The sequence below is a fragment of the Erythranthe guttata genome, chromosome 3, assembly GCF_056151865.1.
Source record: "Erythranthe guttata isolate IM_541 chromosome 3, IM_541, whole genome shotgun sequence".
NCBI lineage: Eukaryota > Viridiplantae > Streptophyta > Magnoliopsida > Lamiales > Phrymaceae > Erythranthe > Erythranthe guttata.
In genome coordinates, this window is record NC_142535.1 from 13,331,206 (window position 1) to 13,472,589 (window position 141,384).

The following is a 141,384-nucleotide window of genomic DNA, read 5'->3' on the forward strand; positions in this document are numbered from 1 at the left end:
TGGTTGATATGATTTATATGAAATAAGATTTGAAAAGCACTAAAACTGTGAAAAATACGCGTAAATATGGATAGTGCAAGAATGAATACTTCAATTTTGAAAATTGTAAATCCTACAACTCGAATCCATTAGCTAAATGATCAGAACCATTTAATTTACCCAACACCGATCCAAATAGATCTATTTCAGCCCTTCAATCCGCCAACTCCGTACCCATTGCCATGATGCCATCTCTAACCATTATGACTTAGTTTGATGAAAAATTCAAATATCCATTACACAAAAATCTATTCATGTTAAGATGAATTATTATCACACGTCACTTTTTCCTAGCTCCCCTTTTAAAAGTAGCAATTGATGTACAACTAATTGAACATGATAAGAACAAGAGGAGCAATCTTAACCACGAAGGGTTTTTTTTCTCCCTTTTTTTCACTACAGTTGCTTTCTTGACAGAAGAATACGAAAAAGCATGACTTGCTGTAATAATGATTTGTTTAGATCTAATTAATTACACAGCTAATCATTAATACAAAAATTTCAAGAAAATCTGATGTTACGTATCTTTTTGGCCTTATTATATATACAACCTGGGACCATTGAAATTGGAGGGTTGTAGATGGAATGGTATGGTTTAATTGAAACGATACATTTTTTTTTGTAATGAAGGAATCCGCAATCAACTATATAGGTGCACTGGATAAAACAGTACTCTCGTATAATATCTTGTAAATCATACGACAGACGTAAATGTGTGACAAGCTCGACCTAACGGCCAGTGACAAGGGAATTCGAACTTGAATCAATTGACACAAACTCACTTGCTCCAACCGCTAGACCATCTCTTACGGGACATTTTTTTGGGACAATAAAAGGGAATTTTATTAAGCGATATTTGCTAAATGCAACGGGAGATCAATACCCTCTCTAGAAACAGTCCATGAAATTTGAGCAATAGTGAGCTAACAAATTTCCATGTCTCTTAACAAAATTAAACGAACAAGAATCAAAATTTTCACCAATGTTGAGGCATTCCTCCACAAACACTCCAAACGACGAGAATTAACACTCCCTATTGCTGAGTGCATTTATCACTTGGAGGCAATCGCCTCCGAGTATAATATTAGTCCAGCCCATCGATTTGATTGATACAATTGTTACCGGATAAAATGAAATAATTGAACTATTAGGACACGAAAATGTCAAATTAATGGACCCGCGTTAGTACACTTTAATGTCATGTTATGTAGTTTAAAAGACATTGCGATGATGATAATTTACTAATGATGTCCCATACTTGGATTCATTTCTTGATTTAGTGGCCTATCTATTATTATTTTTTTATTTTTCTAATAAACACATATATTCATGGCGAGAGAGACTGTCACCTGATTCATCTACCAAATAAATGCAAACGTGGCAGCTCCAGATCAATTTGGATATGGTCAATTCTAATAGGTTAGTTTGATGCTACACTCGGTGAAATACATCAGATGATTGTTAACCGTTGATCTGCATATAATCACACACACCAATATGTATGTATGCGTGCTTAATTGGAAGTTATTTCACTATATCAATGATTAATAATTATCCCATATATTTTATCAGGTGTAGCATCTCAAACTTCATTCATACATACATATATATATATATATATATGAGCTAACAAATTTCCATGTCTCTTAACAAAATTAAACGAACAAGAATCAAAATTTTCACCAATGTTGAGGCATTCCTCCACAAACACTCCAAACGACGAGAATTAACACTCCCTATTGCTGAGTGCATTTATCACTTGGAGGCAATCGCCTCCGAGTATAATATTAGTCCAGCCCATCGATTTGATTGATACAATTGTTACCGGATAAAATGAAATAATTGAACTATTAGGACACGAAAATGTCAAATTAATGGACCCGCGTTAGTACACTTTAATGTCATGTTATGTAGTTTAAAAGACATTGCGATGATGATAATTTACTAATGATGTCCCATACTTGGATTCATTTCTTGATTTAGTGGCCTATCTATTATTATTTTTTTATTTTTCTAATAAACACATATATTCATGGCGAGAGAGACTGTCACCTGATTCATCTACCAAATAAATGCAAACGTGGCAGCTCCAGATCAATTTGGATATGGTCAATTCTAATAGGTTAGTTTGATGCTACACTCGGTGAAATACATCAGATGATTGTTAACCGTTGATCTGCATATAATCACACACACCAATATGTATGTATGCGTGCTTAATTGGAAGTTATTTCACTATATCAATGATTAATAATTATCCCATATATTTTATCAGGTGTAGCATCTCAAACTTCATTCATACATACATATATATATATATATATATGAGCTAACAAATTTCCATGTCTCTTAACAAAATTAAACGAACAAGAATCAAAATTTTCACCAATGTTGAGGCATTCCTCCACAAACACTCCAAACGACGAGAATTAACACTCCCTATTGCTGAGTGCATTTATCACTTGGAGGCAATCGCCTCCGAGTATAATATTAGTCCAGCCCATCGATTTGATTGATACAATTGTTACCGGATAAAATGAAATAATTGAACTATTAGGACACGAAAATGTCAAATTAATGGACCCGCGTTAGTACACTTTAATGTCATGTTATGTAGTTTAAAAGACATTGCGATGATGATAATTTACTAATGATGTCCCATACTTGGATTCATTTCTTGATTTAGTGGCCTATCTATTATTATTTTTTTATTTTTCTAATAAACACATATATTCATGGCGAGAGAGACTGTCACCTGATTCATCTACCAAATAAATGCAAACGTGGCAGCTCCAGATCAATTTGGATATGGTCAATTCTAATAGGTTAGTTTGATGCTACACTCGGTGAAATACATCAGATGATTGTTAACCGTTGATCTGCATATAATCACACACACCAATATGTATGTATGCGTGCTTAATTGGAAGTTATTTCACTATATCAATGATTAATAATTATCCCATATATTTTATCAGGTGTAGCATCTCAAACTTCATTCATACATACATATATATATATATATATATATATATATATATATATATATATATATATATATATATATATATATATATATATATATATATATATATATATATAAAATGGCGGACTTCTCGTCGTTCAAAATAATTATATATTATCATGTAACTATCGACAAAGATAAATAATAATTTTTAATCTTTATACGATATTTGTTGTATTCCAAATATTTCTTTTTATTAAAATATACTAAATAAAACAATTCATAATTAAACTTATAGTAAAAGGTCTGATTTTACTCTATAAATAACTAATTATATATTAAGATAGTAAGAATATTCACTTTTTCTAATGTGCACGTAAAACATATGTAACTAATAATAATTTTTTATTTATTTATCATGATAACTTTTACAATATCTTACCTTATTTTTAAATAATTATCAGGATTGATTAGGATAATGTTTATTTTGAAAAAAAAAAGTATGCATGTTCATAGTATCATATGTAATATAAGTGCATAATTGAGAGTATCTCTGTATTTTCAACGTGAAAAATGAACAAGTAAGATATTAAATAAAAAACTTGCGTTACATCTAGTTGAGATCAATCATTTTATGTTCCAAATCCAATAAACTCATGTATTTAATGACTAATGATGCGATATTGCAACACACTACTCAATATATTCATTAATCAATAAGGCCTCATTTGGTTGCAAAAATAACATTAGTCAAGATAAAATTAAATAATCTAATGAAAATCCAATTATTTTATCGGATCCCGTGACGTGCAACAAAAAAAAAAAACTCTCAAAAAAAAAAAAGATAAGACATAATAACATAATATCCGCTGATCGATCCGAGATGTTATTGGGATACCAAACAAACGAGCCTTAATGTAAAAGAAGTTATAAATGCAGAATCAAAACTCAAGGACATGCATTTTTTTCAAACAAAACTCTCTAACTTAAAAAAAAAACTCAAATTTTCTCTATATTTCGAAAATTCAGATCAAGTTTATACAACTTGAACGTCCATCAAACGAAACTACGATTATGAACATGGACGATTATAATTCCAACTTTGAGATAAAAAAAAACATATTTTTTGTCGAAGAAAAGGCAAAAAAAAATTATATTCAAGTGATGAATACTCAAATGGAAAAATTAAACAATATATATAGCTCGTTCGGTTACCTATATTGGATTAGATTAAATTAAATGAGATTGGATTAACTCCCTACGGGCTAATTAATTAATTAGTTAGTAGCATGTCCGGTTTCTTAGATTAGATCTTCTATTAAATTTGTTAAATTTAGTTATTATATATAAATTGTCTATAAAATCACTTAGATTGAAATAATACGATATGATTTTAAGGATAAAAATGTCTTTTTCCTTTTTAATCACCCCCTATTAAATTAATCTATTGGGGATGGGTGCTACTAATTTAATGCAATAGTAGCATTTAATAGCGGACTTTGATTTTAGAAGCGGGTTTAAAAAAGTATGAATCTTGTCAACCGAACGTGTTATTAGCCCATATTATTTAGTCAGTAGAACCTTATAGCAGTAATCGAACGAGCTATAATATTAAAACAGAAAAAAATAGTTTTCTTTAAGAAATTAAAATAAAATCTTCTAGAACCTCTCGTTTAGTTATTTGTTAAATTGGTTGATGGTAGCTTTGGGTAAAATGAGTCTTATCAACGAGGTTGATTTAGATTATGAAATTGACCGACCCATTATTAAACAATAAAGCGATAAAATATTATATTATTATATCAAAGGGGGATGTAAACGTGTTTGGTTGAGCGTTTTTGACTATGACTAGGTTTTTAAGTTGCTTTCATATCACAGAGAGAGAGAGAGAGAGAGAGAGAGAGAGAGATTAAACGGGGTCCAGCTATACGTCGTCGTGTTGTTGAAGATTTAGGAAGAACCCCGTTTTCACACTGTTCATATATATGCTTTTCACATGCCGAAAGTGGTAGACATAATTAATGCCCCTTGTTGAAATTTTGGTATTTAAAGACAAATCAGATTAAACGTGTCCAAAACAAAAATTATATAATAAACTTAATGACAAGTTGAAAATTTCATCCATCATGTGCCGATTTTAGTACGAGAGTTGCTACCTAGCCTTAGCATTCACCTTCTCCGACTTGATTGTAAATGACTTGAATTTAGTAAAAGAAAAAAAAAGAGTTAGAAAGACCAAAAAACCCCTACATTAAGCATGTGCATCGCGGGTGCTCTGGAAAATGAGAAGTGGCTAGAATATCTCCCTTAGATGGTTATGTGCGTAAAAAAATGAGGTTGGGCGTGCCTGTGCAAATTTTTTAGTTAGGATGATAAAGTGCTCGAAAAACAAATCAAGGGAGTAAAAGTGCAAACTTGAAGTCCTATAGCAGCAATTAGTGATATATATAACATATTTTGTAGACCATACATCTGATGAAATATGCTATGTAGTTTTACACGCCTGATCTACAAAAAATAACATACACATCTTTTGAAATAATAAAAAAAGTTTTATCTTAGGGGATTTTTATTTATATAAATTTACCGTTTAAAATCATATCTCCTCTATCATCAGGTGCATAAGGTCATATAACAGGCCAATTATATCGTATTTATAATTGAAATTTGTCCAACATGGAACAAAAAAATTGGTTGGAAATTGGGAAATTTAGGTCGGAATAGATATAAATGAGGCACAAAAATCCAGAAAATTAAACCGTTACATAGTTTGATGGCAGAATAAATCTGACTTTTGAATAATGGGGTAGTTAAAGTTTGTGTCTTTTTCTCTTGTTTCGCATCAGTTATGTTTTTATGGGCCATGAATTTGTATTTCTCTGGTCCCATATTAATTTATTGTCTCCAATTATTAATATTTTCAAGGGCCTAAATTTATTTGGGACCCCATAGTCTTGTTGTTTTGTTAGCATATGAAGTTAGACACGGCCACGGGCCGGTTTTGGGCCCGGAACCGGCCCGAACCGGCCCGTTGACGGCCCAAACCGACCCGTTGACCAAGTGAACCGGCCCGGGCCCGTGAACCGGCCCGTCCCACCCGGGACGGGCCCGGTTCTGAAAAATGATGAACCGTGAACCGCCGGGCCGGCCCGGCGGTTCACCCGGATTTAAAAAAAAAAAAAAAAAAAAAATTCAAAAAAATTAAAAAAAAAGTGAATAACGGCCGGTTGAACCGGCCCGGGTGAACCGGCCGTTATTCACTTTTTTTTGAATTTTTTTGCCCCCCCAATTTTTCCTATAAATACCCTTACACCCCAATTTTGCTTTTTTTTGAATTTTTTTTGCCCCCAACCCCCCCAATTTTTCCTATAAGTACCCTCACACCCCAATTTTTCCTATAATTTACTTATTCATCAAATATTTCAAACTTGTGCTTCTAAATTGACTTTTCATTTATTTCCTTTTCCTTTATCTATTTAAAAGTATTTCTTTTAATTTACTTATTCATTAAATATTTCAAAAAAAAAAAAAAAAAAAAAACAAAAAAAAAAAAAATTCAAAATTTCCGGGCCGACCCGGAACCGGCCCGGATATGCCCGTGAACCGGTCCGAACCGGCGGGCCGACCCGGCCCGGTGAACCGTGCACGCCACGGGCCGGTTCCCGTTCCGGAAAATGTGAACCGTGAACCGGTCCGAACCGGCCCGGAACCGGCCCGGAACCGGCCCGAACCGGCCCGTGGCCGTGTCTAATGAAGTTGCTCTATACGGATTTCAAATTACAAATTTGCCCTTTTGATATAAAATAAATAAATACATATCAACAAAAAGAAAAGTTTTGATGAAACCTTGGTATTTTTTTCGGGTCCTTATATCATACACCGATACTGATTTTTGTTCCTATATTTTTTTTTCCACGGTTTTAGTCCTCAAACTAATTTATATGTGCCGAATCAATCATCGTTCTGCAGATTTTTTATTTCAAATTATTTCTCACTTTAGATTTGAAATAATGCTATAAATTGCATTTTTTTTTTAATTTTGACCTTATTAGTACTCTTAATTACTTGAGAGATTATTAGTGGTCAAAAAATTAAATGAAGGGGTTATAATCTTATTTGATGGATCTTATATACAAAAGAAAAGGAAAAGTTGTTTTAGTGAAACCCTATGCAATTTTTGGTGTCATGTATCATACATCAAAACTGATTTTAGTTCATATATTTGTTCCTACCGTTTTAGTCCTTAAACTAACCACTTTTATTCACTTTGGTCCCCGTCTGAAGTATAGAGAAGAAGTGTTGTTTGGTGAAACCCAAGGTACTTTTTGCTGCCCTATATCATACACCAAAATTGATTTTAGTTCATATATATGTTCCAAAGGTTTTAGTCCACAACTTCCTCTTTTTTAACTTTTGGTCCGCCGTTTGAATTGGGGTCAATTTGGATGGAAAAAGTCACGCGTTTTGCACATATAACCCATTTAAACCCTCCTTCTTATTCATATTCCTTATTTAGCGCCAATATCATCTTATTTCTATTTTTTCTTTCACAAAAGCCGCCTTTCAAATCCCTGAATCATTTTCTGCTTCTATCTTCTGTAAACTCATAAAGTTTTCTTCTTCATAAATATAGGGTAGCAGAAAAATCCCTCAAGTAATCTTACATTTTTTTTAGTTCAAGAAATTTTTTCGAATCCGATTAACTATGTGGATGTCGATGTTAAATTAATTCGGAGAGCTCTACGCCGAGTCCTTAGGCCAGAAAATGATCGATCGGCCTTTCTTGGACTGCAAGAATGTTGTAATAAAAAGGTGTAACTAGTAACTAACATTAGTGATTAGATCAAAACCATTCAAGCTTGAATGGGATTGTCTACAAGCAATTACGATTTACGACACTCAAAGGAATGAAATTACGGAATCATCTTTTGGAGCCTACATAGAAGATTGTTGCAGAATTGTTAAAACTTTTGTTTCATGTCAGTTTAGTTTTGTTAAGCGGTCCGGGAATTTTCTAGCTCACCACCTAGATTCAATGTCTGTTTCTTCTTGTACCGAGGGAGATGTCCTCCCAGTCTTTTTGGCACTATTTGATTAATGAAATTGGTGTTTTACCTCATAAAAAAAAATCATTTTCTTCAAGAAAACAAATTTTATTTCAGTTAAATAGAAACAAAAACCCCACCATTTTGGAAGTTGGAATATAATGAAGGATTTCTTTGTTTCAAAATTTGATATTTTCGAATTAAAATTGACGAATTTGGAAATTCAATTCCCTTAACTATCTATAGACTATAATTGTATGAAACTAAATAATAGTATTGATATTATATAGTACTAACATTTGAAGAAAATAAAAATCAGTATTTGATATATCAATTCCGATTTTAAATCCAAGAAGATTCATAAAAAAAATTCAGAAACTAGGCGTCAATACAAAACATGTGAAAAGAGTTCAATACAAAACACATTACAATTTAAATATATAAATATAATCATGAGTTAATATATATCTGAAAACTTATATCCAAACAAACTTAAGGAAAAATAGGCGTCAAATACAAATGGTAAATTTGATTCCCATCATTCTTCATTCTTTCCTAAAATAGAAACAGTTGCAAAAAGAACGCTTCTCTCTCTCTCTCTCTCTCTCTCTCTCTCTCTCTCTCTCTCTCTCTCTCTCTCTCTCTCTCTCTCTCTCTCTCTCTCTCTCTCTCTCTCTCTCTCTCTCTCTCTCTCTCTCTCTCTCTCTCTCTCTCTCTCGGTCTATAAAAACAATGCAGAGTAATCATCATTCCTTCATCCCCACCAAATTATTTACTATCAGAGGCTAATTAGTAATAAAAAGCCTCTGATATAATAATAATTTTATATTAATTTCATCCTCTGTGTGTGGGGGGAAAGGGAATTAAACAACAACAATGCCTTCCCTTGTTTGGCTGTTGCTTTTGGCCCACGCCACCTTGGCGTTGAGCACCGACGAGAATATCTCCGACGCATACAAAAGCATATTCATACTCGCCGGACAAAGCAACATGGCCGGACGAGCGGGCGTTATAGCCGGCAAACTTGGCGGGGATGTGCCGCCTGCATGCACACCCAGTCCCTTCATCCTACGCCTGAACCCTAACCTCACGTGGGAAGAGGCACGTGACCCTCTCCACGAAGGTATTGATGTCGATAAACCTTGTGGAATCGGGCCCGGGATGCCGTTTGCTAATTCGGTTCTGGAGAGGGACTCGAGCATTGGGGTCATCGGTTTGGTCCCGTGTGCCATCGGGGCGACCAACTTAACCTCGTGGAGCCGCGGCCATGTCAACTACAATCGGATGCTCATGCGAGCGCAGGCGGCGTTGAGCGATGGAAGAGGGGTAATTCGGGCTATTTTGTGGTTCCAAGGGGAGGGTGACGCCGTGTTGGAACAGGATGCTTTGTGTTACAAAGAGAAATTGAAGACTTTCTTCAACGACATCCGATCGGATTTGCAGTTGCCCGAGCTACCTATAATCCAGGTATTATATTATATATATCAAATGATTCACCTTATTAACAACTTTTAAATTTTTTGATGGAGCGATGATTCCGATCCACGTGCATGGATCAAAGTCGTCATGTGTTTGAATCACGCACGTATCAAATCCGTTCAAGAAATTGAACGTGCAAAGGTTTCCAATATTTCGCACCGAGATTTCAAAATCCACCGATTTCAACATGAAAAATTCTAACTTTTTTCGTTCAAATTTCCAAAATTCTGATCTACGACTTTGTTTTCTTCTAAAAGTTCGAGAACTTATGTGATTTTCAAAAAAAAAAAAATTGAAATTCCCAAAATTTCTGAAATTTCTTCTAGTTAAAATTTTGGAAGTATTTTTTTTTTTCGTAAAAATATCCGAAAAGGGATCTGTTCTGTCCGACTTTCAACCCTTGTTTTCAAAGCATATAATACATTTGTACGTGTTGGAGATATAAATATCAAATGATCAATAAAATTTTGATATGCTATTATTAATTGTTTCAATTTTGCTTGTGTTTTGTGGTGTAGGTGGCTTTGCCAACAGAAAACGCAGGAAAATATGTCGATGAGATAAGAAAAGCTCAGCTGGGATTAGAGCTTCCAAATCTGAAATGTGTTGATGCATGGGGATTGCCGGTGATCAAAGGCGACGCGGTGCATCTTAACACCGACAGTCAAATCCAGGTTGGCCACATGTTGGCCGACGCCTTCCTCCAGCTTACGACGGCATCGCCTCCACCTCCTCCGTCGGCGGAAAGTTGTGCATGATTACATATTTATGTATCTTGTTCAATTAATATAAATTTACTAAATTTGGTTATTACTCAATCAAATTAATTCTATGGCTCTCTAGTCTCCACATGCCCCTATTTTTTTCATTGCAAATCAACTATACGGCTCAAGCATACATAAACTATGTTGCATGAACACAGAAACATGCACAAAAACTATGAAATGTAGAAAAGTACACGACAAAATGGTATATATTTCGAAAGACGATATGACATGGGAACGTCGTAAAACGAGCAAATGTTGAAAATATATACGAGTAAATTAAATTTAAAATTATAAATATTAATACATTTTACATCTTTTCTTATGTATTAATTCAAAAATTCTAACTATAATTTTCATATATTTGCTATATAATTTATTCATATAAATTTTACTATCAACTATCAGTATATTAATTAATTATGAAATCGTAGTATATCCACGTGCAGTGGCGAGGCCAGAAAGTATGGTGAGGGGGGCTTAAACACACTGGGGTTCGGGGGCAGCGTGCCCGAAAAAAAATTTGCTACGATATAAATTTGAAATGAAAATTCGATATGAATTTTTTTTTCCTTCACTTTCAGAATATAATACCAAAACGAATCGCGAAAGCTAAATTGCTATGGAAATTTAAGAAACATGAATAACAAGTCGATTATCAAATTGACACGGAGAAGTTGTCAATGCTAAAACGACGTCGGTGGGTGGCAATTTAACCGCTATTAGTGTGACTGTGGGAGTGAACAAATATTTTTTTTCTTTTTTTCTTTCGAGAAACGTAATGAAGTTGAGAAATAGAAGATGATAGCAAGTCATATATGGAGGGGCTTTGTGTAAGTGGACTAAAAATAAGTGGGCTTAAATAATATAATTAAATAGACTTTAAAATTAAATAGAATATATATATATATATATATATATATATATATATATATATATATATATATATATATATATATATATATATATATATATATAATAGTAAAAATTTGGGAAGTGAGGGGGGTTTGAGTCCACCCTAGCCCTTAGGTGGACTCGCCCCTGTCCACGTGTATGTTCTTAATTTGCGTGGATAATTAAATGCCCATTGTTGCATCAAATATATCGAGTGAGGGTTAATTAATGATGTCTATCATACGTAGGACGTAGGGGTGTAAATGAGTTAAGCCAGCTCGTGTTAGTGAGCCAATTCGACAAAAGCTCGAGTTTTTTGAGTAAACATAAGGGGTAATGTGCTAGAGGTCCCTAGTTGGAAACATAACTAGATGTGGATTATAACATTGATATTTTTTTATGAACTAAATCCCTTTTTATAAATAAATATGAGTCACATGCTCAATTTTTCCTGTATCCCTAATTTGCCCGTAACCTAAATCCATAAATTCTAAAGTCACGTTTCGCTCAGATTTTTATCTCTCTCTTGCTCTCTCTGCCTGTCGCAATCTCTCTCTGTCTCTCGCAATTTTTCTCTCTCTATTTTTCGATATCTCTATCTCTTTCGTTCTCCACCACTCCAATCCACTATTGAGGGAGGCGGTGGAGACGACATCAATAAGAGGATAGTTGTAGAGGCAAGGAAGCGGCAACTATGATGGTGTAAGGTCAGATCTATGGTGGAAGGCGCGGCGATGGTGCTGGGCATGGATGATGGCGTTGGCTGACGCCGACGCTCGGTGATGGTGGTGGTGGTGGTGGTGGAGGAGCGGATCTCGGGTTTGGTGGGGAAAGTTTAAAATTTTTCGGTTTGGATGTCTACAAATGTCTGTGAATGTCTATGGGTGTCTGGCGGCTACAGTTCATAGGAATAGTTAGGATTTCAAGATGTCTGTAAGTGACTATGGATTACTACGGTTTCCTATGGGTTTCTATGGATGTCTACGACCGAAAAAATTAAAAAAGTCCATAATTTTCAATTTATGTAGAAAAGAAGGGAAAAAAATAGATTTTTATATAATGAAAACATACCGACAAAAAAAAAAATGAAAAAAAACGTTTTCCACGTAAAAATTAAAAAAAAATGCTAGATACAAACTTAAAAATGTTAAATAATACCATAATTCATCATGGTATATTTACAATTCCGTGTAATTTCGAATTTGTGAGTGGATGGGTATTTTTGGAATCTATTTAATAAATGTTGTGAAGCAAATTTTAGTTAGACTTAAGGTTTGCCACCAGAGACTTATATCTTAAGATCCCTAAACATAAATACACAAAATGGGCTTAAGCTCGGGAAAAAAAAAAAAAAAAAACCAAAGAGCTCGACCTCGCCAAAATAGTCAAGCTCAGCTCGATCTCAGCACTTTTACACCCATAATCGTACGCAAAAACATGGATGAATGAATACCCTTAGAAGTTAGAACTCTTACGTTGAACCAGAGGACATTATTGTCATTCCTTGAACTAGATGGCATTAGTTATAGCTTTAGACGTGAATGTGTGTGAATAGATGGTAAGTAAAAATAATGTATAATAATAAACAAAATGACAATAATGATATTATTAATGGTGCATCATTAGAGCATCCTCAATCATAGTGTTGCTATAAATATAGAAGTAGCTAAATGCTATTTTAGCTAGATTTAATAGTGATCTAATTTAGTAAGTCATAATTTTTTTTCACAACTATCCAACCATGCCATCTATGTCTACATTGCAATTTTATTTTCGTTTTTTAAATTTTAGTTGTTATATAATTGGGCAAATTACGGCCAACTTCCTAATGTAAGGCCAAATTATGAAAATTCCCCTATTGTTTGGATAATTACAATTACCCATCACCAATGTATTGTCTTACACGTTCACTGTGTTAAATTTACTTAATAAATGAATGATTTTTCTTAATAAAATATACAGCTGAAGGAGGTTGTTATAATTTTTTTTTTTTAAACAGAAGGACAACTATTATATTAAGATTTCAAAACAAGAGTTTTAGTACAAAGAGTAGTTTTACAGGCCCGTTGGTACATGCTATTACAGTCATTATACAAAATATTGATAAAAAAGGTTGGGCATATTTCAAAAGTAAACGTAGTGTCGTTGTTCATAGTAGTTCCAAGTTTTGCCAAAACGTCTGCTGCACCATTTGTCTCTCTGTACCCGAACTCCACTTCGACAGCGTCAAATTCAGTCAATCTCCTCCGCAGCTCCTGCAGAAGTGAGTGGAGATCCCTGTGCAGCTGATCCTTCCTGCTAAGAGTCGAGATTAAAAACATGGAATCAGTTTGGACAAGGAGTTTTTTAATATCCAGTCTTCTGGCGAGGTTAATGCCTTCCACTAGCGCCCAACATTCAGCTTTATTGTTAGAAACAATGCCTATATTCTTAGAAAAAACATTAATAAAAATGCCATTACTATCTCTGATAATGCCCCCGGTTATTATAATTATTCAAACAGTAGATTTTTTTTTTTTTTTTAATAATTTAACTTTACCTCAGACACGATTTGCCATACATAATTACGGTGAGTACTTTTTTTGCCTTTTTTCTATCCACTTTTAGGATTTTAGCTAGTGAAGAGTGAATAGCTATATTAATTAGCTAATGGTTAAAAGTTAAAATCATCCTAATAATAAGTATGGTACATTGCACCTCACCCTATAGAGAGGCTGTTTTAATTTGTAGGTACAAGCTACTATTTATATATTTATTATATTCTAAATTTTTAGCATTTACTTGGCCATTTTGCCAATATACACTACACAATGGGATATGTTCACGTGACTACTCTATTTTATTTTTAGAAATTTGAAAAGAAATATATAATGTGAATTATGTTACTTAGCATGCCAAATCTAATAACAGGTCGGTTCAGCTATGTATGGTAAGATTTTAGGCTTAGTGTATTGTTAACTGTATATTTTTACACTTAAATTATATCTTTTAATTAGAGTTTTTGGTGTATTTTATTGATATTTGGTGCTTATTACTTTGATTTATTTTGTTTTAGGCACAAAGTGAAGAATTTAATAAATTGAGGGTCAAACTACAATTTAGAAGAAAAGGTGAATAAAATTGGAGAAGTCAACGTCAGTAGGACCGATTTAGATCTCAGATGGCCGTCCGAGAAATACACTAGAAATTGAGACGGCCGTCAAAATCAAGAAAGAGGAAGAGAAAGCCACGGCATTTCGGACGGCCATCCAAAATAGAAGCTGAAGTTCCTGACGGTCGTCTAAACAGATGAAGCTGCGCAGTAAGGACGAACTTCTAATTGTACAAGGAAACTACATTTTCACACCTTATAAAAGACCATCTCAAGCACGAAATTAAGAGTCCTCTTTTTACACAATTTTGAGAGCAAATAAGCAATAAAGAAGACGAAGAATTTGAAGACTTCAAGCATAGATTTTATCTTCCGTCTGAAATATTATCCGACCCAACCAGTAATATTATTGCATGAGACAGTAATATTATGGTCGAAGACAGCAAATTGCAGGCGAAACGATAAAATTAATTAATACAATAAAATTATTGTCTCAGACAGTTAAATTACTGTTTCCAACAGTTAAATTTTTGTTCGTGACAGTAACTTAGCAAACATCCAAGCCAGTAATATTAATTAAATTAATGTTTTTTTTAAGAAAAAACAAAATTTCAATAAAAAAAGTCAATTAACAGTTAAATTACTATCGGATTTTTTCGAAGACAGTTGAGGGATTTAGGTGAAGATGTGGAGAAGAGAGAAGATAAAAGTGATAGAGGTAGAGGCTAATAATTATGATATATGAGAGGGTATTTTTGTTTTCTCAAACTAGTCCAGGAGGATCTCATTAATTTAATTAGAAATTTGAGTGTAGGCAATAGTCTTTGAATTTTATTGAGTTTATTTCAAAATATTTCTCATTTACAAGGGTATTGCATATTTCCGCTTTCGTATCTCAATTCTTATTTTAAATACAAGAAAATTCATAAAAAGACATGTGAAAAGAGTTCAAAACAAAGCACATTACAATTTAAATATATAAATATAATCATGAGTTAATATAGGTTTTTTGGCACTCTGCACCCTTGAATTACACCATTTTGGACTTTGCACCTTTAAATTGCAAAATTGGCAGATTGCACATTTTAAACATAAATTGTTTGACACTTTACACCCCAAATCATTTTTGTCTTAGAAAACTTACCTACAACTTGTTGGGAAACCTGGAAGATGGGTAAATTCATAATTTTCTTATGATTTATCCTCTTCCCCCAATTGTTAATCACCCTTCCAACATTTTTATCTCTGTTTAATAAAAAGTCATAAAATCTTTTTAGCCATTTCTTTCAGTAATAAATCAATATAAGCACTAAACAATAATAGTAAATCACTTTTTTTTTTTCGAGTTTGAAAAATAATATAACTTGAAATTTTAGGTCGAGTCTTCAATTTTTTTTTGAATAGTGAAATGACAAAATAATGTTACTGGAAGGTTTATTTGGTGGCATAGAGGTCGTGCCTATTAATTTCATGATGGGAGGAATTTTGTGCTCCCATTGAATTAGATGTGAGCAAAAAAATCGAGAAACCGAAAAACCGAACCGAAAATCGAAAAAACCGAGCCGATATATACCGTCCCGACTTAAAACCGCATATATGGTAATTTCTTTATGAAAAATCAAAAATATCGGTTTGTGTATGGAGAATAAAAAAATTAGCGAACCAATTTCCTGAACCGAACCGATTTATACAAAATGATGTCTTTTCGATATATATATATAGTATAAATACTTACCATATAGTGCCTCTATCTTTCGAGCGCCTCTGACATGTTTTTCTATTAATTAATTTTGGTTGTAACGTGGTTTTTATTAGTTAATTTTCGGTTGTTATTTTTTAATTTTCTCAAATAAATATAATGAAAGTCCAAATATATCGGTTTTATGCCGAACCGATTCGAACAAATAGACGAAGTCGAAACAAAAAATAAACTGAATTGATACCGAAATCGTTAACCGAAAAACCGAATAACACCGAACCGAAAAAAACCGACATATTCAATTTTTAAAATATGAAAAATCGATATTATCGATATGTGTTTGGTTTATTGGAAAAACCGAGCCGTACCGACCCGTGCACACCCCTACATTGAATAGTATGAATCTGAAAAATGATTAAAAAAATAGCATTACAATGGAATAAAACTTGATCTTATAAAGGTGTGTTATCGGACTCTTGTTTATATATTCCGACCATTCTTGATTTTTAGTTCAGAATTTACATATTAGGGCAAATAGAAATGGCTAAGAAGAATTTATGATTTTTTGATTAAAATGACGAAAGATAAAATGGTGGAACGATGATTAAGAATTGGGGCAAGATGGATAGATAATTAGAGAATTACAAATTTGTCCATCTTTCAGGTTTTCAACTAGTTGGTAATTTTTCTAAGCAAAACGTGATTTGGAGTGCAAAATGCCAAACAATTTATATTTGTATGGTGCAATTTGCTAATTTTGTAATTTAAGGATGCAAAGTGCAAAAAGAATGTATTTCAATGGTGCAAAGTGCCAAAAACGAGTTAATATATATTTGAAAACTTAATTGAAAACAAACCAAGGAAAAATAGCTAGGCGTCGAATAAATAGGCGTCAAATACAAATGGTAAATTTGATTCCCATCACTCTTCATCATTTCCTAAAATAGAAACAGTTGTAAAAAGAACGCTTCTCTCTCTCTCTCTCTCTCTCTCTCTCTCTCTCTCTCTCTCTCTCTCTCTCTCTCTCTCTCTCTCTCTCTCTCTCTCTCTCTCTCTCTCTCTCTCTCTCTCTCTCTCTCTATAAAAACAACGCAGAGTAATCATCATTCCTTCATCCCCACCAAATTATTTATTATCAGAGGCTAATTAGTAATAAAAAGCCTCTGATATAATAATAATTTTATATTAATTTCATCTTCTGTGTGTGGTGGGGGGAAGGGAAACAAAAACAACAATGTCTTCCCTTGTTTGGTTGTTGCTTTTGGCCCACGCCACGTTGGCGTTGAGCACCGACGAGAATCTGTCCGATGAGTTCAAAAGCATATTCATACTCGCCGGACAAAGCAACATGGCCGGACGAGCGGGCGTTATATCCGGCAAATTTACCGGGGAAATGCCGCCTGCATGCGCACCCAGCCCATTCATCCTGCGGCTGAACCCTAACCTCACGTGGGAAGAGGCACGTGACCCTCTCCACGAGGGTATCGATATCAATAAAACATGCGGGATTGGGCCCGGGATGCCGTTTGCTAATTCGGTTATGGAGAGGGACTCGAGCATTGGGGTTATCGGTTTGGTGCCGTGTGCCGCTGGAGGAACCAACATTGAGCAGTGGAGCCGCGGCGGTGAAAAGCTCTACAATCAGCTGATCCAGAGAGCTCAGGCGGCGATGCGCGGCGGAGGAGGAGTAATTCGGGCTCTTTTGTGGTACCAAGGTGAGGCTGACGCGGACGATGCCGAACGTGCGAAGAATTATAAGTGGAGATTGGAAAAATTCTTCACCGATGTCCGATCGGATTTGCAGTTGCCCCAGCTACCTATAATCCAGGTATATATAATGATTATGAATAATTATGAGTCAACCGAAAAGCTCCAATTTTGGAACAATTTTTTCGTATAAATTTTCAAACTTTCGAATTACAATTTATGTGATTTTTGATTTTATCCGAAATTCAAGAGTCGAGATGGATTTCCACATTCGGAAAATTTTGGAAGTAGCTTTATAAAAAAAATAAAAAAGAAGATATTTAAAAAAAAGTTAATTTGATCATTTTCGTGCGACTTTCAATTACCCTAGTTGAAATTCTAATAACGTGTGCACGGAGAGACGTATCTGAAGACATATATTAAGTATCAAACGATTAATTAGAATTTGGTCGGAGCTAATGTGGACCATACATGGGCCACTATTTAGAGTCGACGACACTCACTGGGTCCCACATTCGAGATCCCTTGGGAACCGCAACTTGAATCTGACTAACAATATAGTTTAAGTTTTTAGATGAAGTGGTCATTCAACATGGATCAGAGATTCAGAAGAGTCTTGTTGTATCCAATTAAAAAAATCCCACGTGCTATGATTTAATTGTTTTGTTTTCTTCTTCTTTTGTGGTGTGTAGGTGGCTTTGGCATCATCAAAACCAGGAGAATATGTGGATGAAATAAGAAAAGTTCAGCTTGGAATTAATCTTACAAATGTGATATGTGTTGATGCATGGGGATTGCCTCTCACGGGCGATAAGTTGCATCTTAATACCGACGGCGAAATCCAGGTTGGCCGCTTGATGGCCAATGCCTTCCTCAAGCTTAAGATAACCCCTCAACCTCTTCCGATCGGACAAACTTATGCATGATTACATATTTTGATGTATCTTGTTCGACATATATAAACAAAATTTGGTTCTCGCCCAATCAAATTCATTTTTTTTTTTTGTGAATTAATATATACATAAGAGACCAATATAATCTACAATCCACATATATTTCACATATCATATATAGAGCGTAAACTAATGTTGCACACGCATAAAAACGGCGAATGTAGAAACGTACATGGTAAATAGTATTTTCCAACATGAACAGCATAAAGTATGAAAGAGAGAATGTAGCTAGAATAGTTAATACTTAGACTACAAGTAAAATATATATATATATATATATATATATATATATATATATATATATATATATATATATATATATATCTCTAAAAGTGTGTGTTGCCTAAAGAAATCAAACGTGTGCCAATCACTATCTTAACTGATGGATTAACGGAAAAGTGACGGAAATGACCAAAAGTGTCAAATAATTGAAACATGAAGGACCAAATGTGGTTTTTGTGAATATGAAAGACCAAATGTAAAACCGTTTCAAACTTAAGGGATGAAAACTGTAAATTCCCTATATTAAACTATTCCAATTTCATATACATAATGTTATTAATTTATTTTTTATTTTCTTTGGGCGTCTTCGTTGTAATATCTCATTTACCTGAAAATATATTCCAAACTTCATAGTATATCTTCACGCGGGTCAATAAAAAAAGACACTTCGGATATTTTTTACCCGGGGTCTTGTCTCTTGATAACGAAGAGACTTTTTTTTTTCTTTTTTTTTTTCTCTCTCTTTTTTTTGGGTTAAATTCAAAAAAAAAAAAAAAAAAAAAAAAGAACACGAGAAATGAAGTTCTCTTGCCCGCATACATATGGTGTACATGTATGGTGGTTTTATTATGAAATATGAATATGAATATGAAGGAAGCAAATAGATGATGATTATGTTCGAAATCACAGTAACTTGTTTATTCTAAGGGCTTTGTACACATCTAGAGATATATCACATTCTTTATATATTATTCTATCATTTTACGAAGTTCGTTCAGTTTGTTAAACGATCCTTGATGTCGTGCTTCTGCCGAATACAATTCTATAAAATCCATAATAGTATAGATATTGTAAATGTAACTTTTTGATTTTGTCACAATTATAAAAAAAAAAAAAAGCAAACCGAACTGCATATAGGTATTTGATTTATGGTTCCAATTTTCAGTCCAAATTAGTTTCAGAAAATTCAGAAGTCGAAATTTCGAAAATAATCCTCAAAAAAATTCGAAAAACTATTGTTCCAATTTCCACACCTAATACTATTAGATTACAAAAAAAATATGTAAAGTTGTAAACCATTACGTATACGTATACGTTTAGTGTAAACAAAGAATATATATATATATATACATATATATATATATACACACACACACACATATATATATATATATATATATATATATATACACACACACACACACATCACATTACAACTATTAGATGTGGTCCAGACTTTGCAGCGTGGAGAATTGCTGAGCTCGCAGACTAGAGAATAAGGAAGGCGGGCATAAGATGATTGGAAGGAGTCTATACTCAAGGAAAGACATGGGAAAGAATTTTGTCCTGGATTCGATCCATGCAGAATAAATAGGGTTCTTGGAGAGATAGAAAGAAAACCTAACGTGAGATTTGAGGTGTTTTTTTTTTTTTTTTTTGTAAAGAAGAGATCGAGAACACAACTAGGGTTTTTTGGTTAAGTTCCATCATATTGTAACCTGAGAATTCTATAATTATTCATTTTTCTTGAGTTAATAAAGTTGTTTTAGGTTGCTTGGTCGATGTAGGTTCAAACTGAACTGAACCACGTTAAATTTTGAGTTCTTTATATTGTTTTTCATATCAGATTAAACGCACACACACACACACACACACACACACTCGATAATGATTTCAACATGTAGATGATCAACATAAAGGTGTTGCTTGTCCATATATCAAGGAGTGTTGAGGATAAAAAGATTGCATAAGAAATTCAATCTAAAGCTCATACTGCTCTAATCTTCAGTTTGGGAGATGAAATTCTAAGAGAAGTTTCTGATGGGATAACTGCCATTGGAATCTTTGTACATGAAAAGATCTCTTTCAAATAAATTTTATCTTAAGAAGCAACTTTACACCTTACAAATGGATGAGAATAAAGAGATGAGAAAACAATTAGATGTTTAAAACAAAATCATCTTGGACTTGTTAATTACGGGAGTGAAAGTAGAAGATGAAGATCAAACTATCATTCTACTGAGTTCACTGCCTCCCATATATGAACACTTTGTTGACACAATGTTGTATGGGAAACAAACACTCACAATGACAAAGGTTGAATCTGCACTCAATTCCAAAAAGCTGCAAAGGAAAAGTGAAAACAAGGAAGGGAAGGGATTGTTTATAAGAGGGACAATTGATAAAAAAAAGAGTTCAAGAAAAACAGAAACAAGTCAATTAGATCATAGTCCAAGAGCTCTACCACTCAATGAACTGCCAGAAAATGTTACAAATGCAATAAATAAGGTCATATAAGGAGGTTATATCCATAAAGGCTTAATAAGAATAATGGAAAAGCCACTGACATAGGTGATGTCGCACTGGTTTTAGATGGATATGACTTAGCAGATGTTCTTGTGGTCACAAGAACCAATCCATGTCAAGAAGGGGTTATTAACTCTGGCTGCTTATTCCACATGACTTCAATAGAGACTGGTTTACAAACCTTAGAAAATCTACAAGTATATTTGTGACCCCTGGAGATGACACTCCATATCAGGTGGAAGGAATTGGGACTTTTTGCATAAAGGAATTGACACCCCTGAAGAGATTTGGACAGGAAAACCTCCCACATGTGAAAAACTGAAAGTATTTGGTTGGACTGCCTATGCTCTCTTAAGACAGGATAAACTGCAACCTAGATCAAAGAAATGTGTCTTCGTGGGATATCATGAGGGAGTAAAGGGGTGTATTGAACCAGACTACAATAATCTATCATTAATAGAGATGTAGTGTTCAATGAGGAAGAGATGTCATTATTGAAGTAAGAAGGTGATACCTTGGAACAAAAGCATGTTCAAGAAACAAAAACTCAATCTGTGGTGGAAAATAAAAAAAAACTCGAGTTGAGGCACTCGGAAGAAGAAATTGAAGTTGCTGAAACAGAAGAAGAAACATCGCAAGGAAGAGGACTGGAAGATTACCAACTGGTAAGAGATAGAGAAAAGATGAAAACGAAACCAATTGTAAGGTTGGGGTATGCAGACTATATTGCTTATGCTTTCATGGTGGAGCAAAAAACTGATTCTCTGGAGCCACAGACATACCAAAAAGTTGTGAGCAAACCAATGAATCATAAGCTCGTGGGATGTAAATGGATTTATAAAAGAAAATAAGGGATCCCATGACCAGAGAAACCAAGGTATAAGGCAAGGCTAGTTGTAAAGGGTAAATGTATTGATTACAATGAGATCTTCTCTCATGTGGTCAAGCAAACTACAATTAGATTAGCTCTCTCTAAGCTACTGAAGGAGATATCGAGATAGAAGAAATGAATGTAATCACTATTTTTCTTTATAGCTAGGGAAACGAAACAAGAGATTTCATGAGTGAAATTGATTTCAAGAGAAGTGAATATGATCCCTGTAAATATCAGAATAAACCTTATGGTACAAAGAAAATTCTACTTGTCTTGTATGTTGATGTTATGCTGATCATTAAAAAGAAAATGCCAGAAATCAATCAAAGCAAAAGCTAAGAGGAACATTTGAGATGAAAGACATAGGACAGAGAAGAAGGATCCTTGGGATTGACATCTTAAGGGATAAGAGTAAGAAGGTGCTCCTACTATATCTTAGAAATCTGAAATGATTTGTGCAGGCACAAATTAAATATTCAGGCACATTTTTTACCATTTCTCAAAAAACAAAAGGTAAAAAACTCAAAAACTCTCTCTACCCTTTCGATTTTCTTTCGTAAAGCCCGTGCAAATCGTCAACAGATCGGAGGTAATTTTTACGTTTTTACGATCCTCTTGTTATGTAGATTACGAATCCGAAAAAAAAAACGAAAAAAATCGGACTTTGGCCTGCTCGTGTGAATTAACGCGAGCACTTGGCAAGTGCTCGCGTAAATTCACGTGAGCACATTAACAATTGTTTTTTTTTTTTTTTTTTAACCCACTCGTGTGATTTCACACGAACAGAGACGTTCTGCTCGTGTGATTTCACACGAGCATATCTTCTCTGTTCGTGTGAAATCACACGAGTGGGTTAAAAAAAAAAAAACAATTGTTAATGTGCTCACGTGAATTTACGCGAGCACTTGCCAAGTGCTCGCGTAAATTCACACTAGCACATGAATAAAAAAAAGTCCGATTTTGTGCATGTGAATAGTACAAAAGGTAAATAGTTATGGTAAAAAGGTAAAAAATCATAGTAAAAAAGTGCCTGAATGTTTAATTTGGCCTGCATATATCATTACCCCTTAGAAATCCTAGCTTGAAAATGTTTTGACCAAGTATGGAATGAGTAATGCTAAAGTTGTTTCCACTCATCTAGAAACTCACTTCAAGTTAAGTTCAACTCAAAATGCTCAAGAGGGATCAGATGAGATGCAGGACAAACCCTATACAAACATATATAGTTGGAAGCATTATGTATGGAAAAGATGATCTCATTGGCAAGCCTTGAAGTGGCTTATAATGAGATATATTGGTTTGTGCTACAAGAAGACAAATGGAACTGGTTGATTTTGTAGATGCTAACTATGCAGGCTGCCTTGATTCAAGAAAATCAACCACTGGATTGTGAAACACGTAGTTGGAAATCTCAACTTCTGAGAGTGGTTGCATTGTCCACAACTGAAGCTGGATACATTGCTGCAAGTGAAGCTATAAAGGAGGGCATGCATTTAGCTAAAAGGATTTACATCTCATGAAAATCCAGCTTCCAATGGGAGATCAAAGCACATTGATACATACTAAAATGCATTTTATTAGAGATGTATTATATTTATTAATGGGAAGATTGAGGTCAAGAAAATTGAACATACACACTCGTTTTCTCAACAACCACCAATAAAAAATAAAATATGCAAGTGGTAAATATTTCATGCCTATCACTCTTACATCCTTTCCCAAAAATAGAAACCGCTGAAAAAAAGAAAATGGTTGACTCTCCATATCTCATCCCTATGTCTCCAAACAACTCCACCAAATTCTTTATAATCAGAACTAATTAACATTCCAAAAAACCAAAAAAAAAAAAAATAAAGCCCTCTTTAATAATCTTTCATTTTATACAATCCTTTTGGTGAGAAATTAAACCATGTATTCCCTTCTTCTGTTAATGCTTCTGGCTCACGCCGCCACGTTAACGACGAGCACCGACGAGAATATCTCCGATTTGGACGGTACTAAAAGTGTATTCATACTCGCCGGACAAAGCAACATGGCCGGCCGAGCGAACGTTATTGAAGGCAAGTGGGTCCCGCTCGTGCCGCCAGAGTGCACACCCAGCCCTCTAATCCTACGCCTGACCGCCAGCCTCACGTGGGAGATGGCACGTGACCCTCTCCACAAGGACATAGATGTGAATAACGTTTGTGGAATCGGGCCTGGAATGCCATTTGCTAATTCGGTTCTGAAAAAGGACCCGAGCATTGGGGTTATCGGTTTGGTGCCATGCGCCGTTGGAGGAACCACCATTGACCAGTGGAGCAAGGGCCAGAACCTCTACGATCAGCTTCTCAAGCGAGCTCAGGCAGCCGTGCGCGGCGGTGGTGGAGGAGGAGGAAAAATTCGGGGTCTTTTGTGGTTCCAAGGTGAGGAAGACGCGGAAACTGCCGACGGCGCTCAAAGTTACAAAGCGAAATTGGATAAATTCTTCACCGACGTGCGATCGGATTTGCAATCGCCCGAGCTACCTGTGATCCAGGTATATATTTATATATACACCAGAACCTCAATAAATTAATAACTTCGCTTAAATAATAATTTTTTTTATCCGGACTCGGTAAAAACATACTAAATTATTAGTTCGATAATTTAATATTTTAGCTAAATTAATAGAATTTTGTTAGTCCCGACTCTATTAATTTATAGATGTTTAACTATATATTACTATTATTAAACCCGTACGATGCACTGGATCCATGTCACATTATGAAACATATTCCAACTAAAAAATCGATAATTGAAATATAATACAATTGAAAATATATTGGAGAAGAAAAATAGCCGGGATCAATTTTACTTAACAATTGTCTAAATAAATATAATTATATCAACTCATTAGTGTATAATTTTACTGAACATTAATTATCATTATCTCCAATGTCGTAATGTATTAAATTTAATCATTAGTGCCAAAAAAAAAAGGAAATTATTTTTGATATGATATAATTTATTTAATTTAATTTAATTTGATTGTTTGAGGTGTAGGTGGCTTTGGCATCAACAAAAGGAAATTATACAGAAGAAATAAGGAAAGTACAGTTGGGAATTGAGCTTCCAAATGTGAAATGTGTCGATGCAAAGGGACTGCCACTCACCGGCGATAATTTGCATCTTAATACCGACGGCGAAATCCAGGTTGGCGGCTTGATGGCCGACGCCTTCCTCCAGCTTACCGGAGAAATTAATTAGTGCATTGCTTACATTTCCATGTATCTTGATCAGTATATAATAGATTCATATAGATATATATTTAAGAATTAGACCTAGTAAAATGTTTTGAAAATGTTCTATAGAGACGCGTTTTTGGAATACTTTTTCAACGATTGTAGTCTAACAGAAATGGCCTAATGAGAAAGTCCGGAGCGTCCATGAGTTCTGTGTGTACGAACGAAACATTTCGACATACTATATATTCAAGAAGTTGATGTGTCCATGTAAAATAGAGCTAAGCATAAATATATTTGCCTTGTGCATTACACTTGCCGTAATATTCCGTTATAATTAAAGCAGAAAGGGAAAGTAACACAAGATATAATGTATGAAAGAATCAATGACACCGAATTCGTAAATTAAAACAAATAATTACAGATGTGTTGTATATAAAGTGTGAATAACAACACTAAATAGAACGTGCAACGAAATTTAAATAAAAGCACGTATATATAAAATTTTATATCCACAAGTAAATTTTCGTGAACTGCCTTCGAAGGCGAAATGATATAAATAATCCGGATTTAAATTGATCAATTGAGCCACTATTTATATCAGGTTAGTAGATTTTTGACAGGTTTGCATGGATTCCGACTATGTAAAAACCACATTACACAACTATAAAAACCGATTACAACTTGCCATAACCACAAGTTGGTTAAGAAAGTCAAAATCCAAATGTAGACCCTTGAAAATTTAAGCTCACTATCTAATCAATTCCTCAACTCGCCATTGAATGTGTGTGGGCCGGGTCATGGAAAAATGGCCTCTGTTACATTAATTAATTAGGGGTGGGTTTTCTAAATTGCCCTACCAACATATTGCCCTATCGAACTCTACCGATTCTCTACCGAAATATTTCTATCGAATTATTATCGTACCTTATCGAAATGTTTTGGTAGGGCAACAACACTCAATATTATTAAAATGGTATTACCCAACCGTACGAAAATATTATTCATAAATAAAATTTTATTTTAATAATCCATTTATTGTATATAAAAAGTGAACATAGTATCATAACTAACTACTATTAGTTAAAATTAATTATACTCTTTAGGTATGTCAAAAATATTTTAAATTACTTTCATTAATGATGATATATTTGATGTTAAAAGTTTTTGTGTTATAATTTTATTTAAAAAATATTTTACATTAGGTAAATTTAGAACATATATTGAGGACACTTATATTTTAAAAACTAAAACATGTATACCTGCTTTGAAAAAAATGATATTCAATTTAGACTTAAATAGTAGATAATATAAATTGGTAATTAACATTACCCTACCCTACCGAAACTTTTGGTATACCGAAATTTTTAGTAAGGCAATGGTAATGGATTTCATAATACTGAAATTTCGGTAATGATTGCCCTACCAAACCCACCCCTAACGGTAATTATAGCTTTACGTGAATGTGTGTGTGAATACATGGTAAGTAAGTCATTGAGTGGATGATAATGCATGAAGCATGCACTATATTGAACAAATTGGCAATAATGAATTAATGATATTAATGGTGCGTCATTAATTAGAGCATCTTCAATCATTGTTTTCTATAAATGTACAAATAGCTAAATGCTATTTTAGCCACTTAATAATAGTGCTTTACTAAGTTATTTATTTACAACAATCCAACCATGCTATCTTTCCATATACTTATCTACCTTCGAATTATATTTTAACTAGTAATTTGACCCGTGCAATGCATGCACATAATTCAAAGAAAAAAATATGCATATAAAATTAAACTTATTCAGCTATTCCATACCGACTATGCACATAAAATTTTATTTTGATTATCTAAATTTTAGTTATTACTATCTCCTTCCCAAATTAAGTGGCATTTTAGTCAAAATCGTACAGATTAAGAAACCTAATTATTAGCCTATGTTTTAATAGAAAAACCCCAAATTACCCTTTGCAATGCTATTAAATGAGCTCTTAGTAAAACTCAACCAAAGATAATTAGTGGTACAAATTAATGACTTTGAACAATCAATGATAAATGGCAAACTTGATAAAAAAAAAAATTATTTTTTCCTTGAAAACTTAAAATGACACTTAATATAGGATTTTTTCTTTTGGGTTAAAATGCCACTTAATTTGGGAAGGAGGTAGTATAATTATAAACGATATGTGTACTCTTTTGTCTATTTGTCTATCATCTTTTAGGATATTTTGCTAGTGAATAGTCAATAGATATTTCCTAAAAAAATAAAAGAATAGTCAATATATATATTAATTAGCTAATGGTTTAAAGTATTCTAATAATTGTAGTACATTGCACCTCACCCTATTATTGAGGCATGCCCATATAATAGTCATAATCAATGTGTGTGTCATCTTTTATGACATTTAGAAAATATAAGAAAAAATCTCCATAGTTTATTACTCGATTAATTAATAATTTCACTTGAATATACAACGTGCTAAATTAATAATTTGTTAAATGTGTAACATAATATAAATTTAGAAAACATAAGAAAAAATCTCCAGAGTTTAGTACTCGATTAATTAATAATTTCACTTGAATATACAACGTGCTAAATTAATAATTTGCTAAATGTGTAACATAATAGGAATTTAAAAATGTATTTAGGCCCATTTAATATATTAATTTATAACTATTTAGTACTTAGAGGGTGTTTGGCTAAGCTTATTTTAAACAGTTGATAAGCTCTTACGTCTGATAAGATGTTTTAAGAGCTGATAAGCTGTTACATCTTATTTTTAGGATTAGTTTTTAGAGTGTTTGGATAATAGGCTTATTTCCTATTTTTACTCATTAAAAGATCTTAAATAAAAATGTGGTACTTATTTAAAAAGATCTTATTTGCTCCCCAACAACTTATTTTAAAAAAAAATAAGATTTTTTTCTAAAAAATTACCAAACACTTTGGAAGAGCTTATAAGCTCTAAAACATCTTATAAGCTCCTTTTAACATCTTATAAGCTTAGCCAAACACCCTCTTAGTACATTTTGTGATTGATAAAAGGGCAAAATACAGTTTGCACCCTTAAACTATAGGGGTGGTAACACTTACCCCCTTAAAGTTACGAATGTAACACTTACCCCCCTCATTAATGAATTTAAAGGTAAAACTTTGACTTTGAATGATGTGGCATTCTTTCTTTCCAAATTGTCCTTCTAGCCATTAAATAAATAATGAATATGTAATAATAAAAATTCGACAACTTTGCCAAAACTTAATTTTATTATTTCAATATTGTAAATTTGTGAATGAAAAAAAATTGAATTTTAGTGTATTTTTGTTTTATCTTGTGTTCATTTGTAGCTAATAAAAAGTTAACGATTATTCGAATTTTAATTATGATTTTATAGTTTATATAGTTATTTTAATGCGTGTATGACTCTAATATAATTATCCCACTTTTTACTTTGAGAATCACAAAATGTATTCAAAAGTTAATAAGAAATTATAATTTAAATATTTAAATATTATTTTATAAAAATTTATATTTAACTAACTAAAATAAATTTTCAAATCAATAATTATCATAAAAAAAATTGGCCATTTAAGTCTTGAATTTTTTTTTCTTGCAAATGTTTAACGTATTTAATATATTTTTTAAAATGTTGAGATTTTTATTTATATTAGGGTCTATAGTAACTAAAATGTGGAGTTAAACATAAATCAAAATATTTTTTTTAATAATTATTATATTTTATAAAATTTAGTTTTTGAAATATTATTGAAAATATTTTATTATATATGCATCAATATAATAGCTAGAAGGACAAGTTGGGAAGAAAAAATGCCACATCATTCAAAGTCAAAGTTTTATCACTAAATTCATTAATGAGGGGGTAAGTGTTACATTTGTAACTTTAAGGGGGTAAGTGTTACCACCCCTATAGTTTAAGGGTGCAAACTGTATTTAGCCCTTGATAAAACTTAATTAAATATAGTTGACATCCTAGTTACTCAGTTATTACTTATTAGCAAAACGGTCCACTGAACAATGCTCGCTCATTAGCGTCGCTCGTGAAACACATTAGATTTCGACGAGCAAGGTTATTTAGGTTACAGAAAATGTACTTTGGTACAGTTTATAATTTTAATAAGATTATTATTTAATTTGTTTTTTTTTTTCTTTTCTTTAATTTTTCGTATTTTCCGATTTAATTAATTTGTTTCAGATTTATTGGTCTTTATAAAATTTCAGCATTATAAATACGCGTAGCTGGGAATGTTAAACTTTCGATTTAATACATTTTTTAGAGAATTTTCTCTTATTTCTAGTGGATTTCGGATATGTCTTTGTTCGATAGAATTAATTCATATAATTTAATATATTTTCAAAATTTCGTGTTGCATACGTATGACGAAGTTCAACACATATGTTGTACAAATGTATGCAATTTAAAAAAATAAAAATTGGAATCGAGCATGTTTAATTGAATGAATACACTATTTACAACAATATTTTGTATAGTTTTAATATTATCTCTTTGACAAAACTACATGTTCCTCTTCGAAAATATTATCATACGCTAATTAAAATCATATACATGTACTATAAAATATCAAATGAAAAACATTTTGCAACTAAAATAATTTGTATTTGCTTTATAATGAAAACATTTTAAAATCATTTGAACTATAAAATTGCTTTCTTTGACAAATTAAATTTGCAACTGTCACTAAATAATTTTCTTTGTATGATTTATCGTACACATAAACATAAAATATTTATTTTTTTATTTGTAAAGATTAAACATAAAACAAATTGAATTACCGGGCTGGCATAAATCAAGAATTAATTAATTCTTAATTAATTAATCTTGTGAAAACAAATCTTATTACCTGGATGCATGCCACTAGGCGAAAGAATATGTTTTGGATTTAATAAAGTAATTAAAAAAAGGAAGTTGTTTCTCTATATAATTTTTGGAAGTGGGGTATAATTTCCAAATTCCAGAGAATTTTGTAAACTAAAGCAACAAGATATATATAATTCATTGCATAATTAAAATAGTGTCAGGTGAATGCAATTGTTGTCGTTTCTTCTTGCAATAATTACAATGTTTTCTATGAATAATTGAAGGGAAAATTACAGTTTTCATCCCACAAGATTGAAATGATTACACATTTGGTTCCCAAATTCATAAAAAACACATTTGGTCCTTCATGTTTCAAAAATTCAACAGTTTTAACCGTTTTCATCAATTTTCTGTTAAAGTTAATATGGCAGTCGATATATCGTCCGCCATATCGGTAGCGGGCATAAACATTTACGATATTTGTGTGGCGATTTTGAAAATCGTTTTTTTGACGGTGAGGCGGTCTGTGGCGGGTCAAATCGATATATCGGGGCGGGTCGTCAAACTTCGAGCGATATATGAAAAAATATTTTTTTCTAATTTTTATTTATTAACTTTTATTACAAGGAAAATAAGGTTTTTATTATTTTTTTTTTCAATTCCAACCATTATCTCTTTCAATCAAACCCAAATTCAGCGACTTCGTAACAAAAACCTAGCCTAAAAAAAACAAAAATACAAAACAATCCAGACACCGCGGCGGCAAAAATACAAAACAATCCAGACACCGCGGCGGCAAAAATACAAAACAATCCAGACACCGCGGCGGCATTCTCTACCTCATTATTAATGTTAAACTTTTGTTATGTGATTAAAGAATATATAAACGATGAGAAGAGAATCAAGTTCAATTTTGTTTTATACGTTTTAAGTATTTATAAATAAGATATAGAAATATATTACACTAAATCAAAAAACCAATTTATTTCCAATATATCTCCGATTAATCACCGCCGCAACGATTTATCGTGTGGCGGTCCCGAACCGCCTCGGATTCGATAACCGATATTTAGAACCTTGATCTTAACTAACGGAGAAAGGGTAAATTGCTAGAAACAACCAAAAGTGTCAAATTATTAAAAGGGACCAAATGTGTCTTTTAAACATGAGGGACTAAATGTCGAATTGTTGCAAATTTTAGGGATGAAAACTATAAATTTCCCAATAATTTAATACTAAATATAATTGAGAGGTAAATTATGGGGAAATATCAGTCTGGTGTAAGATTCCAAAATACATATAGAAACAACTAAAAAAAAGTAGTTGTCTCTCTCCATGTTTCAATATACCAAAGTGGTCTCCTAAAATAAAATTCCAAGGCATCAAAATTATTGCTTCCTCACCAAACAATGTATTCCATTTTTTGGTTGATGCTTTTAGCTTACTCCACTTTGGTGAGCACTGAAAAATTCACCAATGAAGGCACTAAAAGCATATTCATACTCGCCGGACAAAGCAACATGTCCGGTCGAGGGGGGGTCGTAAACGGTACGTGGGATGGATTCGTGCCGCCCGAGTGCCACCCCAATCCAATGATCCGACGGCTGAGGTCTGATCTCACTTGGGAAGAGGCGCGGGAGCCGCTCCACAAGGACGTGGACGTCAATAGAACTTGTGGAATCGGGCCCGGGATGGCGTTTTCCAATTGGGTTCTACAGAGGGACTTGGGCCTTGGGGTCGTCGGTTTGGTCCCGTGTGCCGTCGGAGGAACGGATATTAGCCGGTGGAGCCGTGGCGGCCGCCTCTATAACCAGCTGCTCCACCGAGCTCGGGCCGCCATGCACGGTGGTGGACTGATTCGGGCTATTTTGTGGTACCAAGGCGAGAGCGACACGGAGAATCTCGGGGATGCTAAATTGTACAAGGGGAGATTGGAGAAGTTCTTCGCCGATGTGCGGTCCGATTTGAAGTCGCCTATGCTACCTGTGATCCAGGTAACTTCACCGCCAGACCCGTTAACAAAAAAGTTTGATATTTTTTAACTTTCATAATATTTTTCTTGTATGTTTCAACAAAATAATCTCAAAATTAAAATCCAATAGTTTAAAAACATCAACAAGTGATAAAAATGAATAATAAAATCATACAATAAATAAAGTTCAAAAGACAAGACCGACCGTTGTCGATGGTTGACAATATATATATATATATATATATATATATATATATATATATATATATATATATATATTCCAATAAAACTCGTAACCCGACCGAGACTTGAGCCCAGAACCGTTTAGCTTATACAAACCCGTCCATAGGTCGGTTCGGGGTTTGAAACCAGCCAAACACGTACCAACTGTCATCCCTACACATGACCCCCTAAATGATGAGTTTTTATGGGGTAATAATTTGCTAAAAACAATCACACAATAGGGTTGTTTTTTTTGTTCGCTAATATTTATAACACTATGAGGTTCTTAACAATTTGAACATAGAGGTGTTAAATGCAATAAACCCTCACAAAAAATTGTAGCATATATAAAATTGATTTTATATTTGTTTATTTTTATTTTATTTTTTGGTTTTTTTGTGGTGTAAATTAAAGGTGGCGTTGGCATCAGGACAAGGATCTTATGTAGATATTGTAAGAAAAGCTCAGCTAGAAATTGAGCTTCCAAATGTGAGGTGTGTTGATGCCAAGGGGCTGCCACTCGAGCCCGACGGTTTGCATCTAAGCGCTGCAGGACAAGTTCAGCTCGGCCGCATGCTGGCTGATGCGTTTCTTCAGATCATGGCCCCTTTACCTGTTTCGAGCAGTGCACCAAAGAGAGCTCGTAACTTTTTTTCTGGACTGTTTAGAATTTAGATGTATATAGTTGAGCCTTAATACATATTTATGTATTTAATGACATGGTTCTTTGTCCAATTAATTAGGGCTCATACTCATATGGTTACATATGCCGGATACATTTTTTATTTATTTTATTTATTTTTAACAAATTTTTCTATTATAAAAACGTTTAATCTTTTTTCTGATTTTTTATTTTTGATAAGTTTACTAGTCGAATATGACTATAGTCCAAGTGACTACCGTCGAATATGACTATACTGTAGTCACATTCTTTCTTTATATTGCCGTTTTTACATTTTTCAACTTAAAAATCAGGATTATACAGTGTAGTACCGTCATATTTACGAAAAAGAAATACAATCAAAATCCACACAAAAAAAATAATGATTTGAATCTTATTATTACAAATCAATTTGTAACCACGCAAATAGATCCGAAAATTCACAACTAAAATAGTCATCAACATCATTGTACATTACAAAAAAAAACATACAAATCTCATATATGGCTATGTACGATTACGTATGACTATATATGACTACATAGTTCATTCTCTCCAATTGGCATGTCGTTTATCCATCTTCTTCAACATCATCGACTTTTTTGGCTGCAACTTAATTTTACACTAGAAAATAGACTAAGAAGAAGAGGAGAAGGAGGAGTAGAGAGAAAATTACTGAACTCAGTGGCAACGGCAGATGACTCAACAAACAACGGCTGCCCCCTCAGAATTGAATCTCCCTGCCCCAACCTTCTCCATCGCCTCCCGCACAATCGTTGCTTCTCTACCACTCGTCGATTTGCACCACTTCTCCAGACACCATCGTCCGCCTCTCATCGCCGACATCACGAGAGATCGAGAGAAGAGAGATAGGGTATGCGACGCTAGGGGCCCATAATTCTCGTCTGTGTTCTCCCTCGTGCATCAGTCCAGCAATGGGTGGTGTATGGGAGCTGACGGGAGGTGGTCTTGGGGAGATTTGACATCGTAGCGAGACGTGATGACGGAACCCTAGGCGGTGACTGTGGTCTGTGGCTGGGCTTAGCAGATTACGGCGATGAAAAAAGGAAGAAGGAGGGCGACGGCGGTGGTTACAAATCTGAGAAAAAAAAAAAACAAAGAGAATTTGTAAGGGGGAGAATGAAAGAGAGATACAGAGAAATAAAAAAAAATGAAAATTGCGTCACGTTAAAAGGTGTGACTGGGGTAGAGTTTGTAAAAAAATGATCGAATAAGGATGTAATAATTTCAAAGGGTCTCACTAATTAAAAGTGAAATTTAAGTGAGAGAAAAAAGTTTTTAATCAATTGGATTTAGTTCAAAATATATTCTAAATGAAGGATACATTGCATATTTCCACTTTAAAGAAATGTATATTTTTGACCATATCCGATCCTATTAAAATTGGAATAAACAATACAAAAGATTATAATATTTGGTAACATTTTCATTTTGTTCTCATTGTTTCCTAAAAACGAATTAATGTTCTTAAACTTCTCAAACAAATCCTCAAAGAAAAATCGGGAAGAAAAAAAAAATAAAAAATTAATACAAGAAACCGGCGGAAAAATCAGGAAGAAGAAAAAAAAGAAAAAAAAAGAAAGTCAACGTTGGAGACCGGCGGTGAGGGACGAAATTGTCTTTAAAAATGTGTGGTCAAAATTGTGAAATTTAGGATCAAATTGAGGTTAGATTAAATTAAATGATGAAATTGGAACATATTAAAGTATGAGGGGCTATTTTAATCTTTTACAAATTTTGAAATCTGGACCATGTGTGATTTTTTTTTTAAAGAAATTTATTGTCTGAATCTCTTTATGAATAAGTACATATTGATGGACTTATTTGTAAAGACTTCTTTCAAAAATTTCTCTTTCATCGGAGCAAGAGTCGGTCGTTTCATTAAAACAAATCTTTTACTAAAAAGAAGAAATATATCTCACTTTAACATTCAAAAAAGGAATCTAAAATATATTTTCTCGGGGTAATTAGACATAATTTGACTACTACGGCGTTTTTCATTCACTTTGTATTTTTTTTCTCAAATTATTCTTTCAAAACATTTTTTTTCCAAAATGAAAAAAAAAATTGTAAGTCTCTATCCGCTTCCAAATAATGCAACTGAGTAGGGATGGATATTAGAACAACTTTTATTAAGTTGATTTCTATGATTCTATCCAAATATTTATGGATTTGGAACAATATTGTTTAATTTTGAATTTAAACACGTCTTATTTCAGACATTTTTAACGAAATCAGAATATAGTATTAGTTTCCAATTTTTTGCACTGCTCTTCATTTCCGAAAAGTCTGATTTTTTCAGAAAGTTACACTTATGTTAGAGTTTATTATAAATTTCACCTATGTGTAATCTTTAATTGACAAATATTCCCTATTAAAAGAAAAAAAAAATTCATATCTAGAGTGGGAATTGGATTGGTTTTTATCCACCAACCAACCGTTACCGACCATATTTTTAGGCGGATAGTAATTTTTAACCGACCCATTAGATCGAGTTGGAAATTTTAACTAACCCATCTACATAATAAGTCGGTTGGTGGTTTCTAATATTATCAAAAGTTAATTGACCAATAATTATTGATCAACAAACTATACTATTCAATATTATTAAAAATTATAAAATAAATGGTGTGTTTTATTAATTACTTTATATTTCTTAATTATATGTTTTTGTCATTGGAATGATAAATGATGATCCTACAGTGGCATTACACAGAATGTGCATATGTTTACTCTATAATTAGAATTTATTTTAAATAAATTAGATGACATATATCATCCATCAACCGTCACATTCTAAAACCGAATATTCGATTGACAACCATCAACCGGTCCACAAATGTTGAGTCGGCAACAACTTTCAAATTTGAGTAAAATTGGTTTATCAAACCAGTGAATGTTTAGGCTAGTAATCAATCGACTCAACTCAATCTCAGCCCAACGCACGAGTCAAGCCATGCGTAAACTTTTAAACTTTTTCTAGGATAGTTCAACATTTTTAATTTTAAGTCACGACTATAGCTAAAAGGACAAAAATGCCCTAGGGGTATAGTATACTATACACCCCAACCCCTGGCCGACTGATTATCTTATTTAATGTTTATATGGAACGTGCAGAGTGAGTCATCAACTTCATTAAAATTTACGTGTCACCACTCACCACCACAAATTAAATTTCCTCCAAATTAAACCAACGAGGCTCCGCCATCTGTCCATTATATAAAACAATATTTATATAGCAAACTATATCTATAAATCTCATGATTTCGCATCTACAATAATTGCATTATATTCAGTCGTCCCACTTCTTACACAAATCAATTAAATCTCAATTCCATGAATACTTCAAAGGTAACGAAATTGAGTACTCCGATTTGATAATTTTCGTGTTTTATTTATACAATATATCAGAGGTGTATAAATCATTTAATTAATTAAATTTTTCATGGTTGCAGGGTACCGAAAGAGTCAACGATGATGGGGCGGTGGAGATAGCTGTGGAGACGGTTGACTACCGAACGCCGCCGGGACTAGATAAAGAGCCCATACCAGAGAAGGTGGAGGTGACTCATGTGATCCACGCCGACGATCACTCCGCCGGAACCGCCGGTGTTGTGGCGGAAGCTGCCGTTAAAGTGGCTGAAAAGATACAGTCTGTGAAGGAAGCTGTCACTGGCGGGGGCAACAAGACCGAATGAATGACTACTTAATTCAATTGGGATGAGTTGCGAGGTAATAGTTTAATTGTACAATTTAATTTTATCGTGTTTCGGGTTCTGCATATGCTACACTCGATGAAATAATCGTAGATTTTGAAAACCATTAATTTATGCATAATAACGCACACATTTATGTGTACATGTATGCTGCTACGTCGGTGGTGTAGCATCTGATAGACCCGTTGTGAGCTGACTTGAGGAATTATTAATGTTTTTACTTTTTATCAAGTCTTGTGGGGCCTTATTTGTTGATCGATTATGTCATTAATTATTATTTATTAATGAATTACTTCCTCCATTTTGTTGTTTAAAATTAAGAAAATTATTAAAATAGTCTTGACTTATTGGGAAGAAGTTCTTACGGACCAAATTAATTATCCCTAATGTGAATATGTGATCTTCATCAACGTGACCGGACTGGCCCGTTCGACCGTGAATCGGTGCCTTGTCCGGTCCAGTTAGCACTATAAATCTGAAAAGTACAAAAAAACAGGTCCAATTGTCAGAAATCGGTTATTTGACCGGTCCGACCAAAACTCGGAAACTGACTAAAAACCAGTTGTCTGGTTGACCCACGCGTTTTTAATTAATTTAAAAAAAAAAAAAAAACAATGTAGTTTTGTACACACAAAAAAAATGAAAAAACAAAAAAGGGAAGTTGAAACGTGGGAGCTTTTTGATTTTCCTTCTATCACAATAAATCAAATGCAATTTGATTTATGCCATAACTAATAGCCTAATACAAATCAACAATTGAACAACTAATAAACAACAGTAGGTTTTAATCTTAAAAAAAATACAAGACTTTATATTGTCTTTTACGTGCATTTACTATTTACTTTAAATATTTGATTTCGATGTGAGACTTATTTTAAATGTTTGTTTTAGAAGTAAAACTTGTTTTTTATTCGTTTTTTTTATCAGTAAGATGTAAGATTATAAATTAAATGTTAATTTTTGATTTATAAGATAGACAGTGATTTATGTTGCATGTTATTTTATTGTTTGTCTATAGTGCTAATTGTAGTTTTATACTTAACTCACACGAATATTTGATATTGGTGATAAACATGTTATTTTTATGTATTTTATTTTTGCATAAATAATACCATATAAATTAAATATAAATAAATAAAAAATAAATATTCAAAAACTCAGTTGGATCCCGGTTGAACCGATTCAACCGTGATCGATAGCTTTGCCGGGTCAATGTCCGGTCCGATTTTTAGAACGTTGATCTTCATCTTCAAATTTTCGCTTCATGAGTTTATCATTAATTTTGGGATATTTCATTAATTTATCATTAATAAGCATGAAACTGGAAAGAAAATAATTAATTAAACTTTGAAACTCTAAAGTGCATGTGTAATATGAAAAATAATTATAATACTAAAGTGATCACAAAAATTCAATTTTGAATTATTTTTTTTTTGCCGTCAAACTTTGGTGTTGACATTTCTCCATCGCCATTGACCGGCTGTTATCGCCAATCTCATACGGCGACACGGCGACGATTTTTTATTTTTTTTTTTGAGTATTTTTTATGCATGCCGCTAATTGTTGACAAATAATAATTAATTTTATTGTGGTTGGCAGAAAAATGACTGCAAACACGTTAACATTATTGTCAATCACATCAATATTATTTATTTTATTTTAATTAATATTATTTTGTTTGTTTTGTTGACCGATCAACGTAATAATATTACTGTCAAGTGTTGTAATATTACCGCGGTTCACAGTCATATTATTTTCGATCTCACTAATATTACTGTGTTTGACAATAATAGTAATTTCGACCGCATATATATTATTATTTTTTTCCCATAAAATATTCTTTTAATCAACAAATTTTGATTACAACTGATTGTGGATTAGTAGGTTGTGGGCCTAGTATATTGACACTATATGAGATGCTACATCCGATCAAAATATATCGGGTGATTTTAATCCGTGAATGGATTTATATAAATAATAATCCACTAAGCATGTATATACATGTGGTATTATATATAGATCTATAACTTATAATCATCCAATTTATAAAACCGAGTCTAGCATCTACAGAACCGTACAATGACTCACGTGCATGGATTTGTTATTATAATAATAAATCATTTTTCTGCTCCAAATAATACAGCGTTGATTTATTTTTTAATGATCAGTTAGGTCAATGTCTAATAAAAAGATTAATGTTCACTTGACAATATTAAAAATATTATATTTGTTAATTCTCCCTTTTTTTTTTGGAAAATACTGCATTTTATTGATTAAATATGAAAATATAAAAAATGCTTAACTCTACTTTGCACCTTATAATATAGCATTTCGGTAACTAATTGCACCCCCAAAAAATTGATAGCTCTTTACATCCTCAAAAGTTGATGATTTTTTTGAGAATACATTTATTATGTAATTTTTCTAAAATAATAGTTGAAGGGTGAAAAAAAAAATTAATATTCTGCACCGAGAAGAGAAATACTTTTGTATGAATTTATTCGTAGAGGGTATTTTCATCTTTGCAATAGTGTATTTTTCTGGTGGCGGATAGTAATATAATTGTTTATTTCCCCTACCATCCAACCATTTTCTCACTAAATTCATTGATATTATAATTTGTTATATAAAAAATATCCACAATTGTTTTTTTTTTTATCAAAGACCTACCAAACAAATAATTTACTAAGATTTTTTATTAAAATATCAACCGGGTGCAATATAAATGATTTATTAACAAAGTGCTGATTTTTTTAGTGCAAAGTACAAAAACTTGTATATATGGTGTTGATCAAGATATAGTAATGTAAGAACGAATATGGTTCACTTGTTTGTCTCCTTACGTATGATTCCGCTCAATGTTTTTAGAACCGGGTTGGGCCGGCTGGTCCGACCGGTCCGACCGTGACCCGTGATAAAAGCTGTCCGATCTGACCCCTAAAACCGGGAAAATCAGAAACCCAATCCAAACATAGAAAATCCGGTTCAACCAGCCAAAATCGGTGAACCCGGAAACCGGTCAACGACCCCGGTTTTCATCTTAAATATTACGTCCGGTGGTTGTTGGTGCGGGGTACGGTTGGAATTTGTTGGGGGTGGCCGGATCTGTGTAGAATAGGCCGAGGTCGGCCGGAAACCGACATATCTGGCCGTGGATTTGCGAATTTCGACGGATTTAGTCCTGTTTTGCCGGAACGTACAAGTTGTGTGTGTTTCTGGATATGAAGAAAGAAAAAAATAAGAAGATTGAAAAGAAGAAAATGAAATTAATAGAAAAGAGAGAGAGAGAGAGAGAGAGAGAGAGAGAGAGAGAGAGAGAGAGAGAGAGGGCGGATATGCTCTGGGTTAAGGGAAAAAAAATAATGGGGGGTAAAAGAGGGTGACGGGTGGAAGTGAATTGTGGAGAGAGAAAGAGTGGACTGGTGAAGATAGCTGTAGTGATGAGAAAAGAGGTGGAGAGAGAGGAGATAGGAAAAAATTGAGTATAAAGGTTGACCGGTCAATGACCCAGATATATATAATTTTCATTTTATTAATATTTTAAAATTAATAAAATAATTAAAAAAATTAAAAGATAAAAACTCGGGTTGAAGCCGGTTGAACCGGTCCAACCACTGGCGGAGCTTCTAAGGGGCAGGGGGGGGCGGTTGCCCCCCCAAGAAAAAAAAAAAAAATTTTAGTTATTTTGACCTAATATTTTTTGAATATTACTTTTGACCCCCCCAAAGATTTTGTAAATATGTTTCTTAACCTTTACTTTTTTGTTTATTCTCCATAATTTTATATAAATTATAGATATATATTATATTATAGATATGTGTCGTAATTTTTTTCGCAGTATAAACCTATTTTTTCAATGTCTTGTGAACCTAAATTTTTTTTCGGGGCGCTGCCCCGAACCCTGAAATTTTAGTTAGCCCCCCCTACTTTCTAATCCTGGTTCCGCCCCTGGGTCCAACCGTGACTCGAATGCGTTGCCGGTTTTGTGTCCGGTCCGGTTCTGATAATATTGGTTCCGCTGAAAGAATGCCTAATGATGTGAAGCTTGAACTTGCATTTTGGAATAAGAAAAGAAAAAAAAAATATCATGAGAAACGCCAGATCATTCAATCAAAAGTACGAGTTCAGACAGAAGCAAGCAAGAAGCGCTAGGGTAAAGAAGTAGTTGATGTGGCTTGGTTCGATTGCATAAAATCACGACTAAGTCAATCATGCAACTGGGTCAACGGAGGGTCACGAGACGAGGTTGGAAAGGGGCAAGGGCCGTCATAGGGTAAAAGATGAAAGCCATTAAGACCATATGACAACATGCAATTTTTTTTAACGATCATGAGCAATAAATGTATAATTTAGACTTGATTATGTTATTAGACGGGCTATGGACACTAGTAGCGGGAGATGAATCGCAGTAATCATTGAAAAATGAGCGAACAATATAACAAATGGAAATAATTAGTGTCGGAATGATACGGATCACAATTTAGGATAAGTTCCATATGTAGATTTTCTGAATTAAAGTCAACTTTATTAATTTTCCGAATTTCCTTTTTTTTGTTTGAGCATATTTATTGATGTGCATGATTTATTACTTACTTTGGGAGTGAAATATATATATAAAACATCATAAAAATAAATTAGGGTAATTACAGATGCCCTTGAGGTATGGTCAAATTACGAAAATCTCTCTCTTGTTTGGATAATTACAACCACCCCCTTTATCTATAAATCTTCTTACACGTTCACCCTTGCGTTTCAGATTTAGTGGAATCTTATAAATTTTATAGAATATTATCACCTTTGTACCCGTTTTATTCCATTCAAGCTCCATATGTTGAATCAAGATGATCATAAGATGTGTTTATTGGCTTGAATATATCAGATTTTGGAGCATCAGAAACTGTATTTTTACACAAAATTAGTACAAACTAGAGCACATTCCACGGAATCTAGATGATTATGTTGAATTTGACACTATAAGGGTTGACGTGTAAGAAGATTCATAGTTGAGGGGTACAGATGTAACTATCCAAACAAGAGGGGGGTTTCGTAATTTGACCATTCCTCAGGGGGTCGTCGGTTGTAATTTACCCAATAAATTACTGTAAATAATAAAAAGATAACTGGGCTTAATTTATTAATTTTAGTTGTCAGCCCATCCCCAAACGCAGCCCAGCCACAGCATTATTTCTCCAATACGACGTCGTAACGACTCTCATCAATTCCCACTCTCCCCGTTCTTCTCTTCTCCAAAGCTTCAATCTTCAAAACCATAGATAGCTACCTTCTCTTCCAAATCTCCGCCGTCACCATCGCCGCCGCCGTCACCGCCACCGGAACCGCCGTGGATCATGACGAATAATAGTCAATATTATGGCGCAAGAGAACCTATCGCTGAAAAACTTGGTCTGGATTATCCATTTCCACCCCACCTAGAGTATGTTAATTTCTTCTTTGAGCTATTCATTGTGTGTGTGTGTGTGTGTGTATTTCAAACTGTCGAAATCGATTAGTTATTTGAATTTAATGGGATAATCAAACTCACTGGTTCAATTTCCTGATATTTTATAATAGATATGTATACCCAGCTCCCGATGGACAAATTCTGACCAACATTGTAAATGCTCTTATCGCCGTTCCCCGATTTTATACGCAGGTTATTGCCGCCCTCTTTTTTTTTTCCCTCTCTTTTGCTTTTTCTAAAGAATCAAATTTTATCTGAGCAGTCAAAATTTGTTTCTACATTGATGAATACAGGTTTTGCATTTGATGAACAAAATGAATATTCCAGCACCGTTTCGGAAGGCGCTGCCTACTCCGCCTCTACCAGTATCAGTACTGTTTCCGCCACAACCGCCGTCCTCGGAGACTAATGCCAAAGACGTATCTAGTAGCGAATCGGAAATGGGGTCTTCGGACGAGGTGATTATCTCTAGTCTTTGCAATTATCGAGTGTTTTGGTGTTATGAATTCGTCTTTGTGTGTTAACTGAAATAATCTATGAGGTTAAGCTATAATCAACTCTAGATCTTCGTTACGGCTGTATTATAATATCCAATATCTGCTGTCGGGAGAAATTTTGCGACTGCTTCATTTGAGTCTAGTGAGATTATGTAGAAATTTGGATTAAACGTTCGTGTGAAATGAGGCTGCGTGTGAAAGTCATTGACCCTTAGGTTCCTGCTTGTGGGGTCAAACCCCCTCGGATTTGGTTTGTGCTACTCTGTGTTGATGAGTTGACTAATATTGCGTCTTGTCCTTGTACTCGCCATACAAGTGTTGACTCGCCTTAATCGAACCCGCACAACTTCGGTCAAATGAATCCACTAACTATTGGTCACGTGGGAGTTTAAAAATCTGCAACCATATACGAAGGCGCCATTGTTCACATGCATGCTGTGTCAAGACCCTATTTGAATTAATAATGCATAAGTTCGGTCAAATTACATCTATTGATATGTTTGTTCGTAGGTAGGTAACAAGACGTCTGCATTGGCATATAAGTTCATCTCTTTGAGCTGTTAACAACATACCTCCATTTGTTCGATAATTGGCTATTTTCAACCTATTGTGCATCACGTCGTGTCATATATTTGCTTGATCTAAAAAATTGCAAATAAAAAGAACATTTCTGATGTTTTTGTGCCACTGATATTTTGTTTTTCAATTTCCGAGTTTCTTTAATTCAGCATTTTGAGGATATATATTCACCGTGTTCAATGACCTTTTTCCACAAGTGTCCGTCTATAAAGATCTTGATGTTGTCATATTGCTCCTTTTAACTTTTTTTTTTTCTGCAATCGCTTCTCAACTATGTAATAACTTATATTGATTAGGACGTTGGAGTAGAGGCTGGACCTAATCGAAAGCGTGTCAAGAGAGAAGCTATTGTAGGCCCTGCTGTCGACAAGGATGTGTCTCACGAGGCTGTTGGGTTGAAACAAGTTACATTAGTTCCAAAAGAAAAGCCTACCATAAAAAAGAAGAACTCCGTTCTGCAGGTCGGTCTTAGCTCATAACCTCTGAAATAAATTTTGAACACTTACCTTTCTTCTGAAATACGAAAAACTTATTGGGTCGTGACCTGCTTGCAGATAAGAATAGCACCTAAGCCAATTCAACATGAACCAAAGGATGACGACGCCACCAAGGAATCGCAAGAGGCAAACCTAGAAACTTCTGAAAACGAACCTTATGCAACTGTGGAGAAACTAAATCGCGGAAAATTGCCTCCGGAGGAAATCTTGTCGCTTCCTAAATTTAAGGTACTAGAATCACAGCCTTCGGGACAACTAAAATGAAAGACCGTTGAAATAATAAAAATAGCCGTCGTCAAGCCCACTAATTATTTATGCATGGATGAATTCTTGACTTCTAAGACTGATAATTGTTTTCTCTCTTAAAAAAACGAAAAACAAAAACAGAATTACACGGCTGGAGATCCTACTTGTGTGTTGTACATCAAGAACTTGGCAAAAGATGTGGTTGTGGATGACTTGTACTTTATATTTGGTGAGTTTCAATCCCATCTCCTTGCAAATTATATTTGAACTCTCGGGCATTTATATTTTATGCTGGCTTCGATTTTATTTTACCAATTACTTAAACTTCGATTCGTCGTAAGGAGTTTATGTTTTAAATTATGTTTCTATCACTTTTTACAGGATCGTTTTTTGGGAGCATCGATGCAGCCAAGTCCAATCTTTCTGTTAAATTAATGCAGGTGATTTGCGTTTTCCCCATTATGTCAATACGACAATAACGTACGTAATAATATGCGCGGAGCTGAAGTGTTGCAACTCCACTTGTTTTAGGAAGGAAGAATGAGGGGCCAAGCTTTTGTTACGTTCCCTACGGTTGAAATTGCTCGTAATGCTTTGGTATATTCTTTTCTAATACAAAAATAAGCGATCAACTCATTCCGTTTTTTAATTTTTGTTTTCCTTTTGCAGTCGTTATAAAATTTGATTTCATGCGCTTGTGAGTCTTGATTATTTTTAGTGTATGAATGACTGCATGCAGAACTTGGTAAACGGTTACGTATTTAAGGGGAAGCCCGTTGTCATACAATTCGGCAGGAGTCCTGCAGCTGCTAAACTCAACTAAAGGGAGAAGAAAGAAACATCTAACTGAGTTGATTGTGTTGCAGTAATCTTATGGGATATTATTGCTGTCACTTTGTATAGTCTTTGATATTTGTGTTAGTTATTGTATTTCATACTATATTCAGACTAATAACTGAGGAACCAGTACCTAATTGGTTTTATTTTATTGTATTTACATACAATGTAAATATTTTTAGTGAAATGTTTTTTGGGGTCTGAAAATTGCTGTTTGCAACTCATACCCCAAAAAGCTCTCTCTAAAAAAAGAAAAAAACTCAAAAAATTCAAAAAAATCGAATTGAAGCCAAATCAATCCAAATTCATTGAAATTTTGAGAAATTTTCAACTCCTAAATGTTTTAATTGCATTGGGTAGGAAATTTTGATTGTAATTGCAAGTTAAACAACCCTAAAAATCGAATTTTAGGGTTGTTTTTGGGGGAAAATTGCGCACAGTGAACGCCCCAACCGGGCGTTCACCAGCATTTTTCACGCCCGGTTTGGGCGTGCAAAATACCGATGAACGCCCGGTTTGGGCGTTCGGTTACAGTATGGGCGCCCGGTTTGGGCGTCCGGGTCCGGTTTGGGCGCCCAGTCTGGGCGTTCAGCAAATTTTTTTTTTTTTTTTTTTTTTTATTTCAATTTACTTAATTCAATATTTTTTTATCAATTTTACTTATTTAATATCTTTTTTTTATAACGTCAATTTTACTTATTTCAATAATTTTTTTTTATAATTTCAATTTTACTTATATCAATATTTTTTTTATAATTTCAATTTTACTTATTTCAATATTTTTTTTATAATTTCAATTTTACTTATTTTAATATTTTTTTTATATTTCAATTTTACTTATTTAAATATCTTTTTTTCATAATTTCGATTTTACTTATATATATATATATATATATATATATATATATATATATTTTAATTTCAATTTTACTTATTTAAATATCTCTTATATTTGGATTTGTCAATACCATAAAAATACTAAGTTCGACATAATAAAATATTAAGTTCGACATAATAAAGTACTAAGTTTGTCAATTTTACTTATTTCAATAAAGTACTAAGTTCGACATAATAAAGTACTAAATTTGACATAATAAAATACTATAATACATTAAATCCGATAAAACTAAACTAATCAAACACTATTTAGAATATCTCACGCTTGACGTCTACATCGCATTGTGCTGATTTTTCTGAAAAAGGCGTAAAAAAATTAATAAAAAAATAAAAAGCAAAAAAACCGGGGGAGGGGGGGCGAACGCTCAAGCCGGGCGCCGAAAGCTGTTTTGCACGCCCGGTTTGGGCGTGGGTTGATGGTTTACACGCCCAACTTGGGCGTGTAAAACAGTTTCGGGCGCCCAGGTTGGGCTTTCGCCCTTTTTGTCCAGATTTTTCGAACGAAATGTCAAAATTTTTATCTCGTTGTGATGTGTATCACGATCTTCATCCGATGAACTCATTTGTGTTTGTATATCACTTCAACAAAGATAATTTTAGGCCAAATTAGTGACGATAATGATTTTTTCTAGAGAGAGAAACAAAAATAAGAATGAGTTGCAAATAGCAATTTTAGGAACCCAAAAAGTAAGTCCCTATTTTTATTAATACTAACCGAATATTTATTGTCGAAAAATCACTGCTACAAAACAAATAATATATATATATATATATATATATATATATATATATATATATATATATATATATATATATATATATATATATGCAACAGTGGTTTTTCAAAAAGTATATGTCGAAATTTCTCATAATTTTGACACGTATGTATCGAAATTCACTTTTCTTTTATTTTTTTAATATTTTTCAATAAGTTAGTGCCAAATTGAAATATTCGACATGTATGTGTCGAAAACTGTCGACGGGGTTAAAAAAAAAAACTTCAAAATCGCAAAAAACTGTATCTAAAGCCAATTGTTGATACTCAATATCAGTGGATGTTATATGAAATCCAAATACACTGTAAATAAATATTAGCAAAAAAAAAAAAACATATTATATATTATGTAGACAATATCAATAATATCAACAATATTAGCAACTTTACGAACCTGGTTTGACAAGAACCTGGTTTGACGACATTTGGTCAAGCATTGTCCTACATATGCGCACTGAATTTATTTTCAACCACCATGTACTCTCGATTAGCAAACAATATAGAGTGGTCTTTCACAGTAGCAACAAGTCGTTCTTTACTCTTGAAATCACGCTTCTTAAAAACACCTTCATCGGAATCATAAAACTTTGAAAATAGCCCGTTCGGGACACAAAATGAGTCCGCTATAATTTCTTCATAATCCATTGAGTAGAAAGACATTGGCACGTACAAGTAAAGCTGATTTTGGGCCGATGTCACTGATGGCACATTAGGAGGAACTTTATTTTGTAATAAAATGTCATAATTATTGGTAACAGTCAAAAACATTCTCGTCATCAGCATGCTTCCCGTCGACGTTATGGTCATCTTCTTGATCGGATGGTTCTAAGTCAACAGGAGGATCGGCCCCACATAAATCTCCCGGTATGTCTGTAAAATCTCCCGCTGGCTCTCCTGTATTGGTGTGTTAGTCTTCTCTCACTAATTATTCATTAAACAAACAACACAATTATATTATCTTAATAATTATACTAATACCATATTTTACACAATGAATAACATGATATTAATTTTTATAAAGCACTATAAAAATACCTGAAATTAGTATATAACTTGATCTTAAATAGTTCCACTCGCCACTGCTCTTCGGACACAACTTGATCCTTCCATTCAATTGCAATCTAACTCAAAAAAAATAAAAAAGTACAACCTCTTAATTTTCACAAAAAAAAAAATTCGAAAACACACACTATATTCAATTATATTTTATTTTAGCAAAAATGTTCCAACTGAAAAATAAGTTGCAAATCACCTATAATTTTATAAAAATAGATCTATGAAAGAAAAATTACCTACAAATATTCCATTAAGAATAAATGAATAAAAAGCAATTTTATTTATTTCACAGTAAAAAGTAACTATATATTAAGCAACTTTTCCCTTTCATTCTATATATATATATATATATATATATATATATATATATATATATATATATATATATATATATATATATATATATATATATATATATATATTAAGCAATTTTATTCCAACTTTGTCTCATTCGTTCTTTAACAGTCAAAAATAATTAAATCATTAACTATATATGTGTCTAATCCCTCTTATCAGTTTTATTTGCTAAAATAGTTAATTAGAACTTAAAATTAAGCAAGCAATGATGCTAAATTGGTTCGTTAGGCCATCTCCAACAGTTGTTTAAAAATCGGTTGTCTATATCTATAATTTAAGAGACGAACAGTGTTATGCAACACCACTTTTAACATCACACTCCAACAACATTATTTATATTTTACACAATTATCATATTTTATTATTTTACAAAAAAATTAGTTTTGAATTAATTTTAACAATTATAATTTTAATTTCACATACATACATATACCTTGTTTTAGGTTTTTACTCAGAAACTTGTTTGGAATTAAATATATTGCAAAGGATAATTTAATGTTATATATACATATATTAAAAAAAAAAAAAAAAAAAAAAAAACTAAACACTCTTTATTTTATAAATAAAAATCATACATGGAAACATATATGTGAATAATAGCAAAATAATTACTGTATTTAATATATAAAAAATAGCACTGATGGAATTTTTATTATTGTTTATTCTTACACAATTTGTCAAATTGTGGTTTTGGTTTCTCAAATTTAGATATGCAAAGTTAAAATGTAAAAATTTTTGCCTTTTCTCATTTTGTTGTTGGAGATGTAACTTTTGGTTTAAAATATGTAAAAGATGTAAATTATAGACATACATCATGTTGTTGGAGATGCTCTTACTTCTACCCACGTACTATGCAACTCAACTAAGAAAAAAGAAATAAAAATACCTACAACTTTATAATTATCTTGTGTTTTCCAAATCTAAAAACATGTATATGATTGTAAAATATATATTGGATCATAGTAATTTCTATTCATATTCATATTCATTTATTGTTTTGTGTAATTTTCAACCAGATCCAGATCCGTTCAATTTCCACCTCTACAAGGTGACCAATGTCCAATAACATAATATAACTAGGTCTTGTTTGGTTGGGAAGACTAACCATTATTAATTAAATAATTGGACTTTGTTTGATGTTTGGTATTCGCAATAACTTATCAGGTCGACCCACAAATATTATGTTATTATGATTCAGCCTCTCTTTTAGGAAGGGTTTTTTTAGACGTCCCGGATCCGATAAAATAATTGGATTTTCATTAAATTATTTAATCTTATCTTGATTAATCTTATCATTGCAACCAAGCGAGACTCTATTATAAAATAGGTGTAACGACCGAGCTAATAGTTAGTAGGAGAAGAAGACTTTGGTCTATTCACTTGTATATTATTCATTCTTCTAGCGTAAGCCGGTTTGAACTCTCTTTTTTTCCCTCGATTCCTTAACTTCAGAAAAACACGGTGCAAAATGATACTGATGAAATACAACGTTTAGTTTTACACATTCAATTTACACACATACATACATGTGGATGTCAGTAAAAATATGTATAGATTTTTATACACGCTATGGTAGGATATAACCCGGTAAAATTCACTGGTGTACCATAAAACAAACCATCCACAATCACCTACTCATAAAAGGTGTTTCGTAAGACGTCTCATTAACGCTTTCCTCAATTTAAGTAAGAAATATTACCTCTAACAATGGAGTAAACAAAATTAATCGAAAAGTAAGTATAGGGGGGGCCAAGCAAGAAAATAAATTAGCACTCCAATCATTCTCATGTCTCACAATATAAACAAACATGCAAACCCGGTCCACTTTCTATCTACCACATTTAAAAAAAAAAAGAAAAAAAAAAAAAAACGGTGTCACCATTCGATGCTGAATCTACTAACGCCAATTCTAACACAAAAACAAAAACAAAATAATCGTCACTCGTAAAATATTAGCTGTCCGTGACTAATCATATAGCCTTGCTTCGATATCAACATCAAGAGAAAAAAAAAAAAAAAGAAAAAAAAAAAAAACATCTCCAAGAAAAAATTCAGCCACTTCCACGTTTAAAATGCTCTCGAATGAATTTTTCTGCGTAAGGAGGGTATTTACTTCGTATGTATGCTCTTAGGCACTTTTGGTAAGAGAAGTCTATCCATCCGCCATCGGTTCTAACGACAAATAGGCACCTCGAATGTCTGAATTGTGGATGACGATCGACCTTCACAGAGTGAGTGACACGTTTTAAATTTAATAAATAAATAAATAATAATAAAAACTTTGCCTCATAAATAGACACCTTTTAAACTTTGTATCAATAATATTTATATACTGTAGAACCTCGATAAATTAATAACCTCGCTTAAATAATAGTTTCTTCTGGTCACGACTCGGTAAAAACCTACTGAATTATTAGTTCGATGATTTAATATTTTCGCTAAATTAATAGAATTTTGCTACTCCTGACTGTATGTTGCAACAATTATTATGTCTATTCATAGCAATGAAATAGTGCAATGCTATATACGTTATATATAGATGATCGAAGAGTATAATAAAATTTAAAAACCAAATGAGAGAGGTCAAAGTCAAAGAGCATTACTATAGCTGAATAGTCAGTTTTCTACTAGTTCTTCATTGAAGACAACATGGATAATTGAAAATATCGACGCGCAGTTGACCACGATTGAGTTAAGACTTTTTTTTCGTGCCGACCACTGATCTTAACCGATTTTAACCGAAAACATGATTAATTAGAATACAGTTAAACCTCTATCAATTAATACAGTCGGGATCAGCAAAATTCTATTAATTTAGCGAAATATTAAATTATCGGACTACAAATTTGGTATGTTTTTACCGAGTCGGGATCGGGATAAATTATTATTTAAGGGAGGTTATTAATTTATCGAGTACTAATTGATCGAGGTTCTACTATAATTAGGTTAATGCAATAACTTCTATTGGACCTACCCTAGTCGAATTATACAATTGGGTTCTCATAAAATTGCATAATCTTATATTGGCTAATCTTATCTTGGAAACCAAACGAGGCCCAAAAGGAGAACATTTATGTACGACATTTGATCTAGTGGTTCACATATGACACCCGATACAGAAATTGCTTACTATTGCACATATAATTGAACACTTCCACAAGCATATTCTCTTATCTATCACTAAAATTGCCAAAAGAAAAAAAAAAAAAAAAAAAGAGAGACTGACCATAATGGAATCAAGACCGCAACCGATCTTGTCTTGGGAATGAGGATGATGTGCAAGAAGCTTATCTACCACGGCTTTCTCGTCTTCTGGTGTAAGACGTTCTCCATCCAGATATCTGCCACAAAGATTCCATAAATTATTTAAGTTACGATTTTGATATTGAAAAAAAAATTGTTTCTTGAAAATGGTGAATCATCACAAGAAACGGAAAAATATTCGAGGCTCCCAAGTCTGGTTACTTCAATAGTCAAGAATTCAAAATTCTAAAAATTGTTAATTAATCTTAGAAATAAGTATGAGAGCCATGTAGCTATAAAGCCGAGCAACAAAAATCATAGGCTACGATGCACAGACAAAAAGACGAACTTTTTCCATTTACCAAAAAAGAAAAAAGAAAACAAGTCTTGAAAAGGAATAAAACGTGATCCGTGAAGGAAAACCAAACTAGTGTCTAGTTACTTCTAGATTGTCGATTCGATAATCCATGAAGGGGCTAAACCAAACATTCCCTTATATTTACGGAAATGAACTTAGTATCAAGTTTTGTTCATAATATCTAACATGCCAAGAATCTTTGTCTCCCCCCTAATAGATCAATATAAGCTTTTTTTTTGCAACTCTTTTTCAGGAAACGGGCATCGGTTTTTTGAGAAAACAACTGTGAAGATATGTTGCCCTCCCAAAAATCCCCGACTAATCTCCACTGATATACAGAAGTCATTATTATAATTGAAAACGTTGAAGGCCAAGTTCGTACAGCACAACTGAACTACTAGAGAAGATGATATACAGACCCCATGAATATTCATATACGTTTAGTGGTAAGCAAAATTCGACGTGCTACGTAACGAAATCTTCAGGATATTCCAATCGCAAACACTAAAAAGCAAGGCAAATAACAGCTCGACAGTGTCCCTAAAATCCATCACGTTTTGCAGCACACACTTCGTTCTTTGAATTAGAACGGAAGTCGATCCAGGTTTATAGAGAAAAAAATGGAACCTGAAGTTGAAGAATAGCTTGCCGATAATAACATAAATAAATAAAAAATTCGAATGCAGAATGTATAGACAAATTGTGATGCATATTAATTATTAAAAAACCTATCTTAATCAAATCCTATCGCTTCTGTTTCATTACCCTAAACCAACCATTTAAGCGACACTTCTTGATCAAAGTGCTACTACATTATCTCCAATACCAAACAAGTTATACACCAATTAATTAACTCAAATAAACTATTATTCACCAATTAAAGATTATCTTATAATCAATCACCGGCGACAAACCGAACAATTACCCCATCATTAACACAAGAAATACAGTAGAACCTCAATAAATTAATATCTTCGCTTAAATAATACTTCCTTCTGAACCCACTAAATTATTAGTTTGATAATTTAATATTTCGTTAAATTAATAAGATTTTGCTAGTCCCGACTCTATTAATTTATAGAGATTTAAATGTAGAAAGAGAAAAAAACAAATAAAAATTAAAAGTGGGAATACCTATCAGAGTGGAGTATATCTTTGGTGAGGCAAATAATAGGTTCAATATCTTCGAGTATTTTGGATTCTTTGTCTTGCCATTTCCGGTAATCCGGGTCGTCCCATCTCGGATACTGCCGGAGGTCTTTACCGGTTTTGGGGGAAAATATTTGACTGAGTGACGGCGGGCTTTCGCCGTCGGCCACTGATGAATCCGCGGCGGCGCTGCAGAAAGGCCGGCGATCTGTTGAACCATTGTAGAGACGGAGATGGCTGTGGTGTTGGACTAGACGGAGGCGGAGGAGAGGCAGAGCTCTGAGGAGTAGCGGGGCAGCCATTGATTCTGAAACGGTTCTACCTTTTTTTTTCCGAGTGTTGCTAAAAAGATTTTTTTTCTTTTTTGTATTTTACTCCTTTATTTTTGGTGTAATTGCACTTTTGGGGTATTTATTAATTGTTATTGTTTTATCATAATATCTTGTTTATTTTTCCTTATCAATTAATACCAGTGTTCTAAACTTGGTCGACGCGGCCGATTAATCGGTCTTTTTAGGGGAGGTGCAAGCGGTCCCAAACCTTACGATTTTGGTGTAAAAGTTAAAAAAAACGGATTTTGCATGAAGAGATTTTAGGCGGTCTGAGGCGGTCTAAGGCTGTCAAACTTTGGCCGCAAAAAATAGGTCAAAAATCGATTTTTTTTTCTTTTTTTTTTAACTACTTTGGTACTTTTTTAATTCAAAATAAAAGTTGAGATTTTTACTAAAAATATGAATTTATGCTTTATTTTGTTTATATTAACTGCTATTGTTAAAGAACTTTATGATATTTGCTTCACATGTTCAAGAATAAATTTAAATTAAAAAAAAATACCTTTTAATTTATATTTTATAAGGGTTTTTTTTTATTGTTTTATGATCTTATTATTTTTAAACTTTTATTATGTTATTAAGATATATACGTGATGGAGATATAATTATGTTTAAATATTTCTTTTTATATATATTTTGAGTATTTATAAATAATATCTAAAAATATATTATATTAAATTTTGAAAACCGATTTATTTTTGATTTATTGCCGATTAATCACCGCCACAATGATTAATCGTGAGTCGGTTCCTACCCACCTCCAACCCCATTTCCGCTTTTTACAATTTTGATTAATATACGTTTTGGATTTAATGATAAAATTATTGATTAGATAAATATCTAATTGTAGAAGAAGATTTCACCAATGATCAAACAACAAACTTTTGTGATTTTGAGTTTCATTATGCTCATTTTTCTAAAAATTAGTGGCATCTTACATTTTCGACTGAGTAATCATGTGTCGACTAATCTAACCTACTTCATCCACCATAACCAAGAAGAGATAATATATGACTTTTTAGCCCTCTCGGGCATGGCTCAGCGGCGTATGAATGGTTGAAATAGGAGTATCGTGGTTTCGAACTCACTCAACGTTGTTGATGAAATGATTTATCATGGGAGACAAGGGTCAATTGACCGTGAATGCTAGCTTCAATGTGCGTATAGACTGTGATCACATCCGAATTTACCTAGTAGACGAATATGTTGTCTACTCTTACAATTAATCGAGCAAAGCTCTTCCAAAAAAATATGAACTATTATATGTCTAAATCACTTTAGAGCAAAAATGGTGTCCCTTTTTTCTTTCCCAAAACGTTAGATGCCCTCATGTCTACATGATTTTAATAATTACTAACCCGTCTTAGATACAAACTTTGCATAAGAGCCCTTAGATTTTCGGGACATTGGGTTCTCATCAATTTTTTGCATGGTAACTTGACATTCTCGTTTTTGCTTCGTCCATTGCGGCTCTTCTCTGGGTGTTTTTTAAGAAATGAGAAAAACAATTGGTCAAAATCAAGACATAAAATATAAGATGAAAAAAATATAACTTCTAAAGGTAACAAATCGCAAAAAATAGAAAATATGGGTCGAGCGACTTATAGTCATAGACAAGAAAAACAAACTTCCCCCACGGGCATCTAGTGGCAAAGCATGAGGAGGATAAACTAGAATATCGTGGGATTGAACCCACTAAACAGTAAGCATCTTGGAAGACATTTTTTAGTATACGATAAAGACAGGAGGAAGATCGTATACTCGTAGAATTAGTCCAACAGAACTCGAACACAAGGTTACAAAACAAAAAAGAAAATAAAAAATGATGACATATAGCACAAGTAAGAAAACTTCTTTAAAAAATTGAGAGATGATGAAGTGTGTTGATTTGGCCGTGCCACCCATGCCTTATTTTATCATAACAAAATCCAAAGAGGTTATTTGAATGGATAATCAATATAATATCATAATTGAGTCAAAATCTAATCCTCAAAAAAAAAAAAAAAAAAAAAAAAAAAAAAAAAAAGCAAAAATGGCATCTCAATTAACCCAAAAAACAAACCCCTTTTTTCATTAAAATCTGAATTAAAAATCCCCCATTTTTATAATTAGTCGATAAACAAATCGCACCGCTAATGGGGCAGTCACCTTCCACCTTGAGGCCCAGATCCTCCAAATCCGCCGCCGCCGCCGCGATCTCCCCGCCGGAGCCACCGTGTTCCGAAACCCCCGACGCCGCCGTCTCGGACGAATCCACCGCCGGAAGCGACGACGACTACACCTCGAATCTCCCCGACGAGTGCCTCGCCTCCATATTCGACTCCCTCTCCTCCGGCGACAGAAAGCGCTCCTCTCTCGTCTGCCGCCGCTGGCTCAGAGTGGAGGGCCAGAGCCGCGACCGCCTCTCCCTCAATTCCAAGTCGGAGCTCGCCGATTTCCTCCCCCGCCTACTCCTCCGCTTCGATTCCGTCACCAAGCTCTCCCTAAAATGCGACCGCCGCTCCATCAGCATCGCCGACGACGCCCTGATTCTCATCTCCCTCAGCTGCAGAAACCTCGCCGGACTGAAGCTCCGCTCCTGCCGCGAGCTCACCGACAACGGAATATCCCTTTTCTCCCAAAACTGCAGCACCCTGCAAAAATTCTCGTGTGAATCGTGCAGCTTCGGCCCAAAAGGAATGAATTTGTTCCTCCAAAACTGCCCTCTGCTCGAAGAATTCTCCTTAAAACGCCTACGTGGCAGCCCCGGTGGGGGCTACGCCGAACCCGTCAACCCCGGTAAAGCCGCCGCCTCTTTGAAAGTAATCTGCTTGAAAAATCTCTACAACGGCCAATGCTTCGCCCCGTTGATCATCGGGGCGAGTAATTTAAAAAGATTGAAGCTTTCTAGGTGTACCGGTGATTGGGACAAGGTTCTTGAAATGGCTTCCGTTAGGGTTAATGGGCTTATGGAGGTTCATCTCGAGAAGCTCCAGGTCAGCGATTTAGGGCTGTTGTCCGTTTCGAACTTTGCGAATCTTGAAATTCTCCATTTAGTGAAAACACCCCGTTGCACGAATGTAGGGCTCGTTTCGGTCGCCGAAAAATGTAGGCTTTTGAGGAAGCTTCGTATAGACGGATGGAAAACTAATAGGATCGGTGACGACGGGATCATTTCCGTTGCGAATCATTGTGCGAATCTTCAAGAATTGGTTTTGATCGGTGTGAATCCGACGTGTTTGAGTTTGGACAAATTGGGGGCAAATTGCCCTAATTTGGAAAGATTAGCCCTTTGTGGGAGCGAATCGGTCGGTGATGCGGAGATATCTAGTGTGGCCGCAAAATGTGTTGCGTTGAAGAAGTTGTGTATAAAGAGTTGTCCCGTTTCGGACAATGGTATGGAAGCGGTTGCTAGGGGTTGCCCTAATTTGGTGAAGATTAAGGTTAAGAAGTGTAGGGGGGTGACTAATGTAGGAGCCGATTGGTTGAAGGGGAGGAGGGGTTCTCTTGATTTGGATTTGGATAATGTTGAGCATGAGCAATTGGTGGATACGAGTCTTGACGAGCAAGAAAGTCGTGGTGGTGATTTTTCGTCATTTAATTTAAGGTGTAGGTCAAGGTCGTTTAAGACGAGGTTAGGGTCTTTTTCGGGGACTTTGAGAAGGTGGTCGTGTTTCGGGGGTGGGTCCCGAAATAATTTGGGAAGGAATTAATCGAGACGAGTGATTGATTTAAGGGTTGTAGATGTGTTTTTGTGGTTGATGTTTTGATGGTATGTTGATATGTTGGTGAGTTTGTGAAGTGAAATTATGTAATGGTGTGGAGTTGTTGCTATATCATGTGCCGGATTTAAAAAAAAAATTTAAACGAGATTCTTGTTCAAAATACCGTTCGAGAGCTTAACTCGTTGCTTTCGGCCAAAGCACGCACCACGTTTCACAAACAATTTCAGATTGCGCTATACTAATCGGGCTCTTGTTCGAGAGCTATAAGTGTTGGAATAAATTCCTGTTCTAAAGTTTGATTGTTCAATAAGATCTATAATTATTATTTTTAAATGAAGTCCGGAAGTATTGGTTGGCGCTTCAAATTCTGCCTTAGAAACGCTAATTTTGCAGTTCACCACTTTGCTCAATGGGCATTTTCTTGTAACTTTTGAATCGTGTTGTTCATGTTAATGTTCTTCGTCTTGATTTTGTGACGGAGTTTCCGGATTGTAGACGCTTTTTATCCGGTTTTTAAATTAATTATCCTTAATTATCAAAATAAAAACAAAAATGAGAGCTTACTTGGGCGCAATAGTTTTCAAATTGTGCATGCGGCATGCCACAATCCATGCTTTGCTTTTAGACAACTGATTTTTTATTTTATAATAGTCAAGTGATTTAAACAATCTAAAAATAAATAAATAAATCTATTAGGGTGTCAAAAAAACTATGGGAAAAATACAGTTTTGATCCCTCAAGTTTGCGCCAATGTCACATTTAGCCTTCTATATTTATGAAAAAACACATTTGGTCCCTCATATTTCAAAAATTCAACACTTTTAGCTATTTTCGTCAATTTTCCGTTAGTAGTGACGGAATCAATCGTTTGCCCATCACTGCCTTAACTGACGGAGTAACGGTAAATTGACGAAAAAGACCAAAAGTCTTAAATTGCTGAAACATAACGGACCAAATTTGTTTTTTTAACATGGAGGACCAAATGTGGAATTAGTGTAAACGTGAGGGGTAAAAACTGTAATTTTCCCAAAAACTCCTTTTTTGATAGAAAGGAAATTTTATTCGGCTAAATTAGCCAAATTTAGAGGAAGGAACTGACCCTCCGAGTTTGCGAGCTCAATAGAGTTTGCTAATGCATGAGCTAAATTATTACAAGTGCGAGGAACAAAAGAAAATTGACATGAAATGAACGATGAAATAAGAGCCTGAATGTCCTCTAGATATGCTCCAAACGGGCATAAACTAGCGTCTTCATCCCTAAGAGCCGTAATGAGTTGCTGACAATCCTCTTCGAGGATAATCGAGTTCCAACATTTAGCCTTCGCCATTTGGATCGCTTTGAGGGCTGCGTGGGCTTCTCCTTCTACCGCTTGGACAGTTCCTGTGAATTTTTTAACGCACCACCAAAGTACAACCTTCTCTGAATTTTGGGCCACCATACTAACTCTGTAGAAAGATTGGGATGGCGGTAGAGCGGCATCAAAATTTACCTTGATGAAACCGTCCGGTGGTGGGCTCCAATTTCGTCGTGGGACGGGATCTTTGGGCGTAAGCGGGACATGGCATGCAGCTCTGAAAACTGAAAGGTAGTTTTCGCTCCAACTACACAACTCCCAACCTCTTAATCCCACCTCTCCATGAGCCTCGCGATTCCTTGAATCCCAAGATTTCCAGCAGAGAATCATTGCTAGGCAGAAAAGATCTTTCGATAGCTTTTTCCTTATTTGCTCAATCCATTGGCGGAAGGAAGCCGGCTCGATTGCCCCGTTGAGTTCGAACGATTGGCCCAACCAAACCTCAGTTAAGCTCCTACAGTGGACCAAAGCATGAACGGTTGTTTCGGGTTTAATCCTACACCTGCCACAAAATGGGTTAGATGAAACATGTCGTCGGAATAGTGCAGCGTTGGTCGGGATAAGATCTCCAGCAGCTCTCCAAATGAAGATTTTGATCTTTGGTGGAATACTCAAATGCCAAATAAATTTCCAAAACTCTTTGTCTTCACTCCGCGAAGAGTTCTCGTATTCATGGTCTCCGCTACCAGTGCTGTGGCGGTGCATAATGTTATGGTAACAAGATTTGACCGTGAAATCTCCGGAGCGTGAATAGTACCACACCAGCCGGTCATTTGCGTGGGTACTACCAATGGGGGTCGTGAGTATTCTATGGCGGTCGATTGGCCAAAACGTCTCGTCGATGAGCTCCAAATTCCATGTACGAGAGTCGGGCATAATTAGATCTGCCACTTTGTCCGGAAAAGCGGAGTATATCGGCATGCGTGTTATTATACGGAAGTTACCATCCTCTTTAATCCATGGATCACCCCAGATGGAGGTGTGCTCACCGTTACCAATACGAAAACCGTAGGCCATCTTTGACGTGGAGGCGAGCAAGGAGGAGGCTCCGCCAAGTGGCCGACGGGCGGAGCCCCACTGGTGCTGACCAGAAGTTGCCCGACGGGAAGTACTTTGCACGAAGCAGCCTGGACAACAATAGCTCCGGATTTGTAACTATCCTCCATACTTGTTTAGCCAGCATTGCAAGATTGAACGAACGAAGGTGCCGAAACCCCATGCCCCCGCTTTCTTTAGGAGCACACATCTTGACCCACGGTGCCCAAGACATCGAGCGAGCTTTTCCATTACTCCACCAAAACCTTTGAATCTCCTTCTCCAAATCATAGATAAGACCCACTGGGAGACTAAAACAACTCATGAGATACGAGGGAATAGATTGGAGCACCGCTTTGATGAGGACATCCTTTCCTGCTTTCGATAATTGTTTTTCACCCCATCCCTCTATGCGAGCGAAAATCCGATCCCTTAGGAACCCAAAAATGGCCTGCTTTGATTTCCCCATAGAAAACGGCATACCGAGATATTTTTCATGCCTCGCTACTATTTGAAAACCCAAGGTGGATTGAATCAAGTGTTGCGTCTCTTGTGGTGTCATGGGGCAAAAGTTCATTGTGGATTTTTCAAGATTAACAACTTGGCCCAAAGCAAGTGCATAATCTTGTAGTATCCGGTGTAGGGTCATAGCGCTCTCCGGTGTTGCCTGGCAGAACACGATGGTGTCGTCCGCAAAGCAGAGGCATGAAACACTTGGCGCGGTGGGAACTATTTTGATTCCTTGGAGAGATCCGTCAATTTCAGCCTGGCCGATCATTGCTAGGAGAGCCTCCGTGCACAAAATGAAGAGGTATGGGGAGAGTGGGTCCCCTTGTCGAAGTCCTCGATTCGGCTTTAACGATCCAAACTGGCATCCGTTGAAAAGAAAAGAATAAGTCACAGAAGAAACACATAGCATAATCAGCTCTATCAAAGATGTAGGGAAACCAAGTCGATATAAAATTTTCCGTAAGAAAGACCATTCGATTCGATCGTACGCTTTACTAATATCCAACTTAGCCGCCATAAAGTTTGTATGCTTTTTAGTATTAGATTTAATATAGTGGTTTACTTCATACGCGACAAGAACATTATCAGTGATAAGGCGCTTGGGCACAAAGGCTGATTGGGTGGGAGAGACAATATTCTGCAGAAAGGGTTTAATACGATTAGCAATGGTTTTCGACCCAAATTTGTATATAACATTACACAAACTTATCGGCCTGTACTCGGAGATTTTTTCCGGAGTTTTAACCTTAGGAATGAGAACAATGAAGGTGTAGTTTAATTTTCTAGGGAGCTTTTTGTTATTAAGAAAATCTAGAACACAATTAAGCACATTATTCCCTAGAACATGCCAAAATTTAGTAAAGAACAAAACCGGGAAGCCGTCAGGGCCTGGGGATTTGGTGGGAGACATTTGGGAAATAGCTCGTATTACCTCGTCCGCTGTAAAAGGTAGAGAAAGTAACTGGCTAGCCTCATTGGATACCCTTGGCTCGATGTTTAGCAGCACTCTCTCAATCACACTCTCCGTTGGATGGGTGGACTGAAAAATCGATGAGAAATACTTTGCAATCACCTGCTCAATATCGGCTTTGTTTTCTTTCCATTCTCCCGAGTCATCTTTGAGCTTGTGAACCCAGTTCGTCCGTTTCCTAATTGTGGCCTTCGCATGGAAAAAGCCTGTGTTCCGGTCTCCTTCCCTCATCCACTGCACTCGGCTCCGTTGTTTCCAATAAGTGTCAAGATCCTGATAGGCATGTTCGAGCTCCATTTGTAACTCTCTCATTTCCCTAATGTCATCTGCCGAGCTCCTTGCCATGTTCAAAAGGTGAAGTCTTTGCTGGATAGGCGCAATGCGTTTCCTAGGGTTGTGGAGACCAACCCCGCTCCACCGCATAAGCGCTGCTCTACAGCTCTCCGTTTTGGTCAACAAATCTTCGATTGGATCGGTTTCCGTTTGCTCACTCCATTGCTCGTGGATAATGTCTGCACAGTCTTCATGTCGGATCCACATGGCCTCGAAATGAAATGGTCGGCGTCTCTTTTCCCTCTTAGTTGTGTCCCGGGTTCGAAGGGTGAGTAAAATCGGCACGTGATCAGACCCTCCAAACTCCAGGTGCTGAACTTGGGCCAGTGGAAAAAGGGATCGCCAGTTGTTATTTCCACACACCCGATCGAGTCTACATCTCACGGTTAGTGGTGCTTCTCGTTTATTCGACCATGTGTAAATCGATCCTGAGTAACCCAAGTCAGTGAGTTGGCAGTCCCGTAAAGCCTCTTGGAAACTCAATATCATTGAGAGTGGTCGAGGGTTTCCTCCGTCCTTCTCAGACGTAGAGAGCGTCTCGTTGAAGTCCCCGCCCACAATCCATGGAAGATTTCGTTGTCCCGACAACAAACGGAGAAGGTCCCATGTTAAATGTCGCCGATCGTGCTCTGGATAGCCATAAATACCTGTAATCCTCCATTTCTCTAAGGTGTCCGAAGAAGTGATCTCCACATCGATGTGATGATTCGAAAGAGAGATAAGGTCTACTTGCACGTTCTTTTGCCAGAAAAGTGCGAGCCCTCCCGCTCGTCTGTTTTTGTCAACCGATACCCCAAATAGGTTACATTTCTTCTTTAGTCTCTCTACCAAGTGTGATGTCGCTTTCGTTTCCGAAATAAACATCACTGAGGGGTGGTAAATTCGGAGGATATCTCCGAATGAGTGAATTGTCAAGGGCACCCCCAACCCTTGACAATTCCAAAATAGACAACTCATTGGTATCGGCGGGACTGCGAGGCAGTCTCCGCCGTTGAGCTTGTTTCTTCGTCGCGTAAACAAAGGGTGTGCTGTCTTTATTGGAAATGGTCCAATGGGAATTGTGGGCGATACTTGGATAGGATTATTAATCAGGCTGCATTCCATCAGTCCCGTAGGCTCATTGTTCTCCTTTCCTCCGTTCGAGCTCTGCTGGATGGCTGTCCCAGGGGTTCTCTGATCAAAATCAAAAATGCCTCGTCCTCGTGAGGTCGATCCCTGCTGATGGTTCAGGAAGTTAGCAGACGCGGGTAACACCGGTTGGAGAGGTAATTTGTCGGTTTGGTTTGCTGAGGTCTGATTGGCTCGGAGCCAAGTTCCATACGGGAAATTCTCACCTGGTTCTTCAAACTCATCCTCATATCTCCTCGGGCACTTCTGTTCTCCATGCCCAAGAACGCCGCATAAGAAACAAAAGTTCGGTAATCGTTCGTAGGTAAAATCCAACCAGACCCTAGCGCCGTTCGTATCGTGGATAAAAAATCCTCTTTTGAGACTTTTAGACGTGTCGATCTCCACTTTGATTCGCATATAGCTAGCGATATCTAGCTGCTGAGGGTTCATAATCTGTATAAAGGAGCCTATCCGATTGCCGATAAGATTAGCCGTCTCCGTGGATCTGTACGCCATTGGAATATTGTGGACACGAACTATGATCTTCATCAGTTTCACCTCCACTTCGTTAACGTCCTCCCCATCCGCCAGATCGTGAAATAATAGGGCGTGTTTGTCCAGTAGCCAAGGGCAGCCCTCCAAGGCCTGAGCATGGTCTAGTTTGTGGTTGAACCTTATGACGAATTTGTTCTTGGATACGGGCAGTAGATCGCACCCCTTAACTGGCTGGAGAAGGCGGAGAACATTTGCTTTGATAGTGTGAAAAGAAATCTCTTTCTCGGAAACTACTCTTCCAACCAACCGTCGACTGATGGTAGAAACTCTAGGTTGCAGATTCCCCGCATCTAGAACCAACCCTTCCTCCTCCTCGCATGTGAGGGTAAATCTTTTCGCCATCGATTCCATGAGCCCATCCATCGAGATAGAGATGTGTGATTAAGAGAGGAGAGTGGCGAGTTACTGGGGCCCCAACAAGGCGTAGACAGATCCTGAGATTCAAACACAAGGAGTCGGGGAAATTAGGGATAGATGGTAAGCGGCTACAGAAGAAAATAAAAGCGGACGGGTCCAAACAAAATGCAACGGGGTAAAAAATTGAAAAAATAAACCAAACCCTAAAAAACACATGACTTAGGTAACGATATAATATGGACAAGTAAATACATGCGATCGAATCAGAATGAAAATTTCAAAACAAAAAATCCTAGTCGATCCACAACTTGCACATTAACAAGAAGCGGATGGAGTCGCGTCTCATGGAGAGAGAAATTCGCCTCTCATGGAGAGAGAAATCATTTTTTTTCCCAAAAACTCCTAAAACCTAATTAAATATTTAATATAAAATTAACCAAACTGATTTTAAATCGAATTTAAAGTTTAAAAAAATTGAAATGAAATCCTCACCTAACACATTACATTTTTTTATTTTCAATTTTACACCTTATTTTTTTAGAAAAAAAAAAAAGAGAAAAAGAAAAACCCAATTCACCTACCACTCACCAAACCCGAATACCTAACCAACAATCAGATTTAACACACAACAATCACGATTCCAAAATCTTAAATTCAATCCATACAATCACTTTTATATCAAATTAAGCACATTTGCAAATTACACTCAGATTGAAATTGAAATTGAAATTGAAATTTGATTGGAGCCGCAAATTCTCTCTCCACCGCCGCCCGCCACCGCCGTAAATGGCAGCTGCTGCTCCTTCCTTTTGTCCTAACCGGACTATTTCTCTCTCCACCCCTTCGCACAACCACAATCAGCTCACCTCGCTTCACTCTCTCCGCCGCTTTTCTGTTTCGTCTTCTTCCATTTCTTCGCGGTGTCGTCTATTGTTTGATTCTAACAATCGTATTTTAACGCCGACGGTGAAGGCGTCGGCGGCGGCAACTCCGGTAATGGATCAGCCCACTTCTTCTTCTTCGAGTGCTGTACCGACGACTGTGGATGTCGATTTGGGTGATCGGAGCTATCCGATTTATATCGGATCCGGCCTTCTCAATCAACCCGACCTGCTCCAAAGGTATCTTTTTTGCTTATTCAGCGTGATACTCTCTTTCTATTAAAAAAAAAATCATGTACTTTCAATTGGTTAATTTGTTCAGTAGCTTACGATTATGTAGTTCGCAAATTGATCAGTTCAGTGGGCATTGTGAAATGTAGTTTTTGCTTATTCACGTGGTGCTCCTATTTAAGAGTAGCCGTACAGTAAGACCTCGTTTGGTTGGGGAGATTAGCCATGATTAACTAAATAATTGGATTTTTGTTTGATGTTTGGTATTAAGCAACCCTTAAGATGTTTTAATGAATGAAATCTGGTTATTATGAATGTATTAAGGGCATAAAAGGGTAAGAACATGTGTAAACTTGGCGCAAAAGATACAATATTGAAGTTGAGAAAGTTTAATTGTGGTATATTATGGAGGTGTAGGGGAACTTTTAAGCTAGGTGGGTTGTGTGTGTGTAGTCGAAGGGAGGGTAGGAGGACAAATTTCCGCTTCCTTTAGTGTCCACCGTGGTGTGGTATGCGTTTTTTCCTAACCAGTGAGACCGTAAACATGCTTCTAAGTTATTCATATTTTTCCGTTGTGCATTTTCAGTTTTAAGAGATATGTTGGTTGCTATCATGTAGTTTTGACTATTTTCCTCATGTTCTTGGATTCCTTTATTATCAAGTTACTCGAACATTTGAAAAATTTCTTTCCTTGCTGTGTTTCATGATTCATGGTTAGAAGTCCGCTTATTTCTAAGTGACGTAATTGATAAGACTCGTGTAAGTCTTTATTTTGTCAATAAGTAGAAACTCGAAAATGAATGCTTGTTGTTTGATACTTGACATACAAGTGCAGTGCAGATAAAATTTCCTTGAAAGATAATTGCACAAAATCATACTCGTTTCTCAGATAATGTTAATCTCAAGCTGCTAAATTATTGTAGGCATGTTCATGGCAAGCAAGTTCTCGTGGTCACCAACAGCACAGTCGCGCCATTGTATCTAGATAAAACTATTTGGGCTTTAACAGACAAAAACCCTAACATCAAAGTCGAGAGTGTGATTTTGCCAGACGGGGAGCAATTCAAGAACATGGTGGGCTATTCTAATCTTTTCACGATATTTTTGTCCGACAATAATTAAAATAATTCCGACTCAATTTAACACGACACTATTTTCTGATTTTCACAGGAAACTCTGATGAAAGTCTTCGATAAAGCAATCGAGTCGAGAATGGACCGACGGTGTACATTTGTTGCTCTTGGTGGCGGAGTCATCGGTGACATGTGCGGATATGCCGCAGCTTCTTATCTGCGTGGAGTTAATTTTATTCAGATTCCTACAACTGTTATGGCACAGGTCTTATTTTTTTTTTATTTTTTTAACTGTTTATTTCATTGAAAAGAGTACCTGTAAATTGTTTAATAAACTTAGGGTCTGATCAAGAATGACAAATTGCTTCTCCATCTTTGCATGTTAAATGAAAGATAATATATTGACACTTAATTTAATTTATTTATTACTTACTTTACATTGTAATCTTATTTAGGTTGATTCTTCAGTCGGGGGTAAAACTGGAATAAACCATCCTCTCGGAAAAAATATGATTGGAGCATTCTATCAACCACAATGTGTGCTCATTGACACCGACACATTGAACACATTACCGGATCGAGAATTAGCATCGGGGCTTGCAGAAGTCATTAAATATGGACTTATTAGAGATGCTAAATTTTTCGAGTGGCAGGAAAAGAATATGCACGCCTTGCTGGCAAGGTACTCATATTAATTCTCCCACTATTCTTGGATTAAGTACTAGAAAGCCTAGTGTGGTGCTTGCTTAATTTAATTATCTTCTGTATTTCCTTGCCAATCTAAATTTGTTGGAGGCCGACTACTTAATGAGTGAAAAATTGCATCCTGAACTGTTTAACGAATCTGAGATAGATATGATAAAACGAGACCCGAATATTAATTTGTAATAATAAAGGGTGTGCTTTATTCTATGCAGGGATCCGAATGCGTTTGCTTATGCTATCAAACGCTCGTGTGAGAATAAGGCTGAGGTGGTGTCCTTGGATGAGAAGGAGAGTGGATTGAGGGCAACACTAAACTTGGGTCACACTTTTGGTCATGTGAGTATCAATTTCTCAATACATAGATATTCTTCGAAATTGGAGTTATTCTAATTAACTGCAATCGGGTGTTTCCGAGCCCATGATAATTGATAACTAATAAGTGGGTTATTTCTATCCTACACCCGGTGAAGGTTACACTGGGTGATTTTTTACCGTTGATCTACACACACCAATGTGGGTGTGTGTGTGTTTGTGTGTATATGAATGGTAAAGATCTACCCGGTGCATTTCACCCGGTGTAGGATCTCAAAAGCCCTAATAAGTGATTGGCTTGTTTTTTAACCTTCAAAGATTGTTTTGTCACTGTTAGCTTTACCCATGAAATTGTGATATTTGCAGGCAATCGAGACTAGTTCTGGATATGGGCATTGGTTTCACGGGGAGGCCGTTGCCGCTGGAACAGTATGTTACTCTCGAGAACTACTTTATTTATTTATTTAGTATTTTCTCTTTTTTTTTTTTACGGTTCTTGATTTATATTTGCTTGTGCTAAAAAATGGTGTGTGAACATTTTCAGGTAATGGCGGTTGACATGTCGTACAGGCTAGGCTGGATTGACGATTCGTTAGTAAAGCGGGTGGATATGATTTTGCAGCAGGCTAAATTACCCACGACGCCACCAGAAGCCATGACTGTCGAAATGTTTAAGTCTGTCATGGCGGTAAGAGAGCGACGCACTCTTACAAAAATAAAAACATTAAATACCATTTTTTATTTTTTTTGGTTGAAATATCTATAACTCATCGGATTATTGGAATAAACGGTATCTTGAAATGCAGGTTGATAAAAAGGTTGCGGACGGTCTCCTACGGCTGATACTCTTGAAAGGTCCACTCGGAAATTGTGTTTTCACGGGTGATTATGACAGAAAGGCCCTTGATGACACACTCCATGCATTTTGCAAGTCTTGAGTTTTTAATTGTTTTTGTTTTTTTCTTAGTTAAACTTATATATTTTATGTATGTATTTGTTTTTTTTTTTTCGGGTTCTGTATTCTTTTTTTTCCAATAATGCCGTTTGTTGTACGATAGTGAAACGTATTTAATACCGTGTGGAAGTGCACACATCTGCTGTATTTACACATTTCTGTCATGTGAGAGAACTTTCACCTACTGGATAGAGAGAGTCTCATTAAACTATCAAAGCAGAGACACTACTCAACATGCAATTTATTCCGAGAACCTTGAATTATATAAATGTACGTATTATAATGTTTTACGCGATCATTGTTACGGAAAAGGTTGTAGTACAAGTCAACTCTAGTTGAAATTATCTTTGTTACGAAATATCGAGTCTAACTATTCTAATATACACATCAAAAGTTGAGATTTACTTTAGTACTAAATATCTAAATCAAACAACTTTTCAAAAGCCATTTGCACGAACTTTTTTTCGTTACAATTATGCTCTTAACTTAAATATCGTGGAGCTTTGATGTGTTATGAGCAATGTCGTAGAGAATATGGTGCAAGGGTGTGGAAGTGCACACGTTTGGATTTAAAATAAAAATTACATATAAGTTATGTAAGTTTTGTTTTCGTTTTCGTTTTTGTTTGTGTTTTTTCAAATTAGAATGGTTATGATGTGGCTTGTAGTGGTTAAGCTAAGGTTCATTTGAGAAATGTTATGGGATTTGTGTTTCCTTTTGTGATGCATTCAATGGAATCAATTTTGGGTATCTCAAATCACTTGTTACTAGTATTGTGGGAAAAAGGATAAAAGACTATGGAATGATATGAAACTTGTTACTTTTGCAAATCGATATAACACTAAAAACATATGAAGTAAGGCAAAATTAATTAAGAGTTTCTTGCTAGACAAAATTTTAAATTTCGTTTTCGTTTTTGTTTTTTAAGGGTCCCTCGCTCTTTCTTTTGATGTTTTATTTTTTCAATTTGTCCTCACAAATCAGTTGAGTGAACTAATTTCAATCAAGTAGCTCTATTCGCCCTCTTTAATCATTGAGTCTCAGTTTACTTAACTAGGATATAAAAAAGTACAAAAACAGGTTAATCAACGTCTAAATTAAATTGCTAAAACAAGTGAGAAATTTTTCATTAACAAATTACAAAGTTGTGAGAATTTTTTTGTAAAATTGGCAATAGACTTTACCCAAAAGAAAAGAATATAGTATATTTAATTTAAATGAAGGAATATAGATCTAATGACTTCTGAGGCTCTTATTTAAATGAATGTATTTGACTTGGAAAATGAATTTGGAAGAAGGATTTTAAACGAATTTAATTTGGAGTCATTTTTTTTATGTAAGAAAAATTGGAGTCATTTGAAATCAGTACTGATAACTCAATTTATAATATAAAATACGCAATTTATAATTATAAAATACGGGATGATGGATTTCAAATTCATCATCAAATTTCTCTATAAAAACAGATACAATTTTTTTTTATTATGAATTTTAAATCCCTCATCCAAACAGAGCCTCAAATAATAAATTGGAAATCCTTGACCAAATATATATATTGAATTTCACTAAATTTTTATTTTCTTTTAGAAACAAAAGTTGGTCGGTGATCACTAATCAAAATACAAACCATCTCAATTATCAATTGACAACTTCAAAATATTTTGGATAAAATGGTAATTTTAAACTCAAATACATCAATCAATATTCTTCATTTAAATTAATACGGGGGTGGGTAGACTCCGCCAGGGGGTGGGTATGCACCGCCGCCGGGAGGTGGCGGCGCCGAGTAGTTCCCGGTGGGATACGCTGGTGCTTGGCTTGTCGGTGGATATCCAGATTGCGGTGGGTATCCAGATGGCGGCGGCTGGCCGTAGTTTCCAGTAGGTTGACCTACAATAATATTGTAAAAAATTCTAATTAGATCACATCAATTTTCAAAATTAAATATATATTTTTGATTCAGATCTGGTGCATGATCGGATCTGGACTTGAGATTTTTGATCGATTGTTTACCGGTTGGATAGCCACTTGGGGCCTGAGGGTTACTGCCCTGCGGAGGGTATCCTGCCGGAGGATACGACGGCGGCGGCTGAGCGTTAGGGTTGTAAGGCTGTGGCGGATAACCGCCGGTGTACGGCGGCGGGGCTGATGAAGCTTGATTAGGAGGGTATGGATTTGTCGGATTCGGAGGGTATGTGTTCGCCGGAGGGTATGAGTTCGCCGGATTTTGATTTGGGGGGTATGCGTTCGGATTTGGATTTGGGGGGTAAGTATTGGCCGGCGCGGTTGAGGGGGAAGGAAAGGGCGGCGGTGGGCCGGCTGAGCTCCCAGGGTAGGGGGCGGAATTTGGCGGCGGGAAAGGAGACGCTGGGTTATTGGGGTAGTTGTAGTTTGTATTTGCGGGGGCTGCCGGAGCCGATCCCCCTGGCGGCGGCGGCGCTTGTCCGCCGTAGGGCAAGAGCGTGGAAATGGGTGCACTGGGTGTGGCGTACATCTGAGATGGTGGTGGCGCGTACTTGGACGCATCTGAATTATTAACCACTCGATCGGATTAGTACGTTAATCAAATAATTAATTAAAAAAAAAAAAAGAAGGAAGTAAAGCAGTTCAAAATTGATGAAAATTTTCGTTTTGTTTCGTACCGTTGGGTGGCTGAGACTGGGGCTGGTTGCCGGAGTAGGAGACCGGAGCTCCGACCATGGCGAAAGATTTAAGTAAATACGAGTGGAATAATGGTTTTGTCAATGTTCACAAATTAATCACTTGTATAAAAGTACTTATAAGCTAAGGAATTAAAATGAAGCACCGAGGAAAGTCTTCAATTCAGGAGTTGACTTTGACATATTCACTACTATACGCTGCATTTGATAAATTTCATCTTATAATATTCGATTTATCTTATATGTATAATATATAATTATGTGAAATATTGCGATAATTTACTACTCGATATATTTCCCCAATGGTTAGAACTAACAAGATTATTTGAAACAGTATACAATCATATCTGGAAAATAAGAAAAAAAAAAATTTATTTTATGCTTTAGCTATTAGTAGTCTTTCAATTTGATTAATATGTCAACTTCACTATAAAAAATTAAAAAAAAAAAATAATGAATGAGAGATTAATAAGGTCAACTAGCCGCATATATCCACTTGAAAATTTCAAAGAGACGTATTTATATTGCCTACTTGTACATGGCATGTGCAACCAAGTGCTATAGATGACTTTGTTTGCACAATATGCTTCAATACATGTATATTTATATATTTCTATTTACATATTCAAACATGAATTATACTGTATACAACCGCTTTGTATGAATACAAAAATAAAAACAAATAAAGACCAAGTCAAGTAGATCTATGGCATATGCACCGGCGAAGTCAAAATTTTCAGTTCAGGGGCTCAATGCATTGAGAATTTTTTCTAACGGGGCCGTTAATACTACTTTACGAAAAAACAAATATACGTTTTGTCCATAAATTAATTGAAATTTAAAGAATGTGGGTGGACCATGCCCCCCCTAGCTGAATGTTAGTGGCTCCGTCGCTACAATATCTAATAATTAAAATTGGATCTGAATTGTCGCATTTCTATATATTTCTCATATATATATATATATATCTTAAGATGCATCCAAAATTAAAGGTAGCACGACACATGATCAATAATGTTATTATAAATGTATACATTTGTATTAATAATGAAATAAAATGTAATTGTTGGAACAAAAGATAGTCTGACCTATTTTTGAGATGTAGTCAACACTAATTTCTTTATGTGCATAAATATATATTCATCTGTGAATCAGTGCATGGACACAATAAGTGATGGCCGGCACATCCATATATAAGTTTTAATTTACCCAGAAAATCAAATTCCATATATATATATATATATATATATATATATATATATATATATATATATATATATATAATACACGAAGTGTCCATGTTTGCATTTGCTGGATTATTGGCGTTGACTACAAGGGGTCGGGACAAGAGGTTGCCAGCTTGGCACATGTTAAGTACATCAAATCAAATTTAGAAGTGCAATTGAAATTGATCAACTTCAAATTCAAAATAAATAAATAAACAATTATATGTATCAAAATTAATAAATATTGATTATTGATTGGTAGATGAAAAGAAGTATAATTATTCACTTACGTTATACTTTTGAAGCGCTCGCTTTGTCATCGTACTAATTTCGATCTCTTCTCGCTATCCTAACGACTTATATAGTTAAATATCGACTTATATAGTTAAATTATCGGTATATTTGAAAGATAATAATCACCTTCAATCGGCGTTTGTGTTGAAGTCGAATCAATGTAGTTGATTTGTTTCCAATCATTTTCTTCCATATATGTATTTTCAGAGTAATGTGATAAACTCACGTTCAAAACTTGTATGTATGTATGTTGTATTCAAATCAAAACATTAAACAATTAATGTTAGTATATATTCAATTAAATTATAACTTTAAAAAAAGTTAATTTTTTTTACAAAATTTGCAATTTGCTTGAATTTCTCCAAACAAGAGTTTCTATTTTTCAAAATAATTATCTCCGACTCGAATATTTATGAAGAAATTTGAGATTTGTAAGTTTTAAGAGATTAAATTATGTGAGGCGTGGAGAGAAGAAGAAAATGAAAGAATTTGGTACTTATAATTGTAATTAAAAAAATTTGAATCAAATGGGTCAAGGGTCGACCTCTGGTTTTTCTGACCTTGTGGGTTTGTGCTAGATTGCTAGTGGTGTAAATGAATCGAGCAGAGATCGATAAGCCGGCACGACAAAAGCTTGAGCTCCAACTCGGGTTTTCGGGCTCGAATTCATCCTTAGTTGTTCATTAGCTCACGAGCTGACTCACGAGCTTTATATATTTACATATATACAATTTTATACTAATATATAATAATAAATACATATATAATTAGATAATAAGTTTCCATTTTATTTTTTATTGTATAACTTTTTTTTATTATCTTATAAATATTTTATAATGAAAATAATATCATAAGTATGAAAAAAATAAAAATTAAATAAAAGAATGAGCTGAGGTTAGCTCGGCTCGTTTACACCCCTAGTGGACATGTTTCAAAAGGTCAAATAATCTGGACTATCGTCATCAACAATCATAAGATCCGATCCTATTTTTTGTTAAAAATTAGTTAATTCAAGTAACATTGGAGTCCATTTATGAACAATATATAATTTCACCGCATAATAGCCAACAATCATAAGTTCCGGCATTTGTGTTCATGTGTGATCAATATCGAATTCCACCTGATAATTATTCTCGACGTGAATGTCTTTTTAAAGAATCGTAACCACCGCCTGGTTGGATCTTTGTTAAAGGTCTATACATAATTTTTTTTTCTTTAAAAAAAAACTAAACTTGTAAGATTTCTATACAAAATTAAAAAAAAAAAGAGAAAAAAATAAATATTTAATACGGATTTGAATTTAAAAATAAAAGAAACATTAATAAAGATTACCATACAATATTTTGCACTTCAACTTATATTTTTTTCGGATGGAAGCGTCACTTTGTCGAAATGTTTGGTGAAAATATCGAATTTAAAATGACTCTGGCGCCACTTTATAATCTCGTTGAATTTACGCGTGTGGGATCATGCCTCGGTATTGGCGTACACCCGAATCAAAGATTGTGGATTTTTTTTTTTTTTTGATAAATAAAGATTGTGGATTTAATACCCTATTCCAAAATCCAAATTATGATTCAAGATAAATACTCTAATCCTTGTTTCAACTTTCACGTATATACCAAAGTAAAATGTGTGAGCGTTATCTAAAGAAACTTGTCGGATCCTCTTAACGAATCAGGATCTGTCAGTTTTTTAACTTGTAACAAAAATTTCCAATTATTTACTCTAAAAAAAATAAAAAATTCAGTTAAAGAAATAATTCTTTTTATATTATTTATTTATTTTATTTTATTGTTTATTTAAGTTCTTTTATTTTTTATTTGTAGATAGCAGTTACGTAATTAAAATGAGGGTTGAGACTCGGTTGGATCGATCGATTACCAATCTATAAACTGATCCATCCGACAAACCAATTTTGCTCAAGTTTGAAAACCGCTGCCAACCCAATCTTTGTAGGTCGGTTAATGATTGACAACCGAATATTTGGTTCCGGAATGAGTTGTTTGACCTAGTTCACTTTAAAAAAGATTCAAATTTTGGAGTAAAAATATGCACATTCTGCCAATGCCGCTGCACGATCATTATATCAGTTCAAAATAATTAATAGATATTTGACAAAAAAATATAATTAAGAAATTTAAAGTAATTAAGAAAACGCACCCTTTATTTTATAAATTTTAATAATATAGTTGGTTGACCGATAATTATCGGTCAACCAACTTTTTATAATATTAGAAACCACCAACTGACCCGTTGTATATGGGTTGGTTGAAATTTTCGACCCGATCCAATTGTTGGTTAAAAAAATATTATCCATCTAAAATATGGTCGGTAATGGATCGGTTGGTGGACAAAAACTAACCCAGTTCCCGCTCTAATCAAAATGGTACTACAGTTAAAGGTTTATGAGTTAATACACTTGGAACTAGCAAAATTCTATTAATTTAGCGAAATATTAAATTGCCGAACTAATAATTTAATACGTTTTTACCGAGCCCGGATCGAAATAAATTATTATTGAAGTGAGGTTATTAATTTATTGAGTATTAATTTATCGAGGTTCTGGTGTAGATGGTGTAATTGGTTATATTTTACATGGTGGGTAGGACTCGAGCAATGAATTTAACAAAAGCCGATCCATTTTTTATTCTTTTTTTTTTTTTAATTATTGATTTTTTTAGGAAGGTTGGGTTAATCTCACACTTACAGTGCCAGTTACAAAGTTTGGTTTCAATTTCATGGTGCAATCAATATACTCAATTTTAGTTCTCAAGTGGTTTGAATTCTTACAGGAACAACCGAATTTCATTAAAATGGATTAGATAAAACAAAGTTGTTCCAACATTAGATTAATTGAGGAGAAACATAATCCTGGACATGATCAGCTCAGCTGATACCAAATCCAACCAATTCTTGATTACAAATTAAATTACATTACAATGAAGTAAGAAAAGATAAAAATCTATTCTCCAATTGTTCAAATTCAAATCCCCACATAAATATTTGAGAATCATACATAAATCAGCCACCATACCATTTACAGTTTTTCACCACGTTTCGTATATTCCCTCCTCCGCCAGGTCGGACGAAACACCACCACAAATGCACCGAAATTATTTCCTTCTTCTTCGGTGCAAATTCGGCCTTCAAACGCACTCTCTCAAGAGCTGCTCCTTTTCCCATCTTTTCCGGAAGTCCCGATCGGCTTCGCAAGAATGCGCTTCATTGCCTTCACTCCGAGCGGGTTTCCTTTACTCTGCAGAAAGAAAAATAAAGTTAAAAAAAAAAATCCATTTACATAAAATAATTTCAATATAAATTAATTGAGTCAACTCACAATCGAGCAGGTGCCGGCGTAAACATCACACACGGGGTACTCATGGGGGCAGCAACTGTAATGATCGTCGCAGCAAGTGGCCCCCTTGAGGGGGCAGCAGCCCCACTCGAAACAGTAGCCATGGTACTCGTAAATGCAGCAGCAGGTGGTGCTATCGGGGCACGCATAGTAGTCGTCACAAACGGATGAGGGGGCAGAGGGGGCAGGTGGGGGTGGGCTGGGGGTGGGGGGTGACGGCCCTGGTTTGGGGGGGTTTTGACCCGATTTGACAGGGTAAGAGGGTTCGACTGCAATTCCACATTGTCCCTCTTTGGCCTTCACGTTACGCTTCATTCTTAGGTAGCCTTTCTCTCCCCAGCTGTCGCCCCATGAATTTCTGACGATCCAGTAGTCGACACCCTTTTCGGTGCCGTAACCGACTACGTTCACACCGTGGTCCAAGTCCAATCCACACTTGCCACTGAATATACCCTGAAAAAGTGTTACAAGTTAAAAAAAAAAAAATTTTGATTATGAAACGATCGTTGCGTATTAGGGGTGTTTGCAAAAGCTTATGCAAAAGCAGAAATTAGTGGTCATTGTAAGTAAAGTTGGAATTAATTTGTCTTTCTAAAAGATGGGAGTGTTTCCAGATGTTATTAAAGATCAACTTCGAAACATTTACACCCTATGTTCTTAATAAGTGTCGTTTTTCATCTTTGCACGAGTATTACGAATTTTAATAAATGTTTGCTTGATTTTAGGAAAAACACATAAAAAAGACTAAAATAACCCTTATCATTTAACGATTTCATGAGAGAGAGTTAATACTAATATATGAATTAATAAGGGTAAAATACGAAGAAAACAAATGCATTTAATGACAGATAATATGGAACAAAAGTATTCTCTAAAGTGACAATTATAGTGGAAATGAGGGAGTAATTTATGGCATTGTCGTTTACGGGCAAGAACCGAAGTTTTTCGAGGACTTACTGATTCGTACAATTGGAAGTCCCTACCACCGGCATCAATGGCAACGCTCAGAGGCTGACTAGCGGCTGCCTTCTTAAGGGCATTTTCGTCATTCACCGGAACATCTTCGTAGCTGTCGATGGACACAACTTTCGCATTTTTCTGCATAAAAGATCCAACGAAAAAAATCGTCAAAAACAGCTGCTCTCTTGAAAAAGTAATTTTTTTTTTAAATTCGCCAAGAAAGAGAAGAAAAAACTAACCCGGTAAGAATCGCATTTACCATCGACGCCCGTGTACGGATAATCATTTTCAGAGTCGATGCCTCCATTATCGATAATGAACTGAAAGGCATAGTCCATAAGACCACCATTACATCCCTCGTCGTACGAAGTGTCGCAATCAACCAGCTCTTGCTCCGAAAGGGTCGTTAAATTACCGGTCGCTATTTGGTTCACACCTTCCACGGAAGCTATCGTTGAGAATGCCCAGCAACTCCCTTCAATTGCAATTCAAATTTCAATTAAACAAATTCAAATCAGAGATTCTTGATTCCACTAGAGTAAATGAATTCATATAAAAAAACCATTTTTTTCCCCCCAAATGCACAATGACTGCAAACAAGAACATCAACAAGTATATATATATATTACATGTTTCGATCTTCGGAAAATTACGAAAAAAAATAACAAATCAACTGCAGTCACAACAAAACAAACCTAAAAACCCAATCTTTATTAGATGAAAAAAAAAAAAACCAATTTGTTTGTATTTGGTAATAAAAGTCAACCATCATAAACTCATCACTTTCTACTTAATCTTATTGCAAGATTTTGAAGTGGCCCACCTAATTTTCTCCAAAGAAATTGAATTTAAATTAAAGAAAATAAAAAAAAATTGAAACTGAGAAAAAAGGGTAGTTGAAGATATATATATATATATATATATTACCACAGCTGCCTTGATCTTTGACCGGAGCGACGGCGCCTTTGGCCCTCCAGTCAACGGAATCCGGCAAGCTGTCGCCGACTTTCGGCGCGTACCGGTCACTCCTCACCTTCGAAAGCCGCCGTTTGGGGTCGGTCCGGGTGCCGAGAAAAGTCTTGCGGTACTCGGCGTTGGTGAGATCGGCGAACCGGTTCAGGCCGAGCTTGTGGGTCCGGCCGTCCTCCGCGTTCTGCTCGTCGATGTACATGAGGTTGTCCCTGAAGATCTCGAACCGCCTCTCCTTCTCTCCGACGGCGGCGTTGCCGTACGATCTGCCGTGTTTGACCATCCACGACTCGTGCATGGAAACCATCTCTGAGTGTGACCGGAGAAAGCTCCGGCTCCCGCCGTGGGATAAGATGGACATGTCGGAAGCCGCCGTCTCCGACAAGAGCGAGGATGTAAGAAGAACCAGAAAAAGGAAAGACATTGTTGAAAGTGATGAGGTAGCCATTTTTTTTTGTTTGGTTTGAACTGAAGAAAAATGGAGTTGAGGAATGGAATCTTTTATAGAGGCGGAATGGGAGTGGGGAGATATATTTTATTTTACTATTATTTTTTTTTATTATTAATTAATTTTTTTTTTTTTTTTTTGCAGTAAACGTTTATTTAATTGTTTGTTTAGGAATTATTGGAGAGAGGTGGTGTTGAGTATAAAATGTATAATCACTTGTTTACTTATTAAGAAGGGAAAATAAAATAAGAAAAAGGTTAATTAAATTGAAAGGGTATTATTGGTATATTAAAGTGAAATGGGGGGCCAATGGGGTAACGCATCAAAAGTCAGCCAGTAGTAGATGGGCATGTGGATGAGATGTGATTGGCTTCAAAATCAAGCTATTCCTGATTCTCCAACGGAGGGTATCCAATAATAATAATAATAATAATCACGGCCACCTTTGGGATAGGTTAAATTACGAAAAACTCCCTCTTGTTTGGACAATTACAATTAATCTGTCAACTATAAAATTCCTTATGTGTCCACTATTTGTCAAATTTAGTGGAATCTTTTAGATTATGTGGAGTAATCTCCTATTTGTACCTGTTTTACCCCATTTCAGCTCCACATTTCGAAACAAGATGATCATAAGATGTGTCTCTTGGCTAGTAAATATCAGATTGTGATGCATTAAAAACTGTCATTTTGCATAAAACGAATACAAACTAGAGAATATTCCACGGACACTAGAAGATTCTATTGAATTTGATACGATAAGAGTGAACGTGTAAGAAGATTCATAGTCGAAAAGTAGTTGTTATTATCCAAACGTGAGGGGTCTCTTTATAATTTGATATTATCTCAGGGGATGACCGTAGATAATTTACTCTAATAATAACAACACGATTCAAGTTTGATTAGTGATCTATTTTGCTCATAATTTTGTACCACAAACTCCGATTGCATTCACTTATTCAAGTTGCGTTCAAGAGCCAGAGAATTTTAAATGTAGTTTTGTCACGAAGAACTTATAAACTATTTTGTCTTTAATGTATTTACAAGGATATTGGTAATTGTTATACACTAAATATAAAAGAAAATTAAAACATAATCAATACCTTTTTTTGGTGGGAGATGAGCCCATACCAAAAAAATTAATGTTTTGCTAGTGAATAAATTATATATGAAGAAAAAAAATGAAATGTGGGTTAGGTGACAATAACAAACAGGCAAGTCGATGGACCAATCATGGCTTTTCTATTTTAATTTGTTTCTTTACTATATAAATAATATTTTAAATAAATATTTATATGTTACTTAGTTTTATTGATATTGACATTCTCTGCCTCCATCTCCTTTTGTTTTTAAGTTTTGGAAAAATTGATATGGACGTTCAAGAATTGAAAGAAGATAGTAATCATATAAGATAATGCATATGAAAATGATATTCAAAAATATTTTACTGAGTTTTAACTTAAAAATAATAATCTAAAAAAGTGGTATTTCGTATAATAATTTGCAAACCATACGAGAAACGTAAACCACAGTTCGTTAAACATGTGTGACGAATTATACCTTACGAGCGGAATTCGAAGATGAGTCAATTGACACACGCTCAATTGCTCCAACAGCTATAAAATTCATAAAGATAGTGTAGGTAGGGTTAGGTAACAATAATTCCATCAACCTTCACTATAATTATTGGAAACTTGTAATCACTTTGGGAAAATAAATTAGTTCAAATAAAAAAGAATTGCTTTTAAATATCCAACAAGGTTGTTTAAAGTTAAAATTGACATTTGAAAACAATCAACCCTTCAAAACTGAACTCCGAGATGAAGACACATAGGCTCTGTTTGGTAAGCTTTTGGGCTTACATTTCCATTATATTTTGGGGAAAGATGTTTTGGGAGAAGAATTTGAAAATTAAATAAAGTTTGTTTGTGTTTTGGGAGGAGACAATTTGTACTGTAGCAAGTCAAATCATGTCTGAAAGGTGTTGGGAAAATGTATTTTGGAAGAAGAATTTAAAAGATAAAGTGATTTGATTTTGTATTTTAGTGAAGACAATTTTCACTGTAGCGGTCAAATCATGTTTGTTAGAGAGAGAAATATTTGAATTTGTTTAGGGGAAAGATTTTGAAAATAGTGTGAAAAGATAATTTTCATTTTGGGGAAAGTGTGAAAAAAATTTGGAAATGCTAACAAACATAACCATAATTTAGCAATTTCATAAATTATAACTTTAATTCTCACACTTTAGAAGCCAAAATTGTAATTTATTCATTCAGGAAAATATAAAAAAAAATGTGTACAATATTATACTTTGTGATCCGTTTTACTTTGTGTGATTAATTTGTATGTTACTTTAACAAAATAAAGACACGATTTTAAGGATAAAATTATTTTTTTTCTTCTCATCGACTACATAATAAATCACATTTGTGAGATTCTACTACATTATTAAAATAGTAACACATAATTGCAAATTTCAACTTTCATCGCGATTTTGAGTAAGTAAGAATCTTATCGTATGAACGTCTTACAAGGCGTCAACTATTTAGTCAAAAGTTAAATACCCGTGTCAAGAATCCATTTTAGTTGTGCATATTACCCGTGCCAAGAGATTTATAAATCGAGTAATATGCATAACTAAAAGAGATTTTTGAATCTTATCATATGAATGTCTTACTAGCCGTCAACTATTTATAGAGGGTGTTTGGCTAATCTTATAAGATGTTAAAATGAGATTATAAGATGTTTTAGAGCTTATAAGCTCTTCTAAGGTGTTTGGTAATTTCAAAAAAAAAATCTTAATTTTTTTTTAAAATAAGCTATTAGAGGTCAAATAAGATATTTTTAGAAAGTACATTTACCCCACCTTTTTATTTAAGATAGTAAAAATAAGAAATAAACTCATTATACAAATAGTCTAAAAGTAAATCCTAAAAAAATAAGATGTAACAGCTAATCAATACTTAAAATATCTTATCGGACGTGAGAGCTTATCAGTTATTTAAAATAAGATTAACCAAACACTTAATCAATAGAGTTTAATAAATGAGAAACCCTTTTTACCCGTGTCAAGAGGTTTATAAATCGAGTAATATGCACTACTAAAAGGGATTTCAAGGAAGATGGTCAATAGGGTAAGAATTAGAACAGATACTCATAATATTTCAGTGAAACTTTGCAATTACACAAATTCAAACATGTATTTAATTTTGAGGAAAATATTCCCCAAATTATTTATCTAAACTAGGGGTGAAAGTTGGAACATGATTTTCAATTTCCACCAGTTTCGATCTGAAAAGTTCCGATTTTGGAACAAACATTTTTCATTCCAATCTTCGAAAATTCGATTTCTGAGATTTTTCGAATATTTTGGGTTGAAATTGAAATTATTTAACAATATTTGGAATTTTCAGTTTGATCAAATTTTTCAAATTAATTCCAAAAATTCCACCTTTTTTTCCGAAAAAATATAACAATAATATATATATATATATATATATATATATATATATATATATATATATATATATATATATATATATATATATATATATATATATATATATATGATCTTATTTATTTTAACTAGTCTAAAATAAATTAAAGTATTTACCATTTCATTTAACTAAAACACCTAGTTTCTTCCCTAGGTTTGACTTTTATTATCTTGAAGGTTTACAATTTTGTGGTATTTTAAAATAGGTGCCAACAAACAAAAGAAAATAAGTGTCTGCAATTGGAATCATTATAGTTATTTTTAAACTAACATAATCTATCGTATGAGTAGTTTTAGTTTTATAATTTTATGAAAGTAAGTATTCTTATATTCGAAAAACTGTTAAAAATTCATGTGATTTCCGAAATTTTCATAGCTTTTGAAATTAGAATGAACTTCTAGATTCCAAAATTATTGGATTTGGAATTGGAATTAGTTTTGTGCTTCCAGTAAAATTCAAAAATTTCCGAAAAATATTAATTCCGATCCGTTCCATCCGATTTTCACCTCTTATCTGAATCCTTACAATCCGTGTGTATATACTAAATGAAGACATTGTATATATATATATATATATATATATATATCATAGTTGGCCACGTTGAAGAAATGAAGATGGGGTGAAATGGGATTCTCTTGTCTGCATCTCGACCATACGTTACTGAATCAAGGAATGGCCAACTGCACTTATGAGTTATGTCCGGGTCAATTATTTTGTGACTCGCCCACTCTGCCTTAACTTTTCCTCCATAAACTTTACTCTACGTACCCATTTTATTTTATTTTTTTATTGTAATAATTATTTATAGAGCAAGAATATTTAATTTCATCGAGTTTCGGCATGTTATTATTTTAATTTTTACAACGCAAAGATTAAGTCAAGAAAATGATACAATAATGTTGCGTCAGATTTTGGATGATCGATGTAATAAAGATTAGGCCTCATGTGTCGGTTTTGCCTACCTAAGATTCTTGGAATTTTAACATAAATTAATTTAAATTTATAATAGGATAATTGTGTTTCTATTTTTTTGATTTAATAATGGTTTTTTTTTTTTTTTTTTTGAAAACAAATAATGGTGTTCTATTGTCTAAAGTCTAAACCATTATGAAAATAATATTAAAAAAGACCTCGAGTGGTTCCTTAATTAGATTGAAGTAGTGGGTGGATAGAATAGTTATTAAAAGATCCATACGAAGAAATCTGCAGCTATATGGATGCATTAGTAAACTTACACTCTCGTATAGTAACTTGTAAGCCATATCAGCGACACAAATCTCTCTAAATTAACTACGTGTGACAAGTTCGACCTAGCGATCGTTGACTAGGAAATTTAAACTTCGGTCAATTAACATAAATTCACTTGCTCCAATCACTAAATCATCTCTTGTGAGACAATAATGATATAATGTTGATGTGAATTGTAGAAACTACTACTGAACAAGGGAGGCATCGTGAGAATTAAATTAGAAATATAATAATAATAATAATAATAATAATAATAATAATAATAATAATAATAATAATAATAATAATAATAATAATAATAATAATTTGATGATGAGATGTTCATTTTCAAAACATGACATCATTTTTCTTTAATATTTTACGTGACTAAATTTAGGAACAAATGGTCGTCCCCGTAATTTATCGGTCGAGTCATTAATTATATTTTTAAAACGAAAAAAAAAATTTAATTATATTTTTCTTAGAAAATATTAGTAAGAAAAATATAATTACATTTCGTTATTGAATATTACTTATCAGATAAGTATGTGCGTGGCTTCTTTATCTTCACTTTTCCTCTTAATGTCAAAACTTGCGATTAGTTTGGCCAAATTTATGGATCTAATCTAACTAACACGTATTGAGAAACGATTGGTTTCTTAATTGCTTGAACAATATATATAGTTAAATTACGAATTCTACAACAATTATAAATTGTGAAAATTACACGGTACATAATTGTTAATTGGAAAAAATCACGTGGCATATTCTTGTCCCATTTCTTTTTTTTTAGTCGACCATTGTAATATAATGAAGGGTAAATTACACCAACATTTCCGAGGTATGTTTGAAATAAATTTAAGGTCTCTCTAGTATTGATAATTACGATCAAACCTCTGAAACATTGTTAGAAATTCTAACGGGATAATGCGTTGGATACGTTATTCCGATAGAGTTTTAACGGACTATTAATTTTAGGAAGTGGTGGAGACTGCTAAGTGTATATTTTTACACTTAATCATATCTTTTAATTGGAGCTTTTAGTATATTTTATTGATAATTGGTGCTTAAAGTTTTGATTTATTGTGTTACAATCACAAATTGAAGAATTGAATAAGTTATGGGTCAAAACTACAATTTAGAAGAAAATATGGACAAAATTGGAAAAGTCAAACATACGAGAAGGAAAGACTGCGCACTAAAGAAAACTTCCAGAAGTTGCAAGGAAACTTCCGAATTATTTGTTCTACTTATTTTATTAAGTGCATGAAACTTGTCACTTTATGTGCTTTTATGTTATTATTAATCGCATGAATCGGAAGGTCGGATTCAATTATTTTGTGACTCGCCCACCCTGCCTTAACTTTTCCTCCATAAACTTTACTCTAACTATTTTTTTTTTTTATTGTAATAATTATTTATAGAACAAGAATATTTAATTTCATCGAGTTTCGGCATGTTATTATTTTAGTAACTTTTACAACGCAAAGATTAAGTCAAGGAAATGATACAATATTGTTGCGTCAGATTTTGGATGATCGATGTAATAAAGATTAGGCCTCATGTGTCGGTTTTGCCTACCTAAGATTCTTGGAATTTTAACATAAATCAATTTAAACTTATAATAGGATAATTGTGTTTCTATTTTTTTGATTTAATAATAGTGTTTTTTCATTTTTTGAATTTTTTTGTAATTTTATAACAAATAATGGTGTTTCTATTGTCTAAAGTATAAACCATTATGGAAATAATATTAAAAAAGACATCAAGTGGTTCCTTAATTAGATTGAAGTGGTGGTTGGATAGAAGTTATTAAAAGATCTATAGTGGCATAATTTTTTCTTTTATCGTAATGGAGGAATCCACAGTCAATAAATTATATAGGTGCATTGGGTAAAATTTATACTCACGTATTGTAACATGCAAATCATACGAGATATATAAACTACATTAAATTAACCATTTGAGACAAGCTCGACATGATAACCGTTGATAAGGAGATTTGATTTAAACTTTAGTCAATTTACACAAATTTATTTACTCCAGCTGCTAGATGATTCCTTACTGGACGATAATGACACAATGTTGATGTGAATTGTACAAGAGACTACTAGACAAGGGAGGCGTCATGAGTTTAAATAATAATAATAATAATAATAATAATAATAATAATAATAATAATAATAATAATAGCGCGTCCATAAATTTGCTGCGGGTGGGCTTAATTTTTCAGTGGACCTTCTTTTATTGAATAAATTAGGAGGAGAAAAAAATTAGGATTTTTTTTGCATATGTTGAATTTTGAATAAACTAAATAATAATAATTAGGTGGACGAAATAATAATATAGGTACAATATAATTGAAAAATTAGTAATTGAGGGGAGCTTTCAACCCTCATCAAGAGAGTTGGTACCTAACCTTACCAATAGGTAAAAAGTCTAGGGTTCGAGTCCCTCTTCTCCTACTTCCCCTTGTAAAGAACATCATGCATAATGAAAGTGGATAATGCCTTCAAACCTTCACTTAGTACAATATATTTTCCGTACTAAAATCAAAGTGGATTTAGCCTTGAAACAGTGATCATTGGGGCACGTAGAATTATTGCACACATAATGTTCGAGTGTCCTGAATAAGCTTCTTAAAGACGGCAGATTGACGGCCTTGTGCCTTACCCCATTTTCAGTGAGCGCTCTAGAGAATAATATTTAATTCTCACAGGAAGCGACCCCACTTCCACACTCATATAGGTGAAATTTGTCAAGGATGTTTACGTAACTCCAACACCCCACGCATACCGGTTATAAGATTCATTAAGAGATCAAAGTCTCAACCTCACAATTTGTTACGAGCTTTAATAGTGCATACACACCATAGGGATGAATTATAAAAGTGTGCACTTTTATCACTATCAAGTTGCTTTCAGGTCGTTGATCTCCAACTTAGTTCTTGGGATCTCCAGTCCCTAGGTGGTTGTATCATCATCAAAAATTTTACAATATTTTAAGATTTAATCTTATCCCCATCGATGCTATTAAGATTTTTTCTCTAGCTAGAGATTTTGTAAGCGGATCCGCAAGATTATTGCACGATTTTACAAACTCAATAGCCAAAGCACCATTATTCACATATGACCTTACAGTGCTATGTTTTCTTCTAATGGTTCTTGATTTACCAGTGTAGAATTTGTTTTGCACACGGTTAATCACAACTTTGCTATCACAATTTAACAAAACATGAGGAATTGGTTTTTTCCACATTGAAATTTCATATAGTAGATTTCGCAACCCACTTGTCTCTTCACTGGCTGAGGCTAGTGAAATCAACTCAGCCTCCATAGTGGATTTAGCTATAACATGTTGATTTTTAAAGCGCCAACATACAGATTATTCACCTAATGTAAACACATAACCAGTGGTACAAAATGAGTTATCACACTCAGTACTCCAATCAGCATCATTGAAACCCTCAACGGTAGCAGGATGTAATTTATAAAATATTATGTTGTCCATGATTCTCTTAAGATAACCCATGACTCTTCTCAAAGCTTCCAATGTTCATAATTAGGTCTATGTGTGAATTGATTCAAAACACCAACAACATAAGCAATATGAGACTTTGTACAATCAATTGCATATCTGAGGCTACCAATGATACTTGCATATAATTTTTGTCTTCGACATCATTGTCACTTAAAGTAGGACACAATTTAACAACATTATTAAAAGGAATGCACGTAGGATTGCAATCAAAATAATTATATTTTTTTCAAAAATTTCTCAACACAGTGCCATTGATAAAGACATATACATTCATGTACTTTAGTTATGTTCATGCCAAGTATTACATTAGCTTCACCCATATGTTTTATGCCAAAGTTATTTTTAAGTAAAGCTTTAGCAAAATTCACAATTTCCATATGAGAGTCAAAGATAAGCAAATCATGAACATATAAACAATTAAACATATAATAACATGCAATTTTTCTCAAGACATCAAATACAGTTATCATTCTCATTACATTTAAAACCATGAGTAATCATGCAATGATCAAATTTCTCATCCCATTGTTTAGGAGCTTGGTTTAGGCCATAAAATGATTTAATCAATTTGCATACCTTTTTTTTTATCATGACCAAATTGAACAAACCCATTAGGTTGTTCCATATATAATTCTTCTTCTAAATCACCATGTAAAAATGCTGTTTTCACATTCATTTGATGAATAAGAAGATACAATAGCAATCAACTCTCTTATAGATGTAATTCTAGTCACGGGAGAAAAGGTATCAAATAAATCTATCAACTTTTTGTTTCAATACCTTAGCAACTAATTTGGCTTTATTCTTATCAATGGATCCTGTCGGGGTTAAGCTTCGTTTTAAGAATCCATTTACAACCTATCGCATTACAATCAGGACGTAATTCATCTTATTTCCAAGTCCTATTAGTAATTGGAGAATTTATTTCATTATTGATGTCTCTCTTCATATATCAGAATCAAGGGATGATAGAGCTTTATTAATGGTCATATGATCATTTTCTATGTTATAAACAAAATAATCAGGACAAAAGTCTCTCTCAATTCTAGATCTCTTACTTTTTCTAGGTCCAATTTCACCACTAGGTTCTTCTGAGTTCTCATTGGTGACACTGATCTTAGATGAACTAGGTTCTTCTATATATCTATCATTACCCCCCTCATTTTTCAATTTATAGGGAACTTATATTCATGAAATATAACATATAAATATTCAATTATTGTCCAAAGAAGAGGGGTTTTTTCGTAAATTAACCATACCTCAAGGGGTGGTAGTAATTTACCTTATTTTGTATTACCACGATACACATTCTTCACCAACCACCAACCAGCTTTGGCTGCGGCAATATAGCCAGCAGCAGATTCATTGAAGTACAGACGAATACCAACCACAACAGCAGCTCCCAAACCAACAACAATTTTCATTGGGCGATAACGGCTGTGAACCATAACGGAAGAAGAAGTCCCAACACCGGAAAAAGTACCAAACCCAGAGGAAGTGCCAAATCCATTTGGAGAAACTGGACCAGTCATAGAAAACCCGTCAGAACGTTGTTCATACACAATTAAGTCAAAGTTCCTGGACAACAACTCTTTAGATGTTGCTCTTTCACTCTCGACCATATCATCACCAATCACGGCCACTACAGACCTTGGCCGGTTATCAACCGACCAAGTCATAGGGACTTCAGACCCCATAAACTCATTCACATTAGTCAAGGAGTTAAGAGTGAGCATGACCTTCACACTATCCACAACAGCCATTGCAAACGATTAAGACAGATAAATCAATTCTCATCGGTCAAATTATTTTCAAATAAAAAAAAAATCATATGCATAAAGCAGATTGCTAAATTAAACAAAACGCCCTTCATTCACTGGTAGAATAAAAATGTCAGATCTGGAATTATAATCCTAAAAGAACCATATTTCTGGAATAATAAAATTAAATAAAAACACGTCATCGGAAGAAAGGAAAATGTCGGGAAAATCATTCCAAACAATTGATCTGACAATTAACCCTAAAATCATAACAAAAAACTTAAACGATATTCAAGGAATACTGATATCAATTGTTCACAAATAAGCCAAATGATCAATGCACGGATTGATTAGGCAAAACATTAACTCAACACCATCAACAGCGATACAAAACTTAATTTGTTGCCTAAAATTATTCTTCAAAATAATAAAAAAAATCAACACATACATCTCAGTCAAAAACTGAATAGACAGAAGCCTTCCATTCATGATATTTTTTTAGGGTAAATTACAACCACGCCCTAAGATATGGTCAAATTACGAAAATCCCCTTCTTGTTTGGGGAATTACAACCACGCCCTTCAACTATAAAATTTAGTATAATCTTCTAGATTATATGAAATATTATCACTTTTCTACCCGTTTTATCCCATTTGAACTCCACATTTTGAAGCAAGATGATCATAATATGTGTTTTTTGGCATATATCAGATTTTGATGCATCAAAAACAGTATTTTTACACAAAATGAGTACAAACTACACCACATTCCACGAAATCTAGATGATTATGTTGAATTTGACACAATAAGGGTGGAGGTGTAAGAAAAAACCATAGTTGAGGGTAGACACGGCCATGGGTCGGTTTTTCGGCCCGAAACCGGCCCGTTGACCGGTGAACCGGTCCCGGAACCGTGAACCTGCCCGTGTCCCTCGGGCCGGGGCCGGTTCTTGAAATAGGTGAAAAAAAAGGCTGAAAAGGCTTAAAAAACGTGCACCGGACTGGTGAACCGGCCCAATGAACCGGCCGTTATTTACTCTTTTTTGAATTCTTTTCCCCCCATTTTTTTCCGATAAATATCCTCAACGGCGGCGACCGACGGTCTCCGGTGGTGGCGGGTCAAAATTAGGGTCAAAATTGAAATTATGGTTAAAATTGGTTAATTGATGAAATTGGGCTAAATTGGGGTGTAAATCATGAAATTGCAGTTGAATTGGGTTTCAATGAATTGGGGGTAGTTTTGGTATATATAAAAGGACTTTCCTTATTTGCAAATAAGTTTAAATAGACTGGATTTATTTGAAAAACAAAAGAGTTGGATGTCCCTCTTTTAATTAAGTGCCCTTATCATGGTCATATTTACCATTTGCTCTAATAATACTAAATATCTTAACACACTATGATTATTATAAATGCATAAATAAATAAGCGGAAAGACATTTCAAACTAATAATAAAAAAAAAATCACAAAAGTAACAAAATCTCTTTATTCACAAACATAAAGCAACAATTACAATTTTCAAACTGTCAAATCTACATTATTACATTCACCAATTATAAGTGCTAATCACCCACTAAGCCAACATCAAAATTATTCTCCAAACTAAAAAAGAGCAATACGAACATCAAAATTATTATCCAAACTAAAAAAATCAACAGATACATGTCAGTCGAAAAAAAATCGCAGAGGCCTTTCATTCCTGATATTTCTTATTACCACAATACGCATTCTTGATCAGCCACCAACCTGCTTTGCCTGCGGCAATTTAGCCAGCCACAGAATCATTGTAGTACAGGTCATAACCAACCAAACCAACAAAACTCAAACCAACAACAACTTTCATTGGGCTAGAACGGCCCCAAACCACAACAGAAGACGTATTCCCAACACCGGAAGTAGTTCCGAAACCAGAAGTTCCAAAACCAGAAGTTTCAAAATCAGAGGGATAAATTGGATCAGTCATAGAAAATTCATCAGAACGTTTATCGTACACAATCAAATCAAAATTTCTGGACAACAACTCCTTAGATGTCACTCGTTCACTCTCTATCATCTCATCACCAATAACCGCCATCACAGACCTTGGCCGGTTACCAATCGGTCAAGGAGAAGGGAAATCAGAGTCCATGAACTCTTTGACATCAACCAAAGAGTTCAGCGTGAGCATAAGCTTCACACCACCAACAGCAGTAGCCATTGCAATCGACCAAAAAAAAAAAACCAATTTGTCATCAGCCAAACCATTCTCAAATTAAAATTATTACTCGAATAACAAAATTAAATAAAAACACATCGTTGGAAGAAAGGAAAATACCGGTAAAATCAATCAAAGAAACAGAGAAAGAAATCCAGGACTCAATCGAAATGTAAACAGAGAGAGAGCAGCTGAAGAATAGAGTGGTAAGATAGAGTGAGTATGATCTACACACATTTAACAGCACCAATTATAAACGTCTAAGAGAAATAAAACAATTTCCCATCGGTCTGATCATTCTCAAGTTTAAAAAAAAAATTCATGTACGGAAAGGCTAATTACTAGATTAAATGAAAAAAACCTCATTCAATGGTAGAAACACAATACCAACTCTGGAACTATTATCCTAAAAAAACTCAATATTTCTGGAATAACTAAATTAGGGTAAAACAGATCATCGGAAGAAAAGAAATGAGCGGAAAAATTAATCCAGAGGATTGATCCGATAACTATTCCTAAAATCCACCAGTGAACTAAGTTTAAACAATTCAATAACATTTAAACCAATATTAAAGGAATACAGAAATCAACTGTTGAAGAAAAACAAAGAGAGAGGGAGAGAGCAGCTGAAGAATAGAGTGGTGAGACAGAGTGAGTACGATCTACACACCTTCAACAACAGCAATTACAAACGACTAAGAGAAAATTTCTCATCAGTCGAATCATTCTCAAATTAAAAAACAAAAATCATATAAAAACCTAATTACTAAATTAAACGAAACATGTTATTCACGGGAAGAATAAAACTACCAGATCTGGAATTATTATCATACAACAACTCAAGTCGTCGGGAATAAAGGAAAATGTCGGGAAAATCAATATAAATATTGATCCGACAATGAACCCTAAAATCCATCAGTGAACTAAAAATAAAAAATATTAACAATAAACTTCAAAACGATATTCAAGGAATACATATCTTTGGTGTTGAGATATAAGCCAAATGTTCAATGCAAACGATTGATTAGACAAATATAACTCAACACCGTTATCATCGACCCAAATCTTGAATCGTAACCTAACTCATCCGTTATTTCAAATCAAGGTTTCGATCGGGACGAATCAGAGTAGGAGAGAAAGATAGAGAGAGCGGACAGACAAAATAGAGACAGAGTAGAGAGAGTAGAGAGAGAGCACCTGAAGATGATAATAGGGAAAACAGAAAACGGAAGAGAGAAAAGAGGGGTAAACCCCTGTATTTGAAAATGGTGAAATGAAATTGATAACTCAACACCGTTATCATCGACCCAAATCTTGAATCGTAACCTAACTCATCCGTTATTTCAAATCAAGGTTTCGATCGGGACGAATCAGAGTAGGAGAGAAAGATAGAGAGAGCGGACAGACAAAATAGAGACAGAGTAGAGAGAGTAGAGAGAGAGCACCTGAAGATGATAATAGGGAAAACAGAAAACGGAAGAGAGAAAAGAGGGGTAAACCCCTGTATTTGAAAATGGTGAAATGAAATTGATATGGCATTTTCATAGATTAAATGATTATATAAGAGTGGGAGAAAGTGATTTCTACAATATGAATTGGTGAACCGTGAACCGCCGGGCCGGCCCGGTGGTTCACGGATTTAAAAAAAAAAAAAATCAAAAAAATTCAAAAAAAAGCAAAAAACGGCCGGTGAACCGGTCCAGTGAACCGGCCGTTATTTGCTATTTTTTGAATTTTTTCCCTCCCATTTTTTCTTATAAATACCCTCACACCCCATTTTTTTCCTATAAAATTAAGTTAAAATCATTTTATTTATTTCCTTTTGTTTTTTTTTTCCTATTTAAAAGTAATTATTCTAATTTATTTATCCATTAAGTATTTTTAAAAAATATATATATATAAATAGAAATTTCCATGCCGACCCGGAACCGGCCCGAATAGGCCCGGAACCAGATTGAACCGGCGGGCCGACCCGGCCCGCCGAACCGTGCATATTACGGGCCGGTTTCGGTTCCGGAAAAAGTGAACTGTGAAGGTATGAACCGGCCCGAACCGACCTATAGCCGTGTCTAATCAAAAGCGTTTTGAAAAAAATAAAATAAACGTAGAAGTAGTTTGCAAAACTAAGAAACCAAAAGCATTCTTAAATGAAATAAATTAAACAAAGAAGCGGGTTTCAAAAATAAGAACCAAAAGCGTAGTTTTAGAGGAAATATGATAAACGGAAAAGCGGTTTTTTTTCAAAAATAAGAGCCCATACACATATTTATAAGAATAAAAATTAACGAATACCGGAATTTAAAAAAATAAGAAACAAAACGTGAGTTTGAAAGAAATAAAATCAACAGAAAAGCGGGTTTCAAAAATAAGAAACCAAAATCGTTGCGTAAAGAAATAAAATAAACGGAGAGTAAGTTTTCAAAAATAGGAAGCAGAAAATGTGGTTTGACGGAAAAGCGGGTTTCGAAAAACAAGAAACCAAAAGCATTTTTTGAAATATGGACTTACTTTCTGGGTTCAGAAAATTGTTGTTTGCAACTCATTCAATTTTTTTTATCTCTCTAGACAAAATCACTCTCCTCACTAATTTGGCCTAAAATCATCTTTGTTGAAGTGATATACGAACACAAATGAGCTCATCGGATGAAGATTGGGATACACATCACAACAAGGTAAAAATTTTGTTATTTAGTTTGAAAAATCTGGACTAAAAAGCCAATCGCCCAACTAGGGCGCGCGATTAGTAATACACGCCCAAGTCGGGCGTGCAAACCTGTGTTCCACGCCCAAACCGGGCGTGTGAAACACCGGTGCATGCCCAAACCGGGCGTGTGAACCGATGTTCCACGCCCAAACCGGGCGTGTGACATTGCTTCGGGCGCCCGGTTTGGGTGTGCAGGCCCCCTGCCGGTTTGGGCGTGGGGGCCCAAACGAAACACGTTATTCACGGGAAGAATAAAACTACCAGATCTGGAATTATTATCATACAACAGCGTCATCGGAACTAAGTAAAATGCCGGGAAAATCAATACAAATATTGATCCGACAAGTTAACCCTAAATTCCATCGGCGGACTAAAAATAAAAAAAAGTATAAACAATAAACTTCAAAACATGTTTGATGAATACAGATCTTCAGTGTTGAGATATAAGTCAAATGTTCAATGCAAACGATTGATTAGACAAATATAACTCAACACCGTTATCATCGACCCAAATCTTGAATCGTAACCTAACTCATCCGTTATTTCAAATCAAGGATTCGATCAAGACGAATTAGAGAAGAAGAGAAAAATAGAGAGAGCGGAGAGACAAAATAGAGACAGAGTAGAGAGAGAGCACCTGAAGATGATAATAGGGAAAACATAAAACGGAAGAGAGAAAAGAGGGGTAAACCCCTGTATTTGAAAATGGTGAAATGAAAATGATATGGCATTTTCATAGATTAAATGATTATATAAGAGTGGGAGAAAGTGATTTCTACAATATGAATTGGTGAACCGTGAACCGCCGGGCCGGCCCGGTGGTTCACGGATTTAAAAAAAAAGAAGAAATCAAAAAAATTCAAAGAAAAGAAAAAAACGGCCGGTGAACCGGTCCAGTGAACCGACCGTTATTTGCTATAAAATTAAGTTAAAGTCATTTTATTTATTTCCTTTTGTTTTTTTTCCTATTTAAAAGTAATTATTCTAATTTATTTATCCATTAAGTACTTTTAAAATATATATATAAATATAAATTTACAGGCCGACCCGGAACCGGCCCGGAACCAGATTGAACCGGCGGGCCGACCCGGCCCGCCGAACCGTGCATATTATGGGCCGGTTTCGGTTCCGGAAAAAGTGAACTGTGAAGGTATGAACCGGCCCGAACCGATCTATAGCCGTGTCTAATCAAAAGCGTTTTGAAAAAAATAAAATAAGCGTAGAAGTACTTTGCAAAACAAAGAAACCAAAAGCATTCTTAAATGAAATAAATTAAACAGAGAAGCGGTTTTCAAAAATAAGAACCAAAAGCGTAGTTTTAGAAGAAATATGATAAACGGAAAAGCGGTTTTTTTTCAAAAATAAGAGCCCATACGCATATTTATAAGAATAAAAATTAACGAATACCGGATTTTAAAAAAATAAGAAACAGAACGTGGGTTTGAAAGAAATAAAATAAACAGAAAAACGGGTTTCAAAAATAAGAAACTAAAATCGTTGCGTAAAGAAATAAAATAAACGGAGAGTAAGTTTTCAAAAATAGGAAGCAAAAAACGTGGTTTGAAAGACGGAAAAGCGGGTTTTGAAAAACAAGAAACCATTTGAAATAGGGACTTACTTTCTGGGTTCAGAAAATTGCTGTTTGTAACTCATTCAATTTTTTTTTATCTCTCTAGACAAAATCACTCTCCTCACTAATTTGGCCTAAAATCATCTTTGTTGAAGTGATATACGAACACAAATGAGTTCATCGGATGAAGATTGGGATACACATCACAACGAGGTAAAAATTTCGTTATTTAGTTTGAAAAATCTGGACAAAAAAGCCAAACGCCCAACTAGGGCGCGCGATTAGTAATACACGCCCAAGTCGGGCGTGCAAACCTGTGTTCCACGCCCAAACCGGGCGTGTGAAACACCGGTGCACGCCCAAACCGGGCGTGTGAACCGATGTTCCACGCCCAAATCGGGCGTGTGACATTGCTTCGGGCGCCCGGTTTGGGCTTGCAGGCCCCCCCCCCGCCGGTTTTTTTTTTTTTTTTTTCTTTTTTATTAATTCTTTTTACATTTTTTTCAGGAAAACCAACACAATACGGGTGAAGTTGAAGTGGATCATACTGATTATTTTATAATAGATCAATTGTTTGACTCCAAGGACGAGCTGGTAGATTGGGCGAAGTCTGTTGGTAGAAATCTTTTTGTTAAGTTGATTATAAAAAGTGGCCCTAAACCTAATAAAACGTTCCTGATTATTGACCTATTTGGGGCGAAACGAGATACTCCATCAACTAACCCAACTGCGCGCTCGAGAAGATGGACTGGTAGCAAAAAAATTCATTGTGGTTTTAAGGTTGCGGGAGTGAAACGGATGATGATAGATGGGAGCTCAGAATATTATATGGGAAGAATAATCATTATCCGGTATATACATCTGGGCATGGGCTGAGTCCATTGTCTAAACAGGAGTTGGAGATTATTAAAGATTTGTCAAAAAGTCCTGTGCCGCCGAAGAAGATTATGGCTCACTTGAAACAAATGGGTTTGGGTCTCAATGCGTATATGAAACAAATATACAATGCAAAGGATCATTTCAAAAAAGATGCTAGGGGTGACCATACAGTAATGCAACATTTGATTGGGTTGCTCGAGGAGCACAACTATTACAAGTGGATTCGTACTGATGAAACAACACACGAAGTTATTGATTTGATGTGGGCTCACCCTCAGTCTGTCGAATTGCTCAGTAAGTTTCCGTACGTTATACTACTTGACAGTACTTACAAAACCAATCAATACAAAATGCCTTTGTTGTAAATTGTTGGTGTTACTTCTGTGGGTAGTAATTTTACTGTTAGAGTGGTATTTATGCGCTATGAAAATGAAGACCATTATACGTGGGTATTGCAAAAAATTAAAAGACTTTACCCCTAAACACTCTACCTAGTGTAATTGTGACTGATCGAGAGTTAGGACTCTTGAAGGTGTTAGAGAATGTATTTCCGACAGCGGATCATCTTTTATGTCTTTGGCACATTAACATGAATGTGGGTCGTCGTGCTGCACGATGTTTGGGCAATAGTAAGTCGCGAGGGATTGCATTCGTACGTGGCCCGTGGCAAAATGTTGTAACATCCCTATGTGAGGAAGATTTCAATAGGAATTACATGGCTTTGATGGACGAGTATGCAAATTATCCACAGTTGATCGAGTACCTCCATGACACTTGGATCATATACAAAGAGAAATTTGTTCGTGCATGGACGGATCATATTTTTCATTTGGGCAATACAGTGACTAGCAGGTATTTATTTTTTGTTAAATACAAATATTTAACTTAATGCTATTTTGTGTACTGAAACGTAACATATTTTAATCATATTACGGTGGAAAGTAACCATAGAGCATTGAAGAGATGGTTGGATGTGTCCACAGACGGATTTGACACATTTTGGGTACAATATAATTCACAAATAACAGATAAGCTTAATGAGATCCTGAATGAATTTGCGAAGTCAAAGAGGATTCGGGCTAAGACTATTAATGTGCATGTGTTTAAAATTTTGTCCAGTGGAATTGTAACTCATGCCGCTCTGAAGCTTTTGGACGCTGAGCTGGAGACAGATTTAGACAGTTGCACTCATTTTCTGAGGTCAACTCATGACCTCCCATGCAAACATGAAATTGATATTAAGGTGAATTCACGAGGCGATTTATTTTATGCTGAGGATGTTCACTTGTTTTGGAGGACGACAGTTTTGGTGGATGGTAGCCAAGAAAAAAATGTTGGTTCCGTTTCCGATCACAGGACACAGGCTATTTTTCGGCTCGGCGGATTAATTGATAAGCTGCGTCAACGGTCTGAAATTGAGATCATTGATGTGACAGATGTAGTTTTCAAACGAATGCATCCTGGGGAGACAGAATTAAATGAACCACCAGTAGTAGACCACCCGAGAGGCAGACCGCGGAACAACTCCACACGGAGGGATAATTCAGCACATGAGTATCCACTATACCCCACACAGGATGAAGATAATGTAACTGGACGAGGTCGAGGACGAGGACGAGGACGAGGACAAGGCAATAGAGGTCGTGGTGCATCTTCTGAAAGCGGAAACTGTAGCCGTTCGTCGACTGTGAGTGGACCCGAAACGGTACGAATGCCCCGACCTGATTTTTTTCGACATCTTCATTTATGCCTTGTTCCAGAGGTTGTGACATGGACGGACGTTCGAGGGGGTGGTAATTGTGATAGAAGCGTTGAGTGTGCAGTGAAAGATCACGAGGATGATTGGATGGATGTTAGATTGGATATTTATAACTGTATCAAAAGAAATGAGGTCTTGTTCAAGGATTATTTTGGTGGTGGTAATTATGTATATCAGGTGTTGGCGAAAGTCGCCCATTGGGTCAACGCTCAAGCACCAATTGAAAAGTGGATGACTATCACGGACGTGGGCGTGGTCGTAGCAACATGTTACAACGCTTTGGTGTTATCGGCTAGCAGTTCGGGAAATCAAACTTATTTGCCACTCTGGGGTCCCGAAGGTGTTTCACAACTATCTTATCAGATGACTATATTGCATCTTGAGGCAGGAAGTCACTTTGTGTATGTGAAGATGACTGACAATTGTCCACTTCCTCCATTTAACTTGCAGTGGTGGAGGTACAACAATGATAGTGTTGCATATTTTTGACAGAGGCGATGCGAGGTAGACGTCAAGCGTGGGATATTCTAAATAGTGTTTGATTTTGTTTAGTTTTATTGGATTTAATGTGTTTTAGTATTTTGTTATGTCGAACTTAGTACTTTTTTTATGTGTTAAGTGTATTTTTACATTGTTAAGTGTATAATGTTAAGTATATATTTTTGGAAAAAAAAATGATTTATTGTGTTTTAGGTACAAATTGATGAATTGGATAGATAAATGGTCAAAACTACAATTTTGGAAAAAATGGTTTATTCATTATTGTGTTATAGGTACAGATTGACGAATTGGACAAATAAAGGGTCAAAATAGCAATTTTGGAATAGTAGCCCAGACGACCGTCTGAGAAATACACCTAAATCTCGGACGGCCGTCCGGGATTCCTAGGCAGTCTCTGCCTGTGGGACGGCCGTCCGAGATTTATACTAATATGTCGGACGGTCGTCCCACAGGCAGACACTGCCTAGGAATCCCGGATGGCCGTCCGACATTTAGGTGTATTTCTCAGACAGCCGTCTGGACTACTATTCCAAAATTGCTATTTTGACCCTTTATTTGTCCAATTCGTCAATTTGTACCTACAACACAATAAACCATTTTTTTCCAAAATTGTAGTTTTGACCCTTTATCTATCCAATTCATCAATTTGTACCTAAAACACAATAAATCATTTTTTTCAAAAAATATAGTTTTGACCCTTTATCTATCGAATTCATCAATTTGTACCTAAAACACAATGAATCATTTTTTTCCAAAAATATAGTTTTGACCCTTTATTTATCCAACATCATTATCAAATCCGAAAAGAAAACAACAATCCAACATCATTATCAAATCCGAAAAGTGAACAACAATCCAACATCATCAACCGTGATCATCGTCAAATACTAAAACAAAACAACAATCCAACACCATTATCAAATTCGGAAAGAAAACAACAATCCAACATCACCGAAATATGAATTAAAAAAAAACAACAACTAAGTATACCTCGTCCGACGTCTGCCCTGAGAATGTCGCACCGGTGAGTCTCTTGCATCTTGCTCGTCATCAACATCTATATTAGGACGCTGCAACTATAAATACTCAGCGAACAGGGTGCACATATTCTGGATCGTCCTGAAGAAATCATCGGGTATGGCACGATATCCTGGAATAGTCGGCGGAGGCAAGTGATCGTAAGAGTATGGATGCAATACTCGGGTGATGTCGTATACAAACGGAACTGCAGATGGCTCCGCTCTCTCCACCGGCTCGAAACTAGGATCTATACGGGGTTGGGTGTGGACGAGATACCACGGCAAATAACGCTCGTCCGACTCCCAAGCCGGAGACGCTAAACGACCATAATAATCTCCATCAAGCATGTGCACGTAGGGGATACTCCAAAGCTGATTGCCAGACTCGTAGTCAACTTTGTAAGATGTTAATTTTCTCTCCCTCTTAGCACCTCGAAGCGAAAGAATAGGGGGGGGCAGGAATAATTTGAACAAAGCCGAACTGACGCAGTGCTCTATCGGGCATGTAAGGCTTGACAGTATCCATCCAACGAATAGTCCCGTGATGGAGGGTCTTGTCAACATCACGTGCCATATTCAACCCAAATGGCGTCCAATTGACCTATTGTATCAATAGGCATGTATTAATAAAAAAAAGTAAATACATAAATATAAATTATTTAGACTTGTCACTTACATCTGATGCACGCATGGAATCAAGGCGTCGACGGTACTCGACAACTATATCCTCGTCCTTAGGGATATGATGTGTCACATGCGACCTCTTGCACCACGGTTCCCCCGGTACATGTGCGTTAACCATCGGATGCCGGAAGTATGGAAAATACTCATATATTCAACACTACATGAATAATAATACAAAATGTTAAACATAACATCGAAACTTATTAACAAAACAGTTCGTTGATTAATAAAAATTAAAAAGTACCTCTAACAGCGTCAGACAACCACAAATCTGCGCAGCCTCAGCTTGCGAGCCATACCCAACTGTCGGTACAAAAAGGCCAATGTAGCAGAACCCCAAGAATACTCGTGAATCTGATCGATGTACTCTAAAAGTGGGAAAAAAAATTTGCTTTCACCTTCGATCCACTTTTGTCGACGAACAACAGTTTTCCGAGCAAGTAAGCGATATATGCTTGTACGCAAAACTCGGGTGGAAACGTAGGATTATTATTGTACATCACATCCAACTCATCTAACCGGGGGCCACCACCGTACCACCACTGCTCCATAAGTGCATCGTCAATACCAAACGCTCTCGCACCTGCCTCAATCGCGTGTGCCTTATCCATGTTAGTGTTAGGGCGATGTCCACTAACTGCCAAATGCATTATGTAATGCACATCGTGGAGAGTAATTGTCATCTCTCTGAACGACATATGAAAGGCGTTTGTGTCTGGCTGCCATCTCTCAATAAAAGCCTCGATAAGTGGATTATTGTGCTGATGGAGAGAACAAGGACGCAAGTGATACAAGCTCGTTATCTCTAGTAGTGCAACAGAACGAGCATCGATGGGGCTCGACCAAGTCGACTTGCCATGCGACCGCAACTTAAGCATATGTCGTGCCTGTTCAATATATATTTAATTTAATTATAACACAATCAAGTATAAACACTTTGAATAAAATTTATTAAAATTAATAGGTATTACCTTTCCCTCCCAAATGTCGTAGGCCACATGTTCTCCGAAACTCGGAATCAACTCAGGCAGCTCAGGTCCACCGGGCGCCCGGCCAATCAACCGCCAAGGTCAAGAAGAAACCTTAGATTTCCGAGCGGGGCGAGATTTAGGATTTTCGACAGGAGTAGAACCACCGGAAGTAGTAGCAGCTCTAGTCAAAGTAGGAGGTGGAGTCGGATCGTCCTCGTCATCGTCATCTAATGGAAAATCAGGAGTCGGAAAATGATATTTCCCCTGAAAATGAACTCCTGCATCATCCTCGTCCTCCTACGGATCCATATGTGCATCCATCTTTGCCTCGGCCTCCGCTTCCGCCTCTATTGCCGCAAGTGCACGTGGTTGTTTAAAAATTACTGTTCTTTCGCCACGCCGCGTAGACTAGTAACCTTTCAATTATGTGTTCTATCCTCTCGTTGTGTAGTAGATTCTTCCATCGGATCCGCAGGGGAACGAATCATAGGCCCCTTTCCTTTTCCCCATTTTCAGTTTTTTAATCCAATTAGACATCCTGCAAATATAAGAGATATTTGAAATAAGTAAAATTGAAATTATATAAAAAAAAACTATTGAAATTAGTAAAATTGAAATTATTAAAAAAATATTGAAATAAGTAAAAATGAAATTATAAAAAAAAATATAGAACTAAGTAAAATTGAAATTATAAAAAAAATATAGAAATAAGTAAAATTGAAATTATAAAAAAATTGATATTGAAATAAGTAAAATTGAAATTCAAAAAAAAAATCAAAAAAAAAAAAATTACACTGCCGAACGCCCAGACCGGGCGTCCAAACCGGACCCGAACGCCCAAACCGGGCGCCCATTTCCGGACCGGATGCCCGGACCGGGCGTGCATACTCTAAACGAACGCCCAAACCGGGCGTTCACTAGTATTTTTCACGCCCAAATCGGGCGTGAAAAATACCGGTGAACGCCCGGTTTGGGAGTTCAATGTGCTAAAATTCCACCCAAAACAGTCCTAACTTTCGATTTTTAGGGCTGTCTAACATGCAATTACACCCAAAATTTCCTACCCAATGCAATTAAAACGTTTAGGAGTTGAAAAAACCTGAAATTTTGGATGAATTTGGCTTGATTTTGCTTGAATTCGAATTTTTGGATTTTTTTTTTTAGGGAGACAATGCTATTTTTTTTTTTAGAGAGAGAAGTGTTTTATGGGGAATGAGTTGCAAATAGCAAATTTCAGACCCCAAAAAGCATTTCACTTTGGTGGTGTTTGCATATGCTTATTGAAAGTGATTATGCGGTTTTTTTTTTTTTTTTCTCATAATCTGTTTTTAGGTGTTTGCAAAATCAACTTTTGCTTTTGCTTCTCGTAAAATAATCTGTTTTAAGCTATTTTTTTAAAAGCACCTCTAACCCTGCTTTTTCAATTTTAGTTCATTCTCCGAAATTTTTGCAAACACCCCCAACTTTTAGAAATAAGCACTTAAAACTAACTTAAATCACAATCACTAACTTCTGCTTTTAAATAATCATTTGCAAACACCACCTTTAAAATATTAACAAGCAAAAGGCACAAACACTTTTATAAGGTGGATCTAAAGTGCATACAACTAAAAATAAAATTGAATGTTGGAATATTGAATTTCATTTCAAAAAATTAGTTCTTGACGACATCAGATCTCTATTAATTGAAATCTTCATTTGTCTAGCAATATTCATACAGAAATACAGACATCAGATAGAAATCTTCATTCGTCTAGCAATATTCATACAGAAATACAGACATCAGATTTTTATTAATTAAAATCTTCATTTGTCTAGCAATATTCGTACGGACATCAGATTTCTATTGATTGAAATCTTCATTTGTCTAGCAATATTCACAAGTATAATAAAGAATAAAAAAAATTAAGAAAACAGAAATATTACTTGAAGAAAAAAATTGTTGGAAATTTTGAGTATTTGACTCAAATTTTGTTGAATATTTAAGTGGTTTAATTTAAATTCTCAAAATTAATTTTTTTGATGAATGATAAATTAATGGATCATTTAAAATATTTAAGTGTAGAAAATAATAAAGTGAAATGCCACCATTGAAAAAAGATGGAGGTGTTTAAGCACCTATTAAATTGAATAGGTGTATAGTTAATGGGAAAAGGTGTGATACCTTTTCATGAAATTATTTTCCTAAAAGTTGTGACTTGTGGTCATAACCTTTGAAAATCTATAAATAGATTCCAAAATCCACCATTTGAAATAGTTGATTATACACATGGAATTCAATACATTAATTGAATTCACTTCTCATCATAGCATATCATTGCATATTGTTGCATTTATCAAGTCCATTTCTTCGTGTCTTATAAAGTCCTAAACGTCGTTTCGTTCGCCGTGTTCCAATAATTGGTGTGCTACTTTGTTGGAACTGAAATAGTCGTTGTATCTTGGGAGACGATTGCCGTAAACCGAGAGCACTGCACGGGGCAAGTTTGTCTTAAGGAGAAAGAACCGAGTTCTTGCCTCGACTAGATTTTTCTTGTCAAACTTCTGTCCAAATTTTGTTCGTTCCCATTTCGAAATACACACGCCCAAATAACAACATATAACAATCTTAAGACAAACTTAAAGTTGTATTTTCGAGATGGAGAAGAAGATATTCTACTCAAAATCCAAGAAGTTACGAAATCAAATAGGAGGAGAATGCCATTTTCGGACAGAACACAACGTCTATGTTCCAGCCCATTTTCGGAGGTGATACGGTCCGAATCTGTAAAAGTACCATTTCACAAAACTTGTAGAAAATCAAGTTTTCTTTCCAGAACATGTTAAATCATCACAATCGGAGTTCATACGGAGGAGTTATGATGAAAACACGAAAGGGTGATAGAACTGCCAACGTACCTTTTCATGAAAATGCAACCGTTCGTGAAGCGATGCAACCCCAGCGTACCAACACGTCTCTAACACTTTATGGTGCACTAAACTCTGGTGAAAGAAGACCTAATCGAAGAATAATGATGGAATCACACCCGAATTATGATGAGGTTTATATTATTCTCAATTCTTGAATATTATTTAATATTTTCGTGGTTCCATTGTAGGTGCAATCTTATACAGCACACATACTTCGACTTGAAGGCATAATTTGATCATGATACAGTCCGAATCTCAGAAAACTTAAAAGACGAAAGTTGTAGGAAATTTCGTTGGCTATTCGGATCATATTTAATCAACAAAATCGGACATCGGATGCTAAAGATATGATTAAATTATTCAGTGTTGCCAAAACTGCCAATGCATTACTTATGCGAGAATTTCAAATTCGTCCCAGAAATTTGAAACGACATGTTTATAATTATTTCGGGTACGCCTTTTTATTTATAAAATTGTATCTCATGCTATTAAGTGATAATATTATATGATTAATAATGTGGTATTATATGAGATAGAAACATGATTATGTTGCATGATATAGTTATGGCGTAATAATATTTGCACTATATGTTATAATTGGCATGATAACATTATTTATGAGAGGATGATAAACCTTGAATGTTGTTATGCTAGAAGCATGTATATATACTTTGATTTCTATTTCAATATGTTGTTATGGTTGGATTAATCTTGATATATGCATGAGATTTTGCTGAAATTCGTATGCATTATTTATATTAAATTAGTGCATAATATTATGAAATGCTAGTATTGTCGCACACTTGAAATAACGTATAATAATAATTTTTTTTGTTATGTTATATTATTTATATGATATTTATGTCAATGAGTACATAGAATTGGAAGCATATAATACATGTTTGTTGAAGCATATTTTTTATGAATTGGAAATTATGTTATAATACGTGATTAAATTATATGGATATTTATGCTATGAATGTAAATGATTTTCAGCATGAATAATGAGGTTTATTAAATATGCAAATGGATTATGTATTCCATATTAATCTTGAAATGCTTATGTACATATAAGTATTTTGTATGCATAAATTATATGATGCATGTGAATATTTGGAATTATGAAATTATGATTACGTGCATATATGTATGTTTATAAGCCCATGGTTTGTTCCAAATGTTATGTTATATCATAGACAATTCATGCTATTTGTGATATTATTATGCTTAAATTCAATATTTAGTATATTGAAGATCAAGTTGATGCACTTTATCTTTAAAATGATAATTTCATATGTGTGTGCAAGTAGAGGCATGTAATATTTGAAATTGATATATAATCGAAACTCAAGAAGCTCATTTTCTAAAGGAATATTTGAGCAGTTGTTATCTAAAAGAACATCGAAGATGATCGATCTATTGGATTGTCGTGATTTTTAGATATTGTATTCATAAGACATAAGTATAACTTATGAATGAATGAAATCGAATTTTATGATGTCGAACATCTGATCCATTCGTAAAGCAATGGATGTTTTTTCTTACGGAAAATGTCAAACAATCTCTATACGCGAGATTATTGTGGCCAGTTGCCTGTTGGATCAATATTTTTATATTGTGAACGGTAGGAGTTTCTAAACTCTAGATTTGAATTGTGTACAAGCTGTCACAATTTGACAAAAACTTTCTTGATTTGAGTATCTTGAGAAGTTTCTTATAGTGTGTTCTATTAAGACAAAATAAACACAGTGCGTATAAAAGTTAAATCACATTGGTGATTTAAAAGATTGTACAATTTATGAGAAAAGTATTTGTTACTTTTGTGGTGTTTATACCAAAATTTTATTATGTATCTTTGTTAAGTAACAAAGACGAGGCCTTAGAAGCATTTAAATGAGAATGATCATGGTATATGAATAAAAAATGTTATTCAAAGTGATTGACGTGGATGATATGGAGTATTTTTTGACAAGTTTTGTACTTATCAAATCGCTAGTCCTTATCAACCACAGTTGAAAGTATTGAGAAATGAAATACTCGAACTGTTAATGAGTAAGAAAGCCATGTTGATAATTCTAGAGTAAGCTAGAATTTGTGGGGGAGATTATGGCTCACCACTTTCTCATTACTTTACCACATAAAGGTTTTGGACCATAGAAATGTGGGGGTGTTTTTGACTAAGGTAAATGTACCAAAGTTGAACAAGTTCAAAGAGCCTAAGAATGTTGAAATGCATATTTATTGAATATGCGAAGTACGAAAGTGCTCAAGATAGTCATTCTTGATGCAAATAAATGTACGATCTTTGAAATTAAATGTGTTTGAAAAATTGGATTTTGACCCAAGTTTGACAAACAATTTAAGTGGATTCCATTTGATAAGATATGGAATAAAAATCTACATTTTGACTAGATAAATCTAGTATGTTTAATTTCTCAAACACGACTTGAGGTGAATGAGAGATTAATGTATAGGGAGGTGAAAAGCCACCATCCCACATTGACAATGAGCTACACTTAAAGCATTTTATTAAGTGTAAATGGTTAGCTAAAGATATATCTCTCTATGAGATAAAGTGGTAATTTATAAAGTGATAAATAACCAAACGCTCAATAAAAGAGAGCTACGAAATCAACATTTTAATTTTGGTTTTCTAATTTATGAGTTAGAAAATGAACCTCGAGCAACTAATGAAGTGTTGTGCAATTGGAGGTTAATTGTCTTTGAGACAAATGAAAAATTAGTGAAACTCGTATCGTATGAACTTAAATAAGTTCTAAAGCAATTGCATCACATTTGATAAGAATTTGTTATCAAATATTTTTAAACTTGGCGAGTTTGAAAAGTACGTGTACACATTAGAGTACATGTTTATGAGTAAATGACATGTTAATCATGGTACTATCATGAAAACTAATGAAATATTAGTAAAATATTTCAATGTGGAAAATATTGTCATATTGATGCAATCCTATAGAGATTTAAATCACTAAGGATTTGATGAATTATTGGAGTCTCTTTATGTTGAGACAATGCTAGTCATATTGAACTCATCAATATAAGACTATAAAGAATAGTGGTGAACAATGGTTCAACTAAAATATTCTTGAATAGATTGTAGTTTAATGAACTACATGTTGATTGACTCATTAAACAAGTCAAGTAAATAGGTAATCCTATAAGTAATAAGTGGATGGTTAAATAAGGGTTCTTCGAAGTGCAAGATTCGCCTTAAACGTAAGTTATATTATAAAAGATATCCAATTGTACTTGGACAGTACATTCATATGAATTGGATATATGATACAAAGATACTATGTCCATAAATGATTTTGCATTGTGGAAGTCCTCAAAATAAATGTATAACTCGATTCACTATAGAATTCGAGACATAATTGGAAGTTAAAGAATGTTGGATAACTCCATAATTTTCTAGAGGACATTATGTGATGGACTTAGTTGGTGCTTGAAAATAATTGTAGTAGTTAGTTGGCTATACAAAAGAGCACAAAATAATATGCAAAATGGTAAAGTCTCGATCGTAGACGCAACACCATTCAACAATTGATCTCTAGTGGAATTATAAACGTTGACTTTACGAAGTCAAGAGATAATTTGATTAATCCTTGACGAAGGAATCAATAGAGATCAAATGTGCTAGTTAGTGATGGGAATGGGTCTATAAACCCACAACTCAAACGAAAATCCATGATGGTAACCCAACCTTGTAGATTGGAGATCCCAAGATCTTGGTTCAATGGGACAACTAAGTTATGGAAATTCAAATCGAGCACTTGGAAATAATTCCTACCATTCCCTAAAATCCAAGTGCTACCTGTCGAATGTGGTAAGGTTAAGTCTAGTGACTTTTAATGATTCCTATGACCTTTTAAGGTGGAATACGTCAGGGTATTCTTTATGGGAGATCACCTATGTAAGTGTGAAGTATAGGGCCGCTTCAATGAAACACTTATGAATCCAAGAATTGGTCCAAGGCCGAAATGGACACAACGTGAGAACAAAAGACGTTAGAGATGTTATTGTGTAAGTGTTGTTGTCTTGGTTTACACAAAAGTTGATTAGTTCAAGACATCGCGTTCACTAAGCAACAAGTAAATCCGACAGCATTTTACTAAGGAAGGTTCAAAGCCATAAGCTACCTCTCCCGATGCAATAACAAATCGCTTGGACTTTGAATGTGTCTGCATGCATTAATTTCATTCATGTGGGGGATTGTTGGAAATTTTGAGTATTTGACTCAAATTTTGTTGAATATTTAAGTGGTTTAATTTAAATTCTCAAAATTAATTTTTTTGATGAATGATAAATTAATGGATCATTTAAAATATTTAAGTGTAGAAAATAATAAAGTGAAATGCCACCATTGAAAAAAGATGGAGGTGTTTAAGCACCTATTAAATTGAATAGGTGTATAGTTAATGGGAAAAGGTGTGATACCTTTTCATGAAATTATTTTCCTAAAAGTTGTGACTTGTGGTCATAACCTTTGAAAATCTATAAATAGATTCCAAAATCCACCATTTGAAATAGTTGATTATACACATGGAATTCAATACATTAATTGAATGGGCAAATGGCAAAAAGGCCCATCACATGGGACTTAAATGCATTTTAGTCCACAAAAAAAACAGTCTCTCAATTAAGCCCATCCCCATGTCTTTAGTCTAAAATACCCTCAATAATATAATTCTTAACAATTCCACCCATTATGCTCTAACTTCCTTAATATTACACATTGACCCCGAATTTAAACAAATATATCACATTTACCCCCAAAACTTTTTTTTTTCAGAAAATAATTTTTTTTCTGAAATATTTTTTTCCGGCCAGATTCCGGCGTTGACCGCCGGAGACCGCCGGTCTCCGGCGTTGACTTTTTTTTTTTTTTTTTTTTGAAATTTTTTTTTGAAATTTTTTTTTTCCTGAATTTTTTTTCCGGTCGGTCAACCACCGTTGACCGCCGGTCTCCGGCGTTGACTTTTTTTTTTTTTTTTTTTTTTTTTGAATTGTTTTTTCTTAGAAAAAAAATATTTTAATTAATATTACTGTCTTGACTACTAAATTACTGTCTCAGACAGTAATATTACTGTTTGGGACAGTAATATTATGAATATTATTTTTCCGAACAGTAATATTATTAATATTATTGTCTAAGACAATTAAATTACTGTTGAAGACAGTAATTTAACATCCAAGACAGTAATATTAATTAAAACAAATTTTTTTGTAAGGAAAAAAATTAAAAAAAAAAAAAAAGAAAAGTCAATTAACAGTTAAATTACTGTCTCCGACAGTTAAATAACTGTTGGAGACAGTAATTTAGCAACGAATACAGTAATATTAATTAAAAATATTTTTTTTAAGAATAAAAAAGTCAATTAACAGTTAAATTACTGTCTCCGACAGTTAAATAACTGCTGGAGACAGTAATTTAGCAACGAATACAGTAATATTAATTAAAAATATTTTTTTTAAGAATAAAAAAGTCAATTAACAGTTAAATTACTGTCTCCGACAGTTAAATAACTGCTGGAGACAGTAATTTAGCAACGAATACAGTAATATTAATTAAAAATATTTTTTTAAGAATAAAAAAGTCAATTAACAGTTAAATAAGTGTCTCCGACAGTTAAATAACTGCTGGAGACAGTAATTTAGCAACGAATACAGTAATATTAATTAAAAATATTTTTGAAGAAAAAAAAAACAGTCAATTAACAGTTAAATTTCAGTCTCCGACAGTTAAATAGCTGCCGGAGACAGTAATTTAGCAGCCAAGACAGTAAAATTAATTAAAATATTTTTTTTAAGAAAAAACAAAATTATAAAAAAAAAAAAAAAAAAAAACAAAAAGTCAACGCCGGAGACCGGCGGTCTCCGGCGGTCAACGCCGGAATCTGGCCGGAAAAAAATATTTCAGAAAAAAAATTTATTTTCTAAAAAAAAAAAGTTTTGGGGGTTAATGTGATATATTTGTTTAAATCCGGGGTCAATGTGTAATATTTAAGAAGTTAGAGCATAATGGGTGGAATTGATAACAATTAGGGTTAAAATTGGGGTTAAAATTGGTTAATTGATGAAATTGGGCTAAATTGGGGTGTAAATCATGAAATTGGAGTTGAATTGGATTTCAATGAATTGGGGGTAATTTTGGTATATATAAAGGGATTTTCCTTATTTGCAAATAAGTTTGAATGGGGTGGGTTTATTTGAGAAACAAAAAAGTTGGATGTCCCTTTTTTAATTAAGTGCCCTTGTCATGGGCTTATTTGCCATTACCCCTAATTGAATTCACTTCTCATCATAGCATATCATTGCATATTGTTGCATTTATCAAGTCCATTTCTTCGTGTCTTATAAAGTCCTAAACGTCGTTTCGTTCGCCGTGTTCCAATAATTGGTGTGCTACTTTGTTGGAACTGAAATAGTCGTTGTATCTTGGGAGACGATTGCCGTAAACCGAGAGCACTGCACGGGGCAAGTTTGTCTTAAAGAGAAAGAACCGAGTTCTTGCCTCGACTAGATTTTTCTTGTCAAACTTCTGTCCAAATTTTGTTCGTTCCCATTTCGAAATACACACGCCCAAATAACAACATATAACAAAATTATCGTTGGGCAATATACACCATCAATTTATAATTTATAATTTTATATAACAATCTATTGTTGGTTTTTATTTCATGTTTTTTGAGATACAATTACTTGATACATCCGTGAAAATTCCACTTTTCAATATTTATATTTTATTCTAATTTTATATTTTATAAATTGAAAATTCCACTTTTCCATATTTATATTTTATTCTAATTTTATTATATTTTATTCTAATTTTTCTTTTTTAGGTAAAAAATAAAAGTTAGAAAATTGTTAATAAAATTTAAAATTAAGTATTATTTCACAAATTCGGATACTTGCAAATATCATAAAATGATCAACATTAGATTGTTAATTTAGAACCCTAGTGTTTGCAACAAAAATACAATTTCAACTTATTTGGTGTTACAATAAGGTGTTGAAGAAATGTTTATTTGGTGTACACATGCATATAATATCACAACAGCATTAAAAAAATTACTACACGAAAAATCACCCTGCTCCGCCACTCCATAAACATGCAATCCATCAAAACACAAAACAAAATAAACAACTAATAACATTGTATTGCATTCTAAGGCGAAAGTTTTGCTTAGGAGATGATACAAGTTCGATCGAAAGATACAACAGAACAAAAAAACCTTTGTTCATATTCATACACGGTATATATGATGCCAAAAATTTCATCGGTTCACAACCGACTCCTCCCAGCCGGTCAAAATACTACCATAGTACTATTAGGTAAACTACAACATCATCAATAGTGCACAAATACGAACACACACACAAACTAAAAAAACCGAAGTAAGGGGTTTCACATACATCACTCAAAATCAGGTTTGGCTACACCAGAAGGCGAAATGTTCGTCTTTACGGAGATTAGAAACGAGGCCCCCACACTGCAAGCAAACGAAGCTGCTCCCATCAGACGATGCATCGAGCACAATTTGGTTCCTCCCACTCTCAGCGAGTATTGAGGTAGTTCCTTCGTTATTATTAATATTATTATTATTATTATAATGTTGAGATTGCGGTTGTTGAAAAGAGGGAGTGGTGGTAGTGGCTTCGGCAATTGCGCACTCTGCAAATAGAGAGGCTAATTGATCTGCAGCGGCATTCGTCTGGATTTTATTCACGTACTTCTCTCTTGCTCGATTTAGAGCCTCGGCTACCGATCCTTCATCCCCTTGTATTTTCATCGCCATCACCACCTTTAAATAATAAACAAATCAAAAAATGTTTTAACAATATAACACATAAACGATAAATCGAGAGTTTAAAAAAAGAAATACACTCCCTGAAAGCACCGACAAAAACAAAAATCTCATTACACACACATACTGAAACAATTATCTTGCATGAGCTGTAAACCCCGAAAATCTTAGACAAGCTCAAATTACCAAAATACCCCTTCTATGAGTAACCATAAACTGTAAGGAAATTTTATCTGTTAAACAGAGACGAAGATACTTGTAACAAACTTGTAAAACAAACTAACAAAGATAAGAAGTAAACAAATACTACTTAGCAAATTTTCCGTTCAATCTTGTATATATTTTTAGTAGTTCTTCGGAGCCATGCATACTACTTACGTTGCACCAAATACTTCCGACTTTCTTACACGTGTCGTTTTGAAATTAGAAGGGGTTGTAGCTAATTATGGCAGATGTATCATATCTCTTAAAAAGAACACTATTGGAGCCTCATTTACGGTTTTCTTGAAATTAGTAAGATAATCGGATAAACAAGAATTTATCAAATTCACAATAATTAATTTATGTCCAATTATTAAACCCTTTTCATGATTGGTTACGTCGAGAATGCTACATAAGGAAACAAATTTCCAGTCGATCTTTTTTCGTAATTAAAGTAGCTAGTTAACATATGCAGAGGGGACGAAAAAGCTTGCATTTGCCCCTTTCAACAACAATCTATACTTTAACAAAGTCTCATACACAAAACCACAAAATTAATACATAAAAATTGATGCCCTAATTCAAGAACTTAGTCAGTAAATTTATAAACTACCGGAAATCCCAAAATTGTAGAATCAGTAAAAACTAGAAATCAAACTGATCAACAGCAATTAAATTGAAATTGCAAATAAAAAAAATAAAGGAAGGGGAAAAAGAAAATTACCGCTTGGAGGGCCTGAGAAGGTTTCCCTTGATGAAGGAGCTGGCGCGCCGTCAGCAGCCAATTCCTGGCGGCGTTAGGATCGGAAATCGGGTCCGGCGGCGGCGGCGGTGGAGATGTAACATCCGCCTCCATCATATCGGCGTCCCCGCCGTTCATGGCATTACAGTTTCTTCTTCTTTCTGTCGTTTTCTTCAGTTAAGAACCAGATGTTTCCAGCAAATTCTGAATTGTGAGCTCTAAAAAAAGATTTCTTGATTTTGATAGTTTGCAATTTGGGCCTGCTGGAATATATTCACTCGTCTAGTTTATACTAGAGAAATGCCCTGATTGATTCTACACTGGGCTTTTCAATAAAAGAAAATGAAAAAAAAAAAATGGTAATTGGAATTAAATATTTGGTTTGAATTTTTTTTTTTTTTTTTTTTGTTAATTGGAATCTTGAAATTTTTATTTTTATTTATTTCAACTTTAATATAAGTACATACTAATATGGGTATTAAAAATGTAATTTTCGGGAAAAAAATCATAAATTTTTTAGATTGTTTTTGAAAATTTATATCCGATTTACATTATGTTGTTCCTTTTCTTATTAATAATTTATTTTTCAAATATTTTATATGTTATAGTTTACTTTTCTGGTTTCTTATCTTGTATTTGAGCGTGAATTAGATAATCAAATCATAGTTTGAATATCCTTGTCAATGTATTCTAAATCGAGTTTGTTATACATGACTCATAAGTCATGAATACCACATGTGGCCGATAAATTTTTTTTCTCTTCAACATATAAGATTGACTTGGTCCACACTTAAAAGAAAAACTATGAGGTTAGTCGTAATCTCAACTCATTTACATCTTTACGACCCGTTCTGACTATAGGTGAGAGAGGTGGTCGTCTCGGTCCCCGGTTTTCAGAAAAAATTAGGGGCTCCCAAATATTGTTTTCTATTCTTTATATATATACTAGTCATAATATTAAATGATATTTAAAATTTATAAATGGTTAAACAATTTGAATAACCATAACTATATTATTTTACACAGTTTTGGTATTTTTGTTGTATATTTTTACACTTATTCTATCATTTGATGTAAATTAAATGTCTTAAGATCAATTACAGCTAGATACTGAGATCTTCAATTAAATTTTTATATCTCTTTTTTTTTTCAACAATTTTTGCATTTTTTAATAACTTCAAAGAGTTTTGGCAAGTTGAAATATACTATTTTATTTTATTATATTTAAACAAAAGTTACATGTATTTACTTGTTCAATAATATTTTTATACTATTTTCAAAAATACTTCAGGGCTCTGCCCTGAACCCCATAAACTTTTCATTTACTTTAACTTCGTCAATGTTTTAGTCATATTTTTTCCAAAAATCTTGTCCAGTCGTGCTCGTTAGAATGAATTAAATATACATATATAGAGTCCCATTGTTTACAAATTCTTAAAACTCGCTTAGGGCCCCCAATTTCTCAGGAATGGCCATGTAAACCGCTAGTGCCCGCGAATAGCTAATTAAACGAACGAGATACCGATGGTGCCAACATTTGGACTCGATAAAGAGTATAATATTCCATTCCACTCTTTGTCCATTATCGATCCTTCGAGTTGTGAAGAAGAGAAAAGTAATAGTTGAAAATAAAGAAAAAAGGTTATATTATTTAAAGTAAGAGAAAAGTTTTTAATAGTTCACACTAGCTTTGGGTTTTGGCTGGTCCCTTAGCTTTGACTCCATCAAGAAATGATGTTCACCAACAATCCTCGAAGCTCAATAATTACTTATATCACCCAAAGGTTATAATATGACATGCATAAATGATTAAGTATTAACCTTCTATTTGATTAATCCAGCAATAAGTTAGTGTATAATTATATTTTGACTTATCATATAAATCTTGAAACTCGGAAAATGGCTAAATACCTTTTTCTAGTCTGATTCTGACAAAATTCAAAACGCGGAAATTGTAGTCATTGAAGTTAGCTTTCTAATGCAACTTGAATCAATAAAATTAGATGTCGGGTGACAAAGTTATGCATAAGCAAGTTCCATTTTGAATTTTAAACAGCCAAAAATATCAAACTTGTCGGCAATGTTTATTGATTCGTGCACATGTTTCTGACCCAACATCGAATTTTAGCTATTCAAGTTGGATTGCAAAGACAACTCAAATAACTAAGAAATACATGTGTGATTGCCCAATTTTGAATAAAAAATGGTCAAAATCACATTTAAAGTCAAAACGATATAATTAAAACTGTAACGATTGACATTTATCATCACATCCCTTTTATCTTATTGCCACATACACATAATACATATTATCTTGGAAGAATAGAGGCACAAAGGCTAATTGAAGTGCTTCATGATGATGATTCATTTTTCTTACAATAAAATTCAAAATTTGAATAATTCCCAACATAAACCACAACACTAAATAAAAAATATGCATTACCAACCAAGCCCACTTCAAAAAAATTAATGATCCATTAATCTTTCCTCTTATAAATTAATTGCATTCCATTCTTTTTTCTACTCCAAAATTAATAATGAATTTTAAAAATACCATCGGAATCTTCACTATGATCATAGTAATTGGTGGCAGCGCCACCGCCGGAGGGATAGTACTACCTATCCCTCAGCCACCGGCGCTGCCACCTTTACCAAGCGACCAGCTCATCTTCGCCGACGAAAGGCTGGCGGTAGTTTTCCCGGTAATCCAAAAATTCAAGAACATCATAATATCCGACCCGTTTAACATCACCGCCACGTGGGTCGGGTCGGATATATGCAGCTACAGAGGCTTCTACTGCGAAAGCCCACCCGACAACAAATCCGCAACGGCGCTCGCCTCCATCGATTTCAACGGCTTCCAGTTAACCGCACCGACGTTGGTCGGTTTCCTTGATAGCCTACCGGATTTAGCCCTCTTCCACGCCAACTCCAACAACTTCGCCGGAGCAATTTCTCCGGCCATCGGAAACCTCAAGTACCTCTACGAGCTCGACCTCAGCAACAACAAATTCACCGGCCCATTTCCGGCCGCCGCCGTACTCGGCATGACCGGACTCTCCTTCCTCGACTTACGCTTCAACTTCTTCTCCGGCTCCGTTCCGCCGCAGCTGTTTTTCAACACCAAATTTGCACTCGGCCTCGACGCACTGTTCCTCAACAACAACAATTTCCTGACCAGATTCCCTGACGCCGCCGCCGCCCCCGCCGGCGGCGGCGGCGGCGGCCATATTGCGTTTCTGACGCTAGCCAACAACAAATTCTTCGGGCCGATCCCGCGTAGTGTTTCGAGATCGCTATCGAATATATCGGAGATTTTGCTGATCAACAACATGTTGAGCGGCTGCCTCCCTCACGAACTGGGTCTACTTACAGACGCCGTCGTTTTCGACGGCGGCGGCAACCGGCTGACGGGTTTGTTGCCGGTCTCGTTGGGGTGTTTGCGGAAGCTGGAGGTTATGAACTTCGCCGGGAATTTGCTGTACGGGAGTGTTCCGGAAGTTCTGTGCGGGATCGGGAGCCTGGCGAATTTGTCGCTGTCGGATAATTACTTCACGCGCGTGGGGCCAGTTTGTTTGGGGCTGATCAAAAGTGGGGTCCTGGATTTGAGGAAGAACTGTGTTCCTGGTTTGCCGTTGCAGAGGTCGTGGGCTGAATGTGGCGCGTTCTTCGCGCGTCCGAGGTACTGTGTGGCCCACGCGCCGCCGGCGTCGTGGCGTGGGCAGCTTCCGTGTTCGATTCCGCACTCTGCGTTAGCGCTTTCTGAATTAGCTCCTTCGCCTACTTGAATTTCAATTAATTATAGAGAGGTTCGATATTTCTAAATATTGATATCGAATATTAATGAATCCATCATGTTATTGAATTTGAAAATATTGGCGTATCGTTTTCCTCCGTGTATCGTATCGTATCATACGATATTTAACCAATTATTAAAAATAATAAAATATATCTATCTACATAATAAAAATACTATAAAAATGTAAAATTTAATATTTTAAAGTCAAATTACTCATTCCTAATTTCTTAAAAAAAATAATATATCATAAAATATATTATAAAATAAGACAGAAGTCATAAAATAAATGCTCATAAAAGTAACATCAACAAAGTTCAAATTTTGATCTCTAATTTGTAAAAAAAACTAAACTATTACTCATAATCTTCAAGATCAATGTAACTTAATTTTTTTTCATCCACCAATTTCAAACGAGTGTCTTCATCCTCATGTTCATCAATCTCTTCAACTTCATCAACTCTAACTTTGGCATTTTCCTATTTTCTCTTATCAATATAAAACTTGTTGTGTAAATTTCTTGGATCTGATATATGTAAAGAAAACATTAAATAATATTGAAATTCGTTTTCAGGCCCTGATAATGTTAATATTTCGTTTTCTTCTTTTTTTTCTTTTTTTTTTTAATTTTTTCAATTTTTTTTTTAAATTTTGACTACTATCGTAAATATCGTATCGTATCGTATCGTGATATGGCGATATGATACGATATCTCGCGATATTTAACGGTATTTATGCATAACCGATACATATTATGAGTTGTATCGTTTTGATTGGGACCGTACCGTCTCGCGAGTTTAACTACTATGATTTTGACTAATATCGCAAATATCGTATCGTATCGTGATATGACGATACGATATCTCACGATATTTAACGGTATTTATGCATAGCCGATACATATTATGAGTTGTATCGTTTTGATTGGGACCATACCATCTCGCGATATATATCACGGTATCTCGCGAATTTAACTACTATGAAATCCATATATATTCAACTCGGTTTAATAATTATTTAAATAACTAAATAGATATTAAAATCTTAAAAGAAAATTTTATATTTCTGTTTTTTGATCCAGTTATTAATACGAAATTCGCGTCAGCATAACCTTTTTTATTCAACAAAATTGGGAATTGGGATATGTAATTACAAATTTTCACCTCATAAGAGCATCTCCGACCTGTCTCACCATTTTTTCTCCAAATCTCATTTATGGTGGTGAAAAAATGGGTTCATCTCCCACCGGTAGCACACCATTTTACTCTTCCACCATTTTTGGTGGAAAAATGGTGTTTTTGGTCTCCAATGGATTTCACCAAAATTTAGAGCAAATATCAAAATAATAATATTTCACCATTTCACCACTTATAGGAAATGAAATTTGGTTTGGTCTCCCATGGCATTTCACCATATATGCCCCAAAAATGTAAATCTAATGTTAATCGTAATTTTATAATATTTTATTTTCTAAATATTAATTATAGATCCAATGCTACGTAATAAGTTTTCTTAACTATATAATTTAAAAATTATGTTATCATTCTATTAAATGTCTATAAATGTCTATAAATGTCTATAAATGTCTCGTCCTGTATTTCATCAATTAAAGTGTGTTTCGTTAATCATTCTATTATTGCTTATCATATTTTATTAATAGGAATTAGCGTATTAGTTAAGTAAAGAAATGAACTAATAAACATTGATACCAACAAAATGTACAAATTAATTAAAAATAAGCATATTTATATTATTAGAATTAATGTTTTGTTAATAATAACAAATGTATTTATATTTTAAAAACTAATTTAATAATTAATACCAATGTATTTACGATAAATATGCTAATAAGTTGGTAATCGGTTGCAATTAGTTAAAATCGTCATTTTATATGGTACTTAATAAAATGGTGTTAATTACGGCAAATCCTATTTTCACCTCTATATTTGATAGGAAAAATAGGATTTGGTGGAAAAAATAGGAAAATGGTGAACCGGTGGGAGATGAAAATTCCTTCACCAAAAAATTTGGTGGAAAAATAGGATTTGAGTATTTGGTGATATGGGGTTGACTACGGTAGGAGGCTAAAACCAAATCTCCATAATTTTAGGTGTGATGGTGATATAGGAATTTCGGGTGGGAGGCTAAAAACACCTAAATTAGATGAAAAAATGGCGTTATGGCATCCGGTCGGAGATGCCCTAAGTACACAGCTTAATTGGTTTTCGTTCTTGTATACTTGTTGCCACATTTTAGCCGTCAAATACATAAAAATTTCGATAAATTAATACTCGATAATTTAATAACCTCGTTTAAATAATAATTTACTTTCTTGTTTCGATTCGGTGAAAATGTATTAAATTATTAATTCGATAACTTAATATTTCTAAATTAATAGAATTTTCCTAATCTCAACTGTATTATTTATAATTATAAAGGTTTAAATGTAAATTATTTTTAACACATTTAGTTTATCGCGGATTTTTTAGCGTTAAATGTGACGCAAAAGTTACGCCGTCTTTCCTTAAAATCAAACTTACTATGATTTCAATTAGCCCTAAACAAAAGTAAATATTAAATTCATTTCAGAAAGAAAAAACGTTTATTTGAAGTACGTTTATTAATTTTTCATTCATAAAAAGAAAATCTAAAAACTAAATGTTCTACTTAATAATCTAACTAAAAAATTGAGTCGAACACTCAAAATTTCGAAACGGAAGTTTAACTACATCATACTTGAGAGGTGCAAATTGTAATGTATTTAATCTACTATTTGGATTGACGCAGAACGAAAGCACGGTAAAGAATTAATTTCTACAAATTAACCTTATAGAACAAAATAACATTCGGAATCCACCGAATAACTCTGGAATCCACCAGAAAATAGAGAAAACTCTAAATATTTTATTAAAATTCGAAATTCTTCTCAAAATAAAGTCCTAAGGCAGCTATTTATACTAAAAAACTGAAAATCTTAATTAAACTAAGAAAATACTAAAAATTACCAAAAACGGAAAAAACGAGTTAGAGTCTGATTCTAGTAGATCTCGTAATTTTGGGAACAACCCAATTTACGGAATCTTAATCCGATTTTTCTATGATATGATATTAATTTTCTAAAACTTGCCTAAAATAGCAAAAACGAACTTTTAGGAGTCTAAACGACGTTGGATTGCTAAAATTTGACGTGATTCAGGAGCTTTGCTGATGAGTTTTGTTCCTTGCGCCGTTTCACTTGAGATAGAGTTCGTTTTGTACTCAAATACAATTTGAGTTCGTAGAAAACCTTTAATTTTCATAATTTCTTTCGATATTTCCACCAATGCCCATAAATAACTCTTCTCCGAATCAAGTAGTTATTTTGCAATTCGAATCCAATTTGACGTTCCTTATCATGGACTTTTCCTAATGCATTATTTCACTGGATTAGGGGTGGTAAATAAGCTGAGCAGACTTGTGAACTCGATGAGCCGACTCAATAAAAACTCGAAATCGAGCTCGAACCCGAGCCTGGTTATTGTTGATCGATATAGCTTGTGAGCCCGCTCACGAGCTTCTTAGTTATTTATTTATTTTATTTAAATAATATACATAATAATAAAAAATATATTAAATAAATACATATAAAAATTAAAAAATATATTTTTATATATTTTTTTTAATTTTTATAGTCATTTAAAGAATTTAATTAATACAGATAATGTAAAGCAATATTAATATAAAAATTAGAAAAAAATGAAAATTAACAATAAGCTGAGTTCGAGCTCGATGAATCCACTTTATGAACTTGAGCTTGAGCATTGAAAATGAACATAAGTTCAAGCTCGAACTCATAAAATTGAACTTGAGCCTGGAAATTCTAACGAGCACGGCTCGTTCATACCTATGCATATCCTACATAGGATGCCTTCAATGTTCAATGTTCAAAGTTCAAAGAGGCACTGTTGTTTACTCTGACAAAACCCAAAAATAAGTTATTATTTAAAAGAAAAAAGAAAATAATTAACTAAAGTCATCCTCAATCTTGGCCCATGTGAACATCTTATAAAATATTAGTTTATAAGGTCAAGTTCACACCAAACTTCGTAAAATTTGCAAGAATCAATGAATTAAAATATTTCCAATCTTAAAAAACTACAAGCGTCAACATAACAAAAGAAAAATAGAAAACAAAAGGCTTAGTCATAATAAAGTGTAAATTACGGCCACCTACGAGCTAATCAAATTACGAATAAAACCTTTACTTTTTGAGTAATTACAAATACCATTCAACTATGAATCTTTTTGCATATTCATCAGTAGAATCTTCTATTATATTTGTAATATTTTCTAGTTTGTATCACATTTTTACCACATTCGAGCTCTACATTTTGAAACAAGAGGATCACATAATGTATTTCTTGACTTGTAAATATCAGATTGTGGTACATCAGAAACTGCATTATTGAACAAAACAAATACAAACTGAAAAACATCCTACGGAATCTAGAAGATTCTACTAAATTCGACACCGTAAGAGTGGACGTGTAAGAAGATTCATAGGTTGAGTGAGTGGTTGTAAATTATAAATAACAAAACATAAGGAGTTTTTCATAATTTAATATTTTCTTAGGGCGTGATCATAACATAATAAATAATAATGCACTCTAATTAAATTAAACAAAAAATAAAATATTCCTTGTGATTGGTGACTTGGGTTTCCATACACCTGCGCCATTTAGGCTGATCCATTGGTCAAAGGTCAACAATAGATTTAAAAAACAAAAGTCTTCGAATCCAACATCCCGTGATTTTATTCTCTGCCCAGATCTTAATCTCAGCCCTCTATTTATTTTTTTATTATTTCCTCTAAACAAAGTCACACTGTGCATAAACAATTCTACAAAATTAAATTGTATTTATTCTCCAAAATTTAATTGTTAAAACTTGATATTAATTATGATTTTCACAGCATCTATAGTTTTTCAATAATAATAATAATCATAAATTCAAAAAAGTCCAAGTTTTATCAGCTGACAAGGCTCCACCCACCATCAATAATTTAATTAATAAATTATAATTATATCATCCAAGATAATGGTCTAAATTGTCAACCATCACATAAGAATAATTGCACACCCTATGCTACATTATTATTAGATCAATTAATTAAATCATTTTCCCCATTGACTCCCCCCTATGCTACATTGAATTAGTCACCATATATTATTCTAATTAATTAAATCATTAAGGAAAAACAATAATCGAAAACAAGAAAAAAGTAGCCATTTACTTTACTCAAGAAAAATAAAAAAAAATACCCACCACCACAAAAATGAAATAAATAATAAATACAATATTGCAGAAAATGGGAATCATCATCATCATCAACAACAACAAATCCATCTTTTGACCGATCGGACGGTGGAGATCATACTTTTTTCGTGTCGCGAATCTAAGCCGTTCGATGAAAAAAAATTTAAAAAGAAAAAAGTCAAGAAGATTCAAGAAGCATAGTAGAAGGTGGTTCTGTATTTGACTGGGCAGCATGATTGTGTTCGCCTTCGTATGTAACTATTAGCATTGCCGGGTCATCCAACGCCCTTTCCACGTGCTTTCGGGCCGGGCACCCTCTTACACTGCTGCATTTGTAATAACCCCTGCAATTATTTATTTTATTACATTTTTTTCAATTAGTTTCGAGATTTAGGTCGTGTTCGTAAAACGTTACTTTTCGAAAAGAAAAGGACCAAAAAATAAGATGATAGTGAATAAAACACGAAATAATTGTTCATTTTCTAAAAACCGGGACTTGTATTTGGAAATGTTATTGAAACTAAACTTTAAGTAGTTAATTTATAGGATAAATTACGAAAACCCGCTTGAACTTAGGCTAAATAACGAAAAACACTCCTACTTATGTGTAATAATTAAAATCTCCCTTGTTTAACTGTTGATTGAGTTTTTTAACAGAAAAATGTGTACAATCTGTTATTCCTTATGTTAAATAGGTGAGAAAATATCTGAAACTGTGTGACTTCTATTCTGTGAAAAGTCACCACTGTAAGAGGATTAGTGTCCGACGGAAAAAAAACTCAGGGGTTTTTTGGTAATTAAAATAAATAATTGTATTTTTCATTATTTAGCCTAAGTTCAGGAGGATTTTCATAATTTATCCTAATTTATAAGCTGATATCTCTGAATAATTTATAAGCTGATATCTCTGAAATATAAACAATTTATCATAAGAGAAAACATGAGCATAAATTCTAACAGCAAACACTCGAAAAGAGATTATGCAAACATTGTCTTATTTCAGCTACTATATAATATAATCAAATTTTGCTTATTGTTATATGCACAATAATAAGAGATTTTCATTATATAAATAAATGCAAAAATTAGGAATTTAATTAAAAAAAATTAACCTTAAACTTAGGTAATAAGCAAAAAAATTACCTAGGATGAGGTGAACCCTTGATGGGCTTTTGACCGTACTTTCTCCAAGAGTAATCATCAGGTGGAATGTCAGCCATTTTCATGCTTATTGCTGCCACTCTCACTACTCTCTTTAATCTTGATTTCCTGCTAATTAATTCACAATTAGCATCACTAATTGCAATTAATTATAATTCAAACATATATATATATATGGTCATGATTATATGATTTGATTTTTACGTTTTAATTTACTAGGGGTTGACTTTTTTCATTTATTTTTTTAAACTTGCTTATAAATTACCTTTTCTTGGGACAATGGCAACGGCTCGCCGACGACCCGCCGCCGCATTTGGCGGCGGCGGCGGCGGCGGCGTCGTCCATGGAGGAGCTGCACTTCCTCTTGAACGACGGCGGCGGCGGACGGCTGGCGGAGGAAATCTGTGAGAGGTTTGTGATCTGGAATCCGGACGTCGACATCGACGGCGGCTGGCTTTCGGTGTCTCCGGTCAGGGACGAAATGAAAGAATTCGCCGGCGACGAGAAGTTTATCGTCGTTGTGGAAGATTCCTTCCGCTCGATCGAGCCGTGTTTGATTAGCTGGTGGTGGTTGGGGAGAGGCGGCAGCCTCTGAATCGGCGTCGGGCAGTAAATCCTCGAACCGGCCGCGGGATCCCTTTCCTCGGTTTTCGGAGGTTGGGATGACGGCAGGACCGCCGGTTCAGGAACCGGTTCGATCTTAACCGGCTGCGGATTCGGAACCGGGCCGCGGCGGAAACGTGCGTGGCCGGACCGAGTCCGGTCGAGCAGGGAGATGAACTTCTTGAATTTGTCGACGGCGACATCAGCCACGGCGAGGTAATCGGCGGCGGCGGCGGAAGAGGGCTGTCGGGACTTGTGGTGGTGGGAGTGGGAGAGTAATCGGATTAGCTTGTCGACGCTGTGGAGGCCGGCGGCGGCGGCTTCTTGGGCGGCATTTTCCTCCATTTTTGAAGTGAGGTTATAGCCTGGCATCATTTCTACTGCCATTTTTCAGTAAAACAGTAAAATCATCCAAATTAAAAAATTAAACTCAACTGAAATTAAGAGAGAGAGAGGAAATGAGATTTGGGAAGAGAGAAGAGTTGAAAGAAGGACAAAGGTCGTAAAATATAGAGAGAGAGAGAGACATGACAGAGTCAAACTGGTGACGCTTTTTCTCTCTTTTTATTCTATTTTTAATGCTTTTATTATCAACAAAAGAAAAGAAAAAAGGAAGTCAATTTGTAAATATTATAGGGCAAATTGCACATCACCCACCGCTAAATTTTTAATATTCGTACTTTACCCTCTCAAAATTTTTAAAAGTGAATGACTATCTTCAAAATATTATTCTTGTTGCACATTACCTCAGTAGCAAAACTCCGATGGATTATTCACTGCAATTGAGTATTTTTGTTGCACGTTGCCTCTTAAAAACACCATGTTTTTGCATGTTGCCTGTGTTATTTTTATTGCACAATGTCTTCCAAAGATTGGCTTCTGGGACAAAGTGCAACTAAAATATTATTTTGAAGGGTGTATCCCTTTTTTGAATTTTTAAGGGGGGAAATGCAAAAATGTTAGAGGGTGAAGTGCATTTTGCCCAATATTATATACATTTTTTTTCGATTTTCTAAATAAAAAAGTCGATTTTTTTTTCAATGTTTTTTAATCAACCCATATAATAAAAAATTATTATAAATATTTATTTGTAATTCTCATTTTTTTAACATTGAAGTAAATACATAAAAGAAGTCAAACTCAAAACTCGAAACATAAATTTATAAACCTCTAAGTTTAATAAAAAAGAAAACTCTTAATTTTAAAATTAAGATTTCCGCAACATAAGTTTTCCCAAAAAATTAATATCTTCTGATTTAACAAAAAAAATCTTATTATTGCAAAAAAAATAGTACAAAAATAAAAATAAAAATTGAATAAATAGATAACTAGTAATACCAAATCATTGAAAAGTCGACTGTCACCCGATTCATAATGGTCGGAACGATAATAATTTTCAGCACAGTCAAATAATCAAATCAAATAAATAATTGGCTGATAATTATTCGACCCGATCCATGTCCAATCATAGTTTCACAAGCTTAGCGTCAAAGCAAAAAAAGCCACGTCTAATAGTTGGAGAGAGAAACTAAAGGGAAGGCATTGACCAACTTTAATTGTGTGGTGGGGACGGGCTAACGGGTAAACCGGTGGTGGGGAGTGATGATATTAAGGTTGTACCAAAGTCAAAAGGTTTTTATTGAGCCGTTGGATTATATAAAGTGTGAAATCTAAGCGTTAGGAATTAGTCCCACTTGGGTAGCCGAGTTGGGCCCCACAAGTAATTTTGCCTTTACCAGACACTTATTTTGCTTTTTTACCCTTTTCTTTTTTTGGTAAATTACAACCACTCCTGAGATATAATCAAATTACGAAAAAACCCATTCTGTTTGGGAGATTACAACCACTTCTGAGATATGGTCAAATTACGAAAAACCCCCTTCTGTTTGGGAAATTACAACCACCCGCAACTATAAATCTTTTTACACGTCCACCCTTGCGGTTTTAAATTTAGTGGAATCTTCGAGATTATATGGAATATTATCACTTTTGTACCCGTTTTATCACATTCGAACTCCACATTTTGAAGAAAGATATCATAATATGTGTTTTTTGGCTTGTATATATCAGATTGTGGTGCATCAGAAACTGTATTTTTACATAAAACGAGTACAAATTAAAGCACATTCCACGATTATGTTGAATTTGGCACCATAAGGGTGGAGGTGTAAGAAAAAAATCATAGTTGAGGGGTAGATGTAATTATCCAAATAAGAGGGTTTTTTTTCCATAAATTGACCATACCTCAGGGGTGGTTGTAATTTACCCCTTTTTTTCTTAGGTCTTCAAAGTTTGAAATATTAAGGCACTAATGTACAATAATTTCACATAGGATACTCCTCTCCTTTTTATTTTTTTTCACCCTACCAATTTGCAGTTTCATTTGATCATAACGTCGTTTATATTTCTCGTATAGTTTATATGTTATTTCACGTGAACGGAAATTTACCAAAATTTCTGAGTCTAATCCAAGTAATTAAAACATTAATTCAAGATAATAAAATAAAAATGTTTTTTATAGCTTCAAATTTTGGCAGCAAGAATATTAATTTCTAGCTAGCTAAGTCTAATCTTCACTCTGACCATCAATTACCAAAATTTCTGAGTCTAATCCAAGTAATTAAAACATTAATTCAAGATAATAAAATAAAAATGTTTTTTATAGCTTCAAATTTTGGCAGCAAGAATATTAATTTCTAGCTAGCTAAGTCTAATCTTCACTCTGACCATCAATTACCGGCAGATCGGGGAAACAGAGCTGTGGGTGGCTGATTTTCTGGGGCTGCAACGTCTACGCTTTCGATACCTCAAAATTTGAATAAACGTTCCGATAATAACCTGAAAATTAAAAAGGAATATAATGTCTTAAATTCTTAAACTGAAAAAATATAGAAATTACACTTAAAGGAACTAAATATAATTTGAAATTTATATTCATGATTATTATTATTCTTTTTTTTTATTGGTCAACATGAGGGGGAAAAACCCTTTTTTGTGTGAATTGTGCGCACACTTATACACATGCATGTGCGTTTATTGTGTGTGTTTAAATACATACAATATATACAAACATATATAAGCTATGCACAATCTTTGCACAAGATAATTAAAAATAAAATATTGAGAGGTCGGGTTACCCGAGTTGGGCCCGCAGCAATAAGTGAACCGGCTACAGCACCACCATAGCATCGGCCTTCAGAATCAGCCAAATGTACACTTAATAAGCATTTTTTAACACCATTTATTCAATCGTATGTATGTGATCCATTTAAGTGTACTACAATCAACTCCCCCTACACCACCGATACGTGAGATCAAATTAATTTCAAAAATAACTACAAGTATGAACAAAATATAAAGATCATAATATACCTCGTATCGGAAAATGTCACGGCGAGGATTAGGCACGTGAACTTCAGCAATAGATACTGTACCAGAAGCTGAGATAATGCAAATTGAATCGGGAGTCATCTCAGAAAATGACCTAATTCTTTTCACTATATCATGGTCGATCAAACAACGAGAGATAAACAATTAACATATAACTTGTAGTTACAACGTTTAATCTTGTACGTCGAAGAACAAATGTATCGATAATAGAACTATATAAATGTGCACAAATATAGCACATAAATTGAACAAGTAAATATTATTATATATGTATACCTCCCCTTGTTCAATTGTAATAGTGTGGAAAGTGAAGTTTCTTCCCGCCGTCTCCCCAACAATTCCACCTTCAATATTACAAGAAATTATTCCCCGATTAACAATAAATATATGGAATAAAAAGTTTGTCGATTACTTATTTATTTGCAATAAAAAAAACGTTTCGATAATTAATTAGGAAAATTGATTTCATAAAAAAAATGTATATATATATATTGAAAAATGGGAGTATTGTTAGATGCACCATAATTGCACGAATGTCACGCCCTAGAAGAACTAAATTGATTTTACCGGGCTAATATATATATATATAAATATATGTATATAATAAATAAATAAATTGATAAATAAAATTGATGCAATGGCAAATTCACAAATGCATGCATGTTGTAATATTTTTATATAAGCAACTAAATAATCAAGAAAAAAATAGACAAAATTTACCTAAAAAGGCAACCAAGTTTTGCGTGGATCCCTGACGGCGGCCTCTTCTCCGCTTCGGTGCAGAGATATAATATTCCGGCGGCATCTCCACAAATTGTTGTCGGCCCCCCATCGACTGCTTCCTCGGCTGCCCTCTCTTGTTACAAACCACATCGTCGCTTTCCCCACCGCCTTCCGAGAAGCTCTTCGCCGGGGTGTCTTCAACTATTTTGCGAATAACAAATAATTTAGACCCTTTTATTTTCCCTATTATATGATATAATATATTTAATTGTTTATTTTATAATTAAAAAAAAAAATAGCAACCACTCATGTACATTGTTATAAATAAATAATTAGTCTTGTTTCAAAATATAAAAAAATAATAGTTAGTAAAATATTAAAATCTAAGACGTTTGTCTCGTAATAAAAGCAGATATTGAAACGACGGAAATGCTAATTTAAAAGAGCAATTATTACTTGTATATCTAGTTTTTTTCTACATTATTTCTACTTATTCATAGGTATTAATTTATTCTTAAAATTACTAGAATGCCCTTACAAAATCGTAAAAGTATGATGTATGCCCCTTTTACATTCGGAACCCTAAGCGTTAGATTTACCTATGTCATCGCCGCCAACATTCTCCACCGTCTCTTCCTTTGCGACAACGGGGGCAACCTCCACCATTTCTGCGACGGCGACAAACGTAGCATGATGCGGAATGGTGTTTTTAGCGCATAGATCTTCAATTTTTAGGGCTTAAAAACATCAAAAATAAACATTCTTATAGTCAAAATCTTTGAAAAATATTGTTAGCAAACTATTAAAAACTCTAAGAAATTCTTGTTATAAATGCAGATATCGAAAATGGCGAAAACGCTAATTTGAAGAGCAATTATCACTTGTATGACTATTTTTTTCTACATTAATCCTACATATTCATAGGGTTAATTTATTTTAAAATTACTAAAATGCCCTTACAAAATTTTAGAAATTACGATATATGTCCCCATTATAATTTGGAGCCCTAAGCGATAGATTTACCCATTTTATCGCCGCCAGCCTTCTCCAACATCTCTTCCTCTACGGCAACCTCCACCACCGTTGCAGGTTCTGCGGTAACGACCGACGTCGCATGATGCGGAATGATGTTCTCGACGCATAGATCTTCCATTTGTCGGTCTTAAAAACATCAGAAACAAACCTTTTGTTAATGATAACAAATAGAAAAAGGAAACAAAATCAAGATTTAGCACTCATAAAACATTTCAAGAAGCATGCAAAATTAATAACTAGTTATATACAAGAACACATACTAATGTGTGTTCAAGCGTGTGTTGGTAAACTGATTTAAAGAATTAATTTCTCCACGCAGATTGCAGAATAAGCAAAATGGGAAGATTTTTTGAGTTTTTGGAGTGTTGTGTGTTTTATAGGGCAGATTTTTAGTGAAATTCCAATAATACCCTTTGTATATCATTTGTCTTTTGTTTAGGGTTTAGAAAATCATTTTACACGTGAAATAATTAAATTAAAGTCTTTTCAAAATTTCAAGAAATAAAAAAGCAATTTTTAAAATTAAAGAACAATCTGCATAAATTTGTATAAATATTTATTTGTAGGAATATATAATTTATGTGCTTGTGCTACAAATAAAGAGCTAGTAATTTACATTTTCTCTTCTTTCTTTTTTCCCCTTTCCGTATATCCATTTCATAATAAATTAATAATTAAAAAAATAATAGAAAAAAATAAAGAATTAAGATATAAATACAAATTTATCCCTTTGAAGTTAAAATTAAAATTCCTAATTTTTGAAAGAAAATAATACATTTTTCAGTCACAATGTTATCAATATTATAGCCATATGTAGGAAATGATAGTAATATGGGTTGGATATTTATCGATTTTGAATTAAATGCCCGTACATTGTTAAAACTTTGAATTGAATACTAACACGTCAATGAAAGTATACGTTGTAGAGCAAACAGGACTGCAGTAATGATAATTTTTTCATCGATTACAGTTGTCTAATTTGAATTTCAAATTTATTTACATTGAATTTTGAAAATCCTTCGTAACGTATAATATTTGAGTTTTTTTATATTTTATTTTGGGTTTTTGGTTCGAATTTTTTTTCTCACCCCTGTCGATTACAGCTGTATAATTCGTATTTCAAATTTATTCCACTGGATTTTTTATTGGCTCTCGTATAACACTTTATTTTGTTTGATAAGCTCTATACTAAGGTGGTGTTTGTAAAAACTTATTTAAAAGCAGAAGTTAGTGATTGTGAGTTAAGTTGGAATTAAATGCTTATTTTTAAGAGTTGGGGGTGTTTGCAAATTAGCTGGAAAATAAACTAAAATAGAAAAAACAGGTACATGGGTGTTTTTAAAATTATAACTTAAAACAACTTATTTTAAAAGAAGCAGATACAAAAACTTGTTCAGCAAACACCTAAAAACAGATTATGTGCAGAAAAAAACTCATAATTTATTTCTAAAAGCATTTGCAAACACCACCTAATCTCTTTTCATCTAACTTCTTAACTATTTGAAATGCATATATGTTTGACAAGCTCTCTAACTAAACGACCTAATCTCTTTTCATCTAACTTCTTAACTATTTGAAATGCATATATGTTTGACAAGCTCTCTAACTAAACGAAGGGCGACGGACCAACTTATGTTCTAGGTCGATAATTCTCTCTCGTGTTGAAGAAGAGGAATAAATATTAGTAAGTAATTTCAAAATTAAAGTTTTGTTATACGATATTGAATAACCATATCAATCAAAAGCTCAAGTTGTTAGTGAAATGTATTATTTAATATTAATATCTCCAATATACGATGCATCATGATCAATTAACAATGCTGCACTGTATACACTTCAAACGAAAACCACTATTGTTTGTGTTTACACACATTATACAAAAAGGCCAATTAGCCAACAAAAAAATAAAAATTAAAAATTAAACAAACAAAAAAAAATCCTTAACATTTCACAAGCACTACTAACTTGTGAACTTCCATTCACAAAATATACAACGGAGATCACCGGGGAGGCGTAAAATATAACCTATCTCCGATACATCACAATCCCACCTCGTAACTAAAACCAACAAACCACAACTATCAAAATTTCCAAAAAGTCGAAAAATTAAAAAAACCATTTCCACTTCATATTCGTCTATAACCAATACACCTACTACACAAATTTCTTCTCCAACTTCCCACTTATACCCTCAACCTGCATTTTTTTCGGTAAAATCCAAAAAATGAATTTTTTCGAAAAATTGAAAAAAAAAAAACGGGAGGACCCATTAAGATATTATTATGAACTTAAAGGACTTACCCGCAACTTATTTCCATGTGCAATATTATGGCGTGGGGGACGGAAAATGGATAATAAGAATGTACAAAGGGTTGAGATGTTTTCTTTTTTTTTGTAATTATAAGCTAGTGACGGTTTTTCTATGCATAAGATCGGGAAGAGTGTGTGGGGCCCCCCCACGAGGCCGACTCCTCATGATTGTTTCGTCGCTGTGTCGGATAAACTCGGAAAGTTTCCAAGGCTTTTGCCACTTCCATTTGAACTGTAATAGCCATTGATGGTGACTCCTCTTCCATCTCCATAGCTTCCCTCCTTGCCCAACCATCGCTAATTTCTTCATCGACAGCTGTCCAATCGGAACCATCTGCACTTTCAAGACCGACCACTCATTAGAAATATATAAATGTATAAATAAAAATTAAATTAAATCTCCATCCTTTTCTTTTTAAGTGTCATTTTGAAATTTGAGGCATATATTAATTTGTCATTAATTGATTTTCAATTAATTAAGAGTGATAAAAGGTCAAATTTGGAAAAAGTTTAATTAATGATTAAGAGGGTGTTTGGCTAAGCTTATTTTAAACAGCTAATAAGCTTATCAGCTTTTACGTCTGATAAGATATAAGATATTTTTAGAGCTGATAAGATGTTACATCTTATGTTTAGGATTAATTTTTAGAGTGTTTGGACAATGAACATATTTCCTATTTTTATTCATTATAAGATCTTAAATAAAAAGGTGGGGTAGAGGTATTTTCTTAAAAAGATATTATTTGATCTCCAACAGCTCATTTTAAAAAAAAAAAAATTAAATTTACCAAACATTTTAGAAGAGCTTATTATAAGCTCTAAAACATCTTATAAGCTCCTTGTTAAGTGACAAATAATTTGGAACAAAAAAAAAAAAGTTCGCCAAAGTGACAAATAAAACGGGAAGGAGGGAGTAATATTTAAGGTTTAATTAAGGATTAGTAAATGAACCTTGCGTGTTTGATCGATAAATGCAGCGGAGTCTCTGCCCGAGCCGTTAGCTATTCCGGCTGTATATTTGAGCTGTTTTTGTGCTGGCACGGGAATCGGAGATAATGGCCCGCTCATGTCGTCAGCTATGTGTCTAAGAGAATTTCCCTTTGTAGAAAAAAAAGAAAAAAAAAATCAATAAATTAAAACAAAGATATAAAAACCGAGCAAAAAAGGAAAAGAAAAACGAGAAAAGGCAAATAATGATTCGTACAGATGGTGGTGTAGAAAATGCGGTGGCAAGAGCTTGCTCTCTCGATCTTAGCTCCTTCTCGATTTCCTTTCTCCGAACTTCACTTTGTCTCAATAAGCCAACGAGTTCCTTCATCTGCTCTTTCATCTCTTTTATTTCCATTTCCCTTTCCCATAACTGACACCTGTCGGTCACATCAATTAATCCGTAAAGGTGATGTCATCACACGTGTCATTGTTTTCTAGAAATTGCAGATTTCTGCTTACTGTGTCGCCGTCTCAACTAGGGGTGGAAATCGGACAGATCGAATCGGAAACCAACACTTATGGAAAAAAAATCCAATTTTTTTTCTCGGAAGTGGAAAATTAATTCCAGTTTTGTTCAAAAATTCGGAACGAAAAAAATGTTGTTACAAAATCGGAAATTTCGTTCCAATTTCCACACCTAGTCTCAACAATGTTAGCCCGTCTTAGTATTTAAAGCCATTTATAAGGCCAATTTTTTTCTTTTTTTGAACATTACACATTTGTCATTTTAATTAATTTCATTCCAAAAAAGAAAAATCAGAACTTTAGGAATTCAAAATTAAAAATGTCGTTCCGAAATCGGAAATATTCAAATCGGAGTAGGCGGGAATTCGAAAAATTCAAATCCAATTGTATTTTTTTTTTTAGGAGAATGTATTGTTTACATAGAAAATAGAAGGTCGATTTATCGTGTACCTGTCATCACCGAGATAATTGAACATATATTGAAGAAGATTTTTTGCATCGGCCATAGAGCGAAGTTGGTTCCATCTTCCACGAGCACTTACACTACGCTCTCTTTCTTCTGCTTCTGACAGCTGTGAAGCCATCGAAACTAGTGAATTTGACGAAATACTAAGCATACTTTCGAGCGAAGCTATTCTCGCCATTCTCGCATTCGGCGACATCGAACACGCCCTATTTAAAAAAAACGAAAAAAGCAAAAAAAAAAAATTACGGGATATAAAAAAAAATTGAGCTTTAAGCAATGAAGAAAGCTTACCTAGAAAAGCCATTTTTGCCACGAGGTGGGCTAACACCCTTGGAAGCAAATTCATCGACTTGTCGTAAAACAGCCAACTCTTCTGCCAGTGCAGCTCGTCTGTAGATTAGCCGATGAATATATATTTGAAAAAATAATAATCGGAAAATTCGAGCTATGAAAAAAGAAAATGTGATTAGTACATACACTTCACTCTGCTTCTCGTATTCGTAACGAACTTCGTGCACATGCACCATAACTTCCAGCTCGTGATCGAGCCAACGCTGCAATGACTTTTCGTTGCTCTGGAAAATTAAAATAATTTAAATGGTTTTCTTGATAAAAATAGGTGAAAAAGATTGACATTTTGCGAAAGAGGACGAGTGTAAGGGATTACCGGTCCGTTCATTGCACTCCCGTTGCTAGTTACTGGAAAATAAATAACAAAATTAATATCAAAATATAAATAGGCGATGCTACAAAGATTCTTGTGACGTAAATTAAAGTTTTCACGAATAGGTACCGGAGTTTTCACGAGACGAAGATTTCCGTGCTTCTAACAATTCTTTCAACCTCTTGGTAGCCATTGCAGCTTCTTCGGTCTTTCTCTGAAGAACCTGAATTTAAAATCAAGTCGTCGCAAATTTTCGTCAATAATTAGATATCGGGATGTGAAACTGCACTCGTATGTAAAATTGCTCACCATCTTTTGACGTTGATTTAGCGCTTGCAATTTATGCCGTTCGTACTCGTTTCTTCTTCCCTCTTTCCTTAACTGCGTATGTAGAACCCTCCAATGAGTTAATATATAATTTATATGATAAAATAAAAAATCATTAGCAACAAAAATTTACCTGTAATAGTTCCTTTTCCCGACACGCCTTCCATTGTCGAAATTGTTCGGCTTCTTGTTTAATCTTGTGCTGCAACTGAACCTGTAACACGAAAACAACTGTCGGAAACTAGCACGAGAATATGAAGTCGGAAAAAGTATGTAGAATACGGAAAAGCGAAAAAAACGCGACCTTTTGCGCCTTGATGCATTGAATTTCGTCTTGTAATTTTTTAGCTGCTTCGTCGCTCTTCTGTTTCTGTTTTAACAGTTGAACCTGACTCTCTTGTTTCTTCTTTAGATCTTGTATCTGATGTGTAATAACAAAACAAAATAATCCTTAAAAATGATATCTTGGAGCAAAATCAATGTTATAATTAAAAAAAATAATAATAAAATAAAATAAATAAATAAAAACCTGAGATTCAAGAAGTTTTAGTTTCTGGGAGTGAACATCTTGCAATTTTTGTGCTTGTCCATCGGAATTAGCCGAAAGGTTTTCGACTTCTGCAAATAGCCGATCCCTTTCGCGCTGTATTCGTTAAATAGAAATTAATTAACTATCAAAAGTAGCAACATTTTATTTCCTTCGAATTAATTTTTTTTTTTAGTATTATACCTGCACGGTTCGTTTTTCCTCCTCGAGTTCGAGCATTTTCTTGCCAAAGTGTTGCTTAAGTGCCGTTGTGTCGTATCCTCCAAATAGTTTCATCTCCGACTGCAAGAACATGAATTTCATCATTAAAAAAAGTCGAAAATAACGCTTCAATTTTTTTTTCTGATTTGAATTAGGAAATGGACACGAAAAGATGCCAAACAACAACGTAAAATATTTGCATTTTTATAAAATTAAATTAAATTAAACGAATACCTCTTTCTTCTCCAACTGTCGATTTAACTCGTGCAATTCTTTATCCATACTTGTCTGTAAGTAAGTATGCTCCAACTCCTTCACCGTATCTTCATCAATATCCCCGGAATCACCTGCAAACATTTTACAAAGTCTTAATAACCAATATATATACATATATACATATATACATACATATATACATATTTGAATGTATTTTCAAGAATAGAAAAAAAAACATACTGTTTTCGCTCATTTGATAATCACACGACTCCATACTTTGCAATCCCCTTTTCAGCCCTTCACTTTTCATGGCACCGTTTCCGGCAACCTGCAAAAACGGTGAGCTCCGTTTAATTTAACCTCGGAAAATAAATATTTTTTACATATTTAAAAATGACTTTAATTTACGGATAATTACATACTTTAGTATTATTAGCTTCATATTGCTCAGTGGGACCACCACCTCTGTTTCGGAACTCGTTAAGTTCCCGACACAGCTCCTCGTTGGTAGCCTCTAGCCAACCAATCCTATCCTTAAGAACCTGCAAAATTTTTTTAATCCTAATTAAATATTTCCCTCTCTAATTATATTTTTTATAAGATATTAAAAACAAATTTACCTGTATTTCATCAAAAGAAACTCCTCCACCACGTGCACAAAGCTCGGCTTGCAGAAACTCCAATTGTTGACGCATTTTCAGCATTTCGTTAGAAATCGGGTCTCGGTTAATCTGTTCGTCAAATAATTCAAATCATCTCAATATAAACGACAAATTTAATTAATATTGTGAATAAAGAAATACTTCGAATAACTTACGACAGGTTTGTTCTGTATATTCCGAGCACGATTTGCGTATTTCAGAGTGTTGAGAGTTTCTTCGGCATTTATATCCGCAGGACTAATGCACGCTGAATAAATAACAAAATATTTATTTAATTTTTAGTATATGCGAAATAATTAATAGATAATTTCGACGAAAAAATATACCGTACCTATCATTACTGTTCTGCTGTTGCCACCAAGAGAATCCTGTCAATATTTCAAGATTCGAAACTTAAAAAAAAATGAAACAATAATAACTTTTGTAACAAATAATATAACTTAATCATTTTCCGATTGAGTATATGTCAAACCTGAAGTAGACGAGTGAGTTTACTGTCCCGATAAGGCACATGAAGACTTTCTTTTCGCTTTTTTTCGTCACCGAGTGCACTTATTACATTGCCAAGTGCAAGAAGACCTTTATTTATGTGAACTCCTGTAATAAAAACAACAAGTGTTAAAAGAACTTACCGTACAAGAAAGAAGCTTCTAGAACCATTTGAGCTTATTTAATTTTACCTTCCTTAAAACGTAGACCGTCGGATCCTGTTCTCTTTGCACGCTCCGATCCAGCAAGATCCACCAAATGCAATTTTGCAGAGAGATATTCATCAGCCATACAATCATTTATACTATTATCGTTCGGAATACGCATCTGCTCCATCGTGATTGTAAAGATCGCATGCGAACGGCTGTTAGAGAAAACACAAAAAGTTATTACATGCATGAACTGACGACCTATATTCTGTCTGAAAAAGAACCGAAGAAACAAATTTGCGTTATATATAAAGACCTCGATTGATTGTTCATGTTAGTGCTGCCAGTTGCTCTGCTAAGGGAACCTTGTTCAAGGCAATAAGCCATTTCTTTAAGTGTCTTAACACTGCACTCTGACGATCCTGCGAGTGTAATAACACCGTTTGACGTCTCTCGTATTTGTATCGGAGGTTTTCCGATGTTGTTTACTTTCGGCGAATGTCCGTTTGCTATGTCTTGTTTCGTAGGTGAACAACTTTGATCCAGCAAGTCTCGTACTTCTTCTTTATGAATCTTGAAATCAAAATTATGCGAAGATTCAATTTAGTGCAAATTTAATTAAATACTACTCAATTAATGATTTAAAAAAAACCCGAGAATTCAATTTCAATTTACAATGAATCTTAAGTACCTCAATGAAGGAAACGTTTAATTGGAATTCGATTTCGTGCTTGAGGGTTTCGATCTTGGAGAACAAAGCATTCATAACTTTGGGGATTATTCCGGTGTGGCATCCGTCTTTAAGACTGGTGCCCATGGTGTACGTCTTTCCTGAACCCGTCTGCACCACAACATCGGAAACTCATTAGTATCTTTTTTCAGGCATCGTAAAGAATCTTCATTTGTTTAAGGTTTAATTTTTTAATTTTTTTTTACCTGTCCATATGCAAGAACAGTGGCATTATAGCCTTGAAATAAACCGTCGACAAGTGGCGCAACGCACTCTTCGAACATGGCGGTCGAGGGAGAGGCGGTGCTGCCGTATACATGATCGAATGTAAACGAATGGGTCCCGATTTGCACCTGGATTAGCACGATTATTACCGATACATCAATAAGGTAAAAAAAAAATCGGAATATTTATTAATGAGTCAAAATCAACAAAAGAATGATCAAGAAAAGGAACAGTGAACTAAATTCAACACTGAAGTTACAAATCCTGACAGTAGGAATAAACAAAACATCTGACCCTTTTATTTTCCTCAAACAAAAGATGCAAGAATTCAAGAATGTTTTTTTTTTTTAATTTTATTTTATACTTAGGACAACCCACTACCCAAACACTGGATTTGACCAAATTTCAGATCAAGAAATCACTAAAACTCAAACATCAACATGCACTGCCAGTCTGCCAACCATAAAATCTTGGGAAAATTATACTATTACAGTAAAATAAAATTAAAAATTAAAAATAAAATAAAAATCAGATCTTTCCAAAAACCCAATTCCCATAACAAAGAATTAAACCATCTCATACCCCAAAAACTAAAAAAAAAAAAAAAAAAAAAAAAGACTCGATTTTTATGGTCTTGAAATTGAAGAGTGGGCAGCAAAAAAACCCAGATGGCATTATGGTAAATTGGGAGAAACCTGAGGTTTAGAAGGAACTATGGAGACACAATCTTGACAGCCCAGAAGCTTTTCATCTCCAATCAGAGGCCTAACATGAACAGCCACTTTTACACAACAATCCTCCCCTCCAGAGGAATTTGATTCCATTGTCATCAATTAATTAACTCCTTTCTTTTTTTCTTCTTTTTTTAAATAATAAAAAACCCACCGGAAAATAAAAGAAAAGGCCAAAATTGTGTTCAATGTATGATTTTTGGCAAACAGTTATTGGGAGGACAAATTTCACAAGTGTGAAGAGTGAAGGACAGAAAATAGAGAGTTTTTCGGACCAGAAAATGATGCGGCAACTATAGAAAGAGAAAGAAGAGAGAGAGAGAATGCTAGAGAGAGAAGCTCAGAAGACAGCCAACTGGATTATAGCAGAGAGAGAGAGAGAGAGAGGAGAGAGAGAAGGTAAAGGGTAGTTGTGGTGTGTGCAGTAGTGTGTGTGTGGTGTGTGTGTGCAACAGCAGCAAGAACAACAACTTTCACTTTTACGATGTTTATGTTATTATTTTTTTATTTTAATTACTTACTTATTTTATTTATTTATTTAATTTTTTTTATTTTTTTTGTTTTTAATTGTTCACCGGAATTGTGGCACGCCACCGCCAAACGGTTAGTATAGCTCCTCCTAGGCTACCACTATTTAGGGAATATTCCAAGACTTGAAATATACTCCACTCCCGCACCCAATTTTAAGGCTTCTTCCTTCCTTTCATTATTACTTTTTTTAACAAATTTTATTAATTTCACATCATCTTTTTTTTTTCTTTTAAGAATTTCTTCTAATTTATCACAATCAATCACACATTAAGTAGAAATAATAGAAGGGTAGAAATTCAGGCAATGTTTGGACGCGTTTTGAAACTTATTTTGATTTCATTTTGAGGAAATATGTTTTGGAGAAAGAATTTGAGAATGAAAGTAATGTTTGTTCGTATTTTGGAAGGAGACAAAATACACTGTAGCAGTCACATCATGTTTAAAAGTGTTAGAAAAAGATATTTTAGAAGAAAAAAATTGAAAGATGAAGTTATATTTATTTGTTTTTTTGTGAAGACATTTTTTACTGTAACAGTCAAATCATTTTACTGTAGCAGTCACATCATGTCTGAATGAGAGAAAAACTTTTGAGATTGTTTTGAGAAAATTATTTGAGAAGTGTAATAAATATAATTTTGTTTTGGGGAATCAATGAAAACAGAATCAAAATATTACCAAACATTGCCTCACACATTAAGTAAAAATTTACCTATTAAGTAACCGATGTATATATAAGATAATTTGTAAGGGGGTTGCACCAATCCGCGACAAACATAAGATCGTTCTACTTGGAGGAGAGATTTCAAAACACTGAACTACGAAATTATAGGATTTGGGGGCAGTGCTCATTTTTTGTTTTTTTTAATGTTTAATGTTTTGAATAAGCAATAATAAATAAGTTTTTTGAATAACATGATAATGAAATCACTCTTTAAACTTTTTTAACTAAGAAATCATACATTTTTTTTTCCAAGGAGCAAATACACTACAATGTAAGAATAAATAAATAGAGCATATTAAACAAGTTTGTGAACTTAATTTGGTGGAAGAAATTATTTGCTAAGATTATAAGTAAATATTTTATAACATATTTAAGAGCTTGTAAGCTAGTAAAAGGTATTCGGTATTTTGTTTTCAAAAAATCTTAATTATTTAAAAAATTAGTTGTTATGGAGCTTTTAAGTTGTTTTTAAAAAACACTCGCACCCCACCATTCTTGAATAAGATCTTGTTTATTCATTTACTAAAATATTTAAAATGTAAGATTATGCTCAACTAACTTATTAAATAAGTTTATAAGATATAGGAGTGTATAAGATATTTTAAATAAGTTTAGTCAAACGGACTCTTATTGAGGCATCTAGTCGGACTATTAATAAAAGTGATGTATTAACCTTCATTGGCGTGAATATATATATTTTTCAAATTGAGTCCAAGCTTGAGTTTAAAATCGTGATTTATCGAACAAAAGTATGTGTTCGATATGTATTCATATTATATTAATGATTCCAACTCAAACGAAATATCGATTATCTCGAGTGATTTATTTTAATTATTTGCCCGGTGCGAGCTTGAATATATATAACATATACTCACTATATTCGACAATATCTGTCCCTTTTGAAAAAAAAATCATATTATCTGTCACTTTACAATCCCAATGTTGCACTAATTACAAAATTTTCAATTATATCGTTATTAACTCTCTAACACTCTTTCTGCATTAATTAGTAAACAATGGTATTTTGGTCTATCTATATCTATTTTTAAAAAAGAAGAGATATTTATTGAGATTCTTAAGACTCGTGTCAAGGTGAAAAACGACGTATATTTAGAAACGCGGGGAGTATATAATACTTAACTAGAGACTTTCATTATTACACTTAATTATATCATCATATAGCAATATAATATCAAAAATAATAATAAAAAATAAATAAATAAAAACTTGAAAGAAAGGGAACATGCTCTCTCTCTCTCTCTCACACGCGCACACTTAAATGTGTGTATTTCCCAATATATGTCGCGCGTCTTCCAACGGTTTTCCTTGCACCCAAAAAACAAAATACAGTTGTCTTTGCCCCGCTCTTGTCGTTGTTCATTTACATTTTTGCCCCTGCATACGGTGGCCGTAGATCGTACGATCGCCCATACGAATACGATATTAATTAGGAATTAGTAATACTCTTATTACGTACGTATTTGCACGTACATCTGTAAAGGGCGTGTTTGTTTGGCGAGAATGTGGTAAAGAGAGAAAAAAGCCAAACACAGCGCAAAGCACGTGATGTATGTAGGCAAACAATTGCTTGCACCTTCGCAAATAGTAGTTGTTGTTTTCGCCACGTGGACTCTGCATGTTACGAGAGGCCCGTTCGTGTGTGCCTATTTATTCATACATGTATGTATTATATATTATGTACAATATTAAATTATTAATTATATATATATATATATATATATATATATATATATATATATATATATATATAACACGTCTCATTTGGTATACATGTACATTCTTACATAACCCTATATGCATGCATGTATAATTATTGATTTTCCTTTAATCATTGAGATATAGACTTGCTAATGTCAATGTAAACAAAGAAACTAAATTTTATATCTTATTATTAATACAATCTTTAAAATATTTTGTGTATAAAAACATTATTGCCCCCACCCCCAAAAAAAAAAAAAAAAATTTAATGCACTATGCCCTCAATTTGGGTTGAAGCTCACATATCAAGAAAATTAATAAATATTCCTGAATTTTCGAAGAAGAGAACATATGGTTTGACTAAATACAATGTTTCATCAATTTTATTTCTGCTAACACTTTCAACTAATTAAGATCAATAGGGCAAAAGTAAAAATTATTAACGTGTCATTAAAATACTAATGTGACAGGTAATTTGAAACGACGACATAATATATCCAGAATGACATTTAATTTGAAAAGTAGTATTAAGAAACGGTATTTTAGTCCATCGGGTAAATTTTCTCTAAACTTCATACATATTTTCTAACTACTTGTGCCGATATCTAATATGCAGTTGCCACAAACATAAATAAGCTTCAAATTATTATATGATTTTCTTTTATGAGATAAATTATACTTATTAAGTTATTATCATTGCGCTTTGACCTAATCATAAAAAAACATTTTTTTTAAATAAAAGAACCGCTTTTATCTAGATGTTAAATAGTACTCTTGAAATTATGATTGTGCCCTTCTTAGTAGCTAGGTTTAATTTAATAAATTTTAACAAATATCGATACAGACGTGTTATTTAAAAAAATGTGTAATCATTTTCTTAGTAAATACATTAAATTCATATAATACTAATTTGTGTAATTTAACTACCATAGAAAAAGTCGTTTGAAATAAACGTTTTTATATCTATATATCTTATGTTTTCCCTCTTATTGTTCTATGTAAAGAGTACAAAAATAAATTTAATGAATTAATTAGTGGACCCTTTTGTTAAATAAGGGTTCAACTCCCACCACCCAAACATTATTACTTATTTTATTTTTAAAATTTTATTTTGAATCCGATAAAGTCTTTGGTAATTATAATTATGGTACATGTGGCATTTTTATTTATTTTTTTATTTTTTTATTTTTTTTGGTCTTCATAGTGATTGTCATTATTCATAGGCAATTTATGGCACATGGTTTTGTAATATCTATACAACCTTAGTTATATCTTCTTCTATTATTTGTCTTTATAATATAAAGTACTAAAGTGCAAAATTTTGGTAATTTAGTGAAATAAAAACTTGAAATTTCTTACATAGGAAACACAATTCCAAAATATGGCTACAAAGTTACAAACCATTTGTAACCATTTAGGTTTTTCTAATGGCTTAATATATTAAAAAAAAAAAAAAAAAAAAGAAAAATTGCAGGTTATCTAGTGCATGTGAACAATGCAACCATATTTATGCTATCAATTTTGTATTTTATCCGTTTATATGTATATCATGATGTAAAATGACGTCACGTAGAATTCCCCGATTCGGTTCGGTTCAAGAGGTGTGATTTTATGCTTGAAAATCGTACATGAACCAAAATGTCCGATTATTCAAAAAAGAGCCTAGTGGTTTACGCCTCGGTTGAATTCCTTTTGGTTCTTTGTTAGTTTTTGGTTCGCTTTGTGTATGAAAACCTTAAACGACATTTATCATAAAACAATGACATTATAGTCTTTTTTGACCGTTTCTATTTTTGAAATCAAATGAAGAAGGAAAATAGTCTCCGGATATTTTACACGCTCTTTTACTTCTGTAGTTTTGATAAAATTGATTTATGCAAATATACAAGTTCTTTACTAATTAATAATTTGTTCTTTTTTCTTTTTTTTTTTTTGACCTTCAGTTTTTTGTTTGGAAAATATAACGGTTACATTAGGAGACTTGATAAATAGGACGACTTGTACTAAAAACATGAATTTTATTTAAAAAAGAAAATGTAACACTCACCCCCATCTTATTCTTTTAAATTATTTTCGTGTACATTCTCAACGATATTATATTGTTGTAATCTCGTGTCATTAATCATACGAAACATGAGTTTATCAGATTTGGAGGCTAATATTGTTTAAAATAATGTAAAAAGAAATCCAATTTGGTGCCAATTTTTGTGTTTAAATATATTTGCCAAAATTTGCCAAAAAACTCTTCACGTCACGTAAAAAATCTCTTTTTCTTCCGATTTTTAGGTAATTATT

At 34.1% G+C, this 141,384-nt stretch overlaps 19 protein-coding genes across 21 annotated transcripts; 11 read left to right on the forward strand and 8 right to left on the reverse strand.

The window, feature by feature from the left end:
• The first annotated feature begins 8,778 nt into the window (after nt 1–8,778).
• Nucleotides 8,779–10,377, forward strand: LOC105971385 (putative carbohydrate esterase At4g34215). The gene is made up of 2 exons (XM_012996235.2): nt 8,779–9,516; nt 10,047–10,377. Exons 1-2 carry the CDS (start codon nt 8,926–8,928, stop codon nt 10,284–10,286), a joined length of 831 nt encoding a protein of 276 aa, XP_012851689.2. The 5' UTR covers nt 8,779–8,925; the 3' UTR covers nt 10,287–10,377.
• Nucleotides 10,378–17,078: 6,701 nt separating this feature from the next.
• On the forward strand, nt 17,079–18,672 carry LOC105971386 (putative carbohydrate esterase At4g34215). Its single transcript, XM_012996236.2, has 2 exons — nt 17,079–17,804; nt 18,376–18,672. The coding sequence occupies exons 1-2, from the start codon at nt 17,211–17,213 to the stop codon at nt 18,607–18,609; spliced, it is 828 nt and encodes a 275-aa protein (XP_012851690.2). The 5' UTR covers nt 17,079–17,210; the 3' UTR covers nt 18,610–18,672.
• Nucleotides 18,673–23,866: 5,194 nt separating this feature from the next.
• LOC105971237 (putative carbohydrate esterase At4g34215) lies at nt 23,867–25,566 on the forward strand. Its single transcript, XM_012996088.2, has 2 exons — nt 23,867–24,557; nt 25,064–25,566. Exons 1-2 carry the CDS (start codon nt 23,949–23,951, stop codon nt 25,265–25,267), a joined length of 813 nt encoding a protein of 270 aa, XP_012851542.2. The 5' UTR covers nt 23,867–23,948; the 3' UTR covers nt 25,268–25,566.
• A 5,798-nt stretch (nt 25,567–31,364) lies between these two features.
• On the forward strand, nt 31,365–33,111 carry LOC105971312 (putative carbohydrate esterase At4g34215). Its single transcript, XM_012996160.2, has 2 exons — nt 31,365–32,073; nt 32,688–33,111. The coding sequence occupies exons 1-2, from the start codon at nt 31,489–31,491 to the stop codon at nt 32,946–32,948; spliced, it is 846 nt and encodes a 281-aa protein (XP_012851614.1). The 5' UTR covers nt 31,365–31,488; the 3' UTR covers nt 32,949–33,111.
• Nucleotides 33,112–36,172: 3,061 nt separating this feature from the next.
• Nucleotides 36,173–36,902, forward strand: LOC105971293 (uncharacterized). The gene is made up of 2 exons (XM_012996140.2): nt 36,173–36,306; nt 36,411–36,902. The coding sequence occupies exons 1-2, from the start codon at nt 36,292–36,294 to the stop codon at nt 36,651–36,653; spliced, it is 258 nt and encodes an 85-aa protein (XP_012851594.1). The 5' UTR covers nt 36,173–36,291; the 3' UTR covers nt 36,654–36,902.
• A 4,625-nt stretch (nt 36,903–41,527) lies between these two features.
• On the forward strand, nt 41,528–44,948 carry LOC105971292 (RNA-binding (RRM/RBD/RNP motifs) family protein). Its single transcript, XM_012996139.2, has 9 exons — nt 41,528–42,105; nt 42,243–42,324; nt 42,426–42,590; nt 43,505–43,669; nt 43,763–43,933; nt 44,093–44,180; nt 44,333–44,391; nt 44,483–44,548; nt 44,691–44,948. The coding sequence occupies exons 1-9, from the start codon at nt 42,020–42,022 to the stop codon at nt 44,772–44,774; spliced, it is 966 nt and encodes a 321-aa protein (XP_012851593.2). The 5' UTR covers nt 41,528–42,019; the 3' UTR covers nt 44,775–44,948.
• A 4,665-nt stretch (nt 44,949–49,613) lies between these two features.
• LOC105971450 (DCL-like protein) lies at nt 49,614–52,979 on the reverse strand. Its single transcript, XM_012996303.2, has 3 exons — nt 52,609–52,979; nt 51,100–51,214; nt 49,614–50,095 (listed from the first exon to the last, which is right to left on the reverse strand). The coding sequence occupies exons 1-3, from the start codon at nt 52,923–52,925 to the stop codon at nt 49,925–49,927; spliced, it is 603 nt and encodes a 200-aa protein (XP_012851757.1). The 5' UTR covers nt 52,926–52,979; the 3' UTR covers nt 49,614–49,924.
• A 1,885-nt stretch (nt 52,980–54,864) lies between these two features.
• On the forward strand, nt 54,865–56,992 carry LOC105971444 (F-box protein At1g47056-like). 2 transcript variants are annotated; one of them, XM_088815550.1, is made up of 2 exons: nt 54,924–55,930; nt 56,019–56,952. In XM_088815550.1, the coding sequence occupies exons 1-2, from the start codon at nt 55,091–55,093 to the stop codon at nt 56,052–56,054; spliced, it is 876 nt and encodes a 291-aa protein (XP_088671676.1). In that variant the 5' UTR covers nt 54,924–55,090; the 3' UTR covers nt 56,055–56,952. The 2 variants fall into 2 exon arrangements, with proteins under 2 accessions (XP_088671675.1, XP_088671676.1); XM_088815549.1 differs by having other exon boundaries at nt 54,865–56,992.
• A 2,013-nt stretch (nt 56,993–59,005) lies between these two features.
• Nucleotides 59,006–62,890, reverse strand: LOC148771850 (uncharacterized). The gene is made up of 2 exons (XM_088815258.1): nt 60,491–62,890; nt 59,006–59,917 (listed from the first exon to the last, which is right to left on the reverse strand). Exons 1-2 carry the CDS (start codon nt 62,888–62,890, stop codon nt 59,006–59,008), a joined length of 3,312 nt encoding a protein of 1,103 aa, XP_088671384.1.
• Nucleotides 62,891–63,396: 506 nt separating this feature from the next.
• Nucleotides 63,397–67,230, forward strand: LOC105971379 (3-dehydroquinate synthase). The gene is made up of 8 exons (XM_012996229.2): nt 63,397–64,005; nt 64,920–65,070; nt 65,167–65,334; nt 65,525–65,751; nt 65,987–66,110; nt 66,453–66,515; nt 66,631–66,774; nt 66,893–67,230. Exons 1-8 carry the CDS (start codon nt 63,671–63,673, stop codon nt 67,022–67,024), a joined length of 1,344 nt encoding a protein of 447 aa, XP_012851683.1. The 5' UTR covers nt 63,397–63,670; the 3' UTR covers nt 67,025–67,230.
• A 1,191-nt stretch (nt 67,231–68,421) lies between these two features.
• LOC105971289 (uncharacterized) lies at nt 68,422–69,924 on the reverse strand. 2 transcript variants are annotated; one of them, XR_016030321.1, is made up of 4 exons: nt 69,684–69,924; nt 69,055–69,567; nt 68,653–68,931; nt 68,422–68,556 (listed from the first exon to the last, which is right to left on the reverse strand). XR_016030321.1 is itself a non-coding variant. In XM_012996137.2 (3 exons), the coding sequence occupies exons 1-3, from the start codon at nt 69,739–69,741 to the stop codon at nt 68,759–68,761; spliced, it is 744 nt and encodes a 247-aa protein (XP_012851591.2). In that variant the 5' UTR covers nt 69,742–69,924; the 3' UTR covers nt 68,501–68,758. The 2 variants fall into 2 exon arrangements, 1 of the variants encoding a protein (XP_012851591.2); XM_012996137.2 differs by having other exon boundaries at nt 68,501–68,931.
• Nucleotides 69,925–74,042: 4,118 nt separating this feature from the next.
• LOC105971419 (low-temperature-induced cysteine proteinase) lies at nt 74,043–77,151 on the reverse strand. The gene is made up of 5 exons (XM_012996272.2): nt 76,467–77,151; nt 75,779–76,014; nt 75,537–75,677; nt 74,562–75,032; nt 74,043–74,480 (listed from the first exon to the last, which is right to left on the reverse strand). The coding sequence occupies exons 1-5, from the start codon at nt 76,954–76,956 to the stop codon at nt 74,385–74,387; spliced, it is 1,434 nt and encodes a 477-aa protein (XP_012851726.2). The 5' UTR covers nt 76,957–77,151; the 3' UTR covers nt 74,043–74,384.
• Nucleotides 77,152–93,619: 16,468 nt separating this feature from the next.
• On the forward strand, nt 93,620–94,692 carry LOC105971236 (uncharacterized). The gene is made up of 3 exons (XM_088815259.1): nt 93,620–93,661; nt 93,956–94,064; nt 94,229–94,692. The coding sequence occupies exons 1-3, from the start codon at nt 93,620–93,622 to the stop codon at nt 94,690–94,692; spliced, it is 615 nt and encodes a 204-aa protein (XP_088671385.1).
• Nucleotides 94,693–94,916: 224 nt separating this feature from the next.
• On the forward strand, nt 94,917–96,575 carry LOC148771851 (uncharacterized). Its single transcript, XM_088815260.1, has 2 exons — nt 94,917–95,179; nt 95,447–96,575. The coding sequence occupies exons 1-2, from the start codon at nt 94,917–94,919 to the stop codon at nt 96,573–96,575; spliced, it is 1,392 nt and encodes a 463-aa protein (XP_088671386.1).
• A 12,757-nt stretch (nt 96,576–109,332) lies between these two features.
• Nucleotides 109,333–111,279, reverse strand: LOC105971440 (uncharacterized). The gene is made up of 2 exons (XM_012996294.2): nt 110,926–111,279; nt 109,333–109,997 (listed from the first exon to the last, which is right to left on the reverse strand). Exons 1-2 carry the CDS (start codon nt 111,079–111,081, stop codon nt 109,620–109,622), a joined length of 534 nt encoding a protein of 177 aa, XP_012851748.1. The 5' UTR covers nt 111,082–111,279; the 3' UTR covers nt 109,333–109,619.
• A 2,069-nt stretch (nt 111,280–113,348) lies between these two features.
• LOC105971317 (uncharacterized protein At4g06744) lies at nt 113,349–114,771 on the forward strand. The gene has a single exon (XM_012996164.2). The coding sequence runs from the start codon at nt 113,481–113,483 to the stop codon at nt 114,729–114,731; it is 1,251 nt and encodes a 416-aa protein (XP_012851618.2). The 5' UTR covers nt 113,349–113,480; the 3' UTR covers nt 114,732–114,771.
• Nucleotides 114,772–119,985: 5,214 nt separating this feature from the next.
• Nucleotides 119,986–122,355, reverse strand: LOC105971452 (putative WRKY transcription factor 7). The gene is made up of 3 exons (XM_012996306.2): nt 121,461–122,355; nt 121,178–121,303; nt 119,986–120,378 (listed from the first exon to the last, which is right to left on the reverse strand). The coding sequence occupies exons 1-3, from the start codon at nt 122,183–122,185 to the stop codon at nt 120,213–120,215; spliced, it is 1,017 nt and encodes a 338-aa protein (XP_012851760.2). The 5' UTR covers nt 122,186–122,355; the 3' UTR covers nt 119,986–120,212.
• Nucleotides 122,356–125,286: 2,931 nt separating this feature from the next.
• LOC148771852 (uncharacterized) lies at nt 125,287–126,629 on the reverse strand. The gene is made up of 3 exons (XM_088816051.1): nt 126,511–126,629; nt 125,909–126,112; nt 125,287–125,532 (listed from the first exon to the last, which is right to left on the reverse strand). Exons 1-3 carry the CDS (start codon nt 126,575–126,577, stop codon nt 125,360–125,362), a joined length of 444 nt encoding a protein of 147 aa, XP_088672177.1. The 5' UTR covers nt 126,578–126,629; the 3' UTR covers nt 125,287–125,359.
• A 2,120-nt stretch (nt 126,630–128,749) lies between these two features.
• On the reverse strand, nt 128,750–136,608 carry FRA1 (P-loop containing nucleoside triphosphate hydrolases superfamily protein). Its single transcript, XM_088815553.1, has 26 exons — nt 136,083–136,608; nt 135,369–135,515; nt 135,124–135,273; nt 134,749–135,005; nt 134,475–134,647; nt 134,267–134,391; nt 134,126–134,162; nt 133,950–134,041; nt 133,753–133,863; nt 133,555–133,674; nt 133,373–133,460; nt 133,151–133,263; nt 132,899–132,997; nt 132,698–132,811; nt 132,473–132,589; nt 132,302–132,382; nt 132,151–132,222; nt 131,971–132,064; nt 131,845–131,876; nt 131,655–131,752; nt 131,469–131,567; nt 131,162–131,383; nt 130,461–130,623; nt 130,208–130,354; nt 129,248–129,590; nt 128,750–129,142 (listed from the first exon to the last, which is right to left on the reverse strand). Exons 1-25 carry the CDS (start codon nt 136,215–136,217, stop codon nt 129,345–129,347), a joined length of 3,132 nt encoding a protein of 1,043 aa, XP_088671679.1. The 5' UTR covers nt 136,218–136,608; the 3' UTR covers nt 128,750–129,142; nt 129,248–129,344.
• Between the last annotated feature and the right edge of the window lie 4,776 nt (nt 136,609–141,384).

What these genes read in the sequence shown, in the direction of transcription:
- LOC105971385 (XM_012996235.2), top strand. Translation starts at nt 8,926, where the DNA reads ATGCCTTCCCTTGTTTGGCTGTTGCTTTTGGCCCACGCCACCTTGGCG. An exon ending in CCGAGCTACCTATAATCCAG is followed by an intron (nt 9,517 to 10,046) that starts GTATTATATTAT and finishes TTTGTGGTGTAG; the next exon opens with GTGGCTTTGCCAACAGAAAA.
- LOC105971386 (XM_012996236.2), top strand. Translation starts at nt 17,211, where the DNA reads ATGTCTTCCCTTGTTTGGTTGTTGCTTTTGGCCCACGCCACGTTGGCG. An exon ending in CCCAGCTACCTATAATCCAG is followed by an intron (nt 17,805 to 18,375) that starts GTATATATAATG and finishes TGTGGTGTGTAG; the next exon opens with GTGGCTTTGGCATCATCAAA.
- LOC105971237 (XM_012996088.2), top strand. Translation starts at nt 23,949, where the DNA reads ATGTATTCCCTTCTTCTGTTAATGCTTCTGGCTCACGCCGCCACGTTA. An exon ending in CCGAGCTACCTGTGATCCAG is followed by an intron (nt 24,558 to 25,063) that starts GTATATATTTAT and finishes TTTGAGGTGTAG; the next exon opens with GTGGCTTTGGCATCAACAAA.
- LOC105971312 (XM_012996160.2), top strand. Translation starts at nt 31,489, where the DNA reads ATGTATTCCATTTTTTGGTTGATGCTTTTAGCTTACTCCACTTTGGTG. An exon ending in CTATGCTACCTGTGATCCAG is followed by an intron (nt 32,074 to 32,687) that starts GTAACTTCACCG and finishes TGTAAATTAAAG; the next exon opens with GTGGCGTTGGCATCAGGACA.
- LOC105971292 (XM_012996139.2), top strand. Translation starts at nt 42,020, where the DNA reads ATGACGAATAATAGTCAATATTATGGCGCAAGAGAACCTATCGCTGAA. An exon ending in TGTCGCTTCCTAAATTTAAG is followed by an intron (nt 43,934 to 44,092) that starts GTACTAGAATCA and finishes AAACAAAAACAG; the next exon opens with AATTACACGGCTGGAGATCC. An exon ending in TTTCTGTTAAATTAATGCAG is followed by an intron (nt 44,392 to 44,482) that starts GTGATTTGCGTT and finishes CACTTGTTTTAG; the next exon opens with GAAGGAAGAATGAGGGGCCA.
- LOC105971450 (XM_012996303.2), bottom strand. Translation starts at nt 52,925, where the DNA reads ATGGCTGCCCCGCTACTCCTCAGAGCTCTGCCTCTCCTCCGCCTCCGT. An exon ending in GATATACTCCACTCTGATAG is followed by an intron (nt 51,215 to 52,608) that starts GTATTCCCACTT and finishes TCTTTGTGGCAG; the next exon opens with ATATCTGGATGGAGAACGTC. An exon ending in GCGGTCTTGATTCCATTATG is followed by an intron (nt 50,096 to 51,099) that starts GTCAGTCTCTCT and finishes CACTCTGTGAAG; the next exon opens with GTCGATCGTCATCCACAATT.
- LOC105971444 (XM_088815549.1), top strand. Translation starts at nt 55,091, where the DNA reads ATGGGGCAGTCACCTTCCACCTTGAGGCCCAGATCCTCCAAATCCGCC.
- LOC148771850 (XM_088815258.1), bottom strand. Translation starts at nt 62,890, where the DNA reads ATGGATGGGCTCATGGAATCGATGGCGAAAAGATTTACCCTCACATGC. An exon ending in TACCTTTTACAGCGGACGAG is followed by an intron (nt 59,918 to 60,490) that starts GTAATACGAGCT and finishes AACGGATGCCAG; the next exon opens with TTTGGATCGTTAAAGCCGAA.
- LOC105971379 (XM_012996229.2), top strand. Translation starts at nt 63,671, where the DNA reads ATGGCAGCTGCTGCTCCTTCCTTTTGTCCTAACCGGACTATTTCTCTC. An exon ending in CTACAACTGTTATGGCACAG is followed by an intron (nt 65,335 to 65,524) that starts GTCTTATTTTTT and finishes AATCTTATTTAG; the next exon opens with GTTGATTCTTCAGTCGGGGG. An exon ending in TGGGTCACACTTTTGGTCAT is followed by an intron (nt 66,111 to 66,452) that starts GTGAGTATCAAT and finishes TGATATTTGCAG; the next exon opens with GCAATCGAGACTAGTTCTGG.
- LOC105971289 (XM_012996137.2), bottom strand. Translation starts at nt 69,741, where the DNA reads ATGGTCGGAGCTCCGGTCTCCTACTCCGGCAACCAGCCCCAGTCTCAG. An exon ending in CCAGTCTCAGCCACCCAACG is followed by an intron (nt 69,568 to 69,683) that starts GTACGAAACAAA and finishes TTAATAATTCAG; the next exon opens with ATGCGTCCAAGTACGCGCCA. An exon ending in CCCAAGTGGCTATCCAACCG is followed by an intron (nt 68,932 to 69,054) that starts GTAAACAATCGA and finishes ATATTATTGTAG; the next exon opens with GTCAACCTACTGGAAACTAC.
- LOC105971419 (XM_012996272.2), bottom strand. Translation starts at nt 76,956, where the DNA reads ATGGCTACCTCATCACTTTCAACAATGTCTTTCCTTTTTCTGGTTCTT. An exon ending in CAAAGATCAAGGCAGCTGTG is followed by an intron (nt 76,015 to 76,466) that starts GTAATATATATA and finishes TTGCAATTGAAG; the next exon opens with GGAGTTGCTGGGCATTCTCA. An exon ending in ACGCCGGCACCTGCTCGATT is followed by an intron (nt 74,481 to 74,561) that starts GTGAGTTGACTC and finishes TTCTTTCTGCAG; the next exon opens with AGTAAAGGAAACCCGCTCGG.
- LOC105971236 (XM_088815259.1), top strand. Translation starts at nt 93,620, where the DNA reads ATGAGTTCATCGGATGAAGATTGGGATACACATCACAACGAG. An exon ending in GGGATACACATCACAACGAG is followed by an intron (nt 93,662 to 93,955) that starts GTAAAAATTTCG and finishes CATTTTTTTCAG; the next exon opens with GAAAACCAACACAATACGGG. An exon ending in AGATTGGGCGAAGTCTGTTG is followed by an intron (nt 94,065 to 94,228) that starts GTAGAAATCTTT and finishes TGTGGTTTTAAG; the next exon opens with GTTGCGGGAGTGAAACGGAT.
- LOC148771851 (XM_088815260.1), top strand. Translation starts at nt 94,917, where the DNA reads ATGAATGTGGGTCGTCGTGCTGCACGATGTTTGGGCAATAGTAAGTCG. An exon ending in GGCAATACAGTGACTAGCAG is followed by an intron (nt 95,180 to 95,446) that starts GTATTTATTTTT and finishes AATTTTGTCCAG; the next exon opens with TGGAATTGTAACTCATGCCG.
- LOC105971440 (XM_012996294.2), bottom strand. Translation starts at nt 111,081, where the DNA reads ATGAACGGCGGGGACGCCGATATGATGGAGGCGGATGTTACATCTCCA. An exon ending in CTTCTCAGGCCCTCCAAGCG is followed by an intron (nt 109,998 to 110,925) that starts GTAATTTTCTTT and finishes TATTATTTAAAG; the next exon opens with GTGGTGATGGCGATGAAAAT.
- LOC105971317 (XM_012996164.2), top strand. Translation starts at nt 113,481, where the DNA reads ATGAATTTTAAAAATACCATCGGAATCTTCACTATGATCATAGTAATT.
- LOC105971452 (XM_012996306.2), bottom strand. Translation starts at nt 122,185, where the DNA reads ATGGCAGTAGAAATGATGCCAGGCTATAACCTCACTTCAAAAATGGAG. An exon ending in TGCCATTGTCCCAAGAAAAG is followed by an intron (nt 121,304 to 121,460) that starts GTAATTTATAAG and finishes ATTAATTAGCAG; the next exon opens with GAAATCAAGATTAAAGAGAG. An exon ending in AAGGGTTCACCTCATCCTAG is followed by an intron (nt 120,379 to 121,177) that starts GTAATTTTTTTG and finishes AAATAATTGCAG; the next exon opens with GGGTTATTACAAATGCAGCA.
- LOC148771852 (XM_088816051.1), bottom strand. Translation starts at nt 126,577, where the DNA reads ATGGTGGAGGTTGCCCCCGTTGTCGCAAAGGAAGAGACGGTGGAGAAT. An exon ending in TGTTGGCGGCGATGACATAG is followed by an intron (nt 126,113 to 126,510) that starts GTAAATCTAACG and finishes TTCGCAAAATAG; the next exon opens with TTGAAGACACCCCGGCGAAG. An exon ending in AAACTTGGTTGCCTTTTTAG is followed by an intron (nt 125,533 to 125,908) that starts GTAAATTTTGTC and finishes GTAATATTGAAG; the next exon opens with GTGGAATTGTTGGGGAGACG.
- FRA1 (XM_088815553.1), bottom strand. Translation starts at nt 136,217, where the DNA reads ATGACAATGGAATCAAATTCCTCTGGAGGGGAGGATTGTTGTGTAAAA. An exon ending in TAGTTCCTTCTAAACCTCAG is followed by an intron (nt 135,516 to 136,082) that starts GTTTCTCCCAAT and finishes GTGCTAATCCAG; the next exon opens with GTGCAAATCGGGACCCATTC. An exon ending in CAGCAGAACAGTAATGATAG is followed by an intron (nt 134,042 to 134,125) that starts GTACGGTATATT and finishes TTATTTATTCAG; the next exon opens with CGTGCATTAGTCCTGCGGAT.